Below are 119,786 nucleotides of genomic sequence, written 5' to 3'. Positions count from 1 at the left end.
GACAATCTTTTTTTTTTTTGGGGGGGGGGGGAGTTCGGTATTCTGGTTTCAGTAAAAGTGATAGCTCTTAGAATTCAACAGATACTGGAAAATATCTGGAGTCAGTTAATTTGAGCTAGTTTTCTTTATAGGCTATATAGCTTCTGTAATCAACGAAGTAATAGTTTTTGTTCGTCTTAAGTTTCATTTAAGCTCATTATTTTTTTCAAATATACACTACAGCTTCAAAAGAAAAACTTTTATTTGACTTTGGGGTTGAAATCAAAGAAGTAAACGTAATTTTTTCAATGAATTTAAGTGAACCTCTGACATACCTTAAATTTTGGCACAAGATATGTATAACCTTGTCTGTAAAAGAAAAGTCTGAGGGGGGGTATTTCCATATCGGAATGTTTAAGGATATGCACAAAAAAAGTTCTTCCCATAAAAATAGTAATAAAGAAATGACACTTTACACACTAGGCAGGTTTTTAAGGCGCGATCCAAGAGGGGAAGATCTATTCCACTTGTTAAGGACCTGAATCGACCATCCCGATTTCAATAGTACACTCTTTATATCTCCTACAGTCTCCAGTCCAGAAATGACACAAAAAAAAATGCCAGCTCAGCATTTTACGAAGAAGTCATAAATATAAAATTATTTAAAAACAGTAGCTTCTAAATCAGACATTAAACTTGTCACTGTGATCGCTCGGTAGCCAGTTTGTAATAGTGAAAAATAAATTCGAATCTGAATTACTATATAATGCAGAGAATATAGTAAAATATTGTTCCTTACTTATCTTAAATTATCAATATCTGTTTGCCAGTTCTTTTCATAACCTATCTCGTCTAAATCTAGCATATACACCGGTGGTCATATATGTTCGAGCTCCACCCAGCCATAATCAATGCTTCCGACCTTCATAACTTTTAAATTTTTGCTTGTATCTAATTATTTTACTCTAATGGTAAGAGGCCACAGGAAAAACAAACTTATATTCTCGGTTTTCAAAATTGAGGGAGGGGGATAAGAATGTCTTCTTAAGATTTTAGGATATTGAAATTGGTCAGCTCCTTACAATTTGCATTTTACTGCATTCTGGCCCTATTGGGGCAAAAATGAGGTTCCGTAACTTAAATGGCAGAAAATTTTACTTTATCGTGGTTTATAAAGATGAAGGGTTGATAACCTTCTGTCTTATTGTTCTATATCATGAAAAATTTGTTTTCTATCTTAGTATCGAGACTGTCTAAATCTCTGATCCTTGTCGGGTAAAAATTGATTTTTTTGGTACTAGAAGGCAAAGGCGGGACATTATGACTGTGGTTTGTAAGGGCAAGCGAGAGGGGGGGGGGGGGTGAAAGCCCACTCTGTAGTGCCAGAAATCATAGAAATCGATATTTTTTTTGAAAATTTCCATCTTCTGGTATTTCAACCCCGTTTTGATGAAGTTTTATGTTTGCTGAAAATGACAAAGAACGTAACTTTACTTTCACATTTTTATTTTTTTATTTATAAAGAAAACCAATCGTATTATAAATGGCAATTTCTCTTTATTTGAGTCCTTTCCCAAAATTTCACGATGATCATCTTCAGGAAAAAAAAAGAAACAAACAAACACACTTAAAACCGAATGAGACAATTTTTTCAAGACAGAGAAATTCCACAGTCTTGAGAAAATTTTCCCTACAGTTCCTAAGTGTGTTTGTTTCTTATGGAAAGTCAGTGTGCTCTTCGTCGCTATTTAAACAGGAAACACGTCAATACTTCCCAAAAAAGTTGGTTTTCCTTATTTTGCAAGTTTCAGGGCTTAAATTCTCTTTCAAAGAGTTTTCGACTATGCTGATTCCAATGGTGAAATTTGCTCCCAAAGTTGCTTTAATATTGCTTTCTACATAAACTTTGCTATAAAGCTAAATCAAAATAATAACTAGAATTCCTAAATCAGAGTTAACTGTAAATTTTTTGTCACGAAACCAGTTTTAATTCAATTATTTTTTTAACTTTTAGTCATTATGGGTAGTTTCTCACTGTTTACTAGATTGTAGCTTTTACTGCAACCATGAAATGCAAATTTCACATGTAGAAAAACTGTGAAACCTCTCCTATTAAAGGAAATCTCTAGAAAAATCTAGAGATTCTAGAAAAATCTAGAGAAAAATCTCTGGTAAATCAAATTTGATTTTGTGACTTCCAGGAATTTTTCTCTTTATTTTGGTCATGTTTTCCTTTTTTTTTTTTAAACCGCAGGTATTCTCTGGCTCGTAACTTTATCGGCAATTTAAAACTTATGGTTTTATCTATCTATAATTCCCGTGGAAATTAGATTACTTTGATATGTGCTAAATAAACAGTTTTTTTTTTGTTTTTTTTTTTACAAACAAACAGTTCGTAGTAAAGAGCTATAAGTAGGGACCAGCCAGGGCTAATTGTAACCAAAATCCTAAAAAAGCTTTTTATCTATTTTTTATTTTTTTTATTTTTTTTAGAACAACTTATACAGCAAAAGAATTTTCTTCTAGGGGTGAGTCCAAATATATAAAATTCATTAAGTTTAAGTTTCATTAACCCTTTGGTAAATTTGTACGCTACTAATCTTGTGCACAATCGATCAATTTAGAAGTATTGATTTACACTATTTAAATGGACGTTTATTGTGGCAGTAAATCACCTTACATCTTAGATAGACTTGTACATGATTTTTAAAACATACGGATTTTAAATTAAAACAGTGCTTTTTAAATGAAAGTAAGGAGCGACGTCAAAACTTGAAACTACAGACATTATTCTATATATGAAGGAGCTTTTCCCTCTTTACGCTAAATTTAAAGTGGGTTAAAAATACTTTCATTCCATATCAAAGGTCTTTCATTCTTAAAAAATAGGGATAAAAAGTCAAATTTTAGAAATAGAACCTGTCCAGAAGGGTCCAGCCCTCCTCATTTATGATATAAGTTCATTTTGTGTTTTAACCTCACTCCTGCTATTTAAAAAGACTTGTTTTTTATTTAACGAAGGTATCAGCAAGATTGAAACTTATTACAAACAGAAAAATTCCATATTTCAGTGGAGCTTTCCTTTTTCTACCCATTGCCATTGTAGTTTAAGCTAAAGTGTTTTCGTTCGAAAAAAAATTTGAACAAAAAGTCAAACTTTAGCGTCAAGAATTAGGAAGAGAGCAGTTACCTTGATGGGTTATTCTTTTCGGTTTCAATTTTAATAAAGTACTTTAAGATACTTTGAAAGAGTTTTTTATTGGTTTAATTTAGCTTCTGCTCTGTTTTAATTCCAAATGAAGGCTACCGTATTGTGAGGAAGGAAACCACATTATCCAATCTGACTCTTCAAGTAGAAGCTTGACTTTTACCGTGCAATACCCAAGAAAAAACACATAGTCATTTTTTTCTCTAAGTCTACCTCTTCTCAGTAGCACCTTCTCAGTGGTCTCTCTTCTCAGTATAAGCTAATAGCTATATTTTCATGTAAAGAAACACGTAAACTGCCTACAGATCATCTACACTTCATAATTTTTTGTTTATCTTGTCAACTACTCCTTGAAGTTTTGTGAAAGTAAAAAACAAATCCTAGGGCTAAAAAAGATCAATTAATCTAATTTATTTTAATAATTTGGTTACGTCAAGGCCATGGCTTTCTCATGTTTTTAGAGCGGCTAAGTTATGGGGTTCGTTACATGAGAATATAAAAGTAACGCTTTAAGTAAATATAAAAGACTGTTGAAGAATGAATTGTTTTCTGATTAAGGTTACAATAATAATTTTTTTAGGATACATAGATGACAGAATAAACTGGTACTTTTTGTCTTCACATACAAAACCATAACATGTCTTCTACAAAATGCTGCCGCGCGAAGAAAAACTTTACAGTTTTGTAGACGTACGGCAGTATCAAGTATTATTATATATATTACATTACAATTAACAACATAACCATAATCAACCAAAAACTTCAAATCAATCTCTTTCATTTAACCCCCACACAATATTCAATACAACATTCAACCCCTCCCCCCAACAAAAACACTCAACACCCCCAAAAATCCCCCTGTACCACCTTCCACAGACTCCTTCCTTGCCCTCCCCCTAAAAAAACTTTCTCCAACTTATTCCAAATAAGCGGACTCATATATCTTACCGTAAATGCTGATCTGACTGTAGGGTACCTATTTACTCAATTACTATATCGTCATTATTTCTCGTTTCATAGACTTTCTCGTCTATAGACTTTTCCAAATAAATTCAAAGCAGCGTCATCAGCAAACGATATAGTGCAGGCTTCCTTAAGGTGAAAACGCCTGGAATCAATATACACCAAATATAATAATGGACCGAGCACTGACACTTGAGGTACTCCGCACCTAACTAAAAACGCCGAAGACATAAAATTATTAATTACAACTCTAAGTGATCTCCCTGTTAGGTAGCTTTTAAGCTATTCCATGCAATTTCTACGAATGCATAGTGATTCCAACCTGTTAATCAACATTTTAAAATCTACAGTATCAAACGGTTTTACGGACATCAACAAAAATAGACATTGGAATATCCCCTCTCTCAAACACATTATTCACAAAGTAAACAAGATGTTGCGAAGCATGCGTTGTAGAATGCCCCTTACGGAAGCCAAACTGTGTTTCACTTAATAATTTATTATTTTGTAAGAAAGCATAAAAACGACTGTGTACTACTTTCTCCAGTATCTTTGAGAATAAGGGAAGAATAGATATGGGCCTCCAGTTTTCGATGTTTTTTTTCCAACCACATTTATAAAGGGGTATTACCTTTGCTATCCTTAGTTGCTCTGGAAATTTTCCTGTTTATAGTGACAGATTAATAATAAAAGTAAACAAGGAAGCAAATATCGAGCAACAACTTTGAATGCACTAAGAGACAATCCATCAATTCTAGCAGGATTTGATTTCAGAGATTTAACAAGTTTCACAAGCTCTACACTAGTACAGGGTTCAAATTTAAAATCAGGTGGTTTGCATCGGTTATCAGTTCCCGAATCATCAGGCTCTTTACTTCTGTCCTTTACACTATTTTGTAAATTTAAACCAATATTAGATGAAAATCCTCGAATTTATTTACAATTCCCTCTTCATCATATCTATTCCAACCATCAAGTTAGAATAGTTCATTTCCATTCTTTTTATTTATACCAATACTGGATGGGACGTTGTGTTTTGAGTTGGAATGTACTGAAACATATACTTTTACACTCTGCTATTTCTTTACCAATCGACAGTAATAGAGAGTAAATAACTAAAACCTTAAAGATTTGATGTGTTTTTATTTTGGCTAACCATTGTTTTACGTGTAGTCCATGTCAAAGGCTACAGAAAGTACATTCCAGTAAGTAATTGCTTATTTTAATATCAATTATTAACAAAAACTTAACATAAACACGTCTTCTCTAAATGCCACATCATAACTTGGAGGACGGTTCAAACAGTTCGTGGTAACGAACCGGGTAGGAACGACCCGGCTCAATAGTAACCAAAACTAAAAAAAAATGGAATTTTGATACCAATAGCTACATCTAAAGAATCGCATTTTAATGCTGATTTTAAATATGTAAGTTTCATCAAGTTTAGTCTTACACATTAAAAGTTACGAGCCTGCGAAAATTTGCCTTATTTTAGAAAATAGGGGAAAAAATCTCCTAAAAATCATAGAATCTTAACAAAAATCACACCATCGTATTCAGCGCATCAGAGAACCCTATTGTAGAGGTTTCAAGCTCCTATCTACAAAAATGTGGAATTTTGTATTTTTACCAGAAGGCAGATTACGGATGCGTGTTTATTTGTTTGTTTGTTTTTTTTTTGTTTTTTGTTTTTCCCAGGGGATATCGTATCGACCAAGTGGTCCTGGTATCTTGCAAGAGGGCTCATTCTAACGGAAAGGAAAAGTTCTAGTGTCCTTTTTAAGTGACCAAAAAAAACTGGAGGGCACCTAGGCCCCCTCCCACACTAATTATTTTTCCAAAGTCTGCGGATCGAAATTCTGAGATAGCCATTTTATTCAGCGTAGTCGAAAAACCTTATAACTATGTCTTTGGGGACGACTTACTCCCCAATGTTCCGTGGGAGGGGCTACAAGTTACAAAATTTGAACAGTGCTTACATATATTAATGGTTATTGGGAAGTGTACAGACGTTTTAAGGGGGATTTTTTTGGTTTGGGGGAGGGGTTGACAAGAGGGGGATATGTTGGGGGAAGTTCCCATCGAGGAATTTGTCATGGGGGAAGAAAATTTCCATGAAGGGAGCGCAGGATTTTCTAGCATTATTAAAAAAAAAATTAAAAAATAAATATGAAAAGTTCAACCTTATAACTATGTCTTTGGGGACGACTTACTCCCCCAAAGTCCCCGTGGGAGGGGCTACAAGTTACAAACTTTGACCACTGCTTACATATAGTAGTGCTTATTTGGAAGTGTACAGACGTTTCCAGGGGGATTTTTTGGTTAGGGGAGGGGTTGACAAGAGGGGGATATATTGGGGGAACTTTATATCGAGGAATTTTTCATGGGGGAAGAAAAATTCCATGAAGGGAGCGCAGGATTTTCTAGCATTATTAAAAAAAATGAAAAATAAATATGAAAAGTTTTTTCAACTGGAAGTAAGGAGCAGCATTGAAACTTAAAACGAACAGAAATTATTACGCATATGAGGGGCTCACCTCCTCCTAATACCTCGCTCTTTACGCTAAAGTATTTTTAGTGATTTCAACTATTTATTCTACGGCTTTTGTGATTCAGGGGTCATTCTTAATGAATCGGGACAAAATTTAATCTCTAGTTTAAAGAGCGAGGTACTGACGAGGAGGTGAACCCTTCATATATGTAATAAGAAAATGAGAATAAAAAAGTTCGTTATGTAAGCTAATTTATAAGTTACGTTTATCTTTTACTAATAAAAACATTCGTAAAAAATTAAAAGTTCTAGTTGCCTTTTTAAGTAACCAAAAAATCGCAGGGCAAATAGGCTTCCTCCACCGTTCCTTTTTTTCTCAAGGTCATTCGGTCAAAACTATGAGAAAGCCATTTAGCCAAAAAAAAATAAAAAACTTGCAAATTTCGTCTTAATTATTCCTCTGCGGAGAGCCAAAATCAAAACATGCATTGATTCAAAAACGTTCAGAAATTAAATTTAAAAAAAACAAGTTTTTTTAGCTGAAAGTAAGGTGCGACATTAAAACTTAAAACGAACAGAAATTACTTCGTATATGAAAGGGGCTGCTTCCTAATCAACGCCCCACTCTTTACGCTAAAGTTTTTAACTGTTTTAAAGGGCAACTAGGCCTCCTCCCCCACTCCTTTTCTTATCAATTCATCCGATCAAATCTATGAGAAAGCCATTTAGCAAAAAAAAAATGTATGCAAATTTTGTTTTATTTATTCATGTGCGGTGATCAAAATCAAAACATGCATTAATTCAAAAACGTTCAGAAATTAAATTTAAAAAAACAAGTTTTTTTAACTGCAGGTAAGGAGTGATATTAAAACCAAACAACAAAAAGAGATTATTCCGTATATGAAAGGGGTTGTCCCCTTCTAAACGCCTCGCTCTTTACGCTAAAGTTTTTATTGCTTTAAAAAGTAGAGTTGTGACAAAGAGTCAAACTTTAGCGTAAAGAGCGGAGTGTTGAAGAGGGAACAACCCCTTTCATATACGGAATAATTTTTGTTCGTTTTAAGTTTTAACGTCGCTTCTTACTTGCAGTTAAAAAAGCTTTTTTTTTATTTAATCCTTTTAAAGATGGAAATCCTCACATTGTGATACATGCTTGACCTTTTGTAATAAGTTTCCCCTCAGTCCCTTTTTTGGGGAGGTCGCGATCTTCCCAATGCGAAACATGCTTGACATTTTGTAAAATGTTGCCCCTTAAGCCTTTTTTTGGGAAGGTCGCAATCTTCTCAGTGCGAAATATGCTTGACCTTTTGTAAAGTCACCCCTTAATTCTTTTTTGGGAAGTTCGCAATCTTCCCAATGCGATACATGCTTGACTTGTTGTAAAAAGTTACCCCTTAATCCCTATTTTGGAAAGTTTGCAATCTTCCCCATGCGATACCTACTTGACCTTTTGTAAATAGTTACTCCTTAACCGCTTCTTAGGGAAGGTTGCAATCTTCCCAATGTGACACATGCTTGACCTTTTGTAAAAAGTTAACGCTTAATCCCTTTTTTGGGGAGGTCGCGATCTTCCCAATGCGAAACATGCTTGACCCTTTGTAAAATGTTTCCCCTTAGTCCCTTTTTGGGAAGGTTGCAATCTTCCCAATGTGACACATGCTTGACTTTTTGTAAAAAGTTAACCCTTAATCCCTTTTTTGGGGAGGTCGCGATCTTCCCAATGCGAAACATGCTTGACCTTTTGCAAAAAGTTACCCCTTAATCCCTATTTTGGAAAGTTTGCAATCTTCCCCATGCGATACCTACATGACCTTTTGTAAATAGTTACTCCTTAACCGCTTCTTAGGGAAGGTCGTAATCTTCCCAATACGACACATACTTGACCATTTATATAAAGTTACCACTTAATCCCTATTTTAGAAAGTTTGCAATATTCCCAATGCAATACATGCTTGACCCTTTGCATAAACTTTTTCCTTAATCCCTATTTTGAGAAGTTCGCAACCTTACCAATGCGACACATTCTTGACCTTTTGTAAAAAGTTGTCCTTTAATCCCTTTTTTAGGAAGGTCACAATCTTCCCAATGCGACACATGCTTGGCCTTTTGTAAAAAAATACCCCTTAATCCCTATTTTGGAAAGTTTGCAATCTTTCCAATGCGATACATGCTTAACTTTTTGTAAAAACTTACCCCTTCATCCCTTTTTTGGGAAGGTCACAATCCTCCCAATGCCATACCTGCTTGACCTTTTGTAAAAACTTACCCCTTAACCCCATTTTAGGGAAGGTCGTGATCTTCCCAATACGACACATGTTTGACCGTTTGTATATAGTTACCCCTTAATCCCTATTTTGGAAAGTTTGCAATCTTCCCAATGCGATACATGCCTGACCGTTTGCATAAACTTTTTCCTTAATCTCAAGTTTGGGAATTTCAGAGTCTTCCCAATGCGAAACATGCTTGACCTTTTGTAAAAAGTTACCCCTTAATCCCTTTTTTGGAAAGGTCACAATCTTTCCAATGCAATATCTGCTTGACCTTTGTAAAAAATTACCCCTTAACCCCTTTTTAGGGAAGTTTGTAATCTTCCCAATACGACACATGCTTGACCGTTTGTAAAAAGTTGCCCCTTAATCCCTTTTTTGGGAAGTTCGCAATCTTCCCAATGCAACACATGCTTGAATTTTTGTAAGAAATTACCCCTTAATCCCTATTTTGGGAAGTTCGCAATCTTCCCAATGCAAAACATGCTTGACCTTTTGTAAAAGTTGCCCCTTGATCCCTATTTTGGGAAGGTCACAATCTTCCCAATGAGATATCTGCTTGACCTTTGTAAAAAAGCTACCCCTTAACCCCTTTTAAGGGAAGTTTGTAATCTTCCCAATACGACGCATGCTTGACCGCTTGTAAAAAGTTGCCCCTTAATCCCTTTTTTGGGAAGTTCGCAATCTTCCCAATGCAACACATGCTTGACCTTTTGTAAGAAGTTACCCCTCAATCCCTATTTTGGGAAGTTCGCAATCTTCCCAATGCGATACCGACTTGTCCTTTTGTAAAAAGTTAACCTTTAACCCCTTTTTAGGGAAGGTGGCAATCTTCTCAGTCCAAAACATGTTTGACCGTTCTTACAAACTTACCCCTTAATCCTTATATTGGGAAGATCGCAATCCGCCCATTGCGAAACATACTTGACCTTTTATAAAACGTTACCCTTTCACCCCTATTTTGGGACGTTCGCTACCCTCCCAAGGTGACACTTGCTTGACTGTTTGTACAAACTTACCCCTTAATCCCTTTTTTGGGATAATAAAAATTTTTTTCCAATACGACACATGCTTGACATTTTGTAAAAAGTTACTCCTTAATTAAGGGATAAAGGGGTCATTTTTACAATATTTCAAGCATCTATCGCATTGGATTGACTACGAACTTCCCAAAATAGGGATTAAGGATAAATTTTTACAAAAGATCAAGCATGTGTCGCATTGGGAAGATAGCGAACTTCCCAAAATAGGGACAAAGGGATAACATTTTACAAAAGGTCAAACATGTGTCGCATTGGGCAGATTGCGATCTTCCCAAAATAGGGATTAAGGGATAAGTTTGTGAAAACGGTCAAGCGTGTGTTGCATTTGGAAGATTGTTACCCTCCCTAAAAAGGAGTTGAGGGGTAACTTTTTATAAAGGTCGAGCAGGTAACGCATTCGGAAGATTACGAACTTCCCAAACTAGGGATTAAGGGGTAACGTTTTACAAAAGGTAAAGCATGTGTCGCATTGGGCAGATTGCGATCTTCCCAAAATAAGGATTAAGGGGTAAGTTTGTAAGAACGGTCATGTATGTTTTGCATTGGGAAGATTGCTACCTTCCCTAAAAAGTGGTTAAGGTGTAATTTTTTACAAAAGTTCAAGCAGGTATCGCATTGGGAAGATTGCAAACTTCCCAAAATGGGAATTAAGGGGTAAGTTTGTAAAAACGGTCAAGCATGTCTTGCATTTGGAAGATTGCTACCTTCCCTAAAAAAGGGGTTGAGGGGTATTTTTTATAAAGGTCAAACAGGTAACGCATTGGGAAGATTACGAACTTCCCAAAATAGGGATTAAGGGGTAATGTTTTACAAAAGGTCCAGCGTGTGTCGCATCGGGCAAATTGCAATCTTCCCAAAATAAGGGTTAAGGGGTAAGTTTGTAAGAACGGTCAAGTATGTTTTGCATTGTGAAGATTGCCACCTTCCCTAAAAAGGGGTTAAGGGGTAACTTTGCATTGGGATGATTGCAACCTGCCCTAAAACGGAGTTAAAGGGTAACTTTTTACAAAAGGTCAAGCAGGTATCGCATTGGGAAGATTGCGAACTTCCCAAAATAGGGATTAAGGGGCAGCTTTTACAAAAGGTCAAGCATGTTTTGCATTGGGAAGTTTGCCACCTTCCCTAAAAAGGAGTTAAGGGGTAACTTTTTACCCCTTAGCCTTTTCCGGGAAATTCTCTATGGCCCGGTTAATGCAAACTGTTGGATCTGACACTCCATAATTACGCACGATATACGAGTTCTTCGTCCACGGAGGAAGTCTCAGAAGGAACTTCGCGAGTCGAAAAAACAGAACTCTTGCTTTTGTACATTTGGTGGACGACAAATAATTCCAAAAAGGTGCTATATACAGTACATTTTGGAGGGCAATGGCATTATACAGCGACGCAAGAAATCTACGGCAGAATCGATGGGCAATATTACCAATGATTGATCTGTAAGCAATCCGGATTTTCGCCTCTACGTGTCGTAAAAGCAACGTTGCTGTCAAGTAGAGGCTTCGGCCGATTGGTAAACCAAAGTAGGTAATGGTCTCACATGGTTTAACAGCTGCATCACCTAAAGGAATTTCTTTCTCATAATACCCCACGTTGAAGAATAGTACGGCCGATTTAGACACATTAAATGATAAACCTATTTTATTATATTCCATACTCAAATCATCAAAATTCTTCGATAGTCGATCGGCAGACCTGTTCAAATTAAGTAGGTCGTCAGCATACGCCATCAACGAAACATCGATCCCTTTTGAAACACAAGACGTAGCTACCTGGGCTTGTGCCGGCAGAACGCTATTGTTATACAAGGTCGGAGACACAAATCAGCCTTGCCTGACCCCCTTACCAACTGGTACAATAACGGATTCAGCCGGACATGAGGGCATTTCAATTTGCGCTCTAAGATTATTGTACATATAATGCATAACTCTGACAAAACACAGATTTAGACCTTGTTTATACGCTTCTAAAAGGATCTGCGCATGCCCCGACGAGTCAAACGCCCGGCTTACATCAAAAGAACCAATAACTAATGGGTCACCCGTTGCCTCAGAATCAGACAAAATAGCAGCAAGGGCGAACAGAGCATCAGCGCAACCAAGACCTACCGTAAAGCCAAACTGGTAGTTTGGCATTTGGCAACAGTTTCTAACATTCGGCAATATAAGCATTTCAAAAAACTTACATAAAACTCGCGACACAGTAATTGGGCGATAGGAGGAGCATATATTGGCTGGCTTCCCTTTTTTCAGGATGGGCGTAAGTTGTCCTCTACAGAAGACATTGGACACAATACCGACTACGAATATCATCTGGTACAATAATGTTAACATTTCATATAAAAGACGAGTACCATTCACAAGATGAAGTGCACACAAACCGTCAACTCCGCGCGATTTTTTCTTTTTCAACTGAAAGACATTTGCAGTTACATCTGAAACAGTTACGGTAAAGTCTGGAAGACTCGAATTTGATAGCACAGATTCAAGTTGCTCGATATATGTTTCACATTTGTATGATGCTGCTTGAGGGCTTTCTCAAATTTACGTTTTGTGTGTTTACGGAGACAATTCAACACATCCGATTTTGGGCGAACGCCTTCCCTCCATACCGAAAACCAAAACTTAGCTTTTTGACACGCTTTCACTAGCTCTCGATTCTTTTAGAGCCCGGGGATTTCAGTATGTTTATGAATTTTTCTAACGGGAATAGCAGCCTTTTCTGCGGTTAGTAGTGCATGGGTGATTTCAGCACAAAAGGTATTGACCTGTATTTTAGTTTCTTGGATATTCCTTTGCACGTTGGCTTGTAGGAGATTATATAGTACATTGATCTTCTGCAGCGTCTTGTTGAGCACTGTCTGATAAAGAGGAAAGTCGGCCTTTAACCAGTCCCTTATTTCGCACCTCTCTGAAGAACTTTTTTCCTTAGGAATACACACATTAACACATGCTTTACGCAAACTGTGCCACTCACGTTTAATGTGCATGCGACATGGTCTATATTTGAGACTGAACCACTAGTGTGTACGAAAGTAAAATCATTGTCTTTTGGAAGCACACGATACTGGTTTTCCAATATGCTTAGGATCAACTGGGACCGAGGAGACGAGTCGTTGGCTAGATCACTGTTGTAATCTCTGATTATAACGCATTCAATTTTGGAAAACATAATGGTCTTGAGGCACTTTGCGAGAGCACGCACTGCCTTTGAAAATCGGTTATCTGATTCTTTGTCGCTGTAGTCTGTGGGGAGGTAGACATTGACGATCACAAGATTCCCAGCTCTTATAACCATAAAGTTTTCAGCTGTATGAAGACTCTCGGAATCAACTGTAGAGCTACATAAGATCGCTAGTCCACCAGAGGGTCTTCCACGTTGACGAGACTTTGTTGGGACAAAATAAAATGTATGATTGTCTGAAAACTTGAGCAGGCTGAGACTATCACTTGTCAGCAGATGTTCTTGGATGCATAGAATATTGCCTCGCCGACATAATTCTTCAATTAAGGGGATTCTGTGAGACACACTTCTGTTCATTTTCCACGACACGATCTTAGTACTTACATGCTGTTCATTCATCGGAGCGTTTTTGCTTTCCAATTTGCTTTTTCATCTTAGGACATTAAAATGACTGACAGGTATATTTTGTCAATTTACATGCTGCACAGCCAATTGGATTCGTGCAGGGGGTAGTAGCATTTGACGTATGGCCTAGGACACTGCAACGGGGACACACCTGGGGAGTGGAACACGCCGCTGAAACGTGACCAAATTTCTGGCAGTTATAGCATCGTTTTGGAAGGTACACAAATTCTTCAGTCGTAAAACGTTCAAACTCTAGTTTTGGTGGACTTTTCATGCCCAGACCTAGCTGATAACGGGAAGAAAAGTACAACTTATAGGTTCGACTTCTACCACACTGCTCTGCCTTTTCGCAACCTGAAACGCAGTTTTTTACCTGATCGGCATCCTATGTAGTCGGATCTTTTTATCACGCCTATAAAAACCGGGGATTTCACCCTAGCTTTTGCACTTTGCGACTTCTAGTTGATGGAAGAGGCAATGCTGTTTGCCTTGAACTTCGTTTTAACTAGAAGCCGCCGTTCAGATCGACTTCTTTTCAATTCAAAATCATCGACTGACAGGTCTTCTCCACACATACTCATCAAAAATTGTTTTCGTTCCTCTGGCGTGGTAGTGGGGGGGGGGTTCTTCAGAGCTATGGAATAGGGTAGTGGAGAAAGTCTGTCTGGTGCAGGATTGAGTTAGTTTCCGTCACTTAGAGATTTGCCGGGAGGCCACGGGATTGGGACTTGGTTGTAGCGCTCGAGAAAACCCGAGAACTGCCGTCGCATTTCATTCACTGTCGATATGACACATGCACCTACTTCTGCTCCACTGGCCGGTACTTCTTGAGGATCAAATATAACGAACTTGGGAAGTTCTATTCTTTCTTTAGCGCATCTTGCAAATAGCTTAGCACTATCCATTAAATTGTCCTCATCTTGGACGCATTTCGTACATCGATCACCAGTTTTGGCCTCCTTAGTCAACAATTCTTTGGCCTTTAAGATTAAATCTCTATCAAAAAACTCCACAGCTCGTTTCAAAAATACTTCCTTCTTTATCCCGCTAGTCACTGAACCTGATATGTAGTTCAACAAAGGATTTAGTATTCTAGTCTCCCCCATGCTTGAAGCAAGTTACTGAAATCATCCAGGAAAAAGGGAAGCGTAAGGACCCCCTCACCTATTCTCCACAATTTACGTCAAGTATGTGTTGCATTGGGAAGATTGCGACCTCCCTAAAAAGTGTTTAAGGAGTATCTTTTTACAAAAGATCAAGCAGGTAACAAATGGGGGAGATTGCAAACTTTCCAAAACAGGGATTAAGGGGTAACTTTATACAAAAGATAAAGCATGTGTCGCATTGGGAATTTTGTGACCTTCCCGAAAAGGGATTAAGGGACAACTTTTTACAAAAGGTTAAGCATGTGTTGCATTGGGAAGATTGCGAACTTTCCGAAATAGGGATTAAGGGGTAACTTTTTAAAATGTCAAGCATGTGTTGCAGTGTTGCATTGGGAAGATTGCGTACGTCTCAAAATAGAGATTAGAATAGAATAGAATATATTTATTCACTACAATAGCCGGAGCTAGCATTAGCATGTCATGACAAAAACTTTACTGAAAATTTAAACAAACATTATATTGATCAAACACATATTAATCAAACACTAAATATTAGTCGCGTCAATATTATTAAAATGACGGGTAAAATATGGAACAAATGATTTGCGATATCTCTCAGTACTATAGGCTGAGGAAGTCAGTGACTATGGACATTTGTCGGAGTCTAGTAACTGGTCCTTCAGTTGGGGGGCTCTCAAAGTTGGGTAGTAGACGACAATGAGTTGGGGAATTCAAACAATTTAGTCCAAATCTATATGTTAAGCCATGTCTATGACTATCAAGTGAGTCCAAATTGAGTTGTTTCAGTGCATCCTCGTAAGTTGAGTAATTTTGTCCAAGCATAATTTTTACAGCTCTTTTTTGCATCGTCTCAAGTCTATCTGTTTGATCTTTTGTCAATCCCGGATTCCAGGCAGGACATGCATACTCAAGAGAAGGTGTAACATAGCTGCAGTATACAGACTTTAAAACCTCAGTTGGTGTACCAAATCTATTTAGGTTGGAAAATGAATGTAAAAGTGAGGCGCCTTTTTTAGTCAGATAGTCAACGTGCGAGTTCCATCTTAAATCATAGTCCAAAAGAATCCCAAGTATTTTAACAGTTTTCTTTGTTGGCAGTATGGAACTATAAGAAGAGTGGTTGTTACCCTTTAGGAAGGAAAATGTCATATAAGAGCTCTTAGTTTCACTGACCGTCAGTTTTACCTTTCCTAATTCAGCTTTTAGATCATGATAGATTTTGATCAAGTCAGACTGTTCAGTAGTCGGAGGGCTTAGTCGCAGTGATAAAACAGTTAAATCATCAGCAAATTTAAAACGCTCACGTATTGTTGTTAAAATACGGTTAAAAACAATAAGAAAAGAAAGCGGGCCTAGTTTTGTCCCTTATGCCGAACCACAAAAAATATTTACAAATTCAGATGGCTCATGATCAGGAAGTTGTACACACTGAGATCTTTCAAAAAGAAAACTAACGAGCATTCGTACAACAAATGGACGGGCACCCATAGCCTTTGCTTCTTCCACAACTACATTATGATCAAGACTATCAAAAGCCTTAACTATGTCTGCAAATAATGCATCAACATAGGCCCCATTATTTTCTAAGTGCTCAAGGATAGTATCCAACAATACAACCAAATAATGAACAGTACTATGCCCGGGTCTAAGTCCAAATTGTTGGGGATCAATATTATCATTTATGTCCTCAAACAAACAAACAAAAATAAAACTTTCAAATACTTTTGAGAGAGCTGGAGTTTTTGAAATCTGCCTCATCTCGGTTATATCTGTAGGTGCCTTGCATTTGGGGACTGGCGTTACATACGCCTGTTTAAAAATACATGGGAAAACACCATCAATAAAACACTGGTTAAAAATTGCTGTTAAAGGAGTAGATAAAAGATCAGCACACTCTATAATCAATTTAATTTGTATCTCACTAGGATAACTAGATTTACGAGAATCAAGTGCCTTTAACTTTTTAGCAACTGAACAAATCTCTAGTATAGGGATATTTGAAACTGAATCATTCGGTGGTAATTTTCTTAGTTGCGGATGAATTTTACAAATAGATGCAAAAAAAGTCATTAATTTCACTAGGTAACAAGGGTTTACCATTGACATCTCTCACTTCAACTCTGGTTACTTTTTTCCCGATAATGTTCTGAACTGAGTCAAGGAACTTCCTTGGATTGGATTTATATATTTTGCTTATTATTTTAGACCCATACTGCTTACGTGAACACCTTATTTTATATACAATTAAATTTCTTACTCTTTTGAAATCTTTTACGGGCCCTGTTAAATGCAATTCGTTCCTCACTTTTATCAGATTCCGAATCTCTTGAGTAATCCATGGTTTATCATTAGATTTTACATATATTTTTTTTTTTTGTGGGAAAACTTCACAGTATTTTTCGAATAGTTCCTTACAGAATAAACTTGCCATTTTGTCACCGTCAGACAATGAGAGAATATCACGCCAATCACGATCTGTGAGCAATTTCTTGTAGAGATTTACTAGTTCAGGTGTGAAAGGCCTGTACACCATACTATTTATTTGTCTATTTGGGATAAAATGATTGGGTGTCCAAGCAACACACAGGTCATCACTCAAATCTAATGGGGGTAATGTAACTGGAGTATTATAATATTCACGACAGTTGCTAAAAATGAGATCCAACATACGGTTACCTCTTGTGGGCACAATGAAAACCTGCTTAAGTGATAGTGAATTACTTAGCCATTTGGCATCTAAATCATTAAAGTCACCACACATTATGAAAACCAGCATTAGGATACAAGGATCGTACATTGTCAGTGCAATTCTGTAAGTAATTCACAAGGTCTTTACGATAGGAACCACGGGGCGGATAGTAAACAACACGTATCACCAGTGATGCCACTCCCTGGGAAGCTTCTTAGGCCTGCACCACAACCATAATAATTCAAAACCATGCTTATTTGGTATATTACTGAAAGTGAGAACTCGATTTCTTATAGACGATCGACAAATAATACCAAAAGCACCACCATGTGTTACTGAAATATCATTGGGTGTCATTCTAGGTTTGAAATAGGTATCATGTCCTTCAAATGCTACAACATCTTCAGTCGCGGACCATAATTCATAGATACAAGCAATATAAACCAGTTCATTCTTCAAGCAAAGTTCAACCTCTTCTAATTTGTTCATAAGTGACCGGACATTTGATAATAGTATTTTCGGAAACATATAGGGATGAAAGAAGGGCTTTACACTGCGGTCTCGAATCTCCTTGCCAGCACATTGAATCGGTTCCAAGTTGGGATACTCGGAAGACATGGTTTGAATCTTTGATTTCTTTGATTTCTTTGAACGTGGGTGAATCTTTGATTTCTTTGAAATTCCAAACTGGTTGGTTGTTAGTACCGGATATATTGTCGGAAGGCTGGCAGATGTTGGTTCTTGCCAGTTTCTCCAAGTTTTCACGAGGAGTGGTTGGTATGAGGGGGGGGGGAGATCTGCATTGGCTGATTTAAGACAGGTGGTTTGAGCTTCAAGCTCATAAGTGGGACTGTAAATTGTTGTCTTTGGCAACCATGTTTTAACAGAGGTGGAATTTTTTGCTCCCCGTTTTTTGAACTTCGCAATTCAGTATTGGAACGTAGCTTTGTCCTTCTGGGGGAAGTGAGATGCACATTAGGACAACAGTTCATGAAACAGAGGCCATGAGCAAATTTTTTACACAGAGATCTGTGAAGCAGAATACAACAGTCATCACGACAGATGCCTTTGAAATAATCCAAGCAAATATGCAGAAATGTGCAATTCTCCGCCTTTCTACAGCCTCGCCTTATGTGAAATTTGCATACACGTCGTTCAGGAATATGATCTGTTGTAAGACCCTCTTCATCTGTATGCGGAGACTGAGAATACTCTAGGTTGGTTTGTGTTGTTTGAATAGTAAGAAAGCTACTGCGTTGAACAGATACATTATTACTGAGAACTTTAGAGCTGGTTATATTACTCTGGTTTAAGCACTTCTCACAGGTAAAAAGAAAGAAACGTCCCGAGGGTTTTTGCAGAGCAAGGACTTTGTCTGCATCAATTGCAGCGCAGGCCGCATGCATGCGGTGTAAGCAAAGATGACCATCAAACGAAGGGTTGCAGTGTAAGCAAAGATGACCATCAAACGAAGGGCTGTCTTTTGTCGGCTGTCTTTTGATTAAGGGATAAGTTTGTAAAAGCGGTCAAGCTTGTGATGTATTGGGAAGATTGCTGCCTTCCCTAAAAAGTGGTTAAAAGGTAATTTTTTACAAAAGGTCAAGCATGTATCGCATTGAGAAAATCGCGATCTTCCCAAAATAACGATTAAGGGGTAAGTTTGTAAAAACTGTCAAGCATGTGTTGCATTGGGCAGACTGCTACCTTCCCTCAAAAGGGGTTAAGGGGTAACTTTTTACAAAAGGTCAAGCATGTGTTGCATTGGGAAGATTACGAACTTCCCAAAATAGGGATTAAGGGGTAAGTTTGTAAAAACGGTAAAGCATGTGTTGCATTGGGAATAGTGCTACCACCCCTAAATAGGGGTTAAGGGGTAACTTTTTACAAAAGGTCAAATATGTGTTGCGTTGGGAAGATTGCGAATTTCCCAAAATAAGTCAAAACGTAAGTTTGGTAAGTTTGTAAAAACGGTCAAGCATGTGTGGCATTGGGAAGATTGCGACCTTCCCTAAAAAGTGGTTAAGGGGTATCTTTTTACAAAAGGTCAAGCAGGTATCAAATGGGGAAGATTGCAAGCTTTCTTAAACTGGGATTAAGGGGTAACTTTCTACAAAAGATAAAGCTTGTGTCGCATTGGGAAGATTGTGACCTTCCCTAAAAAGCGGTTATGGAGTAACTTTTTACAAAAGGTGAAGCAGGTATCAAATGGGGAAAATTGCGAACTTTCCAAAATAGGGATGGAGGGGCAAATTTTTCCAAAAGATAAGGCATATGTCGCATTGGAAAGATTGTGACCTTCCAAAAAAGGGATTAAGGGACAACTTTGTACAGAAGGTCAAGCATGTATCGCATTGGGAAGATTGCAAACCTTCCAAAATAGGGATTAAGGGGTAGCTTTTTACAAAAAGTCACGCATGTATCGCATTGGGAAGATTGAGAACTTTCCAAAATAGGGATTAAGGGGTAACTTTTTACAAAAGGTCAAGCATGTGTCTCATTGGTAAGATTACTACCGTCCCTAAAAAGGGATTAAAGGGTAACTTTTTAAAAAAGACCAAGAATGTATCGCATTTGGAAGATTGTGAACTTCCAAAAACAGTGATTAAGGGGTAACTTTTTACAAAAGGTCAAATATGTGTCATATTGGGAAGATTGTGACCTTCTCAAAAACGGATTAGGGGGTGACTTTACAAAAAGTCTAGCATGTGTCGCATTGGGAAGAGTGCGATCTTCCCATAAAAGGCATTAAGGGAAAAACATTTTACAAAAGGTCAAGCATGTTTCGCATTGGGAAGATTGCAACCTACCCTAAAAAAGGATTAAGGGGTAACATTTTACAAAAGGTCTAGCATCTGTCGCATTGGGAGGATTGCAATATTTAAAAGGATTATTGATTGGATGAACTGGGCAGTGGAAAGTATACAGGAAAGATATCTTGCAACGAAGATGCAATAAAACAAGTCAATAAACGAGGCTATGTATTGTTAACTCGCTTAGCTCTTTATTTTAATTCATTTAAAAAGCCTTTTTCACAAAATAAGCTTTTAAAGAAGATTACAGAGGTGCATGGAGACCAAAGATGAGCAGATATATAATTTTTCAAGTTTAAAGTTGAAAAATTACCATAAATAGGATAAGGCTAGCGGCCCCCGTGCCTCCTAAAGACTAAAACGTAATTTTTCACTTTACTGATAACTTTACTGGATAAGGCTAGCGGCCCCCGTGCCTCCTAAAGACTAAAACGTAATTTTTCACTTTACTGAAAATAGTTTTTATTTTCAACCTCCTTTTGTGGTTGATTTGGTTATTTATTATAATATCTTGTCGGTTGAGTTACATTTATTTATTATTAGCAATATATGGTAGTCTTACACTTGAAAACTATTTGATTTATATTTCTGCTTACCTTGGAACACTACGGGGCTTTTTACTTTTCTTTGGAAAACTACTATAGCGAAGACAATTTTTAAAATTAATTCTTGTTCATTTTTCATTTACAAAGTCGTTTTGATTAGTTAAGAAAAATCTTTTCACTTTTTCAGACAGTTCATTTTAACGAACTGTAAGTAAGGAGCAACTCGACCCAATAGTAACCGAGGCTAAAAAAACTTCTATAACAAGAAATACATCAGATTGTTCTTTTTTTTATCCCGATTACAAATGTATAAGAATCATTTAGTTTAATGCTATCCATAAAAAATTATGAGTCTGATAGTGTTTGCCTTATTTTCAAAAAAAGAGGACATCCCTCCAAAGTTGTGGAATCTTATTGAAGATTCTACCATCATATTAAGTGTATCAGAGAACCTTAGCGTAGAGGGTTCAATCTCCCATCTGCAAGAATATCGAAAATGTATTTTATTTTCCCGAAGAAATATCACGGATGTGTGTTTATTTTTTTTCTCCTCAGGGGTGACCGAACCAAACCAATGGTCTTAAAAGATCGGATGAGGGCTCATTTCAAATGATATTAAAATCCCTAGTAACCTTTTTAAGTGACCAACAAGATTGGAGGGCCACTAGGCTCCCTCCCACACCCTTTCACCCCAAAATTGATGGATCAAAATTTTGGGATAGCTATATGGTTTAGCAGAGTTGAAAGGTAAAGTAGCTTCGCCTTGGGGGATGACTTGACCCCCCCCCAGCCCTTGGAAAGGGCTGCGAGTTATAAAATTTACCCATTGTGTACATATAGTATTTGTTATTGGGAAGTATACAAGCGTTTTTCAGCAAGGCTATTTTCTGTGGGGGGTATTGTCTACAGGGAAAATATTTCAGTTTGGAGAGTATTTTCTGGGGATGAGCTTTCAAAGAAAACTTTTAGTCGCGGGGAGTTCGCTAGGCTTTCCATACGAAATTCGTTTTACTTGTCTTACTTTTTTCTTTTGCAATGGAACGTTCGGATGACATTGACGTCTTTACGGATGACAATTGCTCACAAATTTATGTAGCCAACAAAAAAAAGGGTAAAAACGAAGGATGATTGAAAATTGCTCACACATTTATATGACTAACTTCACTCATTTATTTTTGCGGTTCAACGTAGCAACACTGGTGAAAATGAGGAGACGCCGTAAAATGTCATAATTCTGAAACAAATAAAGCTTAAAAAATAGGTATTTTAGAGATGAATAGATCTAAATGGATTAAGGGGCCAACAACTGTTTTAATTTTATTATTAAGTTTTTAATAAATTATTACTATTAAAAACTGTTTTAATAAACTTGTTTTTATTGTAAAAACTGTTTAATCCCTTGATACTGCACTTTAATTGTGAAACGGATTATGACGTATAATTATCTTTCTTCCTAGGTCATAAATAAATAAGATATTCAAACAGTTTCAATTTTACTCAATTGCTATTACGAAATGAGGGTTCGGTTCTAGCCTTTGAACTGTGAACAACTACCCGGTTAGGATAATATTGTGTATGATTCACATTGGTTGGTGAAATGGCCTTTTTTCAGCCATAATTATCCATTATGTCCTACATAATCCATTCTGTTCAAATGATTTGAACTAACTGCACGCCTATTAGCCAAAAGAGCGTAATTACCTGACGACCCTTGGGGTAATTACGCTATTTGCTATTGATCATTGTAAACTTTGAAAGTAGGTTAGATTCATAATAAGAGTCTCAAGTTATGTCAAAAGCCCCATGCCCACCCCAAGATTTGGCCCGAATGGCGCCTCTGCTCCAGTGAATTACTATATCCCTTGCCATGAAAGGATTCTGCTAGTGTTTTATTCTGATTCTTACAATGGAAGAATTTTCCAATAATCAAGCTGCTGATGAGACTCTTTTGCAGTTAAGCACAGAAGACGCAACGAGTTTTAGTACTCTAATCGGTGCCTTAAAAGGAATTCTTGCCAAGGTAAAGAAAATCCCAGGAGGTAGGAATTATGCATTCAATATTTTTGGGCGAATTCAAATTTTATATCATCAGCTTTTAGAAGAAAATGCAAAACTTCTGCGCAAAGAGAACGATACTCTTCAAAATATAATCAAATTACACAAAAAATCGGAAAATAAATATAATGGTTCCACCCTCTCTTGAAAATTATAAATCGTACTCTAGTGTTGTTGAAGGTCCTGAAACCTTTGGTATTATTTTTGATCCTAGCAGTAATGAAGCGAAAGATCATAAAAAAAAAGAGAACCTCCGGCAAAAATAGTGCAAAACATTAATAAAATAATCAGAGAAGATTCCACCAAATTTTCTGCTAAAAATATCAAACATGGGCGAGAAGGCAAAATCATTGTTGAATTTAATTCAAAACAAAACTGAAACAATGCTTCTTGTGCTTTCAACAAAAATTCACTAGCACTAAAATATACTTCGAGGGAATTATAAAAAACGCCCGCCAAGAACGCTTGTGAACGGTGCTCCTATAATGAAAAATAAATCAGAGTGCAAAGAATTTATAGAACACAGTAATCCAGATATAAAAAAACTTGTTATTGCCGAAGAAACCTTGGAAGTGGTGACTATTATTGAAAAAGGAAAAAGTTGCAGTGTCATATTAGAAATGAGCCTAAAAATCAGAAGAGAAATTTTAAAAAGAGGAGGCCTCAATTTTGGATTTTTGCACTTACACTGCAAGGATTACATTAACCTTATATGATGCACCAATTGTTGTCTTTTTGGCCATAAGAAGTCTGAGGGTAAGGGTGATTTAACCTGCTCTTGGTTTATGGGCAATAATGGCTACAATGAATGTGCTAAATCCTTCAGTAGTCACCCATGTTGCCGTTTGTGTAACAAGCAACAGCTTAATTGTGAGCCACATCTATCGTACGATTACACAAATTGCCCAACAGCCAGAGAAATAACCCAAAAATCAAAAATAAATATATTGATTGTATCATGAACGCAGAACTGCAAGTAAGGAGCGACATTAAAACTTAAGACAAACAGAAATTATTCCGTATATGAAAGGGGTTGTTCCCTCCTCAACGCTCCGCTCTTTACGTAAAAACATTAGCGTAAAGAGCGAGACGTTGAGGAGGGGACAACTCCTTTCATATACGGAATAATTTTCGTTTCGTTCTAAGTTTTATTATCGCTCCTTACTTGCAGTTAAAAAAATAAGTTTTTTTATTATTTAATTTCTGAACGTTTTTGAATTAATGCATATATTGATTTTGCATTTTAATTTTTTTTTTGCTAAATGGCTTTCTCATAGTTTTGATCAGACGATTTTGATAAAAAAGGGGTGGGGGAGGAGGCCTGGTTGTTCTCCAATTTTTGATAACTTAAAAATGCAACTAGATTTATTTAATTTTTTTTACGAACATTTTTGTTAGTAATAAGCATACGTACCTTACAAATTCACTTACATAACAAACTTCTATATTTGCGTATTTTTATTACGTATATGAGGGGGTTCGCCCCCTCGTCAATACCTCGGTCGTTACACTAAAGCTTGAATTGTGTCTCAAATGTTTGAGAATGACCCCTGAATCACAAATGCCGTAGAATAAATAGTTGAAATTACTAAAAATACTTTAGCGTAAAGAGCAAGGTATTTTGGAGGAGGTGAACCCCTTTATATACTTAATATTTTATGTTTGTTTCAAGTTTCAATGCTGCTCATTACTTCCAGTTGAATTTTTTTCTCATTTCTTAAAAATAATGCTAAAAAATCCTGCGCCTCCTTCATGGATATTTTCTTCCTTCATGAAAAATTCCTCCATGGAAAGATCCTCCCATGTAACCCCTGACCCCTCCCCACCCCACTCCAACGTGACAAAGTCCCCCTGAAAACGTCTGTACACGTCATAATAACCATTACTATATGTAAACAATGGTCACAGTTTGTAACTTTTAGCTCCTCCCCCGGGGACTGTGGGGTATTAAGTCTTCTCCAAAGACATAGCTATTATATTTTTGACTAAGCTGAACTGAATGGATATCTCGAAATTTTGATCCAATGACTTCGGGGAAAAATGTGCGTGGGAGGGGGCCTAGGTGCCCTCCAATTTTTAGTCACTTAAAAAAGACACTAGAGCTTTTAATTTCAGTTAGAACGAGCCCTCCCGGGACACTCTAGGACCACCGGGTCGATACGATCACCCATGGGGAAAAAACAAATAAACACACATCCGTGATCTGTCTTCTGGCAAAAAATTATTTGTACTAAATAACCCAGATATGCCAACTTATGAATTTTCACATTCTAGCCCAAATGTCACAGCAGTTTGTTTAAATTTATTAAAATTTGTTGACAGCTGGGAAGTGACAAATTACCCCCCCCCCCCCCCCAATCCTTATCTGATCACTACGGATGCTTAAGGCCGTGAATGGTTAGACCGTTGCTCAAGCGGTAACCATGTGCTACACCAATACCAACCACATATGTCATTTGGACTTAGATTCACCTTAGCCCATGTCAACTGCTTCCATTACAACACGCTCAAAATTTTCTTTTGGATAGTGACCCCCTCATATAAGGTCTGGGGATTATCGCCAGGGGTTCCGGTTGCAAATTTATAATTTTAATTAATTAAACACACTTTTGACATTTTTCAACATGGGTACAAAATCAAGCCGACTGAACGGGGTATAATTACAGAAAAACTAACTGGAATGTTTTTAGCGAGGTTATTTTAAATTAAATAGATAGATTATATTCCCTCCCTACTACGGATGCTGAAGAAATAGATAAAGCTGTAGATGCTTTAACAGCCTTACGTTCTACGAATCAAGGATGACAGATTACCGAAGATTGTCCTTTTTGGCCAACTGTCTGGGGATACACGGAAAGCAGGTCGTCCTTGTCTGGGTTGGGAGGATGTTATAAATAAAGATTTAAAGGAAATGGCAACTTCCTGGGAGGGTGTAAAGAGGGAGGCTTTAAATAGATTAGGTTGGAGGAGCGTGCGTAGCTGTGTTGGCCTCAGGCGGCTTGGTGCTGCAGTGAGTTATTAGTAGTAGTAGTAGTAGTAGTAGTAGTAATACAAAAAGCTACCAATGAATAAACTCCAGTGAGTCATGCCTCTCCCAAATAGTATTTACGGTGTCGGACTTCAGAATTGTCGGACCTTAGAAAAGGGTATAGACGATTGTTACGGATATTTAAGTCCTGCAATTCTCTCGAAAACGAGGAATGCAAAAAAGAAATATAAACTGGGTATTTTAAATGCTAAGAAAAAGTGACTGGAATCAATTATATACAGATAAACCGAATTTGGATCCATGGATTACAATCCATAAAATTTGTGAAAATAATGCCATTGTTCAGCCACTACACGTAGCAAAAGATGACGGCAGTAAGACTAACTCCGTGACGGAAGCTGGGGAGGTGTTGTTAAATAGTAGGTTTTAAAGAATGATCATTCAACTCGTAGTAAATACCATGGTGAAGTTAGAGCAGAACTTACAGATGTTTTTAAGTACTTCAGGTGTTACCGAAGTCTCCTTGAATGAATTAAAAGAAATGATTAAAGGTTCAAAGCCATCGAAGGCCTCAGGCCCAGATGGAATTCTAAATTTAATACTAATTAAAAACGTAAATTTCCTTCCTCATAGTTTGGTAAAGTTAGTGAATAGTTGCTTAAAAATTTCATATTTCCTGAAAAGTTGGAAAAATGCAAATATAATGTTTTTAAAAAAAAAAAATGGTAAAAAGAATGACGGCAATCCAGCTTCGTATCGTCCGATTAGCCTACTCTTAAACCTTGGCAAAATATACGAGCTTGCCATTGCGAATAGAATAATTGCGATTAGCACTAAAAATAGTTGGCTTTCGCCATTGCAGTTTGGCTTCCGTAGTGGGAAAAGTGCTATTGATTTAATTGATAGTATTGTTACCAGTGTGGAGGAAAACATGCCGAAAAAAATCTTCACTTTATGCATATTTTATTTTAATATAAAAGGCGCATTTGATGCCGCGTGACCTCCTGGAATACTGAAAAAGCTAAAGACTAAATCATGCCCTGATAGGCTTTTAAATTAAATTTATACTTACTTTTCAGATCGAGTTGTTACGTATAAGGTTGAATCTTCGTGCATTTTAGAGCGATCATGTCCTCAAGGAGGAATATTATTCCCCTTGTTATGGTCGGTTAATATAAATGGGCTTCTAGAAGTAAATGCTCCTAATGTAACAAGAACGAAAAGCTCATATGGCACTTGTGACATGGTCAGAAGAGCTAAGAGCTTCTTCCCAGCAAGTTTCATTACGATCTCTCCACTCTAAGTGTTTTCCAATATTTTCGGTTTCACCCTCCAACTTCCCCCAACGTCACCGGATCCTGTCGGGATTTAAAATAAGAGCTCTGAGACACGAGGTCCTTCAAACGTCAAATTTAATAAGGATCTGATAACCCGTTCGTAAGTTAGAAATACCTCATTTTTTCTAATTTTCGGAATTAACCGTTCTTCTCCTCCCCCCTCTCCCATATGGTCAAATCAGGGAAGCAACTATTTCTAATTTAATCTAGTCGAGTCCCTGATACGCCTGCCAACTTTCAGCGATGGCTATATTGATCACGTATCTAGTTTTGGATCTTCTTCATGTAAAAATTGGGGTGGTCTGGGATTCAAACCTGAGACCTCTCGCACGCTAAGCGAGAATCATAACCTTAGACCACAAGCTATACTTAACAGAAACAATCAGTTATTTTATCGGTAAATAAAATTCCTCTCAACCATCTTGTTCACTCACTCCCCCCCCTCAGATGGTCGAATAAGGAAAGAGACTATTTCTAATTTAATCTTGTCTGATGCCTGATAAGTATGCCAACTTTCATTGTCCTAGCTTATCTGGAAGTGCCCAAACTAGCAAACTCCCACAACTCCCTCAAAGAGACTGGATCCGGTCAGGTTATGTCAATAACGTATCTAAGACATTTGCTTACTCTTCCCACCGAGTTTCATCCCGATCTCTACACTGAAAGTGTTTTCCAAGATTTCCGGTTCCCCCCTCCAACTCCCCCAATAATACTGGATCCGGTTGGGATACAAAATAAGAACTTTGAGACACGAGGTCCTTCAAAATATCAAATTTCATTAAGAACTAATCACCCGCTCGTAAGTTAAAAATACCTCCTTTTTTCTAATTTTTCCGAATTAACCGTCCCCGAACTCCCGCCAGATAGTCGAATCGAGGAAACGACTGTTTCTAACGTAATTTGGTCTGGTTTATAATACGTCTGCCAAGGTTCATCGTCCTAGCTTATCTGGAAGTGCCTAAACTAGCTAAACCGGGACCGACAGACCAACAGAAATTACGATCGCTATATGTCACTTGGTAAGTACCAAGTGCCATAAAAATTCAGGCATATGCTGATGATGTTTGTGCGATTATCACATGAAATAAAATAGCAACTTTAGAATCCTTGTCATCAAGGGTAATTTTGTTTTTCAAGATTTGGTCAGTAGATAATAAGCTTGTGTTTGACAAATCCAAGACAGAAGTAATTTTATTCTCAAGGAAACATTAGCTTCCGATTGTAAAGCTTATTTATCATGGAATTGAGATACTTATTAAAAATAAGGTTAAATATTTGATTAGAAAATTATTATGGACTGACCATGTTAGACATAAAATTTACTCTGCAAAAAAAATATTCTGCTCGTCTTTTAATGGTTGTCAAGAGTACTTTGAAGCTGGATCCGCATGCATTGAGGATGCTCTATAAATCAGCAATCGAAAGCCATATTTTATACGCATGTGCTATTTGGATCTCTGCAATCTGCATTTAGAAAAAAAAAAAAACATTCAGCGAATGCTACGGTCGGCGCAAAAATCTTCTATGATCTTAATTTCTAAATCATTTAACACAGCGCAAGCGCAGGTGGTAACCGCTCTTGCAGGAGTGGTTCCAATGAATTTCAGAGCATTGGAATTAAGTATACAGAAAAAACGGTCGACCTCGAAATTGGCCGAGGGTTTTGAATCCTACCATGAATGGAATGAGCTATTCGGCACATCATAGCCATTATACCGGCCAAATTATTACAAATTTTTTTGGTCCTTCCTTTAATGACTTTAGTGCATCTCAGCCCTTTCATACAGACCGAAAATCTTTAAATGAGTTTTTGTATGCAAAATGGTTTGATGAGTTTAAAAATTCTGTTAGCACATGGCCGGCTAACTTTTTTTGAAAATAAAGATGACCTTATCTATAGGATTGGGAAAGCAGACCCCCCATTGTGCTTGTGCGGTCTAATGGAAACATGTAGTCATCTTCTATTTGATTGCCCTATTATTGTAGAGCACGTATAGTAATGGAGTTCGAATTAAGGGAATATGAGATAAATGTGTCGTTTCCTTTATAGCTGATAATTAGAAATAATAGAGTTCGGACTATTGTCAACAGATTTTTATCCCGCACGAAGAGACTTGACTTTTAGTTAGTGTTTATGTTTTGTTTTCGACTGTGTGTATTATTTTTTCTTTTTTTTTGTAGTGTGTACGTCTTTTTTTCTTTCTTTTTTCTGTGAAATACCTGTTTTTGGTTTAATCACGAAATCTATCTATCTATCTGTTATGAAACATGATTCATGTTTGTTTCTTTCAGATTTTACCTCTTTTAATCATAATTATTGCAAAGTGCACTAATTTTTCTGTTTATTTGACATGTGATGGTTTATGCCTTGAACATATCTGTCTATATAAACTTCAGGTTATTATTTTCGGAAAATTAATATTTTTGGTAAATTTTAGAACTTTGATATAGATAACTTCGAAGACCACACTGCCTTTCCATGACGAAAGTAAAACAGTTCAAAATAGGGATGATACCTTTTTATTGACAGTGAATAGATATAAAATTATTTAACTGGATATTTCGAACACATATACAGTGTTCATCATCAGCAGTAAAGAGTTTTACTGCTGATGATGAACACTGTATATGTGTTTGAAATATCCAGTTAAATAATTTTATACCTGTTCACTGTCAATAAAAAGGTAACATCCCTATCTTGAACTGTTTTATTTTAGAACTTTGATCTTACAGGTGAAATCTAGTTTAGCCCTATTGTAAACTCCGGATTTCACCTTTTAAGAGATTATTTAAAAAAGCAAGTTTTTTAAACTGCAAGTAAGGAGCGACAGTAAAACTTAAAACGAACAGAAATTACTTCGTATATGAAAGGGGCTGCTCCCTCATCAACGCCCCGCTCTTTACGCTAAAGTTTTTACTGTTCCACCTTAAGGAACTTTTACTATCCACCAAGTAGAGTTGAGAGAAAGAGTCAAGCTTTCGACTATGTGGAATAAAATGGATATCTCAAAATTTTGATCCGTTGACTTTGGGGAAAAATGAGCGTAGGAGGGGGCCTAGGTGCCCTTCATTTTTTGGTCACTTAAAAAGGGCACTAGAACTTTTCATTGCCGTTAGAATGAGCCTTCTTGCAACACTCTAGGACCACTTGGTCAATACGATGACCCCCTGGGAAAAAAAAAAACAAAAAAAAAAACAGATAAACAAACAAATAAACACGCACCCGTGATACGTCTTCTGGCAAAAAATACGAAATCCCTTTGATAAAAAACGCTTAGATTCTGACGTAGTTCCAATAAGCAAAGTCTTCAATGGCTCTGGTGGTGCAGCCAGTTGAGGAAGTTTAACTTTTCCTGAGGCGCAACACATTCCCATTGTTTCTCCATTAAATTTCAAGGCTTTGCAATAGGGATATATTTTAGACATAGTCCCGATTTGAACACATCTACTCAAGCTGTAATCATCGACTGGGCTGTACCTGAATGCAGGGCGAAAATATTCAGGTTGCTCTTGTGATTCCTCGGCACGCTTTCTTTTGGTGATTACATAAAAAAAAGCTAGTTTTTTTAACTGAAAGTAAGGAGCGACATTAAAACTTAAAACGAACAAAAATTACTCCGTATATGAAATGGATTTTCCCCTCCGCAATCCCTCGCTCTTTACGCTAAAGCTTTCAATTGTTTTAAAAAGCAGAATTGTGGCAAAGAGTCAAACTTTAGCGTAAAGAGCGAGGGATTGCGGAGGGGAAAATCCATTTCATATACGGAGTAATTTCTGTTCGTTTTAAGTTTTAATGTCGCACCTTACTTTCAGTTAAAAAAACTAGTTTTTTTTTATGTAATTTCTGAACGTTTTTGAATTAATGCAAGTTTGATTTTGACTCCCCACACGTAAATTATTAAAATGAAATTTGCATATTAATTCCTTTTTTGGCTAAATGGCTTTCTCTTAGTTTTGATCAGACGATTTTGAGAAATAAGGGATGGGGAAGGAGGCCTAGTTTAGGCCTCCTTTGCCTTGGGGAAGGCAACTATTAATTTAAATTTTTAACGAATTTTTTTTATTAGCAAAAATATACGTAACTTTAGAATTTACTTACGTAACAAACTTTTATATTCTTTAATTTTTATTATGTATATGAGGGGGTTTGTACCCTCGTTAATACCTCGTTCTTTACACTAAATCGTAAGTTTTGTCCCAATTCTTTAAGAATGACCCCTGAATCAGAAAGGCCGTAGAATAAATAGTTGAAATTACTAAAAATATTATAGCATAAAGAGCGAGGTATTTATCTCCCCCTAAATACCTTGCTCTTTATCCTAAAGTATTTTTAGAGCCCCTCATATGCGTAATAATCTCTGTTCGTTTTAAGTTTCAATGCTACTCTTTTCTTTCAATTGAAAAAAAACAACTTTTCCATGTTTATTTTTTTATTGTTTTTTTTTTTAGTAATTTTAGAAAATCCTGCGCCCTTTTCATTGAATTTCTGTTCCCTCATAACATATTTCTCCAAGGAAAGATCCTCCCACATAGCCCCCTCCCCTAAACCCCGCCCCCGAAACCAAAAAAAAAAAATCCCCTGAAAACAACTGTACACCTCCCAATTACCATTATTATGTGTAAACACTGGTCGAAGTTTGTAACTTGCAGCCCCTCCCCCAGGGACTGTGTGGGAGTAAGTCATTCCCAAAGACATAGTTATTAAGGTTTTTGACTATGCGGAACAAAATAGCTATCTCAAAATTTTGATTTGTCGACTTTGGAGAAAAAATGAGCGTGGGAGGGGGCTTAGATGCCCTCCAATTTTACGGTCTCTTAAAAAGGGCACTAGAACTTTTCATTTCCGTTAGAATGAGCCCTCTTGCGACATTCTAGGACCACTTGGTTGATACGATGACCCCCAGGGAAAAGAAAAAATAAATAAAAATAAACACGCACCCGTGATTTGTCTTCTGGCAAAAAATAAGAAATTCCACATTTTTGTAGATAGGAGCTTGAAAATTTTGCTATAGGGTTCTCTGATACGCCGAATGCGTCTGGTAATTTTCGTTAAGTTTCTGTGACTTTTAGGGGGTGTTTTTCCTTATTTTCTAAAATAAGGTAAATTTTTTCAGGCTCGTAACTTTTGATGACAACGACTAAATTTGATTAAACTTATATATTTAAAATCAGCATAAAAATCTGATTCTTTTGATGTATATTTTAGCATCAAAATTCCGTTTTTTAGAGTTTTGTTCACTATTGAGCCGGGTCGCTCCTTACTACAGTTCGTTACCGCGAACTGTTTGATTTCTCTTTGAAAGGCAAGCCTCTTTTCACGCTGTTGTTGTGGTTCCTCGGCACGCTTTCTTTTCTTACTTTCTCTATCAGCCGCAAGCCTGTTTTCACGCTGTTGTTGTGATTCCTCGGCACGCTTTCTTTTCATATTTAGTCTATTAGCCGCAAGCGTTTTGGCATAGACTCTATGAGCAGCTTCCTCGGCTGTTGCCATTGAAGGTTCTTCTGTCATTTTAAAATTAAAAATTTCTCTTTGAATATTCAAGAAGCGGTCTTCTTATTCAAGAAGCGTCGTTGATCTGATTCAATACAATACAATACGGTCTTCTTATATACTTATAATGACGTCATATACTAAGCCTCGTCATAACAAACATGATGTCAGTCAACAAACAACTTAATGACGACATACAGCTCGATCCTTATAATGACGTCAGTCGACAAACATGACGTCGGTCGACACACAAACATGACGTCAGTCAACAGACAAACAACTTATTTTTATATATATAGATATATATAAATATATACTGTAGTTTTCAATTCAAGAAATGATATGCGACATTTTAACTTTGCTTAGTCAATTTGAGAACAAAGGTACAAGATAATGAATCCTGTGTCTATTACTAAGTTTTTTGTGTCAAGTACAGAGATGTCTCGGGTCGATATTATATAAAGAGTTTATATTGTTTATTGAATATTTTTCCCGTTGAACTGGCAGTTACTTCTTATTCGTTTTAATTTAAATTTAAGCATAATCTCTTGACACTGCTTAGCTATTTTTTTCTTTTGATTTGCTCCCATTTGCTGTGCCATCTTCACATCTAACTCTAAATGTACGCAAACTACACCAGCCATTGATAATTTCAGAGAGGCTCTGTTTTTCTCTAACAAATAGTATGGTTGCTGCATGGAACAAATATGAGTCTGCTTTTGATTTTGATTTGTCGTTCAGTATTTCAAAAAAGTAAGTTAAACTCATTCATCTTGGATAGATATTAAATAAAAAAAAAAAAATTTTAAATGAAAGTAAGGAGCAACATTAAAACTTAAAACGAACAGAAATTACTTCGTATATGAAAGAGGCTGCTTCCTCCTCAACGCCTCGCTCTTTACGCTAAAGTTTGACTCTTTCTCTCAACTCTTCTTTTTAAAAATAAAAAACTTTAGCATAAAGAGCGGGGCGTTGAAGAGGAAGCAGCCCCTTTCATATACGAAGTAATTTCTGTTCGTTTTAATTTTTAATGTCGCTCCTTACTTTCATTTAAAAAAACTTGTTTTTTCTATTTAATTTCTGAACGTTTTTGAATTAATGCATGTTTGATTTTGGCTCTCCGTACATAAATTGTTAAAATGGAATTTGCATATTAATTCTTTTTTTGGCTAAATGGCTTTCTCTTAGTTTTGATCAGACGATTTTGAGAAATAAGGGGTGGGGATGGAGGCATTGTTGCCCTCCAATTTTTTGGTTACTTAAAAAGGTAACTAGAACGTTTTTATTAGTAAAAAATATACGTAACTTAAGAATTAACTTACGCAATAAACTTTTATATTCTAATATTTTTGATTATGTATATGAGGGGGTTTGTCCCCTCGTTAATAGCTCGCTCTTCACACTAAATCTTAAATTTTGTCCCAATTCTTTAAGAATGACCCCTGAATCAGAAGGGCCATAGAATAAATAGTTGAAATTACTAAAAATACTTTAGCATAAAGAGCGAAGTATTTATCTCCTCCTAAATACCTCGTTCTTTATGCTAAAGTATTCTTAGAACCCCTCATATGCGTAATAATCTCTGTTCGTTTTAAGTTTTAATGCTTCTCCTTACTTTCAATTGAAAAAATTGTTTCATGTTTATATTTTCATTTTTTTTAATAGTGATGCTAGAAAATCCTGCGCCCTTTTCATTGAATTTCTCTTCCCCCATGACATATTCATGGAGGGATACCCAAGGACATAGTTATTATGGTTTTCGACTATGTGAAACAATATGGATATCTCAAAATTTTGATCCGTTGACTTTGGGGAAAAAATGAGCGTAGGAGGGGGCCTAGGTGCCCTTCATTTTTTTGGTCACTTAAAAAGGGCACTAGAACTTTTCATTTCCGTTAGAATGAGCCCTCTTGCAACACTCTAGGACCACTTGGTCAATACGATGACCCCTGGGGAAAAAAACAACAAAAAAACAACAACAGATAAACAAATAAATAAACACGCACCCGTGATACTTCTTCTGGCAAAGAAAATACGAAATCCCACATTTTTGTAGATTGGACCCTGACATTTTTTCTATAGGGTTCTCTGATACGCTGAATGCGATGGTGTGATTTTCGTTAAGATCCCATGAATTTTAGGGGGTGTTTCCCCCTATTTTCCAAAATAAGGCAAATTTTCTCAGGCTCGAAACTTTTGATGACAAAGAATAAATTTGATGAAACTTATATATTTAAAATTAGCATAAAAATACGATTCTTTTGATATATCTTTTAGCATCGAAATTCCGTTTTTTAGAGTTTCGTTTACTATTGAGCCGGGTCGCTCCTTACCACACTTCTTTACCACGAACTGTTTGATTAGTTGTTTTACTAATTTATTTATTTTTTATGATTAATGTGTTTTTTTGTTTTTTGGTCTTTTTCTCGAGTCTTGATTTCCCTATGGTCATCCCTTTACTGATGGAATTTTGTTTTATCCTTCTTTTGTATCATCAGATGGGATGTCTGCTGTGGCGTGGTGAGTAATTAATATTATGCCTATTATTATTTTTTCTTTCTTATTTGTCTTGTGTTTCTTTTACTGATTATTCATTTCTTATTATTTAATTGTTTTTATCTTTGCAAAACGAGCTTATCTCTCACCCAGATATTTGTACATTAAGTATGTTGTATGATGAAAAATATATGAACCCGAAAATGTCTGCTGCAAATATTAGGTACAGATAACGTCAGAGAAACATTGTATGATAAATTTTGTATTGCAAAAAAATTGTCATATCAGTTGAAAATACAGTTTTTTTTAGTCAGAATATCCATTAGACAATATTAAATCATCTTCCAAATCCTGGTCTGTAGCCCCCTCCAAATCCAGGTCTATATCCATATCCACCTCCAAATCCAGGTCTATATCCATATCCACCTCCGAATCCAGGTCTGTAGCCACCTCCGAATCCAGGTCTGTAGCCACCTCCGAAGCCTGGTCTATAGCCTCCTCCAAGGCCACCAAGCAGACCTCCTAAGCCAAATTGAGCTGCAGTTACAGTTATAATCGCGGCAAAAAGAAGCACCTGTAAAATAAGTAAAATTACTCATCTGATCTGTTGTTCCCTCTTTAATAATAAATAAAAAATTTGGAATTTTTGAGCAGTATTTTCTATTTGCTGACACAGAACACATCTTTGGAATGCTCTGTTTAAGAACTCTCTTTAAACGAGCAACTGTGTATGTAAGTATTTATGTAGGTATGCACGACATAATTTTTTTTAAACGGTACCATATTTTTTTTTTTGAAAATTGGAACCTTAGGATTTTTGGCCTGAAAAAAAAAGATCTAGATAGGTTACAAGTTCGAGAAAATTCATTTAAAGTCTACATTTTGGAAGAAAAAATCATGTTGGTGACGTCATATTCATATACATTTCAAGAGCAAAATTACGTCATTTTTCCTTCAGCAAAGGTCATATCGTTTTTAGTATCTATGACGCATACAAATTTACACAAGACGAAAAAATTCTCTGAAAAGCTAAAGAAAACGAAATGATTCAAGAGACAAAAAAAAAAAAAAAAATCACATTGTATTGCTAACGAAAGTGTGTCTTAGAACTAAAGAAATTGCACGATAATTATGCTGTTGCGTAATTTAGATAGTTCAGAAATTACAATGGAATAAGGGGCGTGTTATTTAAGCACCTGTAATGAATAATCAGGAAGGAGGAATCGGATCCACGAATTTCTTAATTCATCCAAAATCCTTGATTTACCACCCCATGAGTTGAAACTAAAGAATAAAACGATGATTATGCCAATACGTAATTTAGATGTTCAAGAGAACATAGACATTGGAGCATTCCTGGCTATTGTTGGCGGTGTCATTGGGGGGGGGGAGGGAGGGGGGTCTGTTGCCCCCAATAGTTTGGAGAAAAAATTATTATATATCACATGCCCCTTGACTATCTGGATATGGACTCCTCATGCTCACCCCATAAAACCTGCTGGGAATTCGCTCCTGGTTATTACTGAGCTATATAACAACGAAATTAAAGCAAAATGTAAAGACTGGAAATAAATTTTTTGGCATCTATGACTTCATGTAGAATCATACATGATTTTGAATGAATCTAAACGGCTAAGAGAAAATTCATGGAAAAATGTCTAAGGTAATCATGCATGAAAATGAAGCACCATGGCGTCTTCGGCTAGAAGACATGCGATAACAAGTACCACAACAAATCCGAAACAAAAATAATGGACAAAGAAAAATCTGCGGTTAGCATATATGCAACAAGGATGCTCACTTTGAATCGCAAATGAAATCTGTGGTTAGAACAGAAGCAACAGCGAGAATAACAACGAGTCTCAGTAGAAAAAATCCTATAAAATGGATGATTCCATTATTACTGTTTGATGTATTAACAAAAAAAAGGATATGAATTCATGCCAAAGTTTCTTAATTCAATTAAAATTGCTTAATCGACGCCTCTTTACTTAAAACTAAAGAATTACGCGATGATTGTCCTAATATGTAATTAGAGAATCAAACATGTACAAACCTGAAAATTCCCGAGTGTCGGTGCTCAAACGAAATTCGGGCTCCCAGTAGCTATTTGCTATGACCATATTAGATAGATGCGTCGGTCGGGCTTATGCCTGGGAGATCCACTGTCGAACAAACCTTACCGCGCACCAGTAAACAGAGAAGACAAAAGAATTCGGGAGGAAAGTGTGGGTAGCCTTTGTTGACCACACGGCTTCTTTCCACTTAATGGATTGCAAATCGTTCTTGCTGATACTTCAAGTAACTGTGCTACCAGAAAACCACTACAAGCTGCTTGATAAGCTTTACGAAGAGAGGGAGAACTGCGTCAAAGTCAACAGTGAGCAAAGCAAGTTATTTGGCAACAAAATCGGTGTCCACGAGGGGTTTGGCACCGTCCTAGAACTTTTTAACTGTGAAATAGACAATGTCATGGTACAAAATACGAATTGCATTTCCTTCGACTGCATTTTGGAGAGTATGTTCTGATGGATGCCGCTTCACAAATGATCTTGCTCTAGTTATCAACTTAATCAACCAATTATCTGACAGTCTTGTCCAAAAAAATGAGACAGCAAAAGTGGGGCTGAAATTTAACTGACTAATAACGGAAATTCATCCCTAAAGCCCAGTCTCGCCCCTTGAAAAAATAACTGTTTGAGGAGCTCCGGTTTAACTTCTGAGAACCTTTTCTTGCCTTGGCTTCTTGCTGTCTAATGATAGCTCCATAGATGAATAGGTTTCCAGCCAAATATCTAAAGCATCGTCTATTGTTAGAAGGCTTAATATTCTCTGAAGAATACCTTACACTTCGAGGCACACAAACATGGGGATGTATAACACATCCACAAGATCAGTCCTCCTCTGTGTAGTGGAAACATGATCACTTAATTCTTCAATCCTCAACATGATACACGTCAGTTAGACAAAAAAGCTCCGTCAGATTAAGGGCTTTCAGTGGGATTATTCTGTTAGGAACCAAGGTGATTGCGCTGACGTTCCAACTGCCATTTTGTGTTCAAATAGTGTAGCGTACTCCCAGGTGATTCGGACACCTCCTGTGTATGCCGACGACAGTCTCAGCCCGGATAGTCAATGATTTCAAACCCCTAAGGTAATGACTGGTCCTGCCCGAGAGACATATCCTGGACAAGGTGGAAGGATAGCATAAAAAAAACCTGGAGGTGGATAATTATGCTGTAGACGACGCCCCACTCTTAACAGCAGATCTATCGGCGTGGAGGAACAGAGTTGCGATGCTCACTACGTCACCCGTACTGTGGCAGGCGCCTTAAGTAAAAATAACTCATGAAGGGAGGGTGGAAGAAATATAAAAAAAACTTGGGGTTCACCGATTCCACATTTTCCAAGGTTAGCTCCTTGAATTCTTTTCTATATAGAGAACTTCCCATGAATCCCAGTAGTGGCCAAATAACAGTAACTTGTGTCTGCAAGAAAGCAAGAAGACAACAAGAATATTTATAAATAAGAAAATAAGAAACAAATCCATTTAAATTATCTGAAGACCTAATAAGACTGAGAAAATTGGGGCATAAAAATTCACTACTTAAGGCTTCAGATGCACTTATCCAAACTCTACCTACCCAAAGATCCATGGGTCTCGCTCAATAATACAGATACGCAACTGTACTACCAAGCCTTAAATGAATTTAATTGGTTAAATTAAGTTTTGGAATAGTTAGTGGAAAAAATATTTTCCAATATAGGGGTTTTGTAGGAAAAGTTAATAGACAGAGGAAACATGAAAAGGGCTCAAATTAGGTCAAACAATAACAATCATAATTTCTCGAAAGAACTGTCTAGTACATAATAATATTAAATTTACAGAAGTATGATCAATTTGTTTTTAGTTAAGTGCAATGGCGCTTTTGGGTTTTATTTGTTGATGAGAATTTTGTTCGTTTCAAGTCTATGCATATTGTGTTGTTCTGTTTTTGCTCATCCTAGGCATTAAAATTTTCATTAACTTTTCATTAATTAAAAAGAAAATCAACTGAAAAAAATAAAAGCGTTAAAACTTAAAACGAACATAGATTACTCCCAAAATGAGGGGGTGCCTCCTTTTTAACCCCTTGCTCACTGTACTAAGGTTTTTCAGGGCCAAATGGTCAGCACGCTAGATTTGAAATCCTGACGACAGGGGTTCGAGTCTTGGTATCGTTGGCTATTTGGTTTGTAACAGGGGCTTAGTGACATGACAGTGTAAGCTTAGCCAGAGTTGACACGGCTCTGAATGGGTACTTGGACAAATCTGGGGAAGATGAACAGGAAAAGCGTGCGACAACACAGGATGGCTGGCCCGTGGCCCCCTATTGTATTTCCTTGATGAAGGACTATGAAATGGAGATTAGCACCACGGGTAGGGACTGTAAAGTCCAGTGCCGTATTCTTTACCTTTATTCTTTACCTTTAATGAAGCTTATTATTCCCAATCAACGGCCCTTGTGTTTCAGCAATCGTTCTTAAAGGATTTGGGCGAACAAAAAAAAGTCAAACTTCAGCATAAAAAGCGAAGGTTGAGAAGGGGTAAATCCGTTTATATATGGAATAATTCTGGTCACTCTAAGTTTTAACGTTGCTCCATATTCTCAGTAGAAAAAGCTTTTTTTTGTAGTTAATTTCTGATTGTTTTCGAACCAAAATACCTAACAAAAAAAAAATATAATTTTGGTGTTCTTTTTGCTTTTTTTCCTGGCTGTTTTTTTTTAGTTTTTTTCTGCCTATGTTTTAATATGTTGGATTGTAACTAAAATTTAGGACAAAAATTGAATATTTAGTCAAAATTCTCGAAGAAGAGTAGTTTTGTTGAATAAGTCCTTAATAATATTTTTACTGCAGAATTTCGGATAGACGCAAAAGGATGTTATTGTTCATATGGACTGAAATTCTGTGTTTCTTTTGATCTTATACGCGGCTGAAACCATCGTGATCTCTACAATAGGGTACTCTGATGTTTATATACAGTATAAATGTATGTTTAAATACGTTGAAACATTCAATATAAATAGGGAAAGAGACATATTTCCATTTAAATCACTTCAGAAAAACTCCTGGTAGCAATTGCGAACCCTCCTCCCCACACCACTAAGAAATTTTCTAGTGAGTCTTGTGATGGGCCGTCGTGTCTTTTCCACCTCTGTGCCGATAGGCAGGTAAATAATATTTTATGCTACATGGATAGAGATTGTAGCAACGGAGGGGGCATTTTTACTCCCCCTTTTTACTCCCCCCTTGTACCACTAATAAAGAAGTAAACCAAAACTAATCCTGGGAATCAAGATGGAGTAAATATCAACTTCTACCAGTTCACCTTCCCCAAAACACATTTTGTATTTATCTGAGAGCTCGGTGAGACTTTATAATTGACATTGATATTATAGGATATTTAGACATTAAAATTCGCTATTTGAGGCAGAGTCCTCTCACCTAAAATGTCTCCCCCCACCCTTTCCCTGCTTCACAATAGTTGATGTACACCTACACATCGCTGCGTATAATTTTATGAAACATGAAGCAAGTCGGTTTGGCTAAATGAAGCTTTAAAATATTTTCCATAAATATTTTTTTGCAATAAGCAGGGAGGTATCAGCCCATAGCCTCCTTATTCAGGTTTTTTTAAATGAACGGACACAAAAGATAAATTTCCCCCCCCCCTCCTCTCATACTTTTTTGAATTCATCTGAAAATGATGGAGAGTTAGACAATCTGGGCATTGAAATGGGTTCTTCAAGTCATCTTCCCCGAAACCCCAATCCCAACCGACATAATGGGTGAGAAACTCAACATCCGCCTTTCATAATAGCTGATGTGCAACTATGCATCACTAAACATAATTCCACGAAAAATCAAGTGAATGGACTTATTAACCATATTAATAAATGTCCATATTACTCATTTATTTTGTATAAATCACGTGACTTTTTAGGAAAGAATGCGCCACCGTGCGGCATTACTGTCTCTACAACTGGGAAGCTCCATTTACACTTTTTTCATACTTTCAAATCCACTGACTACCTTAAATTTTCCATTGATAGCAACTTAGTCCTGTTTGTGGGTACCACGAAATTGCATGAAACGCAATTTCATGTGGCACAATTTGTTAGGTTACTTAAAAAGGACACTAAAACTTTTAATTTTCGTTCGAACGAATCCTTTCCCGATCTTCAAAGACCAGGAGTTTAATATGATCTTCCCTGAAAAAATAAACCATAATAAACACGCATTCGCCATTTTTTTGCCAGGGAAAAAACCCCAAAAAATCCACTTTTTTGTTGATAGGACCTTGAAATGTGAACAATATAGCTCTCTTATATGAGGAATTTCATGGTGAGGTTTTCATTAAGACTACTTGACCTATGGCAGGGAGGGGGTGTTTGCGTTTTTTTGACAAACAGGCAAGTTTCCTCAGGCTCGTCATCTTTAATGGGCAACATTAAATTTAATGAATTTTATATATTTGGAATCAAACAGTTCGCGGTAGCAAACTGTAGTAAGGAGTGACCTGGCTCAATACTAAACGAAACCTTGAAAAAAAGGAATTTTGATGCTAATAGATACATCAAAAGAATTGGATTTTTAAGCTAATTTTAAATATATAAGTTTCATCAAATTTAGTTTTACCCATCAAAAGTTACGAGCCTGAGAAAATTTGCCTTATTTTCGAAAATCGGGAGAAACACCCCCCTAAAATTCATTGAAACTTAACAAAAATCACACAATCGAATTCAGTGCATCAGAGAACCCTACTGTAGAAGTTTCAAGATCCTATCTCCAAATCGTGGAATTTCGTATTTTTTGCCAGAAGGTGCATATTTAATTTTTTTTTCAGGGGTGATCGTATCGACCCCACGGTCCTAGAATATCGTGAGAGGGCTTATTCTAACCGAAATTAAAAGTTATAGTGCCCTTTTTAAGTGACCAAAAAATTAGAGGGCACCAAGGCCCCCTCCCACACTCACTTTTACCCAAAGTCACCGGATCAAAATTTTGAGGTAGCCATTTTGTTCAACATAGTCTAAAAACCTAATAGCTATGTCTTCGGAGATGAATTACTCCCTCAAAGTCCCCGGGGGAGGGGCTACAAGTTACAAACTTTGACCAGTTTTTACATAAATAAATGGTTATTGGGAAATGTACTGACGTTTTCAGGGGTTTTTTTTCGGTTAGGGGGGAGGGGGGGGGGGAGGGGAGAGGGTTACGTGGGAAGATCTTTCCATGAGAGGAATTTTTCAGGGGGAAGAGAATTTCATTCAAGGGGGCGCAGGATTTTCTAGCATTGTTTAAAACAAAACAATAAAAAGTTACATATGAAAATTTTTTCAACTGAAGGGAAGGAGAAGCATTAAAATTTAAAACGAACAGAAATTATTATGCATATGAGGAGCTCATCTACTCCTAAATACCTCGCTCTTTGCGTTAAAGTATCTTCAGTAATTTCAACTATTTATTCTACGGCCTTTGTGATTCTGGGGTCATTCTTAAAGAATTGGGACAAAATTCAAGCTTTAATGTGAAGAGTGAGGTATTGAGGAGGGGCGAACCCCCTCAGCACTAATAGAAATGTACAAATATAGAAGTTCGTTACGGAGATTAATTCTTAAGTTAGGTATATTTATTACTAATAAGAAAGTTTGTAAAAAAAAGTTCTAGTTGCCTTTTTAAGTAACCAAAAATTGGAGGGCAACTAGGCCTTCTCCCCAACTCTTTTTTCTTATCAAATTCGTCCGATCAAAATTATGAGACAGCTTTTTACGCTAAAACCTCGCTCTTTATGCTAAAGTTTTTTATTGTTTTAAAAAATAGAGTTGTGTAAAAGAGTCAAACTTCAGCGTAAAGAGCAGGGTGTTGAGCAGGGAACAGCCCCTTTCATATACGAAATAATTTCTGTTCGTTTTAAGTTTAATGTCGCTCCTTACTTGTGGTTAAAAAACTTGATTTTTAAAATATTTAATCTGCATAAGAAATCAATTCATTTGATATATTAAATAGTACTAAAATTCTGTTTTTAGAGTTTCAAATGCTGTTGGTCTAGTCGCTCCTTACATACCTCAACTTTATTCGTTCGTTACCACGAACTGTTGTTACATAATTTTATTGCTGGTTAAAATTAGGAATATTTGTAAGAAAGGTTTGTTTGGTCAGTTTTCAACTTAAGATATAATGATATTTTATTTAGAATCGATATAAGAGTCGATATAACTCTATCCTCTTCAAAAATTATTGCCTTAATTGAGGTTTTATTATAATCCAATAAAAGAAATGTTTTTAAAGCTGTTTTTTAATTTTCCTACTAAATAATTGAAATATTGGATATTAGTGAAACCACTCGACAGAATTTGAATATTAAGTCACTATTTTTGTGCAAAATATTATATTAAGAGCTTACTATAGAAAAGAGGAGATGAAGAAAGAGGGTGATTCAGCTGTATTGAAATTCGTGCAATTTATAGACTGAAGGGCTGAAGCCAGTCTGAACCCATTCTAGAAGATACCCTTGATTGTAAACGTATTTTAATGTACTTTTTTATTAAATAACCTTTTATAATAATATTTTCAGAAACTTTTACTTGCTCAAATAAATGCATCTCGGGGTCAATTATCAAAAATTGACCATAGTTGTTTATGAAAAAACCAAATAATAAAAAACAGACTATCATAAATCAATACAACCTGATTTTTTCAGTAAGTTTTTTATGTCAATTAAGGCTCTTAAACTTATAAAATAGAACCTGCTTAAAAAATAGTATAAATCGGCAAAAAATATTCCCTCAAAGTTTCAACTCGAGCTCTTAAGTCATTCCGGAGATATGATAAATCTGCAATACATAACAAGTACGCCTTTTATTCGGTGCTGCGTTTCGACTCTTGAGTATAGTTTTAGTAAAAACTTGGTATATTACACATGCCAGATGGTTTTTAAGAATTAAATTCAAACCAGAACTGATCAGGAATAAAATGTTGGGCACGTTTTTGGGTCCTTACCCCCTCCCCCTTTTACTCGCTACAACACATTTTTTCCGGTCCAAGCTCCTGTTCGACTCTTTTATCTACATGCTGAAAAATTCTTTTTCTTCTCTTGGAAAAATAAATGTTACCTAGCAATTCTCAGGAAAGTGTTAAATTGGTTGGGGGGATCAAGGAAAAAAATGAATAATAAGCATACAATACAATAACAAAATATAAAAATAATGCAGCAGAAATAAAATATAAAGGTGTATTTGTTCCACAGTATTGAAAACTCAGAACAAATGCAAACAAAGAAACAGGAGTAGTCAAGTCTTTAATTAGAAAATGAAAGACTAATCTATGGGGTTTTCAATATTCTTATTCTCTTCCCGACCGTAAAACCAACAAATTTTATATACATTTTTAGTTCTCCGATAATTCAAGCAAGCTTAGTTTTGAGTAAAGTACTAGGTTTTACGAATTCAACATATATAGGGAAATATCACGAATAAGTTCATTTGGGTCAGCTATACAGAATTAAATTGCATAAACTTTGAAGTAATAATTTTTAATCGTTTTAAGTTCCAATTTGACTCTATAATTCAATCTGAAAAATATTAATTTATAAAAGTTTGTTTGGTTTTAGATTTTGAAAATATAACCAATAACATTATTTTCTAGTTTTATAACTACTACTTTTAACATTTCACCGCAGCACCAAGTCGCCTGAGGCCAACACAGCTAGGTACGCTCCTCCTCCATCTCAATCTATTTAAAGCCTTCCTCTTTACACCCTCTCAGGAAGTTCCTATTTCCTTTAAATTCTTCTTTATGAAATCCTCCCCAGCCACGGACGACCTGCTTTCCGTCTAATCCTAGACAGTTAGTTTTATAATTGTCTTTTAATATTCATGTTGTACAACATGCAACCTTTTAAATTAGTGCAGGAAGTTTGAGGATTGTTTCGAATTGGCCCCCTTCTTCTGAATTATTGACAGTTATTACATCTTTTTTTTCACTTGGCACATGACAAATAATGGCGAAAAAGTTTTTTTTAAGAAAAACGGGTAATTTTGGACCAAGATGTCACCTTCTAAACTACGACAATAACAATTAATATGCCATTAAGCACCCTTAATCAGTAACAGCAGACTGTTTTTCTTCTCACGCTGCCTGGATATTGCCCGAAGTTATAGACATTTTTTTGACAAAATCACTTGAAATTCAAACGGTACTTGTGTATTATACGCCACTCAAGTTTACACTGCGTAAAAATCGGAAACAATTCTCTCCGTGCAAAATTCTTCCAGAAGAAAATTCATCCTTCCCTCCCTACCCAAAAAATGTATGCATACTTCCCAATAACAAATAATACACGTAAACATTGGGCAAATTTTATAACTTAAAAAATTTTCCCCAGGGGGGGTAGGGGGTCATTTTATCTCCAAACAAAAAGTTATTGGGCCTTTCAACTATGCTGAATAAAATACCTATCTCAAATTTTGATCGGGCGATTTTGGGAAAAAAGTGGCGTGGAAGGGGGTATAGTTGCCCTCTGATTTTTTGCCACTTAAAAAGGCACTAGAACTTTTCGTTTTCGTTAGAATGAGATTTCTACCGATGTTTCAAGCCCACTGGGTCAATACGATCACCCCAGGGAAAAAACACACATCTGTGATCGTTCTTCTGGCAAAAATAACAAAATTTTGCAGATAACAAAATACCAAAATTTCAACTAATTTTGTGAAAATTTTTTGCTGATATTAGCTTGAAATCTCTACGGTAGGATTCTTTGATAAGCTGAATCTGATGGTATGATTTTCATTAAAATTCTTTGACTTCTAGAGTGCCTTCCTTCTTTTTTCGAAAATCAGACAAATTTTCTCAGGCTCGTAGCTTTTGATGGGTAAGATTAAACTTAATGAAACTTGTATATTTGGAATCAGCATAACACGCCAATTCTTTTGATACACCTATTGGCATCAAAATTCTTTTTTTTAGAGTTTCGGCTGCTATTAAGCCGGGTTATTCCTTACTTACAGTTCGTAACCACGAACTGTTGGATTACCTATCAAAATTCAAACAGAGATCATTGACATATTTGATCGTCTTTTCTGAGTTACCAAAAGTATTGTACTCATAAAACTTTACAGTTTCATCAAATGTAACTAAACAAACAGAGAAGGATTTTCAACTAAAGTAAGGAGCAAGTTTAAAACTTAAAACAAATTGAAAATACTCTGTATATAAGGGGGACTGCCCCCTTCGGAACACCTTGCTCAATAATCAAAAGTTTTTGTGCTTTGGAAAATCTTTTTTTCCAATTACAAATTTTCTTTAAAAATTTGGACAAAAGCCAAACTTCTTAGTAAAGAGTTAGGAGCTAAGGAGGAAACAGCCCCCTTTATATAAAGAATAATCTGTTTAAATAGGTTTCAAATCTGTTCCTTGCTTTCAGTTGAAAAGCTCCATTTTATTTAATTTCTGATTGTTTTCCAAATCATACCCAGGCCTAACCAAGATATAAATTGAGGTATCGGTACCTTAAATCCCTGGTTAATTGCTTTTAAAATGTGTAAATCGAATTGTACGCTGATTAGTACTGTCCTATGGTTAAGTATTTCAATTTTGGATAAAATTTGAATATACTTAAAAAACTGGCGATGAATAGCGCTTTTGATAAATAGTCCTTGTTAACGTTACTACTAAAGAATTTTGATTTTGATGAAAAAGAGATTATTGTTTATATGGATGGAAATTCTGTAAGACATTTGATCAAACAGTTCGAGGTTATAAAATGTAGTAGGCTAAGGAGCGAACCGGCTCAATAGTAACCAAAACTATAAATAATGGATTTTTATACTAATAGATACATCAAAAGAATTAAATTTTTATGCTGATTTTAAATATTTAGTTTCATCAAATTTATTCTTACCTATCAAAAGTTAAGAGCCTGAGAAAATCTGCCCTGTTTTGGAAAATAGAGGAAAATACCCCTTAAACGTCTTAGTATCTTAACGAAAATCATACTATCACATTCAGTGTATCAGAGAACCCTATTGTAGAAGTTTCAAGCTCCTATCTACAAAAATGTGGAATTTTGTATTTTTTGCCAGAAGACCGATCACAAGTGTGTTTATTTGTTTTTTTCCCAGGGGTAATCGTATCGACCCAGTAGTCCTGGAATGTCGCAAAAGCGCTCATTCTAACTGAAATTAAAAGTTCTATTGCCCTTTTTAAGTGACCAAAACAATTGGAGGGCACCTAAGCCCCGTCCCACGCTCATTTTTTTCCCAAAGTCAACGGATCAAAACTTTGAGATAGCCATTTTGTTCAGCATACTCGAAAAACCTAATAACTATGTCTTTGGGGATGACATACTCCCCCACAGTCTCCGGGAGAGGGGCTGCAAGTTACAAGCTTTGACCATTGTTTACAAATAGTAATGGTTATTGGGAAGTGTACAGATATGTTCAGGGAGATTTTCTTCTGGTTGGGGGGAGGGGGCGAGGTTAGGAGGTTACGTTGGATGATATTTCTATGGAGAATGTATCATGAGGAAAGAGAAATCTCATGAATGGGGCGCAGGATTTTCTAGAATTAAAAAAAAAATATGAAAAAGTTTTTTCAACAAGATATAAGGAGCAGCATTAAAACTTAAAACGAACAGAAATTATTACGCATACGAGGAGGTTCATCTCCTCCTAAATACCTCGCTCTTTACGCTAAAGCATTTTTTGTAATTTCAACTATTTATTCTACGACCTTTGTGATTAAGGGGTCATTCTTAAAGAATTGGAATAAAATTTAAGCTTTAGTGTAATGAGCAAGGTCTTGACGAGGGTGAAATCTCTCTCATATAAGTAATAAAAATATACGAATATAGAAGCTTGTTACGTAAGTTATGTATATTTATTACTAACAAAAACAATCGTAAAAAAGTTAAAAGTTCTAGTTGCTTTTCAAGTAACCAAAAAATTAGAAGGCAACTAGGCCTCCTCCCCCACCCCTTTTTTCCCAAAATCTTCCTATCAAAACTATGAGAAAGCCATTTAGCTAAAACAAAATTACTATGCAAATTTCGTTTTAATTATTCATGTGCGGAGAGCCAAAATCAAAACGTGCATCAATTCAAAAACGCACAAAAATTAAATAAAAAAACATGTTTTTTTTAACTGAAAGCACTGAGCGACATTAAAACTTAAAACGAACAGAAATTACTCCTTATATTAAAGGGACTGTTCCCTCCTCAACACCCCCCTGTTTACGCTAATTTTTTCTATTGTTTTGAAAAGTAGTCGTAAGAAAGGGTCAAACTTTAGTGTAAAGAGTGGGGCGTTTAGGAGGGAACAGCCTCTCTCCTCTACGGAGTAATTTCTGTTTGTTTTAAGTTTTACAGTCGCTCCTTACTTTCAGCTGAAAAAACTTGTTTTTTTTATTATTTAATCTTCTACATAACTGAAGCCATCACAAGCTCTACACTAGTATTTTTCTTATCGATTAATATATTACATACATTTTTTTTTAATACATTGAAGTACTTCATGTAAGTAAAAAATATCATTTAAAGTTGCTGAAAACTAAAATGTTAAAATGTGCTGATAGATATGGGAATGTAACATTTTAGCTTTATTGAGAAACATTTTAGTCAATTCCTGCTCCCCCCACCTCTTTCAACATTTATCTGAAACCTCATGAAGAGTAAGCAGTTTTTCCATTAAAATTTACTTTTTTTTAGGAATCTACCCTACTCCCTCCTAAACAATGACTCACCCCTCCCCCATCGTTATAGCTGACACGCAGTTACAGATCACCGAACATAGCCTAACTTCATTGCACATGAAGCGAATCAACTTGGTTGAATTCAGTACTGCCACCGTGTGGTATTACTTCTTTTGCAATTGGAAAGCCTAGAATATAATATTGATAATTTTAAATCAAATAACTTCTCAGAATTTTAAATTGATTGCAAATTCGTCCTCTCCGGAGTAAAGTCGTAGTTTGGTGCCCTTAAATGGCAGAAAACAAGACTTTCCCTGGCCCTATCCGTATGGTCACTTAAAAATTAGCTTTAAATTCACATTTAGCTCCCTCTCAATTTTCTTTGACCTTCGGTTTGATACAATCACCCCCGGGAAAAAAACACATAAACATGCAGCGACGATGTTTCTTTTGAAAAAAAATGTGAAATTCCATATTTCGAAGATTGGAGCTTGAAATCTCTACGGTTGGGTTGTATGATGTATCTAATAACAGGATTTTTAATAAGATCGCTTGTTTTTTTGGGGTGTTTCCCCTTTTTTTCAAATATCATGCAATTTTTTCCGTTTTTGGTTTTGGGTGGGTAATAATAAACGGAAAGAATTTTATATATTAAGAATCAGCATAAAAAGCCAATACTGCCGGTGTAGCAACTGCCATGGGAATTTTATTTTTAGTTTTGGTGAATATTGGCCGAGGTCACTTTTTACTTCCTGTTCTTCATCACAAACCGTTTGATAAAATTCTCGCGCATGTGACCAAATTTTTTTTGAACCTGTTCATTTTATATAGTTGAATAAGACAATAAAAAGAAAGAGGGTCAATTTGACAGCTGGATAGTTAAGTTTATATTTTGTTTTTCCTTTGCTATTCTGTTTTTTTTTAATGTTTGAATATATAAAGGATTTAAGTTCGAGAGGGAGAATTGCCCTGTTATGAAAGAGGTACATTTTACATAGCCGTTATAAAGTCAAAACGTGGTATCTATGCAGACAGGAGGATTTCTTAGCGTCTCTACTCCTTATGTAATCTATTCTAAGGCGTAGGAAATTGCATAAAGACAAGTCTACATCTATTATAATCTGCCAAAACAATACATCTTTCTGTAATTTTGGTTTCAGTTTAATTTTCTTTTAAGATCAAATGTATAATAATTAAATATATTATTGATTAAATAAATTGATCTCTTTGCAGGGAATCCTTGTCATTTAAAATTTACTCTTTTTTTCATTTTGCATTCAATTTAATTGCTCTTTTTATATGAGAGTTTTTTTCCTGAAAGTATTTAAATATAAACTTATTCCAACGAAAAAATATCCTGAAATATATTCCCTGTCACCCAATCGCCACTAGTATTGTGGCATCTGGTCCCCCCGCTGGAAAATCTGAAGGGGGAACTTGGAGGGATGAATGATCTCTAATTAAAACCCCTTAAGGATCTACATGGTTCTTAAATTTTTTTATCGCAGCTTTCTAAGTTTCCAATCCGAAAATATTGATTGTTTAAACGTAATCAAGTAAGAAGTTCTTATATAACCATTCAATTTGAAGTTCACTTGTGCTTAGTGGCCTCCCAAGACAAGCTGAGTCTTTCTGTTTACATATTACTTTCATTTATTTATTGCTTTTATTTATTTACTTATTACCTTAAATATATATCCAGTCATGATATTGTGGTGCTTGAATACAAATAGCACGTTGTTGTTCAAATTTTATGCATACACTAACTGAAATATTCTCTTTTAAGTACTTTAAGTTAGATAGCTCATTAGCCTTTCCTCTTCGGGTTTTCGGAAATTTAAGCGCTTGTCCTATTTACGGTCAAACCAATCAGAATTTCCAGGCTATAATGCCCCAGAACAAGTTGTTCGCCCATTTTGCTTCTGCGTTGCAATTCAAAAGTGGATATTCCACTATATGGATTATATGGATATTCCACTTGTACTCAAATTCTGATTGCCATAACCCTGTCACAGAAAAGCGCAAATTACGCTCTTATTAAACTAGGACTATTGGCAAATTACTCTCGTCCTTTGGGAAAATAAACATGCATCCGTAATCGAGCTATATCTTATAGCTTAGTTTATCCGTAATTAGCTATAAGATTGTTTTGTGGAGGTTAGTCACGGAATATTTTGTGACTGGAAGACCATCTTTTTTTTTGGGGGGGGGGGTTCATTATTTTGTTTTCAGTAAAAGTGATAGCTTTTAGAATTCAACAGATACTAAAAAATATCCGGAGTCAGTTAATTTGAGCTAGTTTTCTGTGTCGGTTATATAACATCCGTAATCAACGAAGTTATAGTTTTTGGTTATAGTTATAGTTATATATATAGTGATATAGTTATATAGTTATAGTTATAGTTATAGTTATAGTTTTTATCTCAAGTTTCAAAAAAGCTCATTAATTCATAGAAAGCTTTTTTTTTTCAAATATACTCAACAGGCTTTAAAAGGAGTATTTTTGTTTGACTTTGGGGTTGAAATCAAAGAAGTAAAAGTAACTTTTAAAATGAATTTAAGTGAACCTCTGATATACCTTAAATTTTGGCACATGATATGTATAACCTTGTCTGTAAACGAAGATTCTGAGGGGGGGGGGTCTTTCCTTATCAGAATGATTAAGGATTTGCACAAGAAAAACAGTTCTTCCCATAAAAATAGAAATGAAGAAATGACACTTTACTCCTTAGGTAGATTTTTTTAAGGGAAAATCAAAGGGGAAAATAAAAAATTCAAGAGGGGAAAATCTATTCCACTTGTTAAGGACCTGAATCGACCATCCAGATTTCAATAGTATACTCTTTATATCTCCTACAGTGTCCAGTTCAGAAATGGCAACAAAAAATGCTAGCTCAGCACTTTACAAAGAAGTCATAAATATAAAACTATTTAAAAGCAGTAGGTTCTAAATCAGGCATCAAACATCTCACTGTGATCTCCCGGTAGCCAGTTTGTATAGCTTACTTATCTTGAATTAACACGATTTGTTTGCCAGTTCTTTTCATAACCTATCTCGTCTAAATCTAGTATATACACCCATGGTCATATGTTTTCGAACTCCTCCCAGCCATAATCAAGGCTTCTGACCATCACTTTTTAATGTTTTCTTGTATCTAATTATTTTACTCTAGTGGTAAGAGGCTACAGGAAAATCAAACTTATATCCTCGGTCTTTAAAATTGAGGGAGGGGGATAAGAACGTCCTTTTAAGATTTTTTAGGATATTAATGTTGATCAGCTCTTCATAATTTGCATTTTATTACATTCTGGCCCTGTTTGGGCAAAAATAACGTTCCGTGACACAAAATGGCATAAAATCTTACTTTACCGTTTTATTGTTCTAAGTCATGAAAAATTTGTTTTCTATCTTATAATTGGGACTGTCTAAATCTCTGATCCTTGTTGGGTGAAAATTGATTTTCTTTGGCACAAGACGGCAAATGCGGCTCACGGCAGTTGTTGTTTGTAAGGAAAAGGGGGGGGCTGAAAACCCTCTGAGTAGCACCATAGATTATAGAAATCGATTGTTTTTCTGAAAAATTTCATCCTCTGGTATTTTGGCCCTGTATGGGTGAACTTTTATGTTTGTGGCTCAAAATAACAGAGAACGTAAATTTACTGTCACATGTTTATTTTATTATTTCACCGTAATACGACGGTGAAAACCAATCGTATTACGAATTGAAAATTCCCTTTATTTGAGTCCTTTCCCAAAATTTCGCGACCACTGGTTTGATGATCATCTCCAGGAAAAAATTGAAACAAACAAACACACTTGGAAACAATATGGAAAATTTTCTCAAGACAGTGAAATTCTACTTTCTTGAGAAATTTTGCCTATTTTCCCTAAGTGTGATTTTTTTTTTATGGAAAGGCAACGGTTAAATTTTTAGCTTGCTTTCAAACCATTTTCTTGGAGTTTGAGGTTCTGTCTCGAAATTGTCGTACATTTCCTATCCATACAAACTTTGCTACCAAGCTTAATTAAAATAATAATTACCATTCCTAAATCAGAGTCAATTGTCAATTTTTTGTCATGAAACCAGTTTTATTTCAAAACATACTTTTAAACTTTTGGTTATTATGGGTCGTTTCTCACTGTTTACTAGACTGTAGCTTTTGCTACAACCATGAAAACACAAATTTACACATGTTGCGGAAAAAACTCTGAAACCACTCCTATTAAAGGAAATCAAAACAGTTCGTGGTAACGAACTGTAGAAAGGAGCGACCCGGCTCAATAGTAACCAAAACTCTAAAAAATTGAATTTTGATATCAATAGCTACATCAAAAGAATCGCATTTTAATGTTGATTTTAAATATATAAGTTTCATCAAGTTTAGTCTTACCCATCAAAAGTTACGAGCCTGAGAAAATTTGCCTTATTTAAGAAAATAGGGAGAAACACCCCCTAAAAGTCGTAGGATCTTAACGAAAATGTTACTTTCCTTTCAGCTAAAAAAATTCCTTTCAGCTCCTTACTTTCAGCTAAAAAAATTAGTTTTTTTTTATTTAATCTCTTGAAAAGATCTCTGGTAAATCAAATTTGGTTGTGTAACTTCCAGCAAGATTTCTCTTTATTCTGGTCCTGTTTTCCTTTTTTAAACTGCAGATATTCTCAGGCTCGTAACTTTTACCGGTAATTTTAAACTTGATGGTTTTAGCTATTTATAATTCCCGTGAAAATCAGATTTCTTTGACGTGCGCTAAATAAATTATTTTTTTTCCCAATCAAACAGTTCCTAGTAATGAGCTGTAAGTAAGGACCAGTGAGTGCTAATTGTAATAGAAATCCTAAAAATGTTTTTATTTTTTTGAATAATATATACAGTAAAAGAATTTTCTTCTAGGGGTGAGTCCAAATATATAAAATTCATCAAGTTTAAAATAGCGCAACAAAAGCTACGAGCCAGTAGCGGTTTTAGACCTCATAATCTGGGGGGGGGGGGGTTGCAAGATATACCACAGGAGTGTAAAAATATAAAATAAAAAGAATCCATTGTCAGATAGCAGAAAAACGGGGGAAGGGGCGGCTTCCCCTGCCCAAGCCAAGAACAACCACTTTTCCGAGCCTGAGAAGATTTACCTGGTTTTCGAAAAAGAGGAAAAACACTTTAAAGGGGGCGATTGATTTTAATGGGAATTATGTCATCTAATTCAGGACGAAAGAGAACAAGAGCTTTAAAGAGCTTTTAGCTCCCTTCTACAAAACTGCGGAACTTTCCATTTTGTTTTTTTTTGAGGCGAAAGATTGCAGAAGGGTATTGATTTTTTTTCGGAGGGTTTATCATATCAAGCCACTGGTCCCAAAAATGAAGGGAAAATTAAGGTCCAAAAAATTATACCAGAACATAAATTATGATCTATTTGATACTACTGTAAAGGAAAAGAAAACAAAAAGCGAGAAAAGGAATATTAAACGTAATTACAATAACGAGACGCAGTCAAAGATAGTGGACACTGGAGTCCAATAAAGATTTGTGATGATTTAGTTTGCGCAATTGAGAAATTTGAGAAAAATAGAAATGGAAAGATAAATGCAAAAAAGGAAAAAATTGGCAGATTCAGTCTGCAGTGCAAAAAAATTAGGAGAATCACAAAATGGCGAGAAAAAAAACAGTTTAGGGGGAACGAAGAGGTCCAAGACCCACTGGGAATAAAACAAGATGATTATAAAATAGGGTTGAACAATCTACGACGGGTTATGGAAAATTTGGGGGATATTGAATGTCGGGTTGGATTGGAAAGCTAGGGAATTAATCTGAGATGAGTCTTATTAGTTCAAAGGGAGATTTAATCTCTTTTTGGGGAGAGAAGCCCATTTGGGGAGCAATGAATGATAGGCGGTTCGCTCAACAGACAGCTGGTTGGCCAGTTCCGATCCTGTTACCAAAATTTTACTTCTCTGATCTGGAGCCCTTTGGGAATACTCTATCCTAGTCACCTAACAATTCACCCAAACATTTGTCCAGTAGCCCTACTTATAGTTTTTACTCTTCGTAGGAATCGACAATTATTTCAGGCAAACTTTATTTAGGCCTAGCGAGCGGCGTATCCTAATGTTATTTTTAGTTGGTATCAATGCGCATTCTTCATTTGATTATCCCAGGGGCGGGGACACAGAATGAACGATTAATGATTCAATCAAACTTTTGGCTGTTTTTCCTGTAGGCTTCCCCTATCGTTTTCATAGGCCTTTGCATTTTCGGCCTTGGATTATTTCAAATTATGCCAAGGGGCGATTCGCGTTTTAATTGAGATATGGTGTTGTTTCCATCAATGGAGAGTAAGAGGCTAGTTGAGCTAATTTGTCATGATGACTGGCACCATCGAATGTGCCAGATCCCGATTCTGCACTCCCTCAAATGTAGATTCGTGAGAGCGAGAAATTGTTTGTTAATCATGCTAAGCACAATTATTTTCTGCTAATCTGGTTTATTTCAGTTTTCAAAACCTCATGCGGATGCCCATACGATCTAGACCCTGGTGGTTCTGCAGTAAAGACGTATGTATGGCGGCAGATCCAGAGCCAAGCGGTGGAAGCAGTAGCACCGACTCTGGGGAAGAAAGAAGACCAATGGATTTTGTAAAGTGGGAATTCAGTGTTTTGGTTTGTAAGTGTCGACCAGCGTGGCACATGGATGGTCATTTATCTTACGTGGGAGGAGTTGGGTTTTCATCCTGTTTCTGTTCTTTTTCAGGTAAACGAACTGTTTTCACTTCCGTAATTACCATTTCTTAGATTTACCTATAGCTTAAATTGCAATGATAAGTTAAAGTCTCGTTGCTAAGCTATAGTTGTAGTGCAATAAGTAAGCTTTCAGGCTAAATTATATTTTGGTCTTCCTGTTCTGGGACCATTGAAAGATAATATTGTTCAAAAGAATCCAGGGATTTGAACGTTAATTTAGTGGATTGAAAAGGACCAATATAAGGTCAACCCCTGCAGAAAGTGTTTTTGTACAGAAGTGTTTTTTGTTTTTTTTAGTCTACATTGAAACCCCGTTTAGGGAGTCTGTTTTTTAGAGATTATATATATGTGTGTTTTGTAAAGTTAACTTGAGAAGGATACAAGTAAGCTATTTCCTGCAGCCGTGTGAGATTATTTTTCCAGGAACCCAGGCTGGGCATGAAAAGAGTTCGCGAGGTATACCGTCACTAGTATACAGATGGGGGCCGTTTACCCTCCAAAGAGATAGCTAGAGATATTAGTGGTGACCAAGATTGGGTGCGCCCTTGGCCCAGAGTTTGGTCGGTTTGATCGTTCAATCACGTTACCATACCCAGGAGAAGGGTATATCGTAAAAGGGTACTAACATACTATATATTTACGGTACAGAAGTGGTAACCACGAAGTATTCCAATACAATACTTGGTGAAAGTGAGGCATTCCCGTTCAATTAGTGGTGCAACATCATTTTGCGCCAATATCTCGTAGCAGCCGTGTCTATTATATATGTGTTTCCTTATATTTTAAATGGTTTTGCTTCCCTTATTTGTGCGCGTTTAAAACAGTTTCCTAATTGTTTCAAATCTACTATGGTAACTTGTATTTTTAAAAGTCGCGTCATCAGCGAGTCAATATCTCGTAGGAGCCGTGGCTACCATTCCAATAATTTCGAGGGTAAACGGACCCCTCCCCCATCGGTATACTAGTGACGGTATGTCTTGCGAACTCTTTTCACACCCAGCCTGGGTTCCTGGAAAATATAATAGAAAGAGGGCGATAATTTCCAGGATCATTTTTATAAACTATTTTAAACACGCACAAATAAGGTTCAACACAAATTGTTTCAAAGCTACTATGGTAACTTGCATTTTTTAAAAGTCGCGCCATCAGCGAGCCAATATCTCGTAGCAGCCGTGGCTACGATCCATTACAAACCATTTAAAATATAAGGAAACACTATTTAAAATTTTATATTTTTGCTGGTAAAGTGTAACTGACGTGCTCATCTGTAGAAAGTACATTCGGCGTTAGTACCTTCTCCTATTTTTAATAATTTATGTACAGTTTGAGTTTTAACTCATTATTAATTGTATTTTCTGCTCGTTTTGGGTCTCATTTGTTAATTGGCAGGGATATCTGTTCATTTTCTCGGAAACACATTTTTTTTTCTGGAAAAGGTTTTCAAATTATTTTCTGTCCCATTTTTATTTGGCACTGCTTACTTCATTGGTTAATCAAAGGTGAATTTGGTTAAAAAGCTAAACTTGTAAATCTTTTTTTTTGGCCATATTAATTTAGAGTCAAAATTTTGGCTTGCCATCTACATTTTGGACAAAATTTCGTAATAAATTTTAATGGTAGTTGTACAAAAAAGTGTTGGTTGACGGGTGGGAGAATATTATTCAAACAAATAGAGTAAGAACATGCAGAATTTTTGGCTTTCTTTTGGGCAAAAGCCATTTTAACTGCTGTTATGTTACAGCCTACGAGTATGGACAAATATTGATAAAAATTTCATACTAAGAATCTTGCTGGATTATATCCGGTTTTTACTGCTTATTTGTTTAAGTAAATGTATTGGAGGTCATTTATGAAAAACAGTTCTAATTTCTTATTTGAAAAATACTACTATTACAAACAATAGCTCACTGCAACAGGAAACCACGTGGGACCAACACACCTGCGTGCGCTTCTCCTCCACCCAATCTGTTCAAAAATTTCAGTCTAATGCAATATCCCACTTTACGTTCCCTGAAAGTTTTGCATTAATTCTCTTAGCCAAACTTTAGAATACCACCATTGTACCCCTTTTGCGATCTTGACGCACATAGCGTCTTTTGAGATTCTTCAATAGCCCATTCATATTTGCCAAAAACCTTCACTTTAATACTCTTAGATGTCTCTGAGATACTGCTTATATTTTCTTAGCCGCTCATTAAATATTGCAGATACACCCTTTTGAAAGTATGAATGAACATACCGGTAGTGTCCTTTAATTTAGTCAAATATTTCTCTCAACATACAATGAAATTTTTAACTTAATACCCTTAGCAGTTCTTGAGATCATGCATTTACGGTTTTTTTTAACAAAATGGAAAGAGTAAGTGTCTTTTGCTTAAATTCAACATTCCTATTCGACATTCCATGAAAGTTTTAACATGTTACCCTTATATGTTATTGGTATATAATACATGTCACATCTTGACCACTTTGATGCATATCAAATATAGTGTCTTTTGATTTAGTTCAGTCTCCTCCCAGTATTTTCTAGAATTTTCAACTGAATATGTGGCTATTTGAATGCCTTAGCTGTCCCCGAGGCATTACAAATAACCCCTCTTGACAAGCAGAATCTAAAAATTTTCTTTGGACTCATCAATTTACCTCAAAAATTCTCTCCACAATAATTGGTCACAAAATGGCCCATAAGTTAACATGGTATTCACTTGATTGTAAGATAACTAACCTTATCGACTATGCTATTGTAAACCGAAGACTGGCACGATCGATACTAGACGTTAAGGTAGAAAGGAGTCCTGTTATTGATATTAAAAGTAAAAACCACTAGTAATGTCTTGTGTAAATTTAAAGCTGAAGTTTATGAAGGGTAACTACGTTTCAGGGAGTAAGGTTGTTGATAGACTCAAAGATGAGAACTTGAGAGGAACTCACCAAGAAGAGTTCAATACTAAACTCAAGAGTCTAAAATTTGATAGTGTAGAAGATGGATGAACTATTTTTGGAATAAGAATTTTTTGAAGTGATTGATGGTGTCTTATGGAAGAATGTTAGAAACGTAGCTAGGAATATTAGTAAAATTACTTTATTTCTAATAGAGAGGAGGAGGAGCTGGTACAAGAATTATTTGAGTGATTAATCATTTAAAAAGAAAAGGAATCTAAAAAAGCGAAGAAAACATTAGCGGAGGAGCACAACAAACACAAATGAGAGAACACGGAATAAGTCAGGGAAGTAAAACTCTTCAACTCTTAGATTAGGCTGATGGTTTAAGGATCTCAAATGAAAAGGTTAGAAAATGAATGAATTTTTAGAGGTTTTGAGGGTTCAGGGTTCAAGAATAGGTTTGAAAATTAACGTTAAGAAGACTAAGTTGCTTAGACTAAGATAAGTGAAGGTAAAAAATTGATGTGGGCAATGAAAAGATTCATCAAGTGGAGAGCTTTACTTGCCAAGGTAGTATAAATTAGTAAAGACAGTGGTTGCAGTGAAGATGATAAAATAGAAAAGAAAGATTGAAGAGAAGTGGTAAATTCTTGGGAGGGTGTAAAAGATGGAGGCTTTGAATAGATTGGGATGGACGAGAAGCGCACTTAGCTTTGTTATCCTCCAGCGGTTTGGTGCTGCATTGGGCTTTTAGTAGTAGTAGTAGTAGTAGTAGAAGTAGGATAATAACCCCTCCCAATGACATAATTAACAAGCAAATAGCCCTTGCCCAGGGGTTGTAATGGTTACGTCAAACAGACCAGCCCTTGCCCTGGAGGCATATCTACCTTTTGTACTTGTTGACGCAACTGGCAATCTAGAAATTTTTGCCAGATTTATTTTGAGGTTTAGGCGGGGGGGGGGTTCATGTGAGAAAAGAAGGCATGGAAGGAGGACTGGTTATCTCCTGATATCTTTTAACTCTTGTAAAAGGCACTAGAACTTTCAATTTTAAATCAATGACCCCGTCCGAAATCTCTACGAATAATCTTCCAAGCTTAGCAGTTAAGTTAAAAAATATTAATACGTTGAAGCCATACTGCTATTTAATTAGGCAACAGTATTACACTGCCCATGAAGCCCAACATGAGCAGGAAATATCCCTTTGGTAAGGAAAAATCCCTTGAAATTTAATCCCTTGAAATGGAAGGTTTCTTACTTTTAGCTCTATAAGAATGAAGGCGGATTCTTGAAAGGGCTTTCGAAATTGACATACTCTCTTCGGTAGCTAAGACCCTGTTTTTTTCTATACCTATATACCGTAAGGGTCTATTTTTCTAGGGGGTTCGTCTCTGTAAATAAATGCTACACTTTTGATTTTGAAGTCTGAAAGTTCAAAGGTCTGAATTTACGCTAAAATTATTTAAAAACATTTTATATTCAAATTAACGGTCCCTGTGTTCCAGAAGTCTTTCATAAAGTATTTGTTTGTAGGATAGATAGCACCGAAGTAGCATTTTTCCTCCACCTGAAGAATGTCCAAGGCCACTGCTACTGGCTTCATAATTTTCATGTATTCTTCAAGAATTTCAACATCACGAGAAGTTAGCCTTGGTTTTTGCAAGGCATCACATACGTTAGCAAGCTTTCCAATTTTGTGACAATCCATCAAACGTTTGACAGTTTCATACTTTGAGTGCCACCTGGTTACCACAGGTCTTATAAGCTGTTTGTCATATACCCCTTTCACAGCATCAGCTGCTTTTGAACTCTTATTCACGGCATCCCAGAGAGCAATACACTTCAAAAAAGCGGCGTGGTACTGCCTCTTATATCACAGAGAAATATCACTGCAATATCACAGAGGGCTTTATCAACATCGGTGGATCCAAGCAGGTTAAGTGTGTGGCTGACACAACTGAAGTGTGGAGGAAGTTGGAAATACTCGGGGTCGTCATGAAAATCGAGTATCTCTCCAGCTTTTGTAAAAGAGAATGATCCATTCTGGCCTGCTTCATCTTCATTTTCTTTATTACTGTCTTGAATATCTTCATCGGAGACCATCGGATATTCTCTGAATGCCTTACTAAAGTTAGAGGCGTTATCGGTCAAAATCCCTCGTTCCTTTTTATCAACTGCAATTTTGTACCTGGCAAATATGTCATTCAGTTATTCAGCAATTCTGTCATAAGTGTGTGAGCCCTTGAACCGGCAACAAGCGAGGACATAAAACTTCCATTTTAAATCTTCATTGAGCAAGTGTGCAGTCATTCCGAAGTAGCTTTTGTTGTTGGCAGACCAAACGTGTGTTGTCAGCAACATGTAGTCGGTGAGTTCAAAATCACGAACCATATCTTTTATGTACCTCAAAAACTTAGCTTCAATTTGCACAGCTAAAGCTTTTCTTCGTGGAACCTTTGCATAAGGTGCAAGACCCGTTATCAGATTTTGAAAGACGGCTTCTCAACAGTGTACGGGGGTCGTATCTCGTCCACAATGTAGTCCAGTGCGAAAGAATTCACATTTAACTGTGTCAGTTTCTACGGTCTCGCAGCAAAGAAATCTCCCTTAACTTTTTTAGAAGGTGAGCTATAATCAAGGCCAGCATTAGCTTCAGCTTCAGAAGATCCCACAAGTGAGTCTCCAAGTTCACTAGAGTCTTTGCTACTTGATTTCCTTTTGTTCTTACTGTTTATCAAATTTATCACAAGAAAACTGTCTGTTCAAAATATATGGTAGTTCCGCCATGATAGCGTCCTTTTTTGAAATTTCGCGCCGGGCTGCGAGCCGCTATTCTCAAAGACTAAAATCCATTCATCCACTAATATATATTAAGTTCAATTCATCGCATCGCCCTGCGTCATGCTGGTATAATTATTCTGTGCCATGAAGAAAGTACTTGAGTACTTAAGTACCCTTAAGTACTCCAATTTTTTTTCTTAAGTATAAGTATTAAGTACTTTAGAAATTTTTTACTTAAGTAGAGTACAAGTACTCATATTTTTAACTTAAGTAATTACTCAAGTACTTTTACTTAAGTATTTCCCAACACTGGTTTGATGGATCTTTTAACAAACATGAGGTTGTCTCAGCTCAGCAATACAGACTTATAGTTGTCAATAACAGCGTCACAAGAAGTATACCTGCAATTTCAACAGACATACAAACTCTTGTTACATTTTTTGTTACATTTTGACGAGTCGACAGAAAAATCAGACACCGCCCAGTTAGCAGTTATGGTGAGGATGATATATAGTAACTTCACAATAAAAGAGGATATGTCGAAATATTACCATTGAAAGGACAGACAAGGGGTATATAAATATAGAATATTTATAATACAATCAAAACTCATGCCAAGTCAATAAGTATGCCTTTGCACAAACTGTGTGCGATAACCACCGATGGGGCACCAGCAATAGTTGGTAAAAACAAAGGACTTATATGCCTCTGCAAGAAGGATAAATCACTTTCAAAATTCATGTCTTACCAATGTATTATCCACCAAGAAGCTCTGTGATGTAAAATATTACCCTATGAACGCGTTATGAATATGACTACGAAATAATCAATTCTGTTTGAGCAGCTCCTTTGTATGATCGGTTTTTTAAGGTCCTGTTAGAAGATACTGAAGATGAAGACCATGACCTTATTCGGCATAATGAAGTACTTTGGCTTAGTAAAGCAAAGGTTCTTACAAGATTTGCGAGTTTGATTGAAGAAATAAAAATTTTTAAACCATAATAATGAAAATTATGATGAACAAACTGAAATTCAGTCAGTTTTTGGATTAACATATTTATGCAAATCATTTTTTAAAAATCATAAATTTAATAAAATTAAGTATAGATTTTGAATTATCATCGAGCATCGTCACACTCACCTAATTATGAGGTACCAGTCAATGATATGCACTGCCGAAGATCACATTGACGCGCTTTGTTTACATTTTGTAAATATATTTCTCTATGTGCATACAATTTGAATATTAATTTTATTGTTTGAAACATTTTGGTTTATAATATTTTAATGATGATTAAAAGAAAGTTTTTTTTATAGAAATGGTAATTTATGGAAGGATTTTGTTGTTTAAAAATAGCTGGTGCCCGTCACCCTAACGATATTCTAGAATGCGAAATTATTTATTAATGTGAAAATTTCCCCGCTATCTGTACATTTAATGTGATTTACCATTTTAATTTATTTTTAGTTTGGGTTTTCACTTATTTGTTGAAGGAAAATTTTTTAATGTTTTAAACTCCTTAGTTACTTAATTCTTGATTGAATTTATTTTTCCTAGTCTTAGGTTTTAATGTGTGTGTTTAATTTTCTTCAAAAACTTTTATTTTTTCTTTACTTTTTTTTGAATTATTTTTAAATTTTATCATAGAGAAATACGATGACTTATTGTTTCTTTTGTTTTGTTGAGGGTTGAAATAGAAAGAATTTTTCCTTAAAATTCTGTTAACAGAGAATTATAAAACATCGTCCAAGTTGTTTTTTTTTAAATATTTTCTTATTTTACTTCCAATAGTTAGCAAAAAAGGATAGATTTTTCTGCATGTTATAGATATGATTGCTTATATCTAGTTCATGATTGTCTACGCATGAACTTTATAAAACCTCATAATAATTGTCGTCGGAAATAGTGTTTTCTCATTTTATTTTTAGTAGAATGCGGGAGCATGGATCCTATGGGTCAGCTCTTCTGTGAGCTGACTCTTCCGTGAGTGCAGTTAATTTGTAAAAATGAACAATATATTGCTTAGAATTTTGATTCATCTCTAAGTAAGCTGTTGATATTAGCTAAAGTTTATAGCAAAGAAACATTGAATAAATTTTGTATTCCGAAAGTTCGGCAAATTAAATTGTTAAAAATATTAATAAAGGAGAATAAATTCAGTATTAAATTATCTTCCAAATCCTCGTCTGAAACCACCTCCAAATCCACGTCTTAAACCACCTCCAAATCCACGCCTGAAGCCACCTCCCAAACCAGGTCTCAATCCACCTCCAAAGCCCTGGCTGAGGCCTCCGCCAAGTAAGCCTCCTCCTCCCAGGCCACCAAGCAGACTTCCAAGCCCGAATTGGGCGGTAGTAACAGTTATCATAGTGAAGAAAAGCAGAACCTGTAAGATAGACAAAATTACTTTTAGCTTTACAATTAGCTTTGCAATTATTTTTAATCTGGTCACGATTTGCCTGCAGAGCACTTCTTTGTAGGGCTCTGTTTCAGAAGTGCTACAATAGGGAATTATTAAGTAAATCCTATTTAGGTATGATTATTAACCTATTAGTTATTTTCGTATAGTTATGATTATTTATTTACAACAGTTATCAAAGCAATCAAAATTACATCTCTATTGTATATATTTTGCATACAGCTATTAAGTAATTTCTGTTCGTTTTAAGTTTTAATGTCTCTCCTTACTTTCAGTTCAAAAAAACTTTTTTTTTTATTTAATTTCTGAACGTTTTTGGATTAATGCATGTTTTGATTTTGGCTCTCCGAAGAGGAATAATTAAAACGAAATATGCATATTTATTTTTTTGGCTAAATGGCATTCTCATAGTTTTGATCGAATGATTTTGAGAAAAAAAAGAGCGGGAGAAGAAGCCTAGTTGCCCTCTGATTTTTCGGTTACTTAAAAGGCAAATAGAACTTTTAATTTTTTACGAATGTTTTTATTAGTAAAAGATATACGTAACTTATAGTGAAGAAAAGCAGAACCTGTAAGATAGACAAAATTACTTTTAGCTTTACAATTAGCTTTGCAATTATTTTTAATCTGGTCACAATTTGCCTGCAGAGCACTTCTTTGTAGGGCTCTGTTTCAGAAGTGCTACAATAGGGAATTATTAAGTAAATCCTATTTAGGTATGATTATTAACCTATTAGTTATTTTCGTATAGTTATGATTATTTATTTACAACAGTTATCAAAGCAATCAAAATTACATCTCTATTGTATATATTTTGCATACAGCTATTAAGTAATTTCTGTTCGTTTTAAGTTTTAATGTCTCTCCTTACTTTCAGTTCAAAAAACTTTTTTTTTATTTAATTTCTGAACGTTTTTGGATTAATGCATGTTTTGATTTTGGCTCTCCGAAGAGGAATAATTAAAACGAAATATGCATATTTATTTTTTTGGCTAAATGGCATTCTCATAGTTTTGATCGAATGATTTTGAGAAAAAAAAAGAGCGGGAGAAGAAGCCTAGTTGCCCTCTGATTTTTCGGTTACTTAAAAGGCAAATGGAACTTTTAATTTTTTACGAATGTTTTTTTTAGTAAAAGATATACGTAACTTATAAATTAGCTCACGTAACAAACTTTTGTATTCTCATGTTTTTATTACATATATGAGGGGGTTCACCCCCTAGTCAGTACCTCACTCTTTACACTAAAGCTTAAACTTTGTCCCAATTCATTAAGAATGACCCTTGAATCACAAAAGCCGTAGAATAAATAGTTGAAATTACTAAAAATACTTTAGCGTGAAGAGCGAAGTATTAGGAGGAGGTGAGCCCCTCATATGCGTAATAATTTATGTTCGTTTTAAATTTTAATGCTACTCCTTACTTCCAGTTGAAAAAACTTTTTCATATTCATTTTTCATTGCTCTTTAAATAATGCTAGAAAATCCTCAGCTCCCTTCATGGAAATTTTCTTCCCCCATGACAAATTCCTCGATGGAAAGTTTTCCCAATATATCCCCCTCTTCTCAACACATCCCCCAACCAAAAAAATCCTGAAAACGTCTGTACACTTCCCAATAACCATTACTATATGTAAGCAATGGTCAAAGTTTGTAACTTGTAGCCCCTCCCACGGGGACTGTGGGGGATTAAGTTGTCCCCAAAGTCATAGTTAATATGTTTTTCGACTATACTGAATAAAATGGCTATCTCAGAATTTTGATCCGTGGACTTTGGGAAAATAATTAGCGTGGGAGAGGTCGTAGGTGCCCTCCAATTTTTTGGGTCACTTAAAAAGGGCACTAGAACTTTTCATTTCCGTTAGAATGAGCCCTCTCGCAACATTCTAGGACCACTGGGTCGATACGATCACCCCTGAAAAACAAAAACAAAAAAAAACAAACAAATAAATAAACACGCATCCGTGATCTGCCTTCTGGCAAAAAGTACAAAATTCCACATTTTTGTAGATAGGAGCTTGAAACTTCTATAATGGGGTTCTCTGATATGCTGAATCGGATGGTGTGATTTTCGTTAAGCTTATATGACTTTTAGGGGGTTTTTCCCCTTGTTTTCTAAAATAAGGCAAATTTTCTCGGGCTCTCAACTTTTGATGGGTAAGACTAAACTTGATGAAACTTATATATATATATATTTAAAATCAGCATTAAAATGCAATTCTTTTGATGTAGCTCTTGGTATCAAAATTGCATTTTTTTGAGTTTTGGTTTGTATTGAGCCGGGTCGCTGCTTACTACAGTTCGTTCCCACGAACTGTTTGAACACTTATTGAGTTGATAACGCAAAGGTGCGTTAATTCTGTTCTACTTTGAATAAAAAGAGTTGATTGTGGCTAAACTAGGTTTGTTAAAATGTGTGCTCTAATAGTGTCAACTCCCAAATCTGCTAGATAAGAGTCGATGGAGTATGTTATTGTTGGTGTTTTTCAGATTGAAAATGTATCCAATTACTTGTGAAATATCTTTTTTGAAATATATACAAATATTAAAAATCTGAAGGATATTTAAAGAAAATAAGACGTGAATGTAATTTACAAAAACTCGTGATATTATTGACAGTTTTTTGCCGCAATGCTGAAAAGATTTTGACCGTCTAAAGTTGCAAATCAAGGAAAGATCCAGGAACTATTGTTTTCTTGTTTTATTTTTATTGTTTTAAAAAAATAGAATTGTGACAAAGGGTCAAACTTTAGTGCGAAGAGTGGGGCGGTAATGCAGGGACAACCCCTTTCATATACGGAATAATTTCTGTTCGTTTTAAGTTTTAATATCGCTCTTTACTTACAGTTAAAGAAACTTGTTTTTTTAATTACAGTAAGAAATGTGGCTAGTACCTGATTTCATATTGAATCAGGACTTAAGAAGGACAGCATTCTTTCCCCATTTATATGGATCATTTTGATGGACTTTGTCTTCGGCCAAGGCTATGGGAGAACACCGAATCAAATGGAGAAAAACAGCTCTCCTATGCTTAGAGTATGCTGACGAATTAGGTGTTTTAGATGAGAATTTTAGCAAAATGAATGATTTTTGGAGGCCTTGTTAGTTCAGGGTGCAAGAATAGGCTTGAAATTGAAGGCTAAGAAGATAAATCGCTTAGAGTACGAATAAAGGAAGGGAAAGAGGTGATGCTGCGTAACAAAAGATCGATCAATTTGACAGCTTTACTTACCTGCATTGTATTGTTAGTAGCATATGTTGCCTATCATAGGTATAATTCAACTAAATAATACAAAAAAACAGCTTTAAGAAAATCAAAGATAAGAATGACATTAAAACCTAAAATAAACGGAACTTGCGCCATGGCTTTTATGATGCCTAGGAGGAGGCATCCTGTTCGTGATATTTTGAGGTCTTTTCAAATTAGACTGGATTGTTCATTTTAGTTTCTGTTCATTATAGGATTCATTTATTTATCTATAGCAGCATAAGTTCTTTTAATGTTGGATGTGATTCTTTGTTAAATTTTTGGTCGTGTTGGGCTTCATTTATTCATGATGGAAACTTCTGTTCGTTTTAGGCCATTATTGTGGGACTTGGCTTTTTACTTTTATTTTATAAACTTATTCTTTTTAAAAAATATTTTGAAAATTTGTCTTTCGTTTCTTTTTAATTGACAAAATTCAGTTTTGACTAATATTAGAAACATTTGTACAGTGTTTTTGCTCAAGTGCTTTTTACTTCAATACTCAGACCTGACTAAATTAGAACTCATTTTGTGCAATAATGTTTATGTGGATCGGAGGTTTCACAGTTGTAAGGTTTCCCGATTAAAAATTTGAAGTCCCCTTGCTCCTCCCCCTTTCCTTTTCTTACACAACTTGAAAGATTCGACTCCAAGCCCAAAGCTTTTCTAGAATATACCAAATGCAGCAATTTCATGAACTGGATAAACATTGCGTAAAAGTTTCGAATCATCAGAGACCTAATATTATAGCCCTTTTCCCCTCCCCAAACTCAAAATTGGATCTTTCCTTACAGGGCCTTATTGTTTTTTTTTTGGTTACAAGAGAACTTTTTCGGGACGAGGGGGGGGGGGGGTAGGTTCGCAAAAAAAAAACTGATAAAATTTATTAAAAACTTGTTTATATTCCTTTTTGTTATGTTTTTTACGAGTCGGATGGCCATTTTTTTTGGGGGGGGGGGGGGGTCAAACCCCTAATTAATAGTGACAGCGTAATGCTTTTAATGGAAGCCCTATTCCTTGGATTCTCAGTCCTGACACTTTTTTTAAACTTCTACAAGACCCTGCTGTATGATATGTAATAGGATGCTACGTAATATGAATGCTTGTAAAGGCAGCCATAGGAATTTTTTTAAGGACACGCATAAGAAGTTTTTTACACTAGCCCATAGGAAGTTTTTAAAGGCAGCAATAGGAAGGTTTTTAAAGGCACGCGTAGGAAGGTTTTTATAGACCCATATAGGAAGGTCTTAAACAGACCCATAAGAAGCTTTTAAGGGCAGCCATAGGAAGGTTTTTAAAGACACAACAGCCATAGGAAGATTTTCAAAGACAGACATAGGAAGCTTTTTAAAGACATACATAAGAAGATGTTTAAACCAACCCATAGGAAGATTATAACGGAAACCATAGGAAGATTTTTAGACACACATAGGAAGGTTTTTACAGACACATATTGGAAGGTTTTTAAACCTACCCATAGGAAATTTATAAAGGAAACCCTTGGAATGCTTTTAAAGGCAGTCATAGGAAGGTTTTTAGACACATATAGGAAGGCTTTTAAAGACATGCATAGAAAGGCCTTTAAAGACATGCATAGAAAGGCCTTTAAAGACAGGATGCCACGTAAAAGGAATTTTTAGAATTCCGGGGCGCGCTAGTCAAGAAGCAAACGCAAGTGTTACTTAATGGGGTGTGTTTTCTTCAAGACACTTTTCAAGACGTTTTCCAAGATGTTTCAAGACGTTTTGTAAGACATTTTTCTTCAAAATGTTTTTCAAGACGTTTCAAGAAATTTAAATATATCTTTTAAGACATTTTTCTTTATGCCATTTTTTCTTCAAGATTTCTTTGCTTGTTACGTAGTACGAGATTGTTCACTTATGTTAAGGATGACACAATCTCCCGTGACATGCTAGACTTCAGGGGCCCATGGGGAAGCCCCCAGTTGCAACTGAAGATAGCGCACACGTGGGTGTTACGTACGTACACCTTCACGTTACGTAATAGGAGATTACTTACCAATTTTAAGGATGACGCATTCTCAAATGATTCGTTAAGGGTTAGGGTCCACCAGTCAAGTGGAGAATCTTCGGTTGTAACTGGATGTATCACACCCATGGTGCGCTACATCCGTACACCTGCATATTATATAATAGGAAATTGATTACCTATCGCCCGCGATAATACACATATAGGAAGAAAATCAATAACTGGAAATTTGGTTACATTTGACGCAAACCTGCTTCTTACAATGTTATTATTTTTCTCCCGTGACCTAGACAGGTTAAGTTAAATAACAGATGTTACGCAGAACTAGCGTTAGATATTTCATTAAGTAAATGATTACGATTTTAACTCAACCATGTAAGGATCCTTGCCTCAAACAGGTCGGGGGAGTATGATGGTCCCAAGTCCACAAAGGAGGAAGGTTGGGCTGTGGGCCTACAACCCACACCCGGGACCTTGAGGGGCAACCCTCGGGGGAAAGACAACTGCAACTGAAACGTATATAACAGCCTCGGACACATTACCTCCCCAAATAATGACTCCTGCTTGCCCCGGACCCGATTTTCGACTGCGAAACAGAATCTAAAGATGGGCTTTTGGAACGTGAGAATGATGAACCAGATATCGAAGACAGAGCAAGTTGTTAAAGAGATAAGACAATACCTCATTGATATACTCGTTCTCAGTGAAATAAGGTGGACTGGAAATGGATTAGAGAAGTTCAGTGATCCATATGCCATGGCATTTAGTGGTCACCCTTCTGTCCACCGCGCAGGTGTAGAAATTCCGATGTCGCCACTTACACACAAAGCAATGACAAACTGGAACCCAGTTAACGGACGTATAATGACAGCTCGCTTCGTGTCAAATCACACAAAATGACCATCATCACCTGCTACGCTCCAACTAACGAAGCTGATGAAGAGGAGAAAGATTTTTTCTATAACATGCTACACTCGGCCATCAAAGACGTCATCAGACATGATATACTCTGTGTGGTTGGCGATCTAAATGCTAAAGTCGGTGCAGACCTAAAGTCGGTGCAGTTCTGGGTACACATGGCATGGGGGAGATAAATGAGAACGGTACACTTCTAATCGATTATGCACTAAGTAACGATTTGGTAATAGGCGGTAGTATGTTCGACCGTAAGACGAATCACAAGTACACGTGGGCGTCCCTCGACGGCCGAACGAAGAATCAAATTGACCATTTCCTCGTGTCAAGACGTTGTAAAAGTAGCCTATATGACGTGAGGGGCTTTCGAGAAGCGAATTTTAATTCAGATCACATCCTGATGATAGCCAAAGTAGGAATCAAACTGAAAGCTCAGAACCGGAAAACTAACGCCGCAACACATACACAATTTGACATCGAGGAGCTGAAAGATCCTGACATCTGCAAAAACCTTTGCATATCGCTACATAATAGATTTGAAGCGTTAAAACTGCTCGACGAAGCCGATGACTTTGATGTTGAGAACACGTGGACCTCATTCAAGAGTGTGTACCATGGCCTTGCGAAGGCCAACCTTGGCTACTAGAAAAGAAAGAAAGAAGAACGGATATCGGATGACACCTTAAAATACATTATTAAACGCAAATAGACCCGAACGCTTATCCTGAATACGTCGAGCCCTGAGTGAAAAGCCCAATTACAGGTCTGTTACAAAGAAGAGGATAAAGCTGTGAAAAGAAGTGCCAGGAAAGACAAAAGAATTGCCATCGAGAGAAAAGCAGCGTTTGTAGAAGAATCTGCAAAGAAAGGAGACTCGAAAATGGTTTATCGATTAACAAACGAGATAGTTGGAAAGAAAACAAATCGTACATCCCTTGTAAAAGATGAAAATGGATACGTTATTTCGGATCCGCAGAAAGCTGATGAGAGATGGGCTTCACATTTTGAGAGAGTCTTAAATAGGCCCAAACCTGATGATCCAGAAACAGTACCGGATACGCCATTTTTACAAATTGACGTAAGTGCTGACTGCCCCCCCCCCCAAAAAAAAACATGGAAGAAGTGACGACAGGTGTGAAAAAGCTGAAAAATGGAAATGCACCTCGAGTCGATGGGATTACGGTAGATATGCTGAAAGCGTCCCTTTGAGCTTGCATATTTGTATGGAGTGCTCTTCTAGTGGCTATCTGGAACAACAAAAAAGTCCCAAAAGATTGGATCAGAGGTTCACTGGTCAAACTCTTCAAGAAAGGCGATGCACAAATTTATGACAATTGGAGGGGTATCAACTTGGCGTCTGTGCCTAGTACAGTACTAGCCTCAGTCATATTACAACGCCTAAGAACAGCCCTTGTCTCACACCTCAGGGAAGAGCAACACGGGTTCCGACCAGTTAGGTCTTGCTCTGATCTTAATTTCATTCTTAGACTGATGGTGGAAGAGTCTAGAGAATGGAACAAAACGCTATACCTGCTCTTCATTGATTTTGAGAAGATGTTCGATTCTGTTAACCGAGACACTTTATGCAAGATTTTGAAATATTATGAAGTACGTGATAAACTAGTCAGAATGATAATTGCACTATATGAGGATAGTGAATGCTGTGTTTGCACTGAAAATGGGGACACACGTTTCTTCAAGATAATGTCTGGTGTCAAACAAAGTGTGTGCTGTCTCCGTTTCTGTTTGTCATTGTAATGGACTATATTCTACGGGAGTCTTCAGGCATTGGAGTGAAGATTAGCAGTCGATAGATCTCTGATCTGGACTTCGCATATGACGTTGTTCTTCTTGAAGAAGCGAAACTCCAACTGCAGCTGCTACTCGACGCCGTAGATGAAAAAGCCGAGAAAATCGGATTTGCAGCAAATTTTATTAAAACAAAGATTAAGGCCACATCTGACTCACCGTTGATACTAAAATGCAAAGATAAAACAATTGAGCAGGTCAAGGAATTAAAGTATCTCGGGAGTTGGATTGAATATGATGGTGAAATAGCCAACGAAATCAAGAGGGAAATTGGACAAGCGTCATCGGCTTTTAGCAAGATGAAACCATTCTGGCGCAGTAGTTAATACTCCATGCGCTTGAATCCCCGCTTCCTGAAAAGCAATGTGATGTCCATCCTTTTCTATGCTAGTGAATACTGGAAACTAAACACCCAACTGGAAAAACGTGTCCTAGTCTTTGAAAACATGCGCCTTAGAAGAATCCTGGACATATCGTGGCGGGGAAAGCTCACCAACATAGAAGTTTGCCGACGCACCTGTCAGCCATTAGTTACTGACCTTCTGAAAATTAGGAGCTGGAAATACCTTGGCGACGTCCTTCGTATGCCAGAGGATCGACTCTCTAATACAGTATATGAGTGGCACCCCGAGGGGAGGAGAAAAAGAGGTTGACAAAGACACACCTTACGACGACAGTACGACCGAGACCTGAGCAATTCGGGGATGCCTCTTCAACCACAAAGGGAGGACGTCACTGCGGCAGCTCAGCTCCGAGATGTATGGCGAGGTTTCGTAGACGCCCTATGAGCCACCCCTGGCTATGGAGAACCTAAGGTAAGGTAAATGATTATGTATCGATGTTTTATGCTAGAACAAGAAATCTAAAAGATACAAACTTTTATCACACATAAACGATTTATTTTTGATAAAAAAAAGTTCCTAGGCATTTTTAAGACACAGAAAAAGCAATTAAAACACAACAAACAGAAATAAACGCAAATAAAGCTTATAAAGGATAAAATATAAACAAAAAGAACCCCAATTAAGGAATGGTAGAAACTCTAGCAAGCAATTCCAGTGGGGGCCCTATCAAGCAATCCCACCAGGACCTTAGCATTTACTCCCACCGGGCTCCCAATTATCCAATTCCACCGGGTTCCTAGCAACCTTTTCTACCGGGGAGGGGGGTGTCTAGCAAGGAATTCCACTGAGGCCCCTAGCACTCCATCTCACTGGGTCCCTTAGCATTCAATTCTACTAGGCCCTTAAAACCCAATTCCACCGAGGCCCTAGCAACCAATTACAATGGGGAATGGTAAATTTCAGCACCAGCACATATCTAGAAAAATCCTATATTCTTTTGGGGCAACTGGAGAGACGTCTGAAGGTGATAGAAAGGGACGCTTTTCTTATCCAGAATTGAATCTATCGACACGGTAAAAGGCGCTTGGCTGATTTTCGACCAGTCATGACGGTACAGGGATGCTTAAGGACCAAGAGATTTGCTTTGATTGCCAAAAGATGGTAAAATGATTGAGCAGGCTATAGGATGAGGATCCGACAATTGATAACCACGACGTTTACTGTATTGGCTTGCAAACCACTCGATACTGCAACACGATCCAAGTTGGAAGTTCACAAGGACTTATAAAATACGTAAAATTACGCGTTTAATCGGAACAATCAAGAAATCACTCAATATACCCATAACATAGTGTTGTAAGTAGTAACTCTTGAAGATTTTGGCTACGTTCATCTGAAGACCAAGCAAGAATCAGAAACGCTTTTTTTGACGCTTAAAGTGTACTCATCCCTGAACTTATGCAAAGACCCACCTACCCTTCTCCATAATAGCAGAAGCTATATTATATACAACTCTAGACAATTTTTCAAGTCTCAACTGAATCATCTAGTCATATGAAGTGTTAAAATTAAAGGCTATGTTATCCGTTTAATTTGTAGGACTACCTGTACCTTTAGAACCGAATGCGCCGACCGTACGGCATTATTGTCTCTGAAACTAGACGCTAAATATGCGTATAGCTTTTCGATAATCCTAAATCAATTGACTATCTAAGAATTTTCAAACCATAGTTTTTGGCCTTCTTTTGGCTAGAATTGTTGTTTTGCACCACAAAATGGCTGAAAAAGCTGTTTTCCCGTTAGATATTTTTTTGCTAAATAAACATCTATGTTAACCGTTTTTTTTAGAACTACCTGCACCTTTAGAAACAAATACGCGATCGTAAGGCATAACTCCTTTGGAAAGTCAGACTCAGTATGCGCATTGTTTTTCGATAATTATATATCAATTAACTATCTCGGAATTTTCATAGAACAGTTTTTTGGCCTTCTTTTGACTAATATTGTTGTTTTGCACCACAAATCGGCTGAAGATGCCGCTTTACTGTGGGGCAGTCTTTTTTGCGAAAATAAATGTCTATGTTAATCCTTTATTTTGTAGGACTACCTGTACCCTTAGAAATGAATGCACCCCCGTACAGCAGTACTGCCTCTGAAATTGGAGACACAATATGCGTATGGATTTTTGATAATTTTAAATCAAATGACTATTTCAGAATTTTCACGCAATAGCTTTTTTCCATTTTTTTGGCTAGAAATGTTGTTATGCATCACAAAATGGTTGAAAACGCCACTTTGCTATGGGACAGACTTTTTGGCTGAAATAAATGTCTATGTTAACCGTTTATTTTGTAGGACTACCTGCTCCTTTAGAAATGATTACGCCACCGTACGGTATTGGTGCCTCTTAAACAGGAGGCTCAATATACGTATAGTTTTTTGAATCAATTGACTATTTCAAAATTTCAAAACATGCCAATGTATGTCAATTTTCTTCTTCGTGAAACTTATTGTATTCAAATATTTTCTTCTTGAAACTTATTGAATGTGAATTTTTCTTCATGAAACTTGTTGTATTTTTATTTTATCTTCATCAAAGTTTATTTACGTTGATTTTTTCTTTATGCAACTTGTTGCATATTGATTTTTTTGTTCTAAGTTGATTTTTTCCTCATCATGAAACTAGTTGCATGTTGATTTTTTGTTCATTAAACATGTTGTATGTTGGTTATTTCTTCGTAAAACCTCTTGCATTTTCTTTCGTGAAACTTAGATTATCTTGATATTTTTCTTCATGAAACATCTTGCACGTTCGTTAACGTTCGTGGAACTTATTGTATGCTAATTTATTGTTCGTGAACATAACATGTGATGGTTCCTTCTTTGTGAAGCTTCGTTTAGGTTAATTTTTCCTCGTGAAACTTGTTGTAGACTAATTTTATTAGTCGAAAAACCTGTTGTATTTTTCAGTTTTTCTTCAAGACACTTATTGTATATTAAATTTTGTTCATGAAACTAGTTGCATGTTGATTTTTTTACTCTGAAACTTTTTGTATCTTGATTTTGTTTTCTCCGTGAAACTTGCTGTATATTATCGGCCAGTTCGGTAGAAATAGGGATAGATGGTATCCTTGTCTAGGTAAACTGTGTAAATGGTAAATGGTAAATAGTATAGTGGATTCTATGGTGCATAACAACAATTCTAGCAAAAAGAAGGCCAAAAAGCTATTGTCTGAAAATTTTGAGATACTCAATTGAATTAAATTGATGGAAAAAAATATACATATTGAATCTCCAGTTTCAGAGACTGTAGTACTGTACGGTAGCGCGTTCTTTTCTAAAGGTGCAGGTAGTCCTACTAAATAAACGGTTAACCAAGATATCTATTTTTGTCAAAGAGACTGTCCAACACCGAACTGACATTTTCAACCATTTTGTTTAGTGCAAAGCAATAATTTTAGCCAAAAGTAGACCAAATGGTATTGTGTGGAAATTTTTAGATAGTAAATTGATTTAGAATTAGCAAAAAACTATATGCATGTTGAGCCACCTGTTTCTGAGGCTGTACTGCTGTACGGTGGCGCATTCGTTTCTAAGGCTGCAGGTAGTCCCACAGAATAAACGGTTAATATAGTTGTTTATTTTATCCAAAAAGATTCTTCATAGCAAAGTGGAGTTTTCAACCATTTTGTGGTGTATAACAACAATTCTATCCAAAAGAACTCCAAAAAGCTATATTATGAAAATTTTGAGATAGCCAATTGATTTAGAATTATGAAAAATCTACACGCATATTGAGCCCCCATTTTCAGAGGCAGGAATACTGTACAGTGGCGCATTGGTTTCTAAAGGCGGAGGTCGTCCTACAAAATAACGGCTAACATAGATATTTATTTTGGCCAAGAAAATTGTCTCGCAGCAACGCTTTTGCTTTCAACCATTTTGTGATGCAAAGCAACAATTCTACCCAAAAGAAGACCAAAAAGGTATTGTGTGAATATTTCGCGATATTCAATTGATTTAGCATTGCCAAAAATGAATACACATATTGAGCCTCCTTTTTCAAAGGCAGTAATTGTGTGCGGCGGTGCATTGGTTTCTAAAGGTGTAGGTAGTCCTTCAAAATAAATGTTTAATAGAGATATTTATTTTGCCGAAAAAGACTGCCTCACAGAAACGCGGTGTTTTCAGTCTTTTTGTTGTGCAAAGTAAAAATTGTAGTCAAAAGAAGGCCAAAAAGCTATTGTGTGAGAATTCTGAAACAGTCAATTAATCTAGAACTATTGAAAGTTGATAAACAGTTTGAACTTCCAGTTTCAGAGGCAGTAGCGCCGTGCAGAGGTGCATTCATTTCTAAAGACGCAGGTGGTCTTGAAAAGTAAACTGTTAACTTAGACATTTGTTCAGGCCATAAAGACTGTCCCACGGTAATGCAGTGTTTTCAGCCATTTTGTTGTAGAAAAAACAGTTCTAGGGAAAAGAAGGTAAAAAAGCTAATGTGTGAAAACAGTGAGATAGTTATTTGATTTAGAATTATCGAAAAAGTATACACATATTGCGGGTCTAGCTTCAGAGGCAGTAATGCCATTCGGTTACTTGTATTCGTTTCTAAAGGTGCAGGAAGTCCTACAAAATAAATGGCTAACATAGACATTTATTTTAACGCTTCATATGACTATATGATTCAGTTGAGGCTTGAAAAAATCGTGTACAGTTGTATATAATAGAGTTTCAGCTATTGTGGAGAAGGGTTGGTGGTCCTTTGTGAAGGTTCGTAGAGCAGTGTGCCTTAAGCGTCAAAATGTGCGTTTTAAATTCTCGGTGGGTCTTCAGATGAGGGTAGCCATATTTTAAAGCGTCGCCACGTATTACACTTGGTTAAGCGTATATTTAGCGATTTCTTGACTATTGGGATTAATCACGGTTTTTTAAGCATGTTATAAGTCCTTGCGAACTTCCAACTTGGATCATGTTGCATTATTAATTGATTCACTAGCCACTACAGCAAAGGTTGCGTTTAATTATCAATTTTATGATCGTCATCCCATAGCTTGCTCAATCAGCTTGCCATTTTTTGCTCATCAAAGTAAATTTCTTGGTACTTCAGCACCTCTAAGCCGTCATGACTGATTGAAAAGTGATCAAGCACTTTTTAAGACGTCGGTAGATTCAATTCTGGATAAAATAAATGTCCGTTTTATCGCTGCACAATAAGTCGCTGCAGTTGCCTCAAAAAGAGAATTGGATTTTTCTAGATATGTGGTGGTGCTGAAATTTGCCATCCCCAAGTGGAAATGCTTGCTAGGGTCCCGGTGGAATTGGTTTCTAGGAGTTTCGGTGAAATTGGATGCTAGGGGGCCCCGATAGGATTGATTGCTAGAAGCTCTGTTGGAATTGCTTACTAGCCACTAACCCCCCCCCCCCCGTGGGAGAAGCTTGCTAGAGGGACCCAGTTGAAGGGTCCTGGTTAATTGGATGCTAGAGGCCCTGGCGGGACTGAACTATAGGGCCCGGTGGATTTGCTTGCTAAGGCCCCCGCCGGAATTGCTTGCTAGAGTTACCACGTGTCTTTTATTCTTGTTTTTTTGTGCTTATATTTTATCCTTCATAAGTGTTTTTCACGTTTTGTTTTTTTTTGTTTGAGGTGTTTTAATTGCTTTTTCTGTGTTTTAATAGTGCTTATAAATTCATTTTTATTAATAATAAACATTTATGTACGATAAAATTTGTATCTTATAGATTTTATGCTCCAGGATAAAACTTGGATGCGTAGTCAGTTACGTAATGAAATATCTAATGCCAATGCTATGTAACATCTCCTTTGTAACTTAACATGTCTAAATCACGTTAGAAAATCAAAAATATTGTTAGAAGCAGGTGTGTGTCAAATGTAACCAATTTTCCAATAGTCGATTTTCTCACTGTATTTGAATTATCACGGGCAATAGGTAAACAATCTCCTATTACGCAACACACAGGTGTACGTATGTAATACCCCACCTGTGTGCTACTCCAAGTTACGATCGGGGATTCCCCTCTTAACCAGTGAACCCTGACCTCTAACGAGTCATGTGAGAAGGAATCATCCTTAACATTGGTAAACAATCTTCCATTACGTAACATAAAGGTGTACCTACATAACACTCAAGTGCGCGCTATCCTCAATTACAACCGGGGGCTCCCCACGGTCCCCTGAAGTCTAGAATGTCACACGAGGCTGCATAATCCTTAAAGTAGCTAAACAATCTCCTACTGCGTAATAAGCAAAGAAATCTTGAAGAAAAAGAGGGCTTGAAGAAAAATGTTTTAAAAACATCTTGAAATGGCTTGAAACGTCTTAAAAAAGGACTTGAAGAAAAATGTCTTATGAATATCTTCAAATGTGTCGAAACGTCTCAAAAGACATTTTAAAGAAAAATGTCTTAATAAACGTCTTTAAATGTCTTGAAACGTCTTGAAGAAAAAAGCATCAAAAACCTCTTGAAATGTTTTGAAACATCTTGAAAAATGTCTTGAAAAATGTCTCCAGAAAAACCCTCCCTATGCTGTAACGCTTACGTTTGCTTCTTGACTACCGCCCCTCTGAATGCTAACAAGTCCAGTTACGCAACCTCCTGTCTTTAAAAGCCTTCCTATGCGTGTCTAAAAATCTTCCTTTGTTATTCTTAAGAACCCTCCTATGGCTGCCTTTAAAAGCATTCCTTTTTTCTCTTCAAAAATCTTCCTATGACTCCCTTTGAAAACCTCTTATGTAAGTCTTTAAAAAACCTTCATACGGCTGTCTTTAAAAACTTCCTATGTATGTGTTAAAAACCTTCCTATGGCTTTCCTTAAAAACTTCATATGGCTGCCTTTAAAAGTTTTCCTATGTGAGTCGGTAAAAACCTTACTATGGCTGCCTTTAAAAACTTAATATGCGTGTGTCTTTAAAAACCTTCCTATGACTTCCTTTAGAAACTTCCTATGGGTTGGTTTAAAAAACCTTCCAATGTGTTTTTCTAAAAACCTTCCTATGTGTATCCTTAAAACCTTTCTATGCCTGCCTTTAAAAACTTCCTAAGGGTGGTTTAAAAACCTTCCTATGCGTGTCTTTAAAAACCTACCTATGTGTGTCTCTAAAAACCTTCCTATGGCTGCCTTTAAAAACCTCTTATGTGTATTTTTAAAAGCCTTGTTATGGCTGCCTTTAAAAACTTTCTATATGTCTTTAAAAACCTCCCTATAGCTGCCTTTAAAAGCTTCTTATGGGCTTCTTTAAAAACCTTCCTAAATGTTTCTATAAAAACCTTCCTATGGTTGCCTTTAAAAACTTCCTACGGCTGTATTTACAATCGTTCGTATTACGTAAAACCCTATTACATAACATATTCCTGTATCTCGAAAAAGTTTAAAAAAAAGTTTTGGGACTGGGATTCGATAAGATAGGGCTGCCCACGATAAGATAGGGCTGCCCTTAAAAGCATAATGCTGTCACTACTCTAATTCCCTTGACACGGCCTTGTCTTCTTATGTCACCCTTCCCTTTCATTCCTACAGTACCGAAAAGTGTTGGAGAGTTTCTACTCAATCCTTTTGGCTATTCTAACGTTTGTGCAGCTTATATTTTGATAGCTTTTGCACACGGTGTCTTTTGATTTAACTGCACCCTCTCTCTAAGAACTCAGCCCACCATTAACTTGCCTCTCTCCGCTCTTTAAACCATCGCTGAAATCTTTAGTTCGATACCCAAACCGTTCACAATATATAGCAGATAAATCATTTTCCAAGCTGGAAAGGCTTAGGATTCTGTCTTTCTGTGCGCTTCGCTATTTGGATTTTAAGAGATAATAAGTCCTACAGAAGCTTATTGTGCAACAATCTTTTGGTGGATAAGCGACAAAAATTTTTAGCCCCTTCGCCATTCCCTCAAATTTAAATTTGAAGTGTTCTTGCCCCATAATTTTCCTTCATTTACCACGTCTGTACCTTCAAGTTCTAACTTCTAACCCCAAACATTTCTCAAGACATTTCAGATGCTCACTTTCAACGATCTGGATCGTAACTATCTCGAAAGTTTGCCACCATATAGAGGGGGATGACAGGGGTAGGGAATGAGAACCAGAATAGGACTTGGGAGTACGACTGGTCGCCCACAAATCTCTGTTGTCCTTAGAAAAGGGGACTAGAACTTATGATTTCAAATCAAACAGCTGGTTTTTGTTGAGAGCCAAATTTTTTGCAATTTTCATTCCTCATTAGGACACCTTATTCGAGAGCTTGAGAATACAAGTTTTGTATAAATTAGGAAAATGTCCTCCCCCTTCCGTTCCCTTCTTAAAGAGAGAGAGAGAGAGAGAGAGAGAGAGAGAGAGAGAGAGAGAGAGAGAGAGAAAGAGAGAAAAAGAGAGCTATGCTCCCAGAATTGTTATTTGCCCATTTCTGGGAAAAAAATTGTTTGTTCATGTGGGTGCAAATTTGTTTGACCATTTCAGAGTACCCTCCGTCCTCTTCCATCCCTCAAACAACAAAAAATGTATTCTTATAACCTATTGAACGATCCCTGAAATTACAAAGCCTATTACATACTAGGCATTAAATAAGTCTAGCCTTACTTTTCCAATATTAAATATATGTTCAAACCATTATAAACTTAAAATATTTATGGCCGTATTTAAGCCCCAAGGTCCTTTCGACTGCTTTAAAAGAAAAAAAAAATAGAAGTTTCAAAATTTTGGTTTGGTTTCGTTGATTGTTACCTCAGAAATGTAGCGAACAAGGGAGTGGAGGATGTCTGGTTGTACCCCAGTCACTTTTGACTTTTGAAGAGGACAGTAGAAATTTCAATAGCGAATCGAATGAGCCTCTTCTAAAGTTTCTAAAAGAAGTTCTTACAGAAAAACAAACAAACAATAATCAAACAGTTCATGGTAGCAAACTGTAAGTGAGGAGCGACCCAGCTTAATAGTAACCGAAACTCTAAAAAAAAAGAACTTTGATGCCAATACATATACCAAAGGAATTGAATTTTTATGCTAATTTTAGATATATAAGTTGACTAAGTTTAGTCATACCCATTAAAATTTACGAGCCTGAGAAAATTTGCTTGATTTTCGATAAAAAAAGAAGGAAACACCCCATAAAATTCATAGAATCTTAATGAAAATTACATCATCAGATTTATCGTATTAGAGAACCACAATGTAGATGCTTCAAGCTCCCATCTGCAAAAATGTAGAATTTTTATTTTTTGCCAGAAGAAAGATCACGGATGTGTGTTCATTTGTCTTTTTTTTCGGTTTTTTTCCAGGGGTGATCGTATTGACCCAGTGGTGCTAGAGTGCCGGTATGAGACCCATTAAAATATAAATTATAAGTTGTAGTGCCCTTTTTAAGTGACCAAAACATTAGAGGGCAACTAGGCCCCCTCTTAGGCCCCTGGTTTTCTCAATATCATCCAATCAAAACTTTGAGTTACCCATTTTGTTCAACATAGTTGAAAGGCCAAATATATATATGCCTTTGGAAATATCATGACCCCCACAGCCATTGGGGAAAGGTCTTTAAATTACAAAATTTGCCTATTGTTTACGTACAGTATTCGTTATTGGGAAGTATGTAGGCCTATACATTTTTGGGTGGGGGAGAATTTTCTGCTGATAGGATTCTCCACAAGGATTCTTTTCATGAAGAAGGAAGCTTCCAGAGGTGGGACTTTTCAGGGAAAATTTTACACTGGGGGATTTTGCCAGAATTTCTATACGAAATTCTTCTCATGTTTTGTCTTGCTTTTTCTTTATTGACTCATTCTTGCATGTGGAGATGTTAAGGGTAATTATCCGGGGTAAGTTTTCAACAGGTTTGATTTGACCAGAGAATAAATCCATGGGGAGAAGATATTTTTTCGTGTAGGTGCAGCCAGATTTCCTGGCATCATCTAAAAAAACAATCAGAAATTTAAAAAAAAAATCAGCTGAAAGTAAGGAGCAACATTAGAACTAAGAAAGGAACAAAAATTATTACGCATGATAGGGTTCTTCCTCCTCAGAACCTCGCTGTTTATGCTAAAGTTTGAATTTTGTCCCAATTCCTTAAGAGCGGCTTCTGAAATACTATGTTCGTATAATTAGTACAATAAGAATCTTTTTCATTAGTACTAAAAAATTTACCATAAGGAGCGAGGCGTTGAGGAGGAGCAACCCCCCTCATATACGTAATAATTTCTGTTTGATTTAAGTTTTAATCTTGTTCCTTACTTTCAACTGAAAAAACTGTTTTTTTTATTTAATATATAGAATGATTGCTTCTCTTTACTACACACTTCCCTAGGACGTTACCTCTGAAAGAGCAACTTTGGTGCAGAGTTTCCCTTCAGGACTAGCTACAAAAATAAAAAAAAGAAAAATCCTATGCTTTCCCCCATTTGAACTCCTTAGTCACTCTCGTCACAATTTTGTCCCAATCACCCCCCCATTACTGCCCGGAAATAGCCTAAAGAAATGTGACAAAGTTATGCTTTCGATTGGGTTAAGGGTGTTTGCAAGAAATGAGTTTTAAGCTTAAAACTCGAAAAATATTAATATCAAAAACAACTGCAAGTTCTTTATATAAACTGGGGAGGGGATGTAATTGTATTGGTAAAGATTATTATGGTTGAAAATAAAAGCTGATTGAGAAATAGAGTGATCACCAGATCACCAAGTAACGACAACCCTGTTGCATTTCATAATATTGGAGCTTATTTCCTGCTCTTAATTAAACACTATAATAGCAAGATTTTCACTTCTACATTTTCACAAAATTTCTATTTTAAAAATTTTTACATTTTCAACCAGTTTGACTGCATCTTTTCCGGTAATTCCTATGTATACTACATGGCTCTGTCCTAAAGTTTACATATTTAGTTGCACTTGCATTGTTTTTGCATCATTTTAGCACATAGTTTTACATATTATTTGTCATCAAGCTTCTTAATACCTCTTAAGAATAAGATATAGTTCAAAACAGAACTTACAACTCACTGGTCCTTGCTGGTTTCCTGAAATAAACCACCCTAGCAAATTCGATACAAAGAGTTAAAATTATTTGCAAGTTTTCTTCTCATATTTTACCTTAAACACATATCCAATGATCATTTTGTTTCTCCTAAATGTAAAATGCTCTTTGAATTTCAAATTTTATCGTGCGACTAACTAAAATATTTTCTTATAAGCACATAAAAATTAAGTGGTTCATTAGCCTTTTCTCTGCGGGTTTATAACGAATTTAGCTTCTGTGACATTACGATTAAACCAGTTAGAATTTCCTGGTTATAATACCCCAGAACGAGTTGTTCGTTTGTTTCGCCTCTGCGTTGTAACTCAAAGGTGAACACTCTAGTGTTTGGGTTATCACCAGTTCTAAAATACCAATTTGCATGTTTCCGCCACCCAAAAAGGCATATTTTGCAATACTATTTGGACATTGTAGAAGCATAGGAGAAAAGACAAAAAAAGAAGCAAATAACAAATCAATAAAGACATCAGCGATAACCCGTCTCGAAAAAAAAAATGCAAAATAACACATTTGTTTAGGTACACATATGAAAGCTCTACCACATATTATCTGAATCTGGTGCTGTAATCAAACAGTTCGTGGTAACGAACTAGGGGGCGGTTCGGCTCAATAGTAATTGAAACTCTAAAAAAACGGAAGTTTGATATCAATAGATACATCGAAAGAATTGGCTTATCATACTGATTCCAAATATACAAGATTCATTAGGTTTAATGTCATCTGTCAAAAGCTATGAGCCTGAGAAAACTTGCCTGATTTTTGATAAAGAGAAGATAAATACAACTCACATAATCAGATTCAGCTTATCAGGAAATCCTACTGTAGAAGTTTCAAAATCAAACAGTTCATGGTAACGAACTGTAGTAAGGAGCGACCCGGCTCAATAGTAACCAAAACTCCAAAAAAGGGAATTTTGATACCAATAGCTACATCAAAAAATCGCATTTTAATGCTGATTTCAAATATATAACTTTTATCAAGATTAGTCTGACCTATCAAAAGTTACGAGCCTGAGAAAATTTGCCTCATTTTAGAAAATAGGGGAAAACACCCCCTAAAAGTCATACAATCTTAAGGAAAATCACACCATTCAGCGTATCAGAGAACCTTATTGCAGAAGTTTCAAGCTCCTATCTACAAAAATGTAGAATTTCGCATTTTTTGCCAAAAGACAAATCACGGATGCGTGTTTATTTGTTTTTTTTTTTTTTTTTTCCCAGGAACGATCGTGTCGACCCAGTCGTCCTAGAATGTCTCAGGAGGGCTCATTCTAACGGAAATCAAAAGTTCTAGTGCCCTTTTTAAGTGACCAAAAAAATTGGAGGGCGCCTAGGCCCCCTCCCACGCTCATTTTTTCCCAAAAGTCACCGGATCAAAATTCTGAGATAGCCATTTTATTCACCATAGTCAAAAAACCTAACAACTATGTCCTCGGGGACGACTCACTACCCCGCAGTCTCCCTGGGAGGGATTGCAAGTTACAAACTTTGACCTGTGTTCACCTATAGTAATGGTTACTGGGAAGTGTACGGACGTTTTCAGGGGGATTTTTTTTTGTTTGGGAGGGAGAGTTGAGGTGGGGTTACGCGGGAGGATCTTTCCATGGAAAAACTTCTCATGGGGGAAGAGACTTTCAATGAAGGGGGCGCAGGATTTTTTGCATTATTTAAAAAAACAAGGAAAAAAATATTTGAAGTCTTTTCTACTGAAAGTGAGGAGCAGCATTAAAACTTAAAACGAGGAGAAATTATTGTGCATATGAGGGGTTTACCTCCTCGTGATACCTCGCTCTTTACGCGAAAGTATTTTTAGTAATTTCAACTATTTATTCTACGGCCTTTGTGATTCAAGGGTCATTCTTAAGGAATTGGGACAGAATTTAAACTTTAGTGTATAGAGCGAGGTATCGACGAGGGGTGAACTCCCTCATATACGCAATAAAAATATACGAAGATAGAAGTTCGTTACGTAAGTTAATTCGTAAATTACGTATTTTTTTACTAATGAAAATGTCCGTAAAACAATTAAAAGTTCTAGTTGCCTTTTTAAGTAATCAAAAAATTAGAGGGCATCTAGGCTTCCTCCCTCTCTCCTTTTTTCTCAAAATCTTCCGATTAAAACTATGAGAAAGCCATTTAGCCAAAAAGAAAATTAATATGCAAATTTCGTTTTAATTATTTATGTGCGGAGAGCCAAGATCAAAACATGCATGAATTAAAAAACGTCCAGAAATTAAATAAAAAAAAAAGTTTTTTTAAATGAAAGTAAGGAGCGACATTAAAACTTAAAACGAACAGAAATTACTCCGTATATGAAAGGGGTTTTTCTTCCTCAACGCTCCGCTCTTTACGCTAAAGTTTTTTCCTTTTTTAAAAAGTAGAGCTAAGAGAAAGAGTCAAACTTTAGCGTACAGAGGGAGGCGTTGAGGAGGAAAAGCCCCTTTCATATACGGGTAATTTCTGTTCGTTTTAAGTTTTAATGTCGCTCCTTACTTTCATTTAAAAAAACTTTTATTTTTATTTAATCCAATAAACAACAATATGGAGTTTTGCATTTTTTTTTTGCCATAGGAAAGATCATGGATGCTTGTTTATTTCCTTTTTCCTGAGGGGGGACTGTATCAACTAATGGTACTAGAAGATCAAAAGAGGATACGTTTGAACGGAAATGAAAAGTTCTACTGCCCTTTTTAAGTGACCAAAATACTGGAGGACGCTTAGCCCCCCTCCTACACCCCGTGTTCCCCAAAGTCGTCTAATAAAAATGTTGAGATTGCTATTTTGTTCAGCATCGTTGAAAGATCAAATATCTATCCCTTTAGGCGTAACATGACATCCCCCACAGCCAGTAGGGAAAGGGCTGTAAGCTATGAAATTGCCCGTTCTTTGCGGATAGTATTTACTTCTAGGAAGTATACCGACATTTTTGTAAGGTGGATTTTGTGCTTGGGGTGGGTTTCCATGTGGAAAATTTTCTGTTGGCAGAGAAATTTCAGAAGATGAACTTTCCATGGGAAATTTAACACTAAGAGGGTTTGACAGAATTCCTACACAAATTTCTTTTTATTTGTCTTACTTTTTCTTTGCCAACTCAATTTCACATGTGGATATATATACCGAGGAAATTGTCTGGGGAAATTTTCAGCGTGTTTGGAATTTGGGGGGAATAATTTTCACCCAAATGGGATATCCGGAGTGTTTGGAAAAAAGATTACAACTTAATCTTTTCCAAATGAATGTATGCTAAGGAGAATTTTTAGGCTGAATTTCCCGACAGAAATTTTATGAAGGAGGGGGGATTTTAAGCGATGATGGAATTACCTAGAGGGATTTTTACGGAGGGCTGTATTTTCTGTCGGAGAAACTTTCTATGGAGGAGTTTCCTGAGTGAGGAGAAAATTTTGATGGAGGATTAACCGGATTAAAATGCATTATTTAAAAAACGATTGGATATTAATTAAAAAAAAAACAAACAAATGTTTTCAACTGAAAACAAGGAGCAACATTAAAACTTATAACGAACAGAAATTTTTCTGTATATGAAAGTTTTGCCCCCTCCTCAATCTCTTGCTGTTTACGCTAAAGTTTGACTGTTTGTACCAACTTTTGAGAACAACTACTAAAACACAAGGGCCGTTTAATAAGATTATGAAGTTTTTTTATAGGTGCTTAAAACTTTATCGTAAAGAGCCAGAAATTGATGAGGTGGACCACCCCTTCATATACAGAACAATTTTCGTTTTTTTTAGCTTTGATATTGCTCCTTACTTTCAATTGAAGAAACTTGTGTTTTTATTTTATTTTCATTAAAAAGAATTCTATTTCTGGGCAAGTTTTTTTCTTATTGCAAAATTACGGCAAAATATTCTCTGGAATGAAACTTCAATCGGTACTCTTAGACATGATGCTTCCATGAAAAGCGGACTGTTTTCTGACGTTTTTCAGACGTATTTCAGACAGTTTTCAGACTGTTTCTGGGCTGAAACTTCAATCGGTAATTTTAGACTTGATGCCTCCATGAAAAGCAGACTGTTGTCAGACGTTTTTCACACGTATTTCAGACAATTGTCAGACTGTTTCTGGGCTGAGACTTCAATTGGTAATTTTAGACTTGATACCCTCAGGAAAAGCAGACTGTTGTCAGTCGTTTTTCAGACGTAGTTCAGACAATTTTCAGACTGTTTCTGGGCTGAAACTTCAATCGGTAATTTTAGACTTGATGCATCCATGAAAAGCAGACTGTTTTCTGACGTTTTTCAGACGTATTTCAGACTGTTTTCAGACTATTTCTGGGTTGAAACTTCAATCGGTAATTTTAGACTTGATGCCTCCATGAAAAGCAGACTATTTTCTGACATTTTCAGACGTATTTCAGACAGTTTTCAGACAGTTTCTGGGCTGAAACTTCAATCGGTAATTTTAGACTTGATGCCCTCATGAAAAGCAGACTGTTTTCTGACGTTTTTCAGGTGTATTTCAGACAGTTTTCAGACTTTTTCTAGGCTGATACTTCAATCAGTAATTTTAGACTTGATGCCCCCATGAAAAGCAGACTATTTTCTGACGTTTTTCAGACGTATTTCAGACAGTTTTCAGACTGTTTCCGGGCTGAAACTTCAATCGGTAATTTTAGATTTGATGCCTCCATGAAAAGCCGACTGTTGTCAGACGTTTTTCAGACGTATTTCAAACAATTTTCAGACTGTTTCTGGGCTGAGACTTCAATCGGTAATTTTAGACTTGATGCCCTCATGAAAAGCAGACTGTTGTCAGACGTTTTTCAGACGTATTTCAGACAATTGTCAGATTGTTTCTGGGCTGAAACTTCAATCGGTAGTTTTAGACTTGATGCCTCCATGAAAAGCAGACTATTTTCTGACGTTTTTCAGACGTAGTTCAGACAGTTTTCAGACTGTTTCTGGGTTGAAACTTCAATCGGTAATTTTAGACTTGATGCCTCCATGAAAAGCAGACTATTTTCTGACGTTTTCAGACGTATTTCAGACAGTTTTCAGACTGTTTCTGGGCTGAAACTTCAATCGGTAATTTTAGACTTGATGCCCTCATGAAAATCAGACTATTTTCTGACGTTTTTCAGACGTATTTCAGACAGTTTTCAGACTTTTTCTAGGCTGATACTTCAATCGGTAATTTTAGACTTGATGCCCCCATGAAAAGCAGACTATTTTCTGACGTTTTTCAGACGTATTTCAGACAGTTTTCAGACTGTTTCTGGGTTGGAACTTCAATCGGTAATTTTAGACTTGATGCCTCCATAAAGAGTAAACTTTTCTGACGCATATTAAATTAAAAACAATTAAATGAAAGTAAGATAAGACATTAAAGTTGAAACTTTATTTACAACATATGTGAAAAGGCCTGCTTCCTCCTGAAACCCACGCTTTTTACGTTAGAGTGTTTTATTTTTAAAATACTTTTGTTTTGTATAGGCCTACTATATAAAGTTGGTTCCAAAAGTTAAACTTTAGCGTAGAGATTTGGCGTTGCAAAAAGGGTAACTCCACTCACACACAGAACAACTTCTATTCGTTTTGAGTTTTAACTTTGGTCCTTACTTAGAATAGAATCAGAATAGAATCGGTTTTATTTGCACAATCTCTCGTAGTCATAAAACTAAATGACGCTTGTGCTTACAAAAAAAGAATTAAATCAAACGACGAAAAAATCAGAAGACGAATAGGATTAAATCAACAATTGTTATACTTTGATACAAAGAAAGGGATGAATGAGTTGGAAAAACAATTTGTGCGTGAAGGAGGTGTTGCTAATCTGTCAATGTTCTTCGACCTAGTACTTCGATGTTTCACTAAGACTGGTGGTAATATCGATCTGTGTTTATCACTTCTGAGAAGATATTGGCCAAGAATCAAACTTAGACGACGCTCTTGAAGGGAGGGAATTTGTAAATTGGATAATGCTAACTTATATTCAGTAAAAACATCGTACAATATTACTTTGACCGCTCTTTTTTGTATTAACTCAAGCTGGTCACTTAAAAAAAATAATAAAAAATAAAGATCATAGTTGAAACTTCAAATGAAAAGCCTGTGTAAAAATACCATCTATTAATTGAGTTCTGCAATTACTTCCAAGTCTTGGTTCACCATCCACTTGTCCCTACCCTATCATTCTCTTAAAGTTTAAAGTGCCCCAAGCTGTTCTCAACGTATTGCAGGATCGTTATTATGATAATCCAGAAAAACATAGGGAGTTTTTTTTATTGATAGTTAAGAGTGCATAGATTATAAGTACTATGCAAGTCTTTACAAAAAAAATTCTGTGCACAAAATATCCTTTATGTATCTTTTTGTAGAAAATTCTGTACGAAAAATTATAATCTTTACAAAAATTATTTGTATCAAAAATATTTTTCCAGACCAAGAAAACGTAGTTCATCCACTTTCATTTCCTCTCAGCATAGAGTTGTCAAGATATAGCACTTGTTTTATTTTGATCACTTGGAAGCCTTTTTTATCTACCTTCCCCAACTCTCCGAATAAAACTTTGAGATCTACTTCAACCCTCCCTAAAAAAAACATTGGAAAGGTTCAACTCTATTTTGTGATCCACTCCCATGACATTACAGATAATTTGAAACCTTAGATGCATATAGCGTCTTTTGGTTTGCTCAGTTAGCCTACGCGTGTTCTTTTCCGAACACTCCTTGAAAACCCAGGGAATCGTGGCGTATTGAAAATTTCCTCAGAGCTTTTCTGCTAAAACTTTTTCACAAATAACTGATTAATATAATTTAGGGATACTGCCCCTGGGGCTTTGGGGAGTTTTGTTGACCCCAGAGGCATACTTATTAGATCTTTAGTTATCTCATAACTTCAAAATATTGGATCCAGTAGCAAGGGATCAGGGAGCAGAAAGGGCACAAAAAGCAGGTGGGTTGCCCTCGCATTAATTTTGGGCTTTATGAAGGTTGTGGAGTTTTTAATTTTAAATCGAATAAGCCCCCTTCAACATTTAAATAAGAATATTGCCCGTCAAATAGAGCCGACGGAAAAGTTTTTTGGCCATTGTCGGACCTACTTTTGGAGAAATAATTTTCCAGGCGTAAAGCTATCACAAAACACCGTCAATAAATAAATGAAACCCAAAACGAACAGAAATTACAATAAATAATCGAGTCAAACTTAAGACAAAAGAAACTAAGATGAGTAGGGCTGACACCTATGCCTCCTAAAGTACAGAACATAATTTGCACTTTACTGGAAACGATCTTTATTTCGAGCTGAATGTTTCTGTTTTTCTTACTATCAAGAACAAAAACACAATCATAACCAATATTACTGAAATAAAAAAAAACCAATGTGGATCAACAGTTTAAAATATGTATACATATATGCTGACATTCATTCCTGAAAACCTTGAATAATTTTGGATTTAATAAAGTTAAAAAAGAGAAAGTATTTAAAATGTATTTTGTTATCAGTAAAGTGCAAATTATGTCCTGATATTTAGAAGGCATGGAGGGTGTCATCCCTACTCTTATTAATAACTAGCTGTTGGGGTGGCGCTTCCCACCACCCCAACACCTATTTGGTAGGGACGCTTCGCGCCCCCCCCCCAAGTCCCACCCGTGCACGTAAGTCGTTACGCGCCATATTAGTTAGGCACCATTGTAGTTGTTTCCCTGTGTCCCACCTGTGATATATATATATATATATATATATATATATATATATATATATATATATATATATATATATATATATATATATATATGTATATATATATATATATATATATATATATATATATATATATATATATATATATATATATATATATATATATATATATATATATATGTGTATATGTTTTTAACTACGTAAAACTTGCGAATATACAGCATTCTTCGCTATCCCATTGTCTGTGCATATAAATAGATTGTCGGGCTTACCGACTCTTGGACATGCAATATATAATTGTTCATGGGAAAAACAATCCGTATTCAGATCTATACCTCATTATTCTAATGATTTCCCTTGAGCTTTGTTGATGGTGATTGCTATGTCCCTGTGTCACCGTCGTCATTTATATATCCCCCTGTGCCCCCCGGCGTCCCCGTTGTAGTTGTGTCCCTGTGTCCTGGTCGTCATTTATATTCCCTGTGTCCCGGTCGTCATTTGTTGTCCCGGTGTTTATTCTTTTTAGTTAATTACCTTTTTTATTTTTTTCCTTTTTTTTAAGTTTTTTCTTTTTAGATTTTTCCTTTTTTTAGCTTTTTTCGCGCCATATTAGTTGCGCACCATTGTAGTTGTGTCCCTGTGTCCCACCTGCGAATATAGATATCTATATATATATAAAAATAAGTTGTTTGTCTGTGTGTCTGTCTACTGACGTCATGTTTGTCGACTGACGTCATTATGAGGATTGAGCATTATTCCGTCATGAAGTTGTTTGTCGACTGACGTCATGTTTGTCGACTGACGAAATTACAGATCGGGACAACGGGACACAAATGAAGACCGGGACACCGGGACACAGGGGATATAAATGACGACCGGGACACTCAAAGAGAAATTAAAGACTGGGACACCGGGACACAAATAACGACAGGGACACAGGGAATATAAATAACGACCGGGACACAAGGACAAAACTAAAACGGGGATACCGGGGGGGGCACAGGGGGGATATATAAATGACGACCGGGACAGAGGGAAAGTTCAAGGGCAATCATTAGAATAATGAGGTATAGATCTGAATACGGATTTTTTTCCCATGGACAATTATATGTTGCATGTTCAAGGGTCGGTAAACCTGACAATCTATTTATATGCACAGACAATGGGACAGCGAAGAATGTCGTATATTCGCAAGTTTTACGTAATTAAAAACATACAAATATATATCTATATTCACAGGTGGGACACAGGGACACAATTACAATGGCGCGTAACTAATATGGCACGTAACAACTTACGCGCACGGGGGGGGGGGGCGCGAAGCGCCCCCACCAACTAGGTGTTGAGGTGGCGCGAAGCGCCACCCCAACAGCTAGAATATATATATATATATATATATATATATATATATATATATATATATATATATATATATATATATATATATAATGACCGGGACAAAGGGAATATAAATGACGACCGGGACACAGGGACACAACTACAACGGGGACGCCGGGGGGCACAGGGGGGATGTTGCATATTCGCAAGTTTTACAAACATATATATATATATATATATATATATGTTTGTAAAACTTGCAAATATGCAACATCCCCCCTGTGCCCCCCGGCGTCCCCGTTGTAGTTGTGTCCCTGTGTCCCGGTCGTCATTTATATTCCCTTTGCCCCGGTCGTTATTTGTGTACCGATGTCCCAGTCTGTAATTTCTCTTTGAGTGTCCCGGTCGTCATTTGTGTCCCGGTGTCCCGGTCTGTAATTTTGTCAGTCGACAAACATGACGTCAGTCGACAAACAACTTCATGACGACATACAGCTCAATCCTTATAATAACGTCAGTCGACAAACATGACGTCAGTCGACACACAAACATGACGTCAGTCAACAGACAAACAACTTATTTTTATTTGCCTTTTTTGTCAATTGATCATCCCCCTCATTATTCCCAGAAAAATCCAACTTAATACTCTCAGTCATTCCTTAGTTATGCCCTTTTGACAACCTTTGTGCATATAGCGTTTTTTGATTTGGTTCATCACTCCTTTCGACATTCTCTGAAAGCTTCACCTGAATGCCTTTGATTTTTTTGGCTAGGAGAGTGTTGCTTTTCCATTTCATTTCCTGGTCAGGTTTAGCTTTTACCGTGTTCCTTAGAACAAAGTCAATCAAAATAATCCTTAAAAATAAACAATAAAATATTAAATAATGAAATGTGTTTTATAATGACTTGAAACATTTTATTTTTTTCATCTTGATGATATGTCCAATCATGATTCAGCTTTCGTTAAAAATATAAACCACGCTGTCATTTAAACTTTACACAACGACTAACCAATGTGCTTTTAGATACCCATTGTTTCAAAGATGGTTCATTACCCTATATTTCATGTCTTTGAGAAATATTCTTTTCCATTAATGTAAATCTTAAAATTAAATAATATTAAATTAATTGGCTTTTTTTACCTTCAGGATGTGTCCAATCATGTTAAAGTGTTCCTTAGACATTCACAGAACATTGCATTTCAAACTTTATGCAACAACTAACCAAAATGTTTCCTTTTAAATACCTATTGTTTCAAAGTTGGTTCATTACCCAATCCTCTGTATATTAAAAACAAAACAACTGTCCCATTTATTATCCAAGAAATCAGGGTTTCTACGATATAGCACCCCAGAACAAGTTATTTGTCCACTGTGGTTCCGTGTTGTTGCTCCAAGTTGGATATTCCAAGGTGGGTAGTGTTAGCAATATTTAGCAGGACTGAAATAGTAAACTTTTTAATACATTATTCTCATTGCCACCAATCAATAATAGGCAGCTTCAATTTTAAATGCAAATTAAACTATTTTAATTACCTAATATTTCATGCCTTTGAAAATATTCTTTTTCTATCTTGTTTAGGCTCAAATAATCCTTTATTTTAATCAACAATCCTTTACTTTAGCACCTCATAGCGATTTGTCTGTTCGTTGTGCTTCCGTTTTGTTATTTTAAGTAGGATACTCCAAGGTGAATGGTCTTGGGCAATATTGAGCAACAATAAATGGTGAAATTTGGATTTGATATTTTAATTATTGACCGTTGATAACTGATAACATCAATATCTTGAAGCAAATGTAAGGCTTTTATGCAATTAAATACAAAAAAACAAGTTTTTTCTACTGAAAGTAAGGAGTGACATCAAAACTTAAAACGCACAGAAATTACTTCGTATATGAAAGAGGCTGCTTCCTCATCAACGCCCCGCTCTTTACGCTAAAGTTTTTTACTGTTTTAGAAAGAAGAATTGAGAGAAAGAGTCAAACTTTAGCGTAAAGAGCGGGGCGTTGATGAGGAAGCAGCCTCTTTCATATACGAAGTAATTTCTGTGCGTTTTAAGTTTTGATGTCACTCCTTACTTTCAGTTGAAAAAACTTGTTTTTTTGTATTTAATTTCTGAACGTTTTTGAATCAATGCATGTTTTGATTTTGGCTCTCCGCAGAGGAATAATCAAAACGAAATTTGAATATTTTTTTTTTTTGGGGGGGGGGGCTAAATGGCTTTCTCATAATTTTGATCGAATGATTTTGAGAAAAAAAGAGCGGGGGCGAAGCCTAGTTGCCCTCCGATTTTTTGGTTAATTAAAAAGGCAACTAGAACTTTTAATTTTTTACGAATCTTTTTATTGGTAAAAGATTTACGTAGCTTATAAATTAGCTTACGTAAAGAACTTTTGTATTCTCATGTTTTTATTACATATATGAGGGGATTCGCCCCATCGTCAGTACCTCGCTCTTTACACTAAAGCTTAAATTTTATCCCAATTCATTAAGAATGACCCCTGAATCACAAAAGCCGTAGAATAAATAGTTGAAATTACTAAAAATACTTTAGCGTAAAGAGCTAGGTATCATAAGGAGGTGAGCCCCTTATATGGGTAATAATTTCTGTTTGTTTTAAGTTTTATTGCTGTTCCTTACTTCCAGCTGAAAAAGCTTTTTCACATTTATTTTTTATTTTTTTTTAAATAATGCTAGTAAATCCTGCTCTCCCTTCATGGAAGTTTTCTTTTCCCATGACAAATTCTCGATGGAAAGTTCCCCCAGCATATCCCCCTCTTCTCAACCCCTCCTCCCAACCAAAAAAATCCTCCTGAAAACGCCTGTATACTTCCCAATAACCATTACTATATGTAAGCACAGGTCAAAGTTTGTAACTTGTTGCCCCTCCCACGGGGACTGTGGGGGAGTAAGTCGTCCCCAAAGACATAGTTATAAGGTTTTTCGACTATGCTGAATAAAATGGCTATCTCAGAATTTTGATCCGTTGACTTTGGGAAAATAATTAGCGTTGGAGGGGGCCTAGGTGCCCTCCAATTTTTTTGGTCGCTTAAAAAGGGCACTAGAACTTTTCATTTACGTTAGAATGAGCCCTCTTGCAACATTCTAGGACAACTGGGTCGATACGATCACCCCTGGGAAAAAAAAAAAAACAAACAAAAAAACAAAAAAACAAATAAACACGCATCCGTGATCTGCCTTCTGGCAAAAAATGCAAAATTCCACATTTTTGTAGATAGGAGCTCGAAACTTCTACAATAGGGTTCTCTGATACGCTGAATCTGATGGTGTGATTTTGGTTAAGATTCTATGACTTTTAGGGGGTGTTTCCCCCTATTTTCTAAAATAACGCAAATTTTCTCAGGCTCGTAACTTTTGATGGGTAAGACTAAACTTGATGAAACTTATATATTTAAAACCAGCATTAAAATGCGATTCTTTTGATATAGCTATTGGTATCAAAATTCCATTTTTTAGAGTTTTGGTTACTATTGAGCCGGGTCGCTCCTTACTACAGTTCGTTACCACGAACTGTTTGACTACGACAAAGAGATATGTTGCATTGGCTTTCCAGGGAAAAATTCGAGATGTGCCACTATTTATTTGGCTTTGTAGTCCAATTACAATGTAATAGTGCTAGACTGTGATTTGAATTAAATTATAGCTTAGCAATAACAATATACCTGGCTATAAAAGGCAATTACAAATAATCGTAGTTGTGTAATTCCCAATAAAAAACAGAAAGGAAAATAATCATTTTCTGCTCCTCTTTTATCAGTAATATCTTCACTAAATATTCTGTAATAGATACCATTAATTATATCTAAGCTTCAATTTTTTTCACTTTTTCAAAGTGATATTTGCTAAATTTTACAGAATTTTGTTTTCTTCCACCTTATCCGCTGTTTTTTTAACAGCCCTGGTGACACTTTTTTGTGACAATTTTTCCAAAGTAAGATACAGTAAAAATGAGCGACAAGTGGGAGTTTTAAAGTTATTCCAACCAACTAAACAAAAACCAGATTTCACACAAGACTAGAGAGTATTCCCTTCATCTCATTCAAAGGAAAATCACTTCAGCCAGGAAAACTGTTCATACAACGCCCTTTTTAAGTGTAGTATTATTCCCCCCTCCAAAAAAAAATCAGGACAAAATTTTGACACTCGTGGTCTCAGATTTTGAAGGAAGGAAGCATATTTACCTCCTTTCATAAACATAAGCAGCAATAGAGAAGTTGGTTTTATAACTTTTATTTTTTAGTTCTGAGGCTATTCTGGTTTTAGTGGTGGAAGGGGGGGGGGAGCAAGTTAAACTTCGTTTCTACAATACTTTATACAGAAACATTTATCTTTTCTTCGTTTGAAATATTTCTTTAATGTCTTCTTGTGTCCCGGGGTAGAGATACCCCCTCTTTGGTGGTTCCCTTATTATGAGCTCCTCGGGGTTCTTTTGAAATTGGATGGAAGCGGGTTCCAAGTAGTCGGAAGGGGATTTTGAAGAAGCAACATGTCTAGCTGAAGAGATATTCGGAACAATATTGCTTATTATTAACATCATTGAAAAAAAAAGAGAGAAAGTTTCAAAACAAGAAGTTCTTCTTAGAAAAGGAAAGAGTGATATTAAAGCCTAAGAAACCCTGAAATAAAGTCCTATAGCAATCAAATAGTTCATGATAATGAACTAAGTAAGGAGTGATTCGAGCCAATTCTAACCGAAAATCTAAGAACAGAATTGTTTTAACAATTAATAAAAGAAAAGAATTGGATTTTTAAGAAGATTCCAAAGGTATGAAATTGGTAAGTTTTATTGTAGCCATCTAAAGCTATAAGCATGAGAAAACTTGCCAAATTTGAGGAAAGAGACACCCCCAAGAAGGTAAGCGATCTTTATTAAAAATCATACCTTTGAATGTAGCAAATCCGAGAACCGTATTGTAGAGATTTCAAGCTCCTGTCTACGAAAATATGGAATATCCAATTCTTTTTTCCGAGCGGTTTATTATTATTAATTTTCTTATTATTATTATTATGATTGTTATTTTTTCCCCAGATACTCCTAGGAAGTTACGAGAGGGCTTATTCCGACGCAGAAGTACTAGAACCTTTTTAAGCGGCACTGTTTCTTATATTTAAAATTTAAATCCAGGTGAGACACCGACAAGAACCAACAAAAATTGTATAATAAAACGTTTATTAAAAGAACAGTCAGCTGAGTTATAAAAAAATATTTTTAGTTTAGTTATATCTTCTAAAAGTCAGCACTAAATCATCTTCCAAAATTAGGTCTGTATCCTCCTCCAAATCCTGGCCTGTAGCCACCTCCAAACCCAGGTCTGTAGCCACCTCCAAACCCAGGTCTATAGCCACCTCCAAATCCTGGTCTGTAGCCTCCTCCAAGTAAACCTCCTCCCACGCCACCAAGAAGACCTCCTAAGCCAAGTATTCTCGAGTTTGCTTCTTCATCATCTTTGGGTTCCACTTTGTCTTTTTTATCTTGCTGGTCTTCTATTTGAGCTATAGCCCCTCGTTGGGTTTCTAATTGAGATGTGGCCCCATGTTTGCCATCCAATTGGTCTTTAATTCCTTGTTGGGATTCCAATTGATTAATAGCATCTTGTTGGGTTCTTACTTGAGCTGTACCTCCTTGTGGTGCTTCTGGTTGGTCTAGTTGAGCTGTAGCAACGGTTGTAACAGCGAAGAAAAGGAACGCCTGTAAAACAGATTACTTAATAAAAAGTTGTTTGGAAATGAAGAACGATGTTGTAACTATTGTTTTCAGTAATGTGCTTATTTTTAGAATTCCCCACCTCTAGGAAACTACCACAGGTCGGTTTATTTAAACTAGTCCCAACGATTTCCTTTTGCACAATCTGCGATAATTTTCGTTTGTTTTTAGTTTCAACTTCGATGTTTATTTTGTAAGTACAATTTTAACAGAAAATACACTGTATGACTAGCAAAAAGATTTTAGTTTAATTTATGCAATGAAACTGAACTGTTCGATATTGTTTTTGCTAAATATAAAACATTAAATTCAGATTTTACTTCCAACCTCACTTAAGCTTTTCCACTAGGTATGTAATCTTTCTGTACATTCTACTTCTGTACATGCAGATAAAAGTAAGGCTAACTATCAATATTAGACAAGTTTCCACGTACCTTGTATACATATTGTAAAATATGACCTGACCTAATATACAACATTATTTATTTATTGATTTGACTCATTATTTGACCTAATATAGAACATTAAATCCAGGTTTTACTTCCAACCTTCCTCAAGCTTTTCCACTAGGTATGTGATCTTTCTGTACATTCTACTTCTGCGTATGCAAATAGAAGTAAGACTAACTATCAATACAGGTTTTACTCATCCACTAGGCCTGTAATCTTTCTGTGGCATAATTTCTTTTGTCTTAGGTAGTACACTAGCGCTTCCTAAGTAAAGAAGGATAAGGCTTCATACTGTTAAAATTTTTTCATGGGATCACTTCTTATTAAAGAGTCATAGTAGAGTCTTCTAGTAGAAGCTTAGCTGAACTAAATCAAAACAATGTCAAAAGCCTGTATATGCAAATCTAAGGAACGGCTAGGACTGAAACTGTAAAGCCATTTGATAGAGGTGTTGAACTAAACCAAAAGACACTACCTACCTTCAGGTTGTCAAAAGAGTATATTTGTAATGTTTAATGAACGGTTAAGGGTAATACATTGAAATTTTTAGGCAATTGAATGGGAGGTGGGTTTTTGAGCAAAATTCCAAAATGTTCCGTGCATTCAGGCTGTCAAAACGGTATAACTACAATTTGTCAGGAATAGCTTACGGAATTCAGCTGTAATCTTGAGGGACAGTAGATGGGATGTAGTTTTACGCCGAATGAAACTATATAAATTCAGGTTGTCAAAAGAGTGTATCTGTAATATCTCAGGAACAGCTAAGGGAATCAACTTAAAACTTTCAGGAATGTTTAGAGGTATGTTGAAATGAACGGAAAAACTATTTCTGCATCCAAGATGTCAAAATGGCAGGTTTCCAACAGCTCAGATAAAGACAGTAAAAACACAGAAAATAGGGAAAATTATGAAGAAGATGTTCGGAATAACGATTAGTATCAAAATTTTGATATGATATCTTTTGTCCGACTGGTTTGCAAGACTTCACGTCAAGGGTAATGCAAAAAGTTAAAAATAACTAATTAATTATTTGATTGGCTACTGAATAATACTTACATTTGTTGTGCAACCTAAAACTGAGCATTCGATTTGACAGAAAGTAAGTTTTTATTTTCGATCTCTGTAAGAACTATAGAAAGAGAGAAATTCAAATGATAGGAAACAGAATTTCTGAATCTTTTCAAATAACAAATATCTCTGATATCATTTAAAAACGACGTTCTAGCAAAATAGGTGACTGAAAAGCTATTTTGGAATACGAGCTAGGTCATCTGCCCAAGCAAAAGGTACACTGGTGAGTGAATATATTTCTCATAGTCAAATCTGTGCAAGCTAAGATTGAGCTAATTTCACCAATGATTTGATCGACATTCTATATCAAATAGATTCTAGACTACTAGAGCATATCATAGATCTTTTTCATGAGCATCAAAGAGTGAAGTATCCTTCAAAATGCCTAATTGAACTAAGGGCGTACTTTATTGAAAGCGTAACAAATATATTGTTCATAAACGGTATATGAAAGTTACGAAACCAGGATATACCCGTGAGTGTCTAAGGGCATATCCATAGTTTTTATTTGGGGTGGGGGTTGTATTTTATCGGGGGTGCTCTACAAAAGCTACGTAAAAGCTTGCGAAAAAAAAACGCAGACAAAATCCCACTTATATAAATTTTTGTTTCACTTTTACGAGTCAGACTGAAGTTTTGGGGGGTCCCTGGTCAATCGATATCATTTGCATTCATTGATTTATGATTGTCCTATTTAAAAGAGGACAATCCCCACCTCCGCAAAAATTCTGGATGCGGCCCTGTCCCTTCGATTTTGTTTACATTCCTTAGTTCACGATTGTCCTCTTTAAAAGGTTGTTATGAATTATATGCTTAATTAATGTAAATCATAAAATTATATAGTATTAAATTAATTGGATATTTATTATATATAATAATTTCTTCTTTTTACCTTAAGGATGTGTCCAATCATGGTAGTGTTTTCTAAATATTCACAGAACGTTGTATTTCAAAGTTTATACAACGACTAACCAAAATGTTTCCTTTTAAATATCTATTGTTTCACAGTTGGTTCATCACCCTATCCTCAGTATATTAAAAAAAACGACTATCCCGTTTATTATCAAAGAAATCAGGGTTTCTACGCTATAGCACCCCAGAACAAGTTATTTATCCAATGTGCTTCCGTATTGTTACTTCAAGTTGAAAATGTCAAGGTGGGTAGTGTTGGGCAATATTTAGCAGGATTGAAATAATAAATGTTTGAATATATTATTTTGATTACCACCAATCAATAATAGGCATCTTCAAATTCACAGGCAAATGAAACTATTTTACACTTGTCGAAAAAAACATGCTGTATTTTTGCTCCAGATTTGCTCCAGATCTTTAATTACCCCGTGGGGGATTTTTGGCTATGAAAATTCCAATGGTGTGGTTTTTATTTCCATCCGACACCAGTTTTGTGGAGTTTTGGGCTATTTTTTTATAATTCCAATAAATTTGTTTTTGTGATAAACTTTACTGTTAAACTAAATTGCAATAACAGTTACTATTCCTGAATCAGCTTTAAATGTTGATTTTTCTTCACTAAACAGTTTTTTTGCAAAACAGGATTTCTAGAATTTTTTCCCCAGAAAAAGGGAATTTTTTCCCCCAAAAAAAGTTCCAGTTATGCTAACGCAGCGATTGTTGCTAATTCCTATATACCTTATCTAGTGTTATAACGAAAAATATATATTGCTATAAAAAGCAATCGTGAAAAATAGTATGTATGTCACACTCAGTCCAAAATAACCGCCAAAACAATATCGTTCCTTTCTTATCATTAAACAAAAAAATAATGTTCTTTCAACTTAGTGGAAGGAGCTACATTAAAACTCAAATCAAACAAAAACTAATACGTATATTAGGGGAGTTGCTCCTCCTCAACACCTTGCTCCTTACGCTAAAGTATTTAGTACTTAAAAAAAACACTTCTTGTTGTTCTAATTAAACGAACCTTGTTGTTTCAAGAGTCGTTCACAAGAAATTGGGACAAAATCAAAACTTTAACGTAAAGAACGAGATGTTGAGGAAGAGCAACCCTTCTCATATACTTGTTAATTTCTGTTCATTTTAAGTTCGCTTTTAATTTCTGTTTGTATTCTCTAGACAGTTCAATCCTGGTGAAAACTTGCCCCGGACAATTGTCCTTAACATCTCCGCGCGTAAAATGGATTTGATAATGAGAAAGCAAGACATAAGATGAATTTCGTATAGGAATTCTGGTAAATTCCCAAGTGTAAAATTTCCCCAGAGAAATTCACCCTTTTGAAACTTCTCTCCCCATGTAAAATTCTCCCTCTGAAAATCTACTCAGCAGAATATTTGTCCTCCCCCCCCCCAAAAAATGTATGTAGGCTTCCCAATAACAAATGATATACGTAATCAATAGACAACTTTCATAATTTAAAGGCGTTTCCCCAGGGGCTAGGGGGCCATGATATCTCCAAAGGCATAGTTACTCGGCCTTTCAACTATACTGTGGAAAACGGAAATCTCAAAATTTTGATTGTACATTTTTTAGAAAAAAGGGGTGTGGTCTGGGGGGGGGGCTAAGTTGCCCTCCACCTTTTTGGTCACTTAAAAAGGATAGTAAAACTTTTAATTTTCATTCAAATGAGCCCTTTTCTGATATTCTAGGACCATTGGGTCAACACGATCACCTCTTGGAAAAAAGCAACAAATATGCACGCATCCGTGATCTTTCTGTAAAACTCCAAGTTTTTTCCCGGTAGGAGCTTGCAACCTCTACAACACGGTTCTTAGATATGCTGGATTTGATGGTGTCATTTCTATTAAGATTCTATGACTTTTAGAGGGTGTTGCCCTTTTTTTCAAAAAATCAGGGAAATTTTCTCAGGCTCTTAGCCTTTGATGAGTAAAACAAAACCTAATAAGACTTATTTATTTGAAATAAGCAACACGAGCCAATATTTTTGAAATATTAGAGAAAAAAACAAGTTCTTCTTTAACTGCAAGCAAGGAGCGACATTGAAACTTAAGACGAACAGAAATTATCCTATATATGAAAGGGGTTGTCCCCTCCTTAAGGCCCGCTCTTTACACTAAAGTTAGACTCTTAAGTCACAACTCTACTTAAAAAAAAATTAAAAAATTATGTTTGCTTTAAGTTTTGATGTTGCTCCTTGCTTGCAGTTAAAAAAAACTTGTTTTTTTATTTAATTTCTGAACATTTTTGAAGTAATGCATGTTTTGATTTTGGCTCATCGCACATGAATAAATAAAACGAAATTTTTCAGATTAATTTTTTTTTTTGCTGAATGGCTTGCTCATAGTTTTTATTGGACGATTTTGATAAAAAAAAGAGGTGGAGGAGGAGGCCTAGTTGCCCTCCAATTTTGGTGACTTAAAAGTGCAACTAGATTTGCTTATCTTTTTTAAGAATGTTTTTGTTAGTAATAAACATGCGTACCTTACGAATTAATTTATGTAACGAACTTCTATATTTGTGTGTTTTTACTACATATATGAGGGGGTTCGCCCCCTCGTCACTTTCTACTAAAGCTTGAATTTTGTCCCAAATGTTTAAGAATGACCCCTTAGTCACAAAGGCCGTAGAATAAATAGTTGAAATTACTAAAAATATTTTAGCGTAAAGAGCAAGTTACAGTGGAGAAGACGAAGCCCCTTAAATACGTAATATCTTATGTTTGTTTTAAGTTTTAATGCTGCTCATTACCTCCAATTGAAAATTTTATTTATATATTTTCTCATTTTTTTTTAAAATAATGCTAGAAAACCCAGCGCCCCCTTCATGGATATTCTCTTCTCTAATGAAAAATTCCTCCATGGAGAGATCCTACCACGTAACCCCCTCCCCCAACCAACCCCCACCCGAACGTGAAAAAGTCCCCCTGAAAACGTCTGTACACTTCATAATAACAATTACTATATGTAAACAACGGTCAATTTTTGTAACTTGCAGCCCCTTTCCTTGGGACTGTGGGGTATTGATTCATCCCCAAAGACATAGGTATTAGGTTTTTGACTAAGGTGGACAGAATGGCTATCTCGAAGTTTTGATCCAGTGACCTTGGGAGAAAATGTGCGTAGGAGGGGGCCTAGGTACCCTCCATTTTTTTGGTCACTTAAAAAGGTCGCTAGAAATTTTAACTTCCTTTAGAATGAGCCCTCTTGTGACATTCCAGGTTCACTGCGTCGATACGATCATCCAATAATCACCAATAAACAAATAAACACGCATCCTTGATCTGTCTTCTGGGAAAAAGTACAAAATCCCAGATTTTTGTAGATAGGAGCTTGAAACTACTACAGTGGGGCTCTCTGATACGCTGAATCTGATGGTGCGACTTTGTTAAGATTCTATGACTTTTAGGGGCATTTCCCCCCTATTTTTATAAATAAGGCAAATTTTCTCAGGCTCGTAACTTTTGATGGGTAAGACTAAAATTGATGAAACTTATATATTTAAAATCAGCATTAAAATACAATTCTTTTCATGTAGCTATTGGTATCAAAATTCGATTTTTTAGGGTTTCGGTTCCTATTGAGCCGGGTCGCTCCTTACTACAGTTCGTTACCAGGAACTGACTGATCGTTTTGATACAAATGATCATTTTGATACAAATGTTCCATTTTTCAGAGCTTCGGTTACTATTAAGCCAGGTCCCTACTTATTTACAGTTCTTACAAACAGTTTTTTTTTCAAGTTACAAACTCTTTTTCTACTGAAAGTAAGAGGCAAAGTCAAAATTTAAGGACAACAAATATTATATATCTCGCTCTTTACGCTAAAGTTTGTCTTTTTGTCCCGATTCTTTAAGAACATCTCCTGAAACACAACGGCCATTCAATTAGAATAATAATATTTTTTGAAAGTTATAAAAGAGAACTTTAACACAAACTTAAAACTACCTGCAGCGTAAACTTCAGGTTTTTTCCCGGGGGTGGGGGGTATTATCGAACATGTGATCCTAGAAGACTGGAAGAGGGGTCATTTGATCGAAAATCACAAGTTTTAACGCCCTTTTAAAGAGACCAAAATATTGGAGTGGAGCTAGCCCCCGTTCCACGCCCCTTTTTCCCCTAAAGTTGTCTGATTAAGATTTTGAGATGGACATTTTGTTCAAAATAGTCGAGATGTATAATAACTATTCCACCAAGGATGACTTGACCCTCCACAGTCACGGGGGGAAGGGCTTTAAGATATGAACTTTGCCAATTTTTCACATGTAGTATTGGTTATTGAGAAGCATACAGGCATTTTTCAGGAGGGGGTTTTTCTGACGGGAGAGGGGTTAGTATCTTTACATGGAGGAATTTTTCATGGGTAGAATTTTCAATTCAGAGGGAGGTGGATTTCCCAGCATTATTCAAAACACAATCAGGAATTAAATAAAAAATAAGTTTTTTCAACTGAAAGTAAGGAGCAATATTAAAACTTAAAACGAACAGAAATCATTACGTACATGGGGGACTCCCCCCTTAGCACCGCACTCTTTAGATTAAAGCTTTTTAGATCTTATAAATTTAGATCTAAAGGTACGAGTCTGAACATATTTTTCAAATTTGAAAAAAGGAGGAAAACACCCCCCAAACATCAAATGATCTTAATGAGATCTCATCGTCAGATTAGACATGCCAGAAAACCCTACTGCAGAGGTTTCGATCTTCTATCTATAAAATGCAGACTTTTGCATTTTTTTTTGCCAGAAGAAAGATCACAGATGCGTGTTCATTTGCTGTTTTTTTTCCAGTGGTGATCGTATTGAGCTAGTGATCGTTCAAGATCGGGAGAGGGATCATTTGAAAAGACAAAAAGCTGTAGTGCTCTTTTTTGAGTGACCTAAAATTTGGGAGGGCAGCTAGCCCCCCTCCCAAGCTTATTTTTATCCTAAGTCGCCTGATAAAAATTTTGAGATAGTCATTGTTTTCAGAATAGTAAAAAAAACTAATAACCATGTCTTTGAGGATGATTTGCCTGTCCACACTCACCGGGGAAGGGCTGCAAGAAATGAACTTCGCCCTTTGTTTATGTATAATATTGGTTAGTGAGAAGCTAACCAACGCTCCCAGGGGGGATTTATCTGGTGGAGGAGTTACGCGGGAGCATCTCTCTGTAGAGGAATATTTCACTGGGGAAAGGAATTTTGCATGGAGGGGCACGGATTTCCTAGCACTATTTAAAAATAATGATGAGAACTTAAACTAAAAAACATTATTTTTTCAATTGAAAGTAAGGAGCAACATTAAACTTAAAACAAACAAAAGTTTTTACGCATATAAGGGGTTCACCCCCTCTTCTATACGTCCACAATGTTGAGTTTGTTGAGGCAGTGAGCCATAAAAAATGACACTCTTAGCTTAATGTATATCACCAATTGGCTATATTTCAAAGGAATGTTGCTTCCACAATTATATAGCAGTAGACTAATTAACTATAACCGGTTAAATATAACTTTAAGTCACAGCATTCTGTAAAAAGTTGCTTCATACTTAATTTACAACTTGGTGAAACTATTGCACAAGCGTAGAACATTTGCATAGACATTAAGCTAGAAGTGTCATTTTTTATGGTTCACTGCCTCAACACTTCAATAAGCATACTCATGTTAGTAAATCATGCAGTTTTTCAATTAATAGACTATTTCAAACAGAATATACAAATTGTCATAATTTTGACATGTATGTTTTTCATTTCCTTGGGTTAAAGGTAGGGGGGTCGATTGAGCGGGGTGCAAGAGGGGAAACTCTTCCCTCCCCTCCCAATGAAAATGCTGAAGATTCACTCCTGGTTAAAGGTTAAATATATTATTAAACCAAAGGGCTCCACACTGGTTCGTATCTCAAAATCAAAAAGAACCGTAGAAGTTTAAGTGGCAAAGTTGGGATGCACGAAATTGCACACGTTTTTTTGGACCTGAATTGGACCTGAAACTTACAATTGACTAATTGAATCACAAGCTCCAGATGGGTGGGGGTGGCTTAACGCTTTTCTTGGTATTGCTATCAATTTAATGATTGATTCATATACGTTTTCAGATCAACTAATAAACGAGTCAAAAACTGTAAATTAACTGCTTTCGTCTTGAATACAGCAGAAAGAGGATATTTTTTAGCTACCTTAGAGCTAGCTTTACATTTTTTCCAAAGGAGATAGGAGATGATGTCTATAAACATCATATTTACTTAAAAATTTCATGCAACTCATGATTCTAGAATAAATCACTAGCAAAAAGAAAAGGAATACTAAAACTTGTAAAATACAATAAAATCACTAAATCACTAGGCAGAGCTATAGTTAATAAAAGTAGTAGTAAATCCCCGGGGTAGTTTTGTTTTCAATTCTTCAAGAAAATTTATCCGCACAGGAGTATACCTGAAAAGTGGTATTACCCAATTTAAAATCCAACCTTGTATGCTTTTTGTATGCAGATATGAGATGCTATCTATAAATACAATTTCCCCCCTTATATTTTCTGAAATTTTGTTTCTAAGGTAAATCATTAGCAAAACTGTTAAAAGTAATTGGTCATTCACTAGGCAGTGATGTAACCAGCTTCCTAGTGATAAAATATAACTAGGGGGGCTCAAATTATAATAATAATAAATTCTCCTGGGTGGCAATACTAGTTTTTTAGATTCTTCTCTTCAAATTACTTTGCAAAAGAGCGTACCTGAAAAGCAAGCAATAGCTCTTTCGTGCTAAGGGTGACAACCCTTCTTATGACATAACACTTTTTAAGCTACTGCAGCCGGCTTAGTTGAAATAGGTCAATTAAGGGAGCGGACTGCTATAGCCAAAAAAGGAAAAGCAGACCTATATTATTATATTATTATATATTGATTATATTTTCTATTAAACAAAGAAAAAGTTTTTTTTAAAATGAAAGTTAGAAGCGACATTAAAACTTAAAACGAACAGAAATTACTCCGTATTTGAAAGGGGCTTTTCCTCCTCAACGCCCCGCTCTTTACGCTAAAGTTTGACTCTTTTTCTTAACTCTACATTTTGAAACAGTAAAAAACTTTAGCGTAAAGAGCGGGGCGTTGAGGAGGAAAAGCCCCTTTCAAATACGAAGTAATTTCTGTTCGTTTTAAGTTTTAATGACGCTCCATTCTTTCATTTAAAAAAATTTGTTTTTTTTTTGTTTAATTCCTGGACGTTTTGAATTAATGCACGGTTTGATCTTGGCTCTCCGCACATAAATAATTAAAACAAAATTTGCATATTAATTTTTTGGGGCTAAATGGCTTTCTCATAGTTTTAATCGGAAGATTTTGAGGAGGGAGGAGGCCGAGCTACCCTCCAATTTTTGATTAATTAAAAAGGAAACTATAACTTATAATTTTTTACGAACATTTTCATAATTAAAAAATATACGTAACTTACGAATCAAATTACGTAGCAAACTTCTATACTCGTATGTTTTTATTGCGTATATGAGGGGCTCACCCCTCGTCGATACCTCGCTCTTTAAATTAAAGCTTAAATTTTGTCCCAATTCCTTAAGAATGACCCCTGAATCACAAAGGCCGTAGAATAAATAGTTGAAATTACTAAAAATACTTTAACGTAAAGAGCGAGGTATTACGAGGAGGTAAACCCCTCATATGCGTAATAATTTCTGTTCGTTTTAAGTTTTAATGCTTCTCACTTTCAGTCGAAAAAACTTTTCATATTTATTTTTTCATTGTTTTTTTTAAATAATGCTAGAAAATCCTGCGCCCCCTCCATTGAGAGCCTCTTCCCTGATGAGAAGTTCCTCCATGGAATGATCCTCCCCGGTAACCCTCCCCCCTCAAATATCCCCCAAACAAAAAAAAATCCCCTAAAAACATCTGTACACTTCCCAGTAACCATTACTATATGCAAACATAGTTTGGTCAAAGTTTGTAACTTGCAGCCCCTCCCACAGGGACTGTGGGGGAGTAAGTCGTAGCCAAAGATATAGTTACTGGGTTTTTCAACTATGGTGAATAAAATGGCTATCTCAGAATTTTGATCCGTTGACTCTGGGGAAAAAATGAGCGTGGGAGGGGGCCTAGGTGCCCTTCAATTTTTTTGATAACTTAAAAAGGGCACTAGAACTTTTAATTTCCGTTAGAATGAGTCCTTTTGCGACATTCTAGGACCACTGAGTCGATACGATCACCCCTGGGAAAAAAACAAACAAACAAATAAACACGCATCTGTGATTTGTCTTCTGGCAAAAAATGCTTAATTCCACATTTTTTAGATAGGGGCTTGAAACTTCTACAATAAGGTTCTCTGATACGCTGAGTCTGACGGTGTGATTTTCGTTAAGATAATATGACTTTTAGGGGGTGTTTCCCCCTATTTTCTAAAACGAGGCAAATTTTCTCAGGTTCGTAACTTTTGATGGGTAAGACTAATCTTGATGAAACTTACATATTTAAAATCAGCATTAAAATGCCATTCTTTTGATGAAACTATTGGTATCAAAATTCCATCTTTTTAGGGTTTCGGTTACTATTGAGCTTGGTCGCTCCTTACTACAGTTCGTTACCACGAACTAATTGATATGTTATTATATTATTATTTATATATTAATATATATATATATATATATATATATATATATATATATATATATATATATATATATATATATTTTATATTATTATATATTATTTTACTATATTATTATATTAAGGCCTAGCCGATGTCCAAGCATTTTACTCTCTGGTCAATTCTTTTTCTGGGGCAGCAACTTGGTCAAAGACAAAGGTGTTCTTCGTCACTTAAACTAAACAAACATGAGAAGGTTGAAATTAAGGGGTTTCTAACTCAAAAACACGATTATTGCATTATTATTCTTCGTAATTTGGCAAGTAAATAGGAAGATTTATTTGCAAAAGAACTATTGTTCGAGGAGAAAATTAGAGAAATTTTTATTCGAGGAGAAATTTTTCCAGGGGGAGGTGGGTTCAACTCTTACACTCCTGAACAATCCGAATGGTTAGTCCCTTAGTCTAATTTATGCATTCTCAAGCGCTAGGATTACAGCTGCATCTGTTCTTTTCATGGGAATTTTTGACTTTGAAACACAAATATTTAATGTATTTGAAGGGATTGCAACCAACAAGTATATATTTAAGAAATAAGTTTCTGATTGTTGAATAGACTATTTTCTGCTCTATTTTTGATATCCCGCAACATCAGTGTCAAGTGTAGCAATCTAGAATGTAAACCCGAAACAGGTTTTATAATTATTTTGGAATTATAAAAAAATAATTTTCTGCTTAAGATTTGATTAGATCAAAATATTCACCCGATTTTTTTTTCTATCTGTTAAAACAAAACCGCCGAAATCACTAGTTCAGGAACGTCAGGCAAACTCCAAATGCTTAACATGGGAGGTACAGGAAGGGTCCAGCAGGCTGTATTAGAGACGCTTAGCGACTTGAACTAGGTCCAGATTGTATTCGATTTTGATTGGATGTACTCTAAAAACCTAAGGGACTTCCAACAGGGTGATTCTCCCTTGGGTCTGTTTCCCTTCTTGTTCTTTTTTAAGATCCTCTGGGACTGCAAAATTAAACGTTGTTTATGATATATATCAAAATAACATATTTAACTACAATTAACAGGCCAAACTTATCTTTGTGAAACATGTAATTTTGCGACAAGCCTACGGAAGCAAATCCTATTTACACATGTTTCTGACGTAATTTCAACAAAATTTAAATCTAAAAAAGAGGTCAAACCGAATTTGAAAAATATAATTTGGAAGATTGATAAATCTGAATATCAGCTATCAAATAATAGAAGAATTATCATCTTACTTTGAAACATAATAACCGCAGTTTCTCAGATGGATGAAAGTATGAAAACATTGGGATACAAAAAGGATACCTCAAAGGCTTGGCCGTATCCAAAATTTTTGTTTGGATGGGAGGGGAAGGAGGGGTCCCAAAAAACATCTACAAAACGCAACAAATGTTTTTTTACCTTTTACAATTCAAACTTTTTTTGGGGGGGGGGAGTTAAACTGGGTACCTCCCTTGGATGCGTTCCTGCTCAAAGGAGAATAAACTGAAGAAAACCACCACTGATGTTTCTCATTGGAATTCAAAATGAGAACAACAATTATGCCCTATAGAAGGGGGAAATAATTTCAGTTTAATTTTCGTCGAATTAACAAGGGACTAGAAGGTGGTAGCGCCAATGAAAGAGCTGCTTTTGGTGACTTAATTAGAAAGCATGAACCCATTCCTTTTTCCTTTATGAATTACTTTTCTCCTTTTTTCCTTTTTTGCCAAATTCTAGAAGAGGGCTGTTTTAGCATTGAAGAAATGAAGAAAAACACAAGTTTTCCCAACTGACAGTTAGGAGCAACAGTATGCCTAAGAAATAAAACAAACATAAATTATTACTTAAATAATGATGGTCATCCCCTCCTCAATCCATCACTCTTTACGCTAAAGGTGGACTTTTTGTTCTAATTATTTAAGAATGACTCCTGAATCACAAAGGCCGTTTAATTAGAATAATAAGTTCTTATACAAGTTCTAAAAAATTTTTAGCATAAAGAGTGACGTATTGAGGAGGGGATATACGTAATAATTTCTGTTTGTTTTAAGTTTAATGTTGCTCCTTACTTTCAATTGAAAAAAAAAATTGTTTTTAACTTAAATTCTCATCGTTATTTTTAAATAATGCTGGGAAATCCACGCCCCTCGATGGAAAATTTCTTTCTCCTGCGAAATATTCCTCTACAGAGAGATACTCCCACGTAACCCTTCCACCACATAAATCCCCTGTGAGAAACGTTGGTTAACTTCTCAATAAACAATATTATACGTAAGCAATGGGCAAAGTTCATTGCTTGCAGCCCTTCCCTCTAGGAGTGTGGACAGGCAAGTCGCCCTTAAAGACATAGTTATTAGATTTTTCGACTATTACGACAACAATGGCTATCTCAAAATTTTTATCAGGCAACTTAGGATAAAAAATAAGCTTGAGAGGGGGGCTAACTGCCCTCCGAAATTTTAAGTCATTTAAAAACAAGCACTAGAGCTTTTTAATTCCTATCAAATGAGCCCTCCCCCGATGTTGAACGATCAATGTTTCTGTATGATCACCTGTGGGGAAAAAAACAGCAAATGAACACGCATCTGTGAGTTTTCTTCTGGCAAAAAAAATGCAAAATTCGGCATTTTGTAGATAGAGAATTGAAACCTCTACAATATAGTTCTCTGGCATGTCTAATTTGATGACATGACTTTTATTAAGATCACTTGATGTTTTAGGGGTATTTCCTCCTTTTTCATTTTTGGCAAATATTCTCAGGCTCGTAACTTTCGATGGGTAACATTAACTTCCATGAATTTACATATTTTGAATAAATATCACAATTCCATTCTTTTGATGCATATATTGTTATCAAGACTCTGTTATAGGTTTGAAAATTAATGTTAAGAAGACTAAGTCACTAAGGCTAGGAATAAGTGAAGGTGAAAAGGTGACGCTGGGTAACGAAAAGATTGATCCGGTGGGCAGCTTACTTACCTTGTTAGTATTACTAGTAAAGACGGTGGGAGCAGTGAAGATGTTAAAATTACAATAGCGAAAGCTCAGGGTGTTTTTTCGCAGCTTAAAAAAAGTTTGGAAGAATAAGAAGATCAGTCTGCAAACCAAGATTAGAATATAAGAAGCTACAGTGATGACAGTGGTCAAATATTGCTGAGAAGTATGGTCACTCCGAAAAGCGTATGAAAATTTGCTAAATGTTTTCCAGAGAAATTGTCTACGGATTTTTATGAGTACTTGGCTGACTGACCATATATTAAACAGTAGGCGGTACGAAAAATAGAGTTCAATCCTTCTTTCTAGGGCTATAATGAAAGAAAGGTTGGGATGGCTAGGGCACGTGGCGCGGATAAAGGATGACAGATTGCCAAAGATTGTTTTTTTGCCAACCATCTAGGGCTAAACGGAAAGCAGGACGTCCTCGTTTTGAGTGGGAGGACGTCATCAAGAAAGCTTTAAAGAAAACTGGAACTTCCTGGGAGGGTGTAAAAAGGGAAGCTTTGAATAGATTGAATGGAGCAGGAGTGTGTGCAGCTTTGCTGGCCTCAGGTGGCTTGGTGCTGCTGTGAGTCGTTAGTAGTACTACTAGTAGCAATAGTCAAAAGTGAGTACGTAGCCTCACAACAACAAACTCATCTATATAACACTTTTCATAGTCTTAAACGAGCTGTGATATCAGTAACTTTCAGTACACAATTAAACTATCTTATAAAGTTAGGCATAAAAATAAGCATTATTTCAATAGTGTAAAGTCATTACACAGCATACACAAAAATGGACTGATTTATTGGGTAACATCTTGGTCTCACCTAGTATTACTCGAAATGTGAGTATTATCGGAATGTAGTATTAACCATTATGTGAGCTCCGGAAATCTCGTTATTTTTCTGTCTGTAGTCATAATACTATCAAAATCGCTTCACTGAAAGCATGTCTACAAAATAATAATGAAATCTCTTTTTCAGATCCAAAATAGCAGACAATCAATGCACATAGCTCATTATGTGCATCCCCAAACTATAAACAAAATATCCCAAATATCCCAAATTAAAAAACAGAATAAAGCATCAATGCTAAAATATTTTATTTTTATACTGTTAAAAGTGTCCTTAAATGGTTTACTTGGCTAAGGTTGGTTGGCTCTACAAAAACCCCAATATTATCTTGCGTTTTCAGTAAGCCACTAATTTTTATACTCCTAAAAACAAAGGCAAATATCACCAGCTGGTTTATTTGCACTGGTTTTATCAATATATGTTATACTGGTTAATACCCTTACCTTGTCCTTCGATATTGCAGGTAGGCCCTTTAGATAACTTGGATACATCAGGTCAAAATTCCCCCTTTCCAAATAATAAATCCTAAATGTAAAAAATGGACAAATGGAACAATTCACATTCCTTGCCCCACGGTCCGAGGGGATATAGCATTCCAAAAGGCTAAGCTATTAGTAGTTGTGGCTAATTCCAGTAAAATGGCGTTTTAAGATCTCTATCAGTGCTTAGAAGTGAATTTAAAACGATAAGAGGGGTGAGGGAGTGCTATCCTTCGTTCCTTTTTCAACATACCTCTCAACATCCCTTTAAAGTTTCAAATTAACACCCTTAGCCATTCATTAGGCATTTCTGTTTTTTCTTTTTGAAAGCTCTCCTGCACATGGAGTGCTTTGATTTTGCTTGAGATACCCCTAAAATTTTCTTAAAGTTTTACCTCAATATTTCAGTCCTTTTCAGCACTTGCGCCAGGGGCTGTCGGGGCTTAGTCATCGCCAGAGGTGTAGTTATTTGACTTTATCGACTAATTTGAAAAATATGGCTATGCCAAGAGTTTGATCAGATATCTTTAGAGCGAGGGAAGCTAAAAAGAGAATGGGGGAAGGCTACCCTCCCAACAACTTTTAAAGATCTTCCTCAAAACGCCCCAGAAATTTAAACATGATACCCTCAGCTGTTCCTGTGGTATTGCAGATTTGCCGTTTTGACGAACAAGATGAACATGGATTTATTGGGTTTAGTTTAACATACCCTCAAGATTTCCCAATGTTGAACCTTAATACCCTTAGCCTTTTTGAATACACCTAGAATCCAAAATTCCTCCTTTTTCCTAGCAATATATCCTGCATGTAAAAATGGGCAAATTGCATATGTTACTATCCTTCCCCCAGGGAATCGGAGGGGGGATTGCATCACCGGAGACACACTTACTAGACCTTTGTACTGTTTTAAATAAGGTTTGATCTGTGATAAGGAAGGGAGCATCTAAAAAGAGCAAGGGAAGGGGGGGCGGCTGATTAACATCTGATAGCTCTTGAACATCCTCTTCATCACGTCCTGAAAGTTTCAACTCAATACCCTCAGCTGTTCTTAAAATATTGCAGGTCGTCCTTCTTAGTAAGCTGGATAAGCATAGTGCCTTATGATTTTGTATAACATACCCCTCATCATTGTCAAAACTCTTACTGAATGCCCTTAGCCTTTTCGGATATACCCAGTATCGAATATTTCCCCTTTTTCAAAGAAATCTTGCATGTAAACAATGGACCAATTTGGAAGATTTACTATCCTTGCCCCGGGGCTATGGGGGCACAGATATACTGGAAGCATAGCTATTACAATTTTTCAGTAGTTTAAAAAATGACAATTCCTAAATTTCTGTCAGTGCTGAGAAGAGGGAGAACCTAAAAGGTTTCCCTAAAATCTATGGTTTACCTACAATCTATCTTCAACAAATCCTCAAATTTCCTTAAAATTTCCAACTTAACACCCTCAGTCATTCTTCAGATTAGTCTTTAAAAAATTTCCACAAAACAAGTTTTTCAAAGAATGGAGCCAAGAGCTCCATTTAAAAAAATATGAGCAGATTCTTCCAAGCGTAAAACTACCACAAATCGCCATCAGTAAATAAATGAAGGTCAAAACGAACAGAAACTAAAATAGATAACCGCGTAAAACACAAAATGAGCGAAAATTACCATGAGTAGTACTGACAGCCCGCATGCCTTATCATGACTAGAACATAAATTGCACTTTGCTAAAAACAAAATATATTTTAAATGTTTTCACTTTTTTGACTTTTGTAAATACAACATTCTTGAAACTTTAAGGAATCATTATCAGTATATCTACATTAAACTGACAATCCACGGTTATTTGTTTTTTTTTTCAGTAAAGGGCAAAATATGTTCTGCTTTTTAGAAGTTATGGTGGTTGTCAGCACTACTCACATTAATATTTGCTGGTTTTGAGTTTGAATCGCTTATTTATAGTAATTTCTGTTTGGTTTGAGTTTCATTTATTTATTGATGGTGATTTGTGGTAGTTTTACGCTTAGGCGGTTATTTGACTTTATGCTCTTATACTTTTTTTCAAAACTTGTTTTATGGAAAAAGTTTTTTTTTATTAATTTCTGTTCGTACTTTATTGACATAGTCTATTTTATGGAAAAATACTTTATATCTGTAATTTTTTTTTAAGAATACATAGTTTGACTTGTTATTTGTGTGTTGGAAAAACTTTTTCACCAATATTTTATCCTGACGCACATAGTATTGTTTAATTCAATTTTTTACCTCCTCAGGTTAACCTGACAAATAAAACATGGTATCATCCCCAAAAAATTCTTTCTGTGTTCTTTGTTAACTTGGATACACTTACACTCTTATGATTTTTTTAAATGGTAAAAGCAGAAGTAGTAATGGTAGTAGCCCCAAAAGTTTCAATTTAATAGCCTCAGTCGTTCTCGATATATTGTTGAGGTGGTTAATTGTCAACCATTCACACAGTGCCTTTGGATTTGCTTTTAAAGCCACATTTATCTCTAAAGCATAATGGGCCAGTTACATAATAGTGGGGGTTTTACATACCCAATATCCCTAGAGACATAGTTACTGGACCGTTTTACTATCCTATACAAAATGACTGTCTAAAAATTTTGACTGGATGTGTTTGGAAAATGAGTGGGCTTGGGAGGAGGGCTGCTTGCCCTTCAATCTGTATTGACTCTTAAGAATGGCATTAGAATTTTCTTGTTTATTTCACCATCCACTTAAATATTCCTTGAAAGCTTCACCTTAATACTCTTAGCTGGCGTGGTAGCAATAGCTGTAGTGCCAGTAGTAGCAGTAGGCGCATAGCACGTTTGGTTTCTTCAGCATCCCCTTCAACACACGCTGAATGTTTGAACTTAATAACATGAACTGTTCCTCAAGCATTTCTGATGTGTCCTCTTAACAACGAATGTGGGCATAGTGTGTTTCAATTAAGTTCAGCATTTCCCTAATTTTTTGCCTTAATACCCATGGGGCGAATCTCCAGCATTTTCATTGGGGGGGGGGGGGGAGCGAGTATATTCAAGGGGCATGGGTTTTATAAAATTTCCTCCAAATTATTTGAGGGGCAACTGCCACCCTCCCCCCCCCCAATGACGCCCCTGTTAATACCATTAGTTTTAGTAGCAGAAATAGTAGCAGTAGCAGTAGAATTAATAGTAGTAGCCTTAGTATTAGCGGCAGTAGCAGCAGTAGAAGTAGTAATAATAGTAGCAGTAGTAGTAGCATGAGTAGAAGCAGTAGTAGGCTAATAGGATGCAAAAGTTTTGTTTTGGTTAGTTCAACATCCCCCCCAACAAGCCCTGTTAGCTAATTTCGAAAACCATACTGTCTTTCCATGACGACAAATAAAAGTTGAAATAGCGATAAATCCGTTTATTAGACAATGATCATTCACATAAATACTGGATATTTCGGTCACAGCACATGTGATTCAAATATTCAGTATTTTTTGTGAATCGTCACTGTCTAATAAAAGGATTTGTCCGTATTGGAACTTTTATTTAAAGTCCTATTAGTTTCAACTTCACCCACCAAACAGTTTCTAAGATGTTGCTGTTATGCCCTTTTGACAACCTGATTACAGACAGAATACTGTGATTAAGTTCACCTCTACTCCCCCCCTCCAGAAAAAAATTCTTGAAAATTTTACCTTCATTACCTTAGGTATAGTTGTAATAGTAGTGACAGTAGTAGTATTTCTGTTACTAGTAGGTGTGTTAATAGTAATAGCGGTAGTACTAGTAGCAGCAGCAGTATTAACGTATTGCCTTTACAAGCAGTTGCAATAGAAGTAGAAGTTGAAGCAGTAGTAGTAATAAATGTTGCAGTTATCCCCTTTTAGCATTCTCTGAAAGTTCAAACTTAATAACCGAAATACGTTCTTTTGACAATGTGTATACACATAGCGTCTTTTGATTTAGTTCAAATTTTCCTTCAATTTTGTAAATGGAGTATTGTGGTAGTGGTAGCAGCAGTAGTAGTGGTAATATACAAATATTTCCTTTTTGATCATCTTCCTTATCATTTCCTGAAAGTTCCAAGTCATTCATGAGTTACGCCTTTTTGACAATCCGTGTACACAAAATTTGTTTTGATTTAGTTCATTACTCCACTCAACATTCTCTGAAAGGCTTATCTTCGTATTTTTGGAAAATAAAGTACAAACATACATATATTTCTCAATAACATATACTATTTGTAATCAATGAAGGAATTTTTTCCTTACAGCCCTTAACCTGAGGACTGTGGGTAGGTTGGCATCCCCAAATAAATAAATACTGGATCTATCAATAGTGCTGAATAAAATAATTTTCTTAAAATTTACATTGGATGTGTTTTGGGGAATGATAGACTTGTGGAGGAGGAGCTGGCTGGCTTTCATTCACTTTTTACTTTTAAAAAGGGCGCTAGATCTTCCGACTTCTAATCGCATGAGCCCCATTCGACCCGAAGTTTAATCGACCATCTGTTTATCAAAACCTTAAATAACCGAGGCATCACTTACAACCCATGCCCCTGGGCTCTGGAGGGTTATATCCACCCTGAAGGCATTGTTATATGCTCTTTGGACTATTTTGAACAAAATGGCTATCTCAAAATTTAGATCAGATGCGTTTGGGAAAAGAGGGTGTCAGAGAGGACGGGAGGGACGAGTTGCCCTCCATCACTTTCTACTCTTAAAAAGAAACTAGAACTTTTCATCTCATGTTTTTTACTAATGTCATGTCTTGTGTTTATGTCATAATTTGTGTCATGTGTCATGTCATTATGTTTTTTACGTAAGGAACATGTCATGTTTTTTTACTAAATGCAACCTTTTCCGTAAAACTATTCCTGGTCTTACTTTGTCTGAGTGCGATGAAATCCTTTGGCTAAGTATCAGACTTAAAATACTTCCCCATCCCTATAATATCATTGCAATAGCTTTATTCTATTACTCACCAAACCAAAATATTGATGCAAAACGCAAATTACTCCAGCAGTTGCAGACCAGCGCTAATTTTGTCATCTCTACGTACCCAAATGCCAGATAATATTAATACTTATGTAGAAACTTGCAGTTTACCCTAGAAATTGAAAATAAACTACCATTTTCAAATATTTTTTTAAACTTCCCAAAATTATCAAATTTGCTTTATCTGGGATGGTAATTGGTAAATAATACCATTCCTTAGAACCATGTTTTCCAACAAAAATTAACGTTCCAACATTTCAAGTTCCAATTTTCACATTCTTTAAATCATTGAAATTATTTTTGCCTCAGGAAAAGCAATGATCCCGGATACCAGTGCAGGACGGGAATCAACATATCTTCTCAAGTCTACACCGAAGTGCTTAAGTCGACTTAGAACCGGACAGCAAGAGGTCCCTGGGACCTCCAGTATGAATGGAGGCTTTGTGCAATCCTGGGTACAACAAGGTTTTCAATACTTGGTGATGCTATTCTATCAACAAGAGTCGAAATCCTGCACAGACAGTCCAAAGCCTATTACCCCGACTTAGTATATATCTATGCCTACAATTATTATACTACTACGGGGAGGAAGTCCATAGTTGATAAATTAGCTAAGAAGACGTTTTTCAGCCCGAAAACACCAGCCAAAACAAACCAAGCCCAGAAGAATTATCCGTTAATCAGAATCCCTTGCGAATGCTGTGTCGTTTACTAGGCTATAATTTCCTCGAAGGGCGCCACTCCTCAAGTGGGGATAGAGTTGACCACAGGGTCCCCAGTCTTGCAGGTACCCTGAAAGGGTCTGGGGGAGGCCCCTAAAGAGCAGTAGACTCAGTTTAGTGGCCTTACTACTCCTATTACTAACCAGCACTGCCAATGCTTTGGGAGAAATTTGAATTTGCTTTAGTTTTTCATCCGTGAAAAATCTTTCAAATCAAGGCAACAGTGCAACGTCGTTCCCATTTAAGAAACAAAATAAAGGAAGAAAGCAGAAAGCTGTGCTTAATTGACATTCTTTGTTAAGGTCATAGCTTTTATACTTTATCTAACCCTATTATAGGAAAAAGGACGATTATTATATTTGAAAATAGACCTTAATGGGCAATTGAATAGTCCTTGTTTTTCTATCTGATTTACATCATGTACTGCAAATTTACCCTTGTTTATACAGGATTATTTTTATACAAACCATATTAGCATCAAATAATCCATATTTTTTTTTGGAAAAAATATTCTTATGAATAATTTCGATTCAAAGTTCCTTCAAGTCAACTTGCAACATTCTTATAGTGCAATGGTAACATTAGAAAAGACCCTAGATGATTATAAACCTGATGTAGTACTGCTACAAGAACCCTATGTGAATAAATCCGGAAATATTTCGTGCATACCATCAAATTACAATAACTTTTCTAAATTTGATCCTGATAAGAGGTTTTATAGTGCAGCAATATTAGTTAAAAGTGGAATTAAAGCCGATATTCATCATGAAGATTCTAGAAATGAGTTGGTTATTGTGTCTCTGTACCTCAAGAGAAGAACAATTACAGTGTCCTCTTTATATTGCCCTCCATCAGTGAGTTCCTTAGCTTACCAGTTGAATATCATAGACAATGTGAAAAATATACCTCGCTTAGTCATAGGTGGTGATTTTAATGCTAAAAGCCCACTATGGTCCCAAAGAACAGTTACAGACATGCGTGGTAAAGAATTAGAGGATTTTTTAGCTAGTAAAAACCTAGTAGTGTTAAATGACCCCAATAAAGGTACATACGGCATAAG

At 36.0% G+C, this 119,786-nt stretch overlaps 2 protein-coding genes across 6 annotated transcripts; both read right to left on the bottom strand.

Annotated features, from left to right (window-relative positions):
* Positions 1 to 35,321: 35,321 nt before the first annotated feature.
* Positions 35,322 to 93,241, bottom strand: LOC136025332 (rRNA 2'-O-methyltransferase fibrillarin-like). 5 transcript variants are annotated; one of them, XM_065701250.1, is made up of 2 exons: positions 83,011 to 83,162; positions 35,322 to 35,649 (listed from the first exon to the last, which is right to left on the bottom strand). In XM_065701250.1, the coding sequence occupies exons 1-2, from the start codon at positions 83,032 to 83,034 to the stop codon at positions 35,413 to 35,415; spliced, it is 261 nt and encodes an 86-aa protein (XP_065557322.1). In that variant the 5' UTR covers positions 83,035 to 83,162; the 3' UTR covers positions 35,322 to 35,412. The 5 variants fall into 5 exon arrangements, 3 of the variants coding, with proteins under 3 accessions (XP_065557322.1, XP_065557323.1, XP_065557324.1); XM_065701251.1 differs by lacking the exon at positions 83,011 to 83,162 and adding an exon at positions 50,489 to 50,641; XR_010617071.1 differs by lacking the exons at positions 35,322 to 35,649; positions 83,011 to 83,162 and adding exons at positions 63,285 to 63,588; positions 93,095 to 93,241.
* A 3,885-nt stretch (positions 93,242 to 97,126) lies between these two features.
* Positions 97,127 to 100,239, bottom strand: LOC136025331 (uncharacterized). The gene is made up of 2 exons (XM_065701249.1): positions 100,090 to 100,239; positions 97,127 to 97,662 (listed from the first exon to the last, which is right to left on the bottom strand). Exons 1-2 carry the CDS (start codon positions 100,108 to 100,110, stop codon positions 97,219 to 97,221), a joined length of 465 nt encoding a protein of 154 aa, XP_065557321.1. The 5' UTR covers positions 100,111 to 100,239; the 3' UTR covers positions 97,127 to 97,218.
* Positions 100,240 to 119,786: the final 19,547 nt, after the last annotated feature.

Source organism: Artemia franciscana, chromosome 3 (genome assembly GCF_032884065.1).
Source record: "Artemia franciscana chromosome 3, ASM3288406v1, whole genome shotgun sequence".
Taxonomy (NCBI): Eukaryota; Metazoa; Arthropoda; class Branchiopoda; order Anostraca; family Artemiidae; genus Artemia; species Artemia franciscana.
This window is presented reverse-complemented; position numbering and strand designations above follow the sequence as displayed.

Coding starts and splice junctions, on each gene's coding strand:
- LOC136025331 (XM_065701249.1), bottom strand. CDS start 100,110: ATGATTGGACACATCCTTAAG. Junction 97,663..100,089: donor TGATTGGACACATCCTTAAG/GTAAAAAGAAGA, acceptor TCTGTTTTACAG/GCGTTCCTTTTCTTCGCTGT.
- LOC136025332 (XM_065701250.1), bottom strand. CDS start 83,034: ATGATCATTGGATATGTGTTTAAG. Junction 35,650..83,010: donor TCATTGGATATGTGTTTAAG/GTAAAATATGAG, acceptor CTTATTTTACAG/GTGCTTCTTTTTGCCGCGAT.